Source organism: Lethenteron reissneri, chromosome 9, assembly GCF_015708825.2.
Source record: "Lethenteron reissneri isolate LAM-NWPU_2019-01 chromosome 9, ASM1570882v1, whole genome shotgun sequence".
Lineage (NCBI taxonomy): Eukaryota > Metazoa > Chordata > Hyperoartia > Petromyzontiformes > Petromyzontidae > Lethenteron > Lethenteron reissneri.
The window spans coordinates 12909761-13051680 of NC_083787.1; the positions used below are offsets into that span (position 1 = coordinate 12909761).

A 141920-nucleotide genomic window follows, 5' to 3' on the forward strand; every position below is an offset into this window, starting at 1 on the left:
TGTGCGTACGTGTGTGCGTGTGTGCGTGTGTGCGTGTGCGTGTGTGCGTGTGTGCGTGTGCGTGTGTGCGTGTGTGCGTGTGCGTGTGTGCGTGTGTATGCGTGCGCTACGGGAGCGTTTGGCGCAGTGCCGAGCGCCGAGACTGCGGCGCCGAGAGGTGCGGTTTGCGCAGAGGCAGGAGCAGGTGTGGATGTAGCTGGTGCGTGGGGTGGAGGTGGTTCGTGGAGGTGGTGCGTGGGGTGGGGGTGGTGCGGGGGGTTGAGGTGGTGCGTGGGGTGGGGGTGGTGCGGGGGGTGGAGGTGGTGCGGGGGGTGGGGGTGGTGCAGGAGGTGGAGGTGGTGCGTGGGGTGGAGGTGGTGCGTGGGGGTGGAGGTGGTGCGTGGGGGTGGAGGTGGAGGTGGTGCGTGGGGGTGGAGGTGGAGGTGGTGCGGGGGTGGAAGTGGTGCGTGGGGTGGAGGTGGTGCGTGGGGGTGGAGGTGGAGGTGGTGCGTGGGGGTGGAGGTGGTGCGTGGGGTGGAGGTGGTGCGGGGGTGGAAGTGGTGCGTGGGGTGGAGGTGGTGCGTGGGGGTGGAGGTGGAGGTGGTGCGTGGGGGTGGAGGTGGTGCGTGGGGTGGAGGTGGTGCGTGGGGGTGGAGGTGGTGCGTGGGGGTGGAGGTGGAGGTGGTGCATGGGGGTGGAGGTGGAGGTGGTGCGGGGGTGGAGGTGGTGCGTGGGGTGGAGGTGGTGCGTGGGGGTGGAGGTGGAGGTGGTGCGTGGGGGTGGAGGTGGTGCGTGGGGGTGGAGGTGGTGCGTGGGGGTGGAGGTGGAGGTGGTGCGGGGGTGGAGGTGGTGCGTGGGGTGGAGGTGGTGCGTGGGGGTGGAGGTGGAGGTGGTGCGTAGGGGTGGAGGTGGTGCGTGGGGGTGGAGGTGGTGCGTGGGGGTGGAGGTGGTGCGTGGGGGTGGAGGTGGAGGTGGTGCGGGGGTGGAGGTGGTGCGTGGGGTGGAGGTGGTGCGTGGGGGTGGAGGTGGAGGTGGTGCGTGGGGGTGGAGGTGGTGCGTGGGGTGGAGGTGGTGCGTGGGGGTGGAGGTGGAGGTGGTGCGTAGGGGTGGAGGTGGTGCGTGGGGGTGGAGGTGGTGCGTGGGGGTGGAGGTGGAGGTGGTGCGGGGGTGGAGGTGGTGCGTGGGGTGGAGGTGGTGCGTGGGGGTGGAGGTGGAGGTGGTGCGTGGGGTGGAGGTGGTGCGTGGGGGTGGAGGTGGTGCGTGGGGGTGGAGGTGGTGCGTGGGGGTGGAGGTGGAGGTGGTGCGGGGGTGGAGGTGGTGCGTGGGGTGGAGGTGGTGCGTGGGGGTGGAGGTGGTGCGTGGGGGTGGAGGTGGTGCGTGGGGGTGGAGGTGGTGCGTGGGGGTGGAGGTGGGGGTGGTGCGGGGGTGGAGGTGGTGCGTGGGGTGGAGGTGGTGCGTGGGGGTGGAGGTGGAGGTGGTGCGTGGGGGTGGAGGTGGAGGTGGTGCGGGGGTGGAGGTGGTGCGTGGGGGTGGAGGTGGAGGTGGTGCGTGGGGGTGGAGGTGGAGGTGGTGCGGGGGTGGAGGTGGTGCGTGGGGTGGAGGTGGTGCGTGGGGGTGGAGGTGGAGGTGGTGCGGGGGTGGAGGTGGTGCGTGGGGTGGAGGTGGTGCGTGGAGGTGGAGGTGGTGCGTGGGGGTGGAGGTGGGGGTGGTGCGGGGGTGGAGGTGGTGCGTGGGGGTGGAGGTGGAGGTGGTGCGTGGGGGTGGAGGTGGTGCGTGGGGGTGGAGGTGGTGCGTGGGGTGGGGGTGGTGCGGGAGGTGGGGTGGTGCGGGGGGTGGAGGTGGTGCGTAGGGGTGGAGGTAGAGGTGGTGCGTGGGGGTGGAGGTGGTGCGTGGGGGTGGAGGTGGAGGTGGTGCATGGGGGTGGAGGTGGAGGTGGTGCGGGGGTGGAGGTGGTGCGTGGGGTGGAGGTGGTGCGTGGGGGTGGAGGTGGAGGTGGTGCGTGGGGGTGGAGGTGGTGCGTGGGGGTGGAGGTGGTGCGTGGGGGTGGAGGTGGAGGTGGTGCGGGGGTGGAGGTGGTGCGTGGGGTGGAGGTGGTGCGTGGGGGTGGAGGTGGAGGTGGTGCGTAGGGGTGGAGGTGGTGCGTGGGGGTGGAGGTGGTGCGTGGGGGTGGAGGTGGTGCGTGGGGGTGGAGGTGGAGGTGGTGCGGGGGTGGAGGTGGTGCGTGGGGTGGAGGTGGTGCGTGGGGGTGGAGGTGGAGGTGGTGCGTGGGGGTGGAGGTGGTGCGTGGGGTGGAGGTGGTGCGTGGGGGTGGAGGTGGAGGTGGTGCGTAGGGGTGGAGGTGGTGCGTGGGGGTGGAGGTGGTGCGTGGGGGTGGAGGTGGAGGTGGTGCGGGGGTGGAGGTGGTGCGTGGGGTGGAGGTGGTGCGTGGGGGTGGAGGTGGAGGTGGTGCGTGGGGTGGAGGTGGTGCGTGGGGGTGGAGGTGGTGCGTGGGGGTGGAGGTGGTGCGTGGGGGTGGAGGTGGAGGTGGTGCGGGGGTGGAGGTGGTGCGTGGGGTGGAGGTGGTGCGTGGGGGTGGAGGTGGTGCGTGGGGGTGGAGGTGGTGCGTGGGGGTGGAGGTGGTGCGTGGGGGTGGAGGTGGGGGTGGTGCGGGGGTGGAGGTGGTGCGTGGGGTGGAGGTGGTGCGTGGGGGTGGAGGTGGAGGTGGTGCGTGGGGGTGGAGGTGGAGGTGGTGCGGGGGTGGAGGTGGTGCGTGGGGGTGGAGGTGGAGGTGGTGCGTGGGGGTGGAGGTGGAGGTGGTGCGGGGGTGGAGGTGGTGCGTGGGGTGGAGGTGGTGCGTGGGGGTGGAGGTGGAGGTGGTGCGGGGGTGGAGGTGGTGCGTGGGGTGGAGGTGGTGCGTGGAGGTGGAGGTGGTGCGTGGGGTGGAGGTGGGGGTGGTGCGGGGGTGGAGGTGGTGCGTGGGGGTGGAGGTGGAGGTGGTGCGTGGGGGTGGAGGTGGTGCGTGGGGGTGGAGGTGGTGCGTGGGGTGGGGATGGTGCGGGAGGTGGGGGTGGTGCGGGGGGTGGAGGTGGTGCGTAGGGGTGGAGGTAGAGGTGGTGCGTGGGGGTGGAGGTGGAGGTGGTGCGTGGGGGTGGAGGTGGTGCGTGGGGTGGAGGTGGTGCGTGGGGGTGGAGGTGGAGGTGGTGCGTGGGGTGGAGGTGGTGCGTGGGGTGGAGGTGGTGCGTGGGGGTGGAGGTGGAGGTGGTGCGTGGGGTGGAGGTGGTGCGTGGGGGTGGAGGTGGTGCGTGGGGGTGGAGGTGGTGCGTGGGGTGGGGGTGGTGCGGGAGGTGGGGGTGGTGCGGGGGGTGGAGGTGGTGCGTAGGGGTGGAGGTAGAGGTGGTGCGTGGGGGTGGAGGTGGAGGTGGTGCGTGGGGGTGGAGGTGGTGCGTGGGGTGGAGGTGGTGCGTGGGGTGGAGGTGGTGCGTGGGGGTGGAGGTGGAGGTGGTGCGTGGGGTGGAGGTGGTGCGTGGGGGTAGTAAAGGTCGCTGTTTACTGGCCCCGTCCAACACCTCACCGCGCGCTAACCGCGCCACGCGCAATCACGGGCGATGTACAGCCCCCGTGCTTGCAGTTCATCAGCCGCGCGCTCTCTCTCCTCTCTCTCTCTCCTTTCTTCTCTCTCCCCGCCTCTCCCTCTCCCCCCGCCTCTCTTTCTCTCTCTCCCCCCACCTCTCTCTCTCCTCCTCTCTCCAGGCACTTCTCTTCAGAAGCGCATCTGAAAGCGCGATGATGGCTCACGGCAATCACATACAGTACACCCCCTAACCACCCACACCCCACATTCCCATCACTTCAACTTCCACCAACCCCTGAGAAGGGACCACCGCTCAGACGGCGCCGCTCCACACACCCCTGACGTCGCAGTCCGAGCCCTGGTTCGGGGTTCCTGGCAGAGAATCGCTCGGATCGACGTCCGTGCGAGGGAACGCGCAGAGCGCAGAGCGGCGCTGCCACCTCCCGGCCAGCGGCCCCACAGTGGCCGTAGAGCGAACGCTCGTCGACTGCTGCTGCTGCATGTACACGTATGTACACGTATGTACACGTGTGTTGAACATCGTTCGCACCGTACGGAGCCAACGGGTCTAATCGGAGGTGCTGGGGAAGGACAACAAACTAAACGCAAAAAAGCAGTTCTAAAGAAATGAGTTTGTCAATTTAGATGACTTGAAAGTGCATGGCTCCCAGTGGCCGCCTAATATAGGAAGGAAGAGCGTTCCAGACGGCCGCAGAAGCGCGTCTGAACGCGCCGCCTTTGTTCAATGGCTGAGCCAGAAGCCGCTGCTGTTGCTGTCGCTGCTGCTGCTGCTGCGAGGATGACGCGGAGTCCGCGTGCATCTGGGCGGAGAGCAGGCGTCAGCGCCGGGGAGACAAAGGCAGTCGGGGTGGGGTGTTGTCCACTCGCACCCCCTTCGTGCGCCGCGCCTGCCTGCATAGGTGTTCGCTAACACCACGGAACACGGAGCCGGGAATACAAAGTCTGGCGTGGGGGGGAGGATCTTTGCCTTTTGGTACGAGTGAAGGTGTGTGCGGGTGGATGGGCGAGCGAGTGCGTGTGGAGGTGGGTGCATGCTGCGAGACTTGGTGGCTGTGAGTAAGCACAGGGTCAATGTGTCCACGTGCACGTACGCCTGATCGAGAGTGAGTGTGCGCGGACGCGTGGGCGAGTGTGTGTGTGTTGCGTGTTGCGTCAGCGTGGTGGGTGTGTACGTGACCGGCTCCGGTTTTACAGAAGAGGTCTCTCTCCGAATCAGTCGAGCAGCATTACATTTTAATCGGCTGCGCTCCGTTGTGTGGAAGCTACCTGGTCTGTCGCTCCGCACGAAGCTTCATGTCTTCTCGGCCACGGTCACGCCCTCCCTTCTCGATGCTTGCGAAACGGGGACCCCCCTAATGGAACATCTGCGCCGGTTAGAAACATTTAGGCTGGCCTGCCTATGATCCATCCTGGATTAAACCAGACTGGATTGTGTGAGGAGCCCACAAATCCTTGAAATATCTCGACAAAGTCCCATCGGTGAGCTCCTCCGGCAGGCAAGGCTGCGTTGGCTGGGTCATGTAGCCCACATGCCCAGCCACCGCATGCCTAAACCGCTTTTGTTCGGCCCGACAGAAGGGGTTAAACGGGCGCGGCACGGGCTGGAGAAGAGATGGAGTGATGTGGTACAGGAGGACGTGGAGCTGAGTGGACTTGCCGATGACTGGTACCAGCGGTGTCAAGATCGGCCTCTGTGGAGGAGGCTCGTGAAGGACGCTACTGGGCAGTTGGAGGCAGTCGCCCTTCAGCAGAGGAGCGACGCTCACAACAACGAGCGGAACGTCGGGTGGCTAAAGCACAGCAAGTTGGCACAGTAGGGGGCACAGATGGCGCATCGGCCACTCATTTCAGTCAGTCGACCCGTGGCACCTGGGTCCCGTGACCTCCTACCAGCGGGCATCCGACACTTCACGTGACCTTAACGTGCACCTAGCCTGGCACAAGCGTCGTGGTGACGTCCCCGCCACTTAGTGTCGAATGGCGGTTGTTGTTGTTGTTGTGGGGAGCGGAGTGGTTAGCGCACTACGTTACAAACCCGGCGACCCGAGTTCGATTCCCGCTTACGGCCACCATCAATGACGATTTTCTGAACCGGTCCTGGGCCTCCCCTCGGTCGACTCAGCCTCAAACAATTGCCTAGTGCGATATGTAGACATCGCCACTGGGGAGACAAAGGCGGCCGGGCGTGGCGCTGGCCACCCACCGCCTCGTGTGCCGTTGCCGGCCTTCACAGGTGCTACTCGCTAGCAGCAGCGCTTGCCCCTGGCAGCCCGTCGAGGCTTTTGTCTCCGTGCGGACACGAGTGGGAGTGTTGCCGCGAGAGGCGACATCTCTTCCCGGCCACCAGTCCGCATCAGTCACTCCGGTCAATACAAGGACACCCCCCAACCCAACCCCCCCCCTCGCCTACCCAGCCAGGGGGCCTGACTCGGTAATGCGTCACGGGAATCAAACTCAATGAGAAACATCGACTGCCGGGGTGGGGGTCAGGGCGGTGGGGGGGGGGCTCCCTCGTGGACGGGGTTTCTTTCAAACCCCCGACACTCAGTCAATTAGCGAGAAGCCATAGCCGGGAGCGAACCGGGACCCCTTAGGTCGGGGGTTCCATACAGGGGGGGGGGGGGGGGGGGGCTTGGGTCACCCGTAACAAGGAGCGCGAATCGGTAATGTGCCAGAATAAATGAGACACTTCGGTCAATACAAAGACATTGGGGAGACAAAGGCGGCCGAGCGTGTTGCTGGCGACCCAGCCCGTCGCGTTCCGTGACGGCCTAAACAGGTGCTCGCTAACAACACTTGCCCCAACAGTCAGATAAGGCTAAACGGGTGCTCCCCGTCTTAGTATGTAGGGTCCAAGTAGGACCCCCACAGAATATCGGCGGTGCACCGGCATCGATTCAAGCAAAACTTGCGCACTGCTGATGAGACACCGCGTGCCGAAGCCGGCCCAGAGTTTGCGTGTCTTGAAACGATGCAGCTGAAAGTAATGCGTGGAGGAGACATCGTCCGCTTATTTATTGAGAGATGACATTGAGTTCGGTACTGAGTTGGATTGATTGACCCCACGGCGCTCGTTGCAGATACAGATCCTCCGTTTCGCCTTCACAGATCGTTGGGGCAAGTGTTGTGAGCGAGCACCAATGAAGGCCGGCACGGCACACAGAGAGGCTGGGTGGCCAGCACCACGCCTGGCCGCCTTTGTCTCCCCAGTGGCGATGTCTACACCACCCCACCAGGTTACTCAACCTGGTTGGAGGTCGTGGACCGGTTTAAATATTCGTCATCGACGTTCGCGATATGAGCGGGAAGCGAACTCGGGTCGCCGAGTTCGCTGCGCAGTGCGCTGACCACTGCGCCACCGCTCCCCCACACGAGGGTGTCACTCACACGTAACCGTCACGTGACGTGTCCCACGTGCTGCCTTTGTTCGCCGGCTCGCGTCGTTGTTGACGCGGGCTCGGTCCGCGTGCCGCGTTGGGCGCTGGTGGACGGGGTGCGGAGATGGAGGCGGCGCGCGGCATCGCCGCACCCGGCCGCCTTTGTATCCCGGCTCTGTGTTGAGCTGAAGCCCTCACGTGAGCGGTTCAATGCCAAGGCGACCTACTCCTCTTCATCCCCTGACGGGAGGCACGACTGCAATGACCCCTCTCCATCTCTTCCTGTCCTCGGCTGCACGCTGGGCCTCCTCTGCCCAATCTGCGACGGTTCTCTTCGCCACGTGGGTTTTTTGGCCTCCCCGCTTTGCGTTTAGCCCGGAGGCGTCCATCTCAGGGCGACTTCATGCGGCCGCGGGCGGGTTCTGTGTTCCATTCTTGGGACACGGCCAAGGCGACGCGAACGCTCGACACTCGAACAAAACGCACCCCTCGGTGTGCACGCGGATACAAAGACGAAAGATGCCCCGTAAGGCCTTAACAGACTGTAAGGAGCAAGTGCTGTTGCCAAAAGACACCTATAAAGGCCGACACGGCACACGAAGGGGGGGGGGGGGGGAGTGGCCAACACCACGCCCAGCAGCCTTTGTCTTCCCAGTGCGGAGGCCCAGGACCGACTCAGACATTCGTCAGCGATGTTGGCCGTGCGCGGGAATCGAACTCGGGTCACCCTGTTCGTAGCGCAGCGCGCTAACCGCTGCACCACCGCTCCCCATACGCACGCAGACTCTCACGCACACATATGCTAAGATACAAATACAAAACCCTACCGTATAGGTTCAACAGACTGTTGGGGCAATTGCTGTTAGCCAGCACCTACCTATGTGCAGGCCGGGACGGCACGCGAAGGGGTGGGTGTGGCCGGATCCTCGCCCGCCCGTCAATCATTGAAGGCTGAGTCAACCTAGGGGAGAGTCCAGCACTGGTACAATTATTCTCAACTGTTGATTCTCGTGAAAGGGAATCAAACTCGAGTTTGCCGGGTCCGTAGCGCCGTGCACTACGTTACCGCTACGAACACTCACACAAACACAGACACACACACAAAGACACAGACACACAAAGACACAGACACGCACACAAAGACACACACATAAAGACACAGACACACAAAGACAGACACGCACATAAAGACACACACACCCAAAGACACACACACACACAAAGACACAGACACGCACACAAAGACACACACACAAAGACACAGACACACAAAGACACAGACACGCACAGAAAGACACACACACAAAGACACAGACACACAAAGACACAGACACACACACAAAGACACAGACACGCACACAAAGACACAGACACGCATACAAAGACACAGACACACACACAAAGATACAGACACACACACAAAGACACAGATACGCACACACACACACACAAAGACACACACACACACAAATACACAGACACGCACACAAAGACACAGACACACACATAAAGACACAGACACACACACAAAGACACAGACACGCACACAAATACACAGACACGCACACAAATACACAGACACGCACACAAAGACACAGACACACACAAAAAGACACAGACACACACACTCAAAGACAAAGACACACACACACACAAAGACGCAGACACGCACACAAATACACACAAAGACACAGACACCCACACAAAGACACAGACACACACACAAAGACACAAACAAAGATAAACAAAGATCCCCCATATAGCCTTAACAGACTGTAGGGGCAAGTGCTGTTAGCGAGCACCTATGAAGGCCGGAACGGTACACGAGGGGGTGGGTGGCCAGCACCACGCCCGACCGCCTTTGTCTCCCTAGTGGCAATGTTTACACACTGCACCAGGTACTCATTGGAGGCTGAGTCGACCTAGGGGAGGCCCGGGACCGGTTCAGATAATCGTTACTGGTGTTTGCCGTGAGCGGGAATCGAACTCGTATCACTGGGTTCATAGCGCAGCGCGCTAACCACTACACTATCGCTCCCCACTACACAAAAACACACAAAGACACACAAAGACACAGACACACAAACAAAGACACAGACACACAAAGACACAGACACACACACAACGACACACACACACAACGACACAGACACACACACAAATACACAGACACACACAAAGACACAGATACACACACAAAGACACAGACACACACACAAAGACACACACACAAAGACACAGACACACACACACAAAGACACACACACAAAGACACAGACACACACACACATTTTACGCATACCAGTCGCGTACATACACCTAGACTCACAAAGACAGCATACGACACTAAGTGACTTTGACGTCACCGCGGCGCGTGTGCCAGGCTAGGTGCACAGCGACACACGGACACACGCGCACACTTGCAATCCGAAATGTTTCGTCAGTTTCATTGCAAATTAATACGAGAGAGAGCGAGAGACAGAGACAGAGAGACAGAGAGAGAGAGACAGAGTAATAAAATCAAGTGCCCCCCCCACCCTCCTCCCCCTCCCTGGGCCCCCCCCCAAGAGCCCTCTGGGCTCGAGGGCCTCCTGCGGGGCCACGGCCTGGCGTGGCCCCGCCACAGATCGGGGTCGCCAATCGACGGCTGCAGGGGGGTTGGGGGGGTGGAGGGGTGGGGGGTTTGGGGGATGGGGGGATGGTGGGGGGGTCGGGGGGGGCGAGGTTGGGGGGGGTGGAGGGGTGGGGGGGTTGGGGGGATGGGGGGGTTGGGGGTGGTGGGGGGGATGGTGGAGGGGTTGGGGGGGTGGGGGATTGGGGGTGGTGGGGGTGGTGTATCAGCGATGTCCGTCTCGCCGGTTGCCAGCGACGGCCTCTGGCCTGGGCTTGCGCCTGCCTCGTCCCTCCGCAGCCCTTTCGCCTCATTGCACCATCAACATCTTCGTCGTCGTTGGACCTCTTTGTCAAGTATATCAAAGTCTAAAAAAAGAATGGGTTTTTACCCTTTCTGTCATCATACGTGACATCATACATGACACGGCTGCTCGCCCCGATCTGTAAGTGCTCTGACACGTGCATGGAATTTGTGCTGTTCGCCTTTTGGCGTTCTCCGCTCTAACACTGGTACAGAAACAAGGCCATATAGAAAGAAGGCTTTCTCTGGTGTAAGCAAATCAGTTTCAAAACCAATGCATACATTATAATGTAGAGTTATCAGAGCGTGTGTGTTAGTACGTTCACCGCAGGTACGTGCGGTTAATGCAGTTCTTGATTCCTTGCAAGAAAAAGTATTATCGGTGTTAGAACATCTGAACACCTCCTGGTTAATTGCCACAAAAGGCACAAACATTCTTGTTTGCGTCCACGGCGGAGAATGAGTTCGCACGCAACAGCACGAGTCGATGCGCGGAACGCGAGATATTTGTACCCACGGGGTCCTCTCTGCCCGTGCGGTGCTGCATCAAGATGCCATGACTCCTGTGAGGAGCCAAGAATACCTGTCTGTGTGTAACGCGCGTCACGTCACTTCACATGCCGCACCCCCCCCCCCTCATTAATATTCATGAGCCGGTGGATTTTTACACTCACGCAGAAGAATGTCAAGCGGAAATAAAAAAAATTCGCAAATTCGCTTTAAGTTTGACGTTTCTTTATTGAAAGTGAATCTAATAAATAATTCTACGCGGCAACAAAGTGGATTTGTTGTCTTTATTTATTTCCTCGGCACGTATGTATGCTTCTACATTATGGTCAAATAAAACAGACATCGGTGATTTTCCAGATATTGTATCGAATTGAAATTTTATTTCAACCCCCGACCAAAAGCAGAAGAGAATAAAGTATCAGAGCAGTGAATTTGAACAAATTGAAGGTCAGTTATATACAGTGCTACAGTGACATGAAGTGAGGTGTTTTATGACTTCATTTAGCGCAATAATCACTGCCATTAATACAGTGCTACAGCGAAATGTAGTGAAGTGTTTGACATACTTTCGTGCAAGATCAGTGTCATTAAATTGACACAAGATACAATTATACTCTGCTCATTATTTTCATTAATATCACAGCTTCCGTCCTAGGACGGGCAAAGAAGCGAGTACAATAATAGTAGGACGGATCTACCCTCTCGAGCAATAGCACAGGAGGCGTGGAGACTCAATGCCTGGTAATAATCGGTGTCTATTTGGTGTTTGGACATCTTTACACCTCCCGCATTATTGCCTTTCCCTTCACTTTTTTCTGTTATCAGCGAGATTGTTAATCGATGCCCGTTGATTGATTCCTCAACGCGTGGTCGCACGCAGAGACTGGCGCCGCGTCGCGAACGGAGAGCGAGCGAGCGAAGTCGCGCCGCGTTCGCGACATCACCCCCCCCTCCCCTGGGAATCTGCCCCCCCCCCTCCACAATCACCCCCAGGGCGTCCCGCCTACGCGTGCGCTCCCTTTGAAGTGTCAACGTTCATTGGAAGTCGATGGGAACGTGACGAGGTGAGGACCTCCTCTTAACGGCAGGAATAAAAAAACTCAGAACCTCATCGACCCCCCAGCATCTCATTAAATAGCGGGGGGGGGGGGGGCTCGCAATCTCGCCGGGAGATGGGAGCCTTGCGCGAGAGAGGTGGGGGTCGTGGTGAGGGTGAGAGATGGGGGTCGTGGTGAGTGTGAGAGATGGGGGGCTGTAGTGAGGGTGAGAGGTGGGGGTCGTGGTGAGGATGAGGGATGGGGGTCGTGGTGAGGGTGAGAGATGGGGGGCTGTAGTGAGGGTGAGAGGTGGGGGTCGTGGTGAGGATGAGGGATGGGGGTCGTGGTGAGGGTGAGAGATGGGGGGCTGTAGTGAGGGTGAGAGGTGGGGGTCGTGGTGAGGGTGAGGGATGGGGGTCGTGGTGAGGGTGAGGGATAGGGGTCGTGGTGAGTGTGAGAGATGGGGGGCTGTAGTGAGGGTGAGAGGTGGGGGTCGTGGTGAGGATGAGAGATGGGGGTCGTGGTGAGGGTGAGAGATGGGGGGCTGTAGTGAGGGTGAGAGGTGGGGGTCGTGGTGAGGGTGAGGGATGGGGGTCGTGGTGAGGGTGAGGGATAGGGGTCGTGGTGAGGGTGAGAGGTGGGGGTCGTGGTGAGGGTGAGAGGTGGGGGTCGTGGTGAGGATGAGAGATGGGGGTCGTGGTGAGGGTGAGGGATAGGGGTCGTGGTGAGGGTGAGAGGTGGGGGTCGTGGTGAGGGTTAGAGGTGGGGGTCATGGTGAGAGGGAGAGGTGAGGGTTGTGGTGAGGGTGAGAGGTGGGGGTCGTGGTGAGGGTGAGAGATGGGGGTCGTGGTTAGGGTGAGGGATAGGGGTCGTGGTGAGGGTGAGAGGTGGGGGTCGTGGTGAGGGTGAGAGATGGGGGTCGTGGTGAGGGTGAGAGGTGGGGGTTGTGGTGAGAGTGAGAGGTGGGGGTCGTGGTGAGGGTGAGGGATGGGGGTCGTGGTGAGGATGAGAGGTGGGGGTTGTGGTGAGAGTGTTGAGGGTGAGAGGTGGGGGTCGTGGTGAGGGTGAGAGGTGGGGGTCGTGGTGAGGGTGAGAGGTGGGGGTCGTGGTGAGGGTGAGAGGTGGGGGTCGTGGTGAGGGTGAGAGGTGGGGGTCGTGGTGAGGGTGAGAGGTGGGGGTCGTGGTGAGGGATGGGGGTGGGGAGTGATTCCCCCCCCCCACCCATCTTTGTCCCCACCGCCGCACTGACGGGCAATGCCGTCGAGCCAGCCAGCACCACCCCGCGCCACGTTGGTCGTGAACGAGTGACATCACCACCACCACCATCACCACCACGATCACTGTCGTCAACGTGACGCAACCACGTGGTCGCCGCTTCCTGCTGTCAACAGCCGCTCTGCCACCACGAGATGTGGCCCCCCACCCCCCACCCGCCCTCGTGAGCCCCCCTCCACCTATCCCATGGGTCCACCAGGCGCTCATCAAGTCAGATTGTGGCCGGGGACCCTCCCCCCCCCCCTACTCCCCACCACCACCCTCGACCATTCCTCGCTCGGGCCGCATAGACTGGGGCCCAGCGCCCCCTGGCGGTCACGGTGGAGGGCGGGAGGGGAGTGAGGGGAGCGAGTGGAGGTGAGGTGAGAGAGGGAGGCAGGGAGGGGAGGGAGGGGAGGGAGTGAGGGGAGGGAGTGAGGGGAGGGAGTGAGGGGAGGGAGTGAGGGGAGGGAGGGGAGAGGTGGGAGTGAGGGGAGGGAGGGAGTGGAGGTGAGGTGAGAGAGGGAGGCAGGGAGGGGAGGGAGGGGAGGGAGTGAGGGGTGGGAGTGAGGGGAGGGGAGAGGGGAGGAGAGAGGGGAGAGAGAGAGGCGCGCTTCGTTTTGAGCTCCTGACTTTCTTATAATTTTTCTTTAAAAACCCGCTTCTAACTGCTTCTTTTCTTTACAGATTTTACTCAGTAAGAGTAAGTATTCTGCCTCTTGCACACACAGGTAGTCATATTTGTGTGGTTTTCTATTTTTCTTTACTTTCTGAAGCTTAACAGCTAGGGGGAGGCACAGCCTTCTGAAACACGCTGTGGTTTCTAAAGTGCGGTGGTCGAACCCATAGTTTATTCAAGCATCGTTTTCATACTTTAACTGGCTTTTTATACTTTGCTTATAGTTCCGGTATTCTTCTGCTTATGTTGTTAATCTCAGTTTGCGATTCTCAAACTATTTAAGATTTGTTATAACTTGTTTCTAGTGTGAGCATTTGCCGTTAAAGCACAGAGTTTAAGCCACACGATAATTTGAACGCTACTGTTGACTTTGCGGATTAGGAAGCCTAATGGTTAATGATTAACTATTGGGCTCCTTTCGCGCAGGTACAGTTTATTTATTTATTTATGACGTAAATTTATAATTCGATCTCCATTTATTATTTATTTGTACATTCTATTTTTTCTCAATAGGTTAATTTATTCAATAAATAATAAATACATCTAATTTATTCAATAAATTAATTTATTCCTTTTCCTAACTTTCTTTATTTTCTTCAACGAGGATTACTTCTTGATCCTCAGTTTACACTCTCGAGGGGAGCTCTATATAGAAGCGCTACACCACAGTCAGGCAGCGTTTGAGGGTAGGAGGAATTAAATGGCCACCTACGCACAGGCCGCAGCTGCCAATCTGCCCGGAGCCACGAGGCCCCCCACTCGGGCCTCTGCTCCAAGGCCAACCCCCCCAAGCGCGCAGCGAACATTTCCGCCGCGCGAGAACGGCATCCGCTGCTACGCCTCGAGCTCCGTCATGATCGAGGAGTACGTCATGGCCCTGGCCGCCATCGTCCCGCCAGACACCATCGCCCACGCCGCGAAGCTCAGCGGGAAAGCCGTCTTCTTCCTGACGACGAAGAAGGTGGCCGATGCGGCCGTCGAGAAGGGGATAACCGTGCGGGGAGTGTACGTCCAACTGGAACCCATCGTTTCGGTGGCGGCGCGAATCGTCGTTTCCAACGTGCCGCCCTACATCCCCGACAAGGACATGCTGGAGCACGTGTCCAAGCTGGGCACGGTCGTGTCGCCAGTACGTGGCGTGTCGCTGGGGTGCAGACACCCCACCCTGAAACACGTCTTTTGTTTCAGGAGGCAGGTGCAAGTCCTACTGACTCCCGGACAACAGGGGGAGGGATCGTTTGTGATTGTCTATGCAGGCGTTGCCCATAGACTGTACTATGCCAAGGATTGCATCAAATGCAATCTTTGCAAAGAAGAGGGCCACTTCCGAAGGGATTGCCCTAAACCGACGACGCCAAGGGTCGGAGAAAAGAGTGGGGAGGAGGGAGGCACAGCAGAGGGGGGAAAGCAGCAAGAGCCCCCACTGCAACAAGGCCCCCAACAGCCCACACCGGACCCGCCAGCCACGCAGCCTCCTACACCTGAGGTAGTGGCCCCAACATCGCCACCTCAAGCGACTAATCGCAAGAGGAAAAATACTGAAGAAACCGGATCGCAAGGGTCTAATTCAGAGGAGGAACCCCTCCCAGACCTCGAACCGGAAGAAGCGGTGAAACCTCCCACACCGGGGGAGGAACCAGAACAGCTGCCGGACGCCGACGACATGGTTTTCGCCATCCCGGACGCCACGCCGAGTGACGCGCGGGCGGCGAGGAAGAAACTCGTCATAAGGAAGAAGCAGCGTGTGTCTGGGGACGGGTTTCCACAGCAGGAGAGCGCGGACGATGAAGGCGACATCGCCACGGAAATCGACCCGTCTACTGCGGTGATAGAGACTCACTCCCCACCAGCTATGCATGAAACGATGACAGATCCTATTGGCTCAGCCCTCGACCAAGATGAGGAAGTCGGTGGAGAGTCATCAAGCACACTCACCGAGGATGAAATGGATGGGAATGACGAGGAAGGTCCCCGTCCCACTGCTGACCCAAAACCAGTGGAAGAAACACCCCGGGGCCATCCACCCGAAGAGCCTGAGCAGGAGACATCCCAAATCGTCCACGACACTGGGGGAGAGGATGCCGCTGGGCCATGCGCCAGCCCAGCCGCTGCAGCTCTTCCAGCAGAGACGGACGCCGGGGTAATCGACTCTGATCGGGACGACTGCCTCAGTGTGGGGAGCGACAGCAGCCAGGAGTCTACAGTCCTTGACTCTCAGACTTGCCTGGTCTCCTCGGAAGATCTCTGGAAATTCCTTGATGACACCAACCTGAGGAAGGACAGAGCGGACATGGCCATGGTTCGATGGAAGGACAGCAAGGCAATAAAGGCCTCTGTGACTCAAGCCGACAGAGTCCTCGCCAATCAGGGACTCAAGTCCCGGGGCAAGGAGAGGGCAAAGCTGAGATATTTCCGCAGACAAATTAGGAAGTGGGAGGACATGGAGGCAAGCAAAAACCAATGCCTATGTACATCGCCTCCCTAAATGTGAACGGCTGCAGGGAGGCAGTGCGGAGGTTTTCCGCGATGTCTCTTGCGAGGAAACACGCTGCCTCTGTCTTCTTCATTCAGGAGACGCATCTCACGGTCGAGGACGAGGATGACTGGAGAAAGGAGTGGGGAGGGGACTCCTTCTACAGCCACCTTGACAACACCTCCTGTGGAGTCGCGACCCTGTTCGCTAAAGGGTTTCATCCCGAGCTCATCACCCAGACCGAAGTGGTGAAGGGAAGGCTGCTCGCGGTAACGGTCAGGGTGGGCGATGTCACCACCCACCTACTGAACGTGTACGCGCCGGTCAACAACAAGGAGAAGATCCCGTTCCTGCACCTCCTGAGGAGGCACCTGGCTGGGATCCCGGACGACGAGTGCGTGATTGTGGGTGGCGACCACAACTGCACAATCGGCGCCCTGGATCGTTCGGGAAGGCAGCAGGGGGGAGTTGGGCCGAAGAGGGAGATGCAGGGACTACTGGAGGACGCCGCCTTGGTGGACGTGTGGCGCATACATCACCCTGGCCAACGCCAGTTCACGTACACGAGGACGAGGCGCGATGGCTCGGTGACACAGTCCAGGCTCGACAGATTTTACATCTCTAAGAACTTTGTGACGTGCGCCATAACGTCTGGCATCAGGGCGGCACCCTTCACGGATCACAACCTCATCGTGCTCCGTGTCAGGCTGGAGAGAGCCCGCGAGGGCGCGTCCCACTGGCATTTTAACAACTCGCTGCTGGGGGATGGCACCTTCATAGAGATGTTCGAGGACTTCTGGGAAGAGTGGAAAAAAACCAAAACGCAGTTCGACTCTCTGGCCCAATGGTGGGACATGGGCAAAGTGCACACCAGGCTGTTGTGCCAACAATACACCTGGGGGAGCACCAGACTGAAGAACGCGGACATCACCGACATGGAAGCCCGGGTCCTCGATTTGGAGAGTCGCCTCGCCGAGGACAATGACCCTGCTCTTCTCCGAGAATACGAGGAGATTAGGGAGCGTCTCAAAGGCCTACAGGAGGAGCAGACGAGGGGAGCGTTTGTGCGATCCCGGGTGAAGCTCATCACAGACCTCGACACGGGATCCCCGTTTTTCTACTCCCTCGGGAGGCAGAACGGGAGACGCAAATACATGGAGTGCCTTTTTGATGGTGACAGTGTCCTGGCGCACGAACTCCAGCAGAAGTCGACCATCATCAGAGACTTCTACGGCAGCCTGTTCTCCCCTGAAGAAACATCGGGAGCGGCCCAGGCGGAGGCATGGAGCGGTCTACCCACCCTGGAGGAAGACGGGAAGGAGCTGCTGGAGCTAAAGCTCACCAGGAATGACCTTGACGCAGCTGTAGGAGGACTGGCCCCAAATAAATCTCCAGGGTTAGACGGGCTAACAGGGGAGTTTTACGCCGCTTTTTGGCCATCCCTACGGGAGGACTACAGAGAGGTGCTGGAGGAAGCCTCTGTCACCGGGGTGATGCCTCAGTCTTGGAGGAGAGCGGTGCTCACTCTGCTTCCCAAGAACGGAGACCTGAGGCACCTACAAAACTGGCGTCCGGTGTCCCTCCTGAACACCGACTACAAAATATTGACGAAGGCTCTCTCCCTGCGACTGAAAGGGGTGATTGCACAAGTCGTAAACAGGGACCAGTCCTACACCATCCCCGGACGATCCATCCACGACGGCATCTTCCTGGTCAGAGACCTCATCGCGATGTCCCAGAGGTTGGGCATCCCAATCGCGTTTCTGGCCCTTGACCAGGAAAAGGCTTTTGACAGAGTGGACCACAAATACCTCCTGGGAACCCTCAAGGCCTTTGGTTTTGGAGATGGGTTTGTCCGAACGATCCGCCTACTCTACACCAAGGCGGAGTGCATGATCAAGATCAACGGCACCCTCACTGCCCCTGTCAAATTCGACCGAGGAGTGAGGCAGGGATGCCCATTGTCGGGCCAACTTTATGCACTGGCATTAGAGCCTTTCCTGAATCTCATAAGGCGGAGACTCAGCGGCCTGGTGCTCAGGGAACCAAATGTCAGTTTGGTCCTGACGGCATACGCCGATGACATCCTCCTCATCCTTCGTTCCCTGGATGATGTCGCCCTGCTGCACGAGTGTCAGGAGGTCTTTTCGAAGGCCTCCTCATCCAAAATGAACTGGCAAAAGTGCAGCGGCCTGCTGGTTGGAGCGTGGGACATGACCGAGTGTCCGGAGAAGGCAAAAACCATCAATTGGAGCACGACATCCCTGCACCACCTGGGGGTCTTCCTGGGACCAGAGGAGGAACCACCGCAAAGGAACTGGGTCGAGCTGGAGGGGAAGGTGAAGGAGCGGCTGGGCACCTGGAGTCGCCTGTGCAAGTTCCTCACCTTCAGGACAAAGACGTTGGTGGTGAACCAGCTGGTGACGTCCATGCTGTGGCACCGACTCTTCTCCCTGCACCCCCCCATGAGCCTCGTCAACGCGCTTCAGAAGCGAGTCCTCGACTTCTTCTGGTCGGGCAGAGGACACCGGGTCGCGGCTGGGGTCCTGGCCCTGCCACTGGACGAGGGCGGTCACGGGCTGGTGTGCGTGCGGAGTCAGCTGGCCACCTTCCGACTGCAGGCCGCACAAAAGTTCCTGCACGCCACCACCCCTGCACCAGCCTGGAGCGTCACGGCCTCCTTCCTACTCAAACAGCTGGGGGGTCTGCAGTGCTCCAAACAACTATTCTACATGGACCTGCAGGGCCTCCCACTGGGACAGCTGCCACCTTTCTACAGGAGCGTCCTGCAGACGTGGAGCTCCCTCGCCGTCAGGAGGCTGAACCAGCCGCAATCGGCCGAGGATCTGGTCTTCGAACCGATCTTCAGGAACCCGCAGACAAAGCTGCCGTCCACCACCGCCACCCCCGGCATGGAGAGGCGCCTCACCAACGCGCGGCTCACCAGGATGGGAGATCTGGTGGAGCCTGGAACACGGGGCCGGTGGCTCGGACCAGCAGACATGGCCGCAAAGACAGGGCTGCAATCGCTCCGGGTGGCTGCCCGGATCCTGGCCGAAGCCAAGGTGGCCTTCTCAGCGGCAGCGGGGAGAACGCCCCCCATCGGCGTTGGGGATGACGAGGCCCCTCTCGGTCCCCCTCCACCGGAGCTCTCCGTCGTGCCACTGCGTCGCCAATGCCGACAAGCGAAGGCGGATCACAACCTGTGCCGGCTGGAGGACCTACCAGAGGTGGCCTTCGCAAATGTCAAGAGGAAGGTGCTCTACTCCTACATGGTCCGGTTTCACCAACAGGACACCCTGAGGAGCCATAAGGACCATGCCTGGAGGAAAGCCCTGCCCTGCATCTCTCCGGAGAGGCCTCGCTGGAGGCAACTCTACTCCAGCCCGACGTACAACCGCATCGGCGACCTCAGCTGGAGCATCGCCCACGGCACCGTCACCACCAACGCCTCCCTGGCGCGCTTCACTGACACGCCCCCGGAGTGCCGGTTCTGCGGAAAAGTGGAGACGGTGGCGCACCAATACGTGGAGTGCAAGAGCCTGGACTCGCTGTTCAAGGTCCTGAGAAACATCCTCCTAAAGTTCAGCCTCCACTTCTCCCCGACGGTCCTCATCTTTGGATACCGAAAGGGCGACGGATCCCAACATCTTCAGGGGCTGGTCAACGTGCTTGTCGGCTACGCCAAGCTCGCCATTTACAGGGCGAGGAAGGTGGCCCTGGAGGGGAAACGTCCGGCCAGCAGCCTGGGCATCTTCCGCGCTCTGGTCGGAGCCAGGGTGTGGCTGGAGTTCCGCCATGCGCGGCTGACCCACGCCGTGCCGGCCTTCAAGGAGCAGTGGGCGATGGAGGAGGCCGTGTGCTCCGTGGCAGATGACGGGGAGCTCTGCATGCTGTTATGAGCTACCCGTCGGAGGCCATAGGACTGCGAGGGGGGCGGCGTAAATAACGAGAGAGTGAGCGAGAGAATGAGCGAGAGAGAGAGCGAGTGAGAGAGAGCGAGAGAGCGAGCAAGCGAAAGAGTGAGCGAGAGAGCGAGCGAGAGAGCGAGCGAGAGAGCGAGTGAGCGAGAGAGCGAGCGAGCGAGGGCAACATAAAGCCCCGTTTAAAAAAAAAAAAAAAAAAAAAAAATACGAAATGATGACCGAAACAAAGTGCCGAATACACCGAGCATCTTCTTGTTTCCACTGATCGTAAAAAAACAAAAAAAAACAAAAAAAAAAGAGGGAGGCAGGGAGGGGAGGGAGGGGAGGGGTGGGAGGGATATTTTTTGGGTGTTTCATGACGCGCCTGGTTGTTGTTTTAAGAGCGCCACAACGTCAAGCGGCCAGCAACAAACAGCGGTCACGAGTCGTGTAAATCGATACGAATCGTGTAAATCGATATGAGTTCAGTAAGTCCGACGTAAGAGTCCGCTTTTTGTTGAGCGCCATTCACGCACGGCCTCACAGCGCTTCACAACAGAATCCCAGAGGAGCACAGCCCCCTTGCAACAGGCGGACACGCCAGAGGAAGTACACGCAGCTTACAGACGAGCCCTAAAACAGTCGCATGCCGGAGCGCCTCCAACGGTCTGGGGCAAGGCGTTCTACTGACCGCTCTGTCTACTACTGAACGCCCCCCTTCCAGGGATTACGAAGACCACGACGGGAACTTCACCAGTGGAGGCTTCTGTGTGTTTGTGTTTACGGGAAGCCAATGCAGGGTCAGGAGGAATGGGCGCGGCGCGCTCGCGTTTCCTCGCTCCGCTCAATACCCCGCGGCAGCAGCATGTCGGCCAAGCTACAAACGATTTGAAAAAAACATTCTGCGTCGCACGACTAAACAGGGGCATTGGAATAAAGACGGGCGGACGCCTTGAGCGAGGTTACCATGATGGGGGGTCGTGGTGAGGGTCAGAGATGGGGGATCGGGAGAAGGGCAGGGAATCCCCGGGTCGAGCAGAACACGAGGAGATGCCGCCGCAGACCAAATAGGAACATTATTGAAACACATAAGAGCAGGTGTGACCCTTTCTGGCAATAGAACCGGTGTCTTTTCATACTTTGCCACTGCCAAAAGAATGTCCCGTGTTAGGAGCATCATTTGCCTCTGGCGAGTAGACCGAGATGTCTGCATCTGACAAGATCGCTGCCCCGGACTGCCATCCCAACACCAATTTAGGAATGGATTAATAAAAGAAAAAGAAAGAGAGAGAATAGAGGATTCTGAAATCACATTAAGATTCTCGCACGGCTGATAATATTCGCTCACAATTGTTCGACCCTCCCCGGGGCCATATATCAATGACCGCGAGTCGTTCATCATCCACAACCACAGCTCACGCGAGCCCCCTTCTTGCGGTCGGAATGAGAAGCCGCCTGACTTCCCCCGATCAAATTACTCGAATGAGTCAGTGACCCCCCCCCCCCCCTGCGCCAGCGACTCGTGGCCCAAATTGTGCATTTGGGCCGCGTGTTTACGGCGAGCAGGACGAGCCGGGCAGGTAGCGTGGCCCCCGGACGCTTCGCGTGAGACCACGCGCGGGGGGTGCGACGTCCTGGTGATATGACTCTGTGTGTGTGCTATTGCTGCATCGCAGCACGTGAGAGATTGCGACGGGTTTGAAGGAGCGGTTCGATCGTGGATGATGGTGACTGTGACGATGACTCACGCTTCACGCAGCTCCATCCCTGCGTCCTCCGTGGCGGTGAACCTCACGCCGAGTCTATCTACCACTGGCTGTGTCTGTACGGCGAGAGTCGCTTTCGTAGGCAAGTAGCGATGCACAGGCGCGTCGTTCGGAATCGATACTTGCGGCTCATCCATAAATGATTATCCGATTTTAAAAAGAGAGTGGTCATCACGAAAACATTCTTTTTAATTCTCATCCGGCTCCAAGTGGCAGTCTCCAACTCGTGTTATCCACTATTTATCTCAACTGACCGAGCTGTGTATGGTGCTATGAAGAAGGGTAATTGCCCGAAACGTCGCTTCTTATTTATTCTATTTAAGGCCACACACACAATGCTATTGCAGAGGAATGCGTCATTTTTTTGCGTAAATTTGTACAGAAATAAGTTGCGCAACGCAGTCTCTGAGTGAGCAGGTGGCTTCAATACGAGTCAGTGCCGACTGGAGGCGCAACTGCTGGCAACCGGTTGCACGGATGCCGTCGGTTGCACAGACGCCGTCGACACGCAACCGATTCCGTTGCATGCGACCAACTGGATGCTTCGTGTGTGGGATCCGGCTGGAGAATCACCGGCGGTCTGTGCTTGACATCGATGTAACTCATTAACGACTGATATGCTGATTGATGACGATATTTTTATTATCGAGTGCGGCTATAAAGGCGACGATAAACATGAGGCAAACTAGCGAATCGATTCTTCAATCAATTCGCGGTCCTCAATCCCGATAATTATCGATTTTCCGCGATGGTTGAATTTTTCACGGCACGAGGGCATTTGCATTTTCAGTTTCAGTTCATTTTAAATTACCCCGTGAGCCAGTGAGCTCTCAAATCGGGTTTCAACAAAAAACCGACACCGCCGCTTCCCCGACATACGCACAAGCCACAGTAACATTAATTAAAACAAACAATAACAGATAAGCAAAATAAAGAAATTGATCATAATTGCAACAACAAAATTCCTGATTTAAAAAAAGAAAAAAATAAGTTACAGACCCCACGCCTCGTGCTCTCTGCGTTCGGTCGCGACGAAACAACAACGACGACGATTACTCGACTGATGGCCTTCATCTCATTGTCTAGACCGGGGGGCGGGGTGGTGGTCGGCATCCAAAATACCAAGAAGAGGCATTTTTTTCTAATCCGGTCACAAAAATCCCACTATTTTAAGAGCCGCAATGCACTGCGGTGACCCCAAGACGGTGGTGGTTCCTTCGTGAATAGCGGCCACGAGCCGCATGTTGCTGACCCCTGATCTCGAACGGCTTCACTGAGGCTCAAGGCGTCGTGCCAGGAGGGTGCCGACTGCGCCGCTGGGATGTTTTGGCGGCCACGAATTCCGCGCTACAAGAGTTTCGCCTCGCGCGCGAGGTGGCCGAAGGACGCGGACAAAGCACCACCGCTCGTACGAGGGGACAACGCTTCAGAGCTCGGGGGTGCGCAATTATGATCTTTACGTGATCCATCAACTCCGCTTCCACTGAATGACCTCGGAGCCTCCTCGCGCTGAGGTCACGGCGGGGTCACGGCCGATGAGGGCAGGCGGAGTCGCCTCTCGCGCGTGTTGGGTTCACGCGGGGGCAGGCGGGGGCAGGCGCTTCCGCAAAAGTCGCCCGGAGGCTGGCGGCGATGTCGCCACAGCACCCGTCTCGGGTGTTGTGGAATGCAGGAAACCACGCGCCTCGTCTGTCTGACTCATCTTCACCCAGAGCCACCTCTCTGAGCCCTCTCACCTGGAGCCACCTCCTCTCTGAGCCCTCACTTCGAGTCACCTCCCCTCTGAGCCACGAGGCCAGCGCCAGAGGTCGCAACCGGGTACCCGATACCCGTACCCTACCCGATACCCGGCTACCCGTACCCGGCCGGGTACGGGTACCCGTTTGCGACCCTGGCGCGGCCGGGTACGGGTAGGCCGTGAATCACTGGTGAGTCACCGTTTGTCACTCATGTCCCAACGTCGTCTCTTCTCACAATTCAAGTTCCTAGAATCAAACCACCCGCGCCTGCAACGTGGCTTCATCCCAGAGGTCGCAATCAGGTACCCGATACCAGTACCTTACCCGTACCCGGCCGGGTACGGGTAGGGTACGGGTACGGCCGGGTACGGGTAACCGTTTGCGACCCTGGTGCGGCCGGGTACCCGTTTGCGACCTCTGGCCAGCGCCAGATTGTGAACGCGATAATGGGCGACCCGAGACGACCATAGACCAGGCACGAGACCGTGGAGCCGGCGACTTCGGTAGTAAACCAGCGAGGCCATACATGTCGACAGCGTGTGTCTGTCGAGACCTGTGTTTGCCATGACTTGTGCGTCTTATCGCGGTGTGTGTCTGCGTCTGTGTTTGTTGTCGTGTTTATGTATTGGTTGCTCGCTAACAGCACTTGCCTGAATAGTCGGTTAAGGCTATGCGGGCGATATTTGTCTTTCTATGTTTTGGGGTGTGTATGCGCTCCGAACCCGGCGACCAGAGTTTAATTTCAGCTCGCGGCAAACACCAGTGAAGATTACCTGAACCGGTCCTGGGCCTCCGCTAGGTCGACTCAGCCTTAAATGAGTACCTGGTGCGGTGCGTAAACATCACCACTGGGGAGACAAAGGCGGCCGGGCGTGGTGCTGGCCTCCCACCCCCTCGTGTGCGGTGCTCGCTGACAGCATTTGCCGCAGGCTATGCGGGGGATCTTGTCGATGTAGTGACGAACTCGGAGACAGGAAGACTTGCAGGCACTTCATTATTTGACGAGCACCATCGGGACAACACACACAACGTGTGTGCACACTCTACAGTCGCCGGCCTACACACAACTCTAGCCGTCTAACGCCGACGGCGCTGACGGAGACGGCCAACAACTTTCTAACTTCGCAATGTCGAGCGAAGACGGCGGCGACGAAGGCGACGAGACGACAGCGACGATCTTGAGCAGCGACAGCCCCGAGGTCCCCCCAGGGGGCGTGGCCTCGCTCCGCCCCGGCCACGCCCCCGAGGCGTCCCGATGGGCCCGTCTCTGTGACCCTTCCCCCCGAGATGTCGCCCTCTCGTGTCTCTCGTGGCCTGCCGACGTCAGCACTGCCGCGCACCGCAGATCCCGTTTCGCCAGCAGCCGCACCAGCGACGTGAGGTTCCCTCGGTGGCTAGGAGATGTTAACTACCTCGCCTGGTCTACAGGAGGTCGTGGGTTCGATCCCGACCCTGACTGACGCCTGCTGTATATTTGGAGTTTGCCTATCCCTCTCTATCATCATCATCACGGTGGCTAGATGTTAACTCCCTCGCCTGGTCTACAGGAGGTCGTGGGTTTGATCCCGACCCTGACGCCTGCTGTGTATTTAGAATTTGCGTGTCTCTATCATCATCATCACGGTGGCTAGGAGATGTTAACTCCCTCGTCTGGTCTACAGGAGGTCGTGGGTTCGATCCCGACCCTGACGCCTGCTGTGTATTTAGAATTTGCGTGTCTCTATCATCATCATCACGGTAGCTCGGAGATGTTAACTACCTCGCCTGGTCTACAGGAGGTCGTGGGTTCGATCCCGACCCTGACTGACGCCTGCTGTATATTTGGAGTTTGCGTATCCCTCTCTATCATCATCATCACGGTGGCTATGAGATGTTAACTCCCTCGCCTGGTATACAGGAGGTCGTGGGTTCGATCCCGACCCTGACGCCTGCTGTATATTTAGAATGTGCGTGTCTCTATCATCATCACGGTGGCTATGAGATATTAACTCCCTCGCCTGGTCTACAGGAGGTGGTGGGTTCGATCCCGACCCTGACGACTGCTGTATGTTTGGAATATGCGTGTACCTCTCTTCCCGTGGTCACGTACGATTTTTCTCCGGGTTCCTCCGTTTTTGTCCCTCCAACATTCAGAATTACCATCACCACTCGTTCAGGGTATATTTGGCTGCTGAGGCCACTTCGTTGAGCTCTAATTTGTGATAGTCAAGTCGCTTCTGAAAAAGAGCTAGTGGGCCTTACTTGGTAAAATAAACAAAATAGTTTAAATTACGCGCTGGGGACGGACTGTGATGTCCTTAGCATTGACATCAACACCACTCCCCAAGCTCCCCTGCTCCCTCCAAAATACCAACACTGGAACCTTCTCCACTGTCCTTGCCTCTGCCTGTGAATGAATACCGTCCGTGTGACAGTGTGTCGATGTTTCTCAAGGTTTGGTGGCTCACTTCGACATGTATGAGAGTCACACAACCCGCTGGGCAGCGTGTGGAGGAGGCTTGTGCACGAGGTGGTGGTAACTGCACTGCATACCAAGTGGGCTCGTGAACCCGTCTGTGCGTCAACCCCCTGGGGTTCTTCTCCGAGTTCTCCGGTGCTCCTCTCACAGGGAGTCAATCACTCGTGATGGAGGAATTGGTCAAACATCCCAATGCAGGAACCCTCCTTAGAAGAGTCTTGAGACTGAGTGAGGCTTTCCATGCCAGCGGTGCAGTACGGGTCTCACGGCTGGCCCGTATCGGCCCAGATCGGGGTTCTCAATGCCAGCAGTAGCTGTCGAGAAGCGCAAATGAAACGAAACTATAAACTAAACTATTTGTTTTATTTCACCAGGTATTGCCCCACTGAGCTATTTTCCAGAAGCCACCTGACCACAAATGAAAGTGGCATATCGTGCAGAAATGTATAGCAGCCAAATACTCTAAAAGCACGTTGATTCTAAATCTGGAGAGAAAACCTCGAGAAAAAACAATGCGATCACAGGGAGAACACGCACGCTTCAAATATACAGCAGGCGTCAGGTTTGGATGGAACCCACGACCTCCTGCGTACCAGGTGAGGGAGTTAATATTTGTCCACTGGGGCGCCCGAGTAATGAGTGTTTGCTGGTCAGTGCGGAGTGCGCCGAGGTGGCGGGTGGCCCAGGGGCCCGAGATGAATAATAATAACTCACTTCATATTCCAGAAACACACACCGAGTCGTAACATTCTTCTTCAGGAGGCTCCTGCTGCTACATTGGATTCATATTTGAAGATGTCTTCAACCAATTAATGATGAGTTGTGTTTATTATACACGTGAGAGAAACCCCACGCCGGCGAGGGGGCAATACTCGATCCCCGCACAAATGGAAACCGATGGTGATGAGTCGATTTGCTGTACCGCCTTCTCCTGGCCAGCCAGGGTACGGTGCCTCATCGACGCCCACGAGAAGGGAGTTTAACAACATCTCTGCGCTGATCCACCAACCCTCCTCTGCTGCCTCCACAGCGCTGGATTACCACAGGCAGCCACGTGCAGCAGCGTAGCCACCACCGCAGAGACCTGGGTTCGTGTCCGGGATGCAGTCGCCCGTGACAGTCAACCAGGACTGCACACAAAGTCCAATCACCTCGCATCTCATTCACCGTGGTATCAAGTCCAGCGGTCAGCATTTAAAACATCGGGCTGGCCGTCATTTCGGACCAGGTGAGGTGGTACCGTACCCTAATGTTCGTGGATAAGAAGTCACTTTGGAGTTCGGAAGACGCTCTGTGACAACCTCTTCCGGGACGCCGCGTGGTGGAGAGGTTAACTACCTCGCCTGGTATGCAGGATGTCGTAGGTTCGATCCCGACCCTGACTCCTGCTGTAAATTAGTAATTTGCGTGTCTCTCTCCCCGTGGTCGCGTGGATTTTTATCCGGGTCCTCTCGTTTTTCCCCTCCACATTTAGTATCAACATCACGCGTTTACAGCATCTGGCTGCTATACATTTCCACATGCGCTATCATTTGTGGGCATTCATTTGTGGCCAGGTGGCTATGAAAAAGAGCTATATGGCTCGGTGGGTCCTAACCTGGTAAGATAACAAAACATTCAAAATAGTTCTCTAACAAGAGCGGGTGCACGGCTCTGTGAAAGTTCCCGATGGACTTGTCGTCGTTCCACGACACGATGCCGATAGCGCCAAGTGCACGAAACCTCGTCAAGAGACCGAGACTATAACGTCTGTCGCCGCCAGCAACCGTCATCGTCAGCAGCACCACCACGAGCGCCACCAGTAGCATCGACTCTCCATCACCCAGTGGTGAAAATATGAGCTCATCCATCCAACGGTCTTGGCGCACGCGTCCGTAGCGCCATGCAAATTGTGTAAAACCCAGAAGCACGGGGCGGCGGCCACACGGCGTTCATGGTTTAGGGATCATCAGCGTTTAATGCACAAACCCCGTCCGTGTTGGACAACGCACACTCGCACACGGCGACTCGACTCCAAACACGATCCCAAGTGGCGACGGCGCCGCGGCATCTCAGCTCAAACCTCTCACCTGGGAGCATCCCCCGAGAAGGGGCCCATGGTGTCGAGTGACACAGACAACAACAACAACCGCCATTCGCCACTAAGTGGCGGTGACGTCACCACTACTACTACTCAAGGTGCACATGGCCTGACACACACAGACACACATAGACAGACACACACAGACAGACACACAGACAGCGACCCCCGTATAGCCTTCCACAGGCTGTTAGCGAGAACCTATTAAATCATCCACGGCGCACGAGACAGGGGCGGTGGCCAGCAAAGTGCCCGGCCGCCTTTGTCTCCCCAGTGCCAATGTTTACACACTTCACCGGACACTCATAGAAGGCTGAGCGAACCTAGAGGAGGCCCAGGACTGATTCAGAAAATCGTCACTGCTATTGGTGGCCGTGAGCGGGAATCAAGAACCGGTCGCTGGATTCGTAGCGCAGTGCGCTAACCGCTGCACTACCGCTCCTCGTATACACACAGATACAAAGACCCCCGTATAGCCTTAACTAACTTTTGGGGCAAGTGCCCTTCGTGAACACCTATGAAGGCCGGCACAGGGTGGGTGGCCAGCACCACGCCCGAACGCCTTTGTGTCCCCAGTGGTGATGTTTACACATCGCACCAGGTACTCATTTGAGGCTGAGTCGACCTACGGGAGGCTCAGGGCCGGTTAAGATAATCGTCACGGGTGTTGGCCGTGAATACACTCAGATACACACACGCATAGCAAATACGTCACCGCAATATGCAAGCAATTAAAATCTATAACTTACACAGCACAGTATGCGTGTGTATGCAGTCAACGTCTCTCTCAATGTCCTGTATCTACACGAGCCGAACAGAAAGCCGGACGCCCCCTCGGAGGAGCGAGAGGGCCCCCCCCCCCAGACCCCTGGATTCGCACCCCAGTGACCCCGCCCCCCTCCTCGACCCTCGCTGGTGTTCACAAGCGCGACATTTCGTGACAGTTCGCGACATCGCCCCCCCCACCCCCCAGGCAGCAACGTGACCGCGGTGGCTTTGTGCGTGACTCCACGTGACTGGCTTCGACGTTCGCAAAAACTCATCAGCAGCTCCGTTGATGGCGGCCCATTGCGATCGATACCGCCACCGACAACCACCACCACCAAAACCACCACCACCACAACCACCACCACCACAACCACCACCACACCTCGCAAATCGCTTCCTTCCTTCTGCCAGATCCCGCAGCAGTTGCACGGCCGACGTCTATTGACCTTCACGGTCCGTCGCGTGGCATGCAGACAAAGTCTGTTGGGCGTGTCAGGTTCAAAGGTGTGCCAGGCAGATGAGTCAGTAGGTAGGTTGTGCCAGGCAGATGAGTCAGTAGGTAGATTGTGCCAAGCAGGTTTGTCAAGTATAAGGATGTGTCCTGCAGGTGTGTCAAGATGAACAGGTGTATTTGTTCGACAGATGTGTCATTAGACACGCGTGCATCAGGTAGGCAAGGTCGACACGTGTCTGAGGCGGGTGTATCACTGTACACAGGTAAGGCATTAGGCTATACAGGTGTGTACAGCAGGCAGGTGCATGCGGCTGTTGTGTTTGGTGAAGCACGGGGCGGGGGGGGGGGGGGGGGTTTCACAGGAATATTTTCCACGTCGCTGGTGGACCGGAGTAGGCAGCACGTGCCGCAGCTATCCAGAGCGGCATACTGGATGTGGTGAGCCGGGTGCCGGACACGACAAACTGAACCTCTTGACGAGGGCAGAGGCCGGCTGACGTGAATGTCGGCAAGGCACTTGGGGGTGGAGGAGAGCTTCACGGCGCGACGGGACGAGCTCGCCACCCCCATGGGTCTCACGGGACAACGCGGGGTGGGGGGGGGGGTGAAAAGACCCCCCCCTCCCCCACCCCCCAACCCACCGCGTCACACGAAGTGGATCCAGCTGCGGTCGAGCTCCCGCGGTGGCGGCCCCAGGAGCTCGCTGCGCACCTCCAGGCGGTAGTTGCGGCCCCCGTTGTTGTCCCAGTGGTCGCGCCCCGCCACGCGGTACCGCACCGCGAACTCGAGCGCGCCGCCCGGCCGCAGGAAGGGCGGCGTGGGCAGCGCGAACGCGAAGCGGTCCGTGCCCGGCGCGGGACTCGGCTCGGCGAGCCCGGGGGGGGCGTAGCGGGCGCGCGCCTCCGCGTGCGTGCTCCACGCGTCGTAGGAGAAGCGCACGGACACCTCCTTCTCGAAGGCCACGTCGAGGACGCGCACGTGGCCCGTCACGCTCAGCTCGCCGGGCGTCACCGACTCGAGGAGCACCAGCTGAGCGCGCAGCCGAGACGCGAACTCGGGGTCGCCCAGCGGCCGCGCGAACGCGGCCTCGAGGCGCGTGCGGCGCAAGGGTTCGGCCGCCGACAGCCCCCCCCCTCCTCCCTCTCCCCCCGGGCCGCAGCGGCCGCAGCAGCCGCCGGCGCCGTCCCAGGCGTCGAGGCGAGCGAAGCGCGAGAGCGCCCCGCGGTGCAGGGACTCGAGCACGTGCGGCGGCACGCGGGGCTCCTCGCACGAGCTGAAGTGGCGCACGACCGAGAGCTCCAGCCCCAGGGAGTCAGAGAAGCGCACCGACTTGCGGCGGCGGCACGGCGGCTCGGGGGGCGCGGGGCGGCCCGGCACGGACGGCAGCGACTTGGCGCGGCGGCGCACGATGGGCGTCGGAGCGAACGGCGGCGGCGTCGGAGCGAACGCGTCGGGGGGGTCGCGCGGCTCGCAGATGACGAGGGCGGACAGGGAGAGGTCTTCGGACCGCAGCTGCTTCCTACCCCGCGGCCTCGCGGAGTCGTGCCCCGCGGCCTCGCCCGGCCCCCCGTGCCCCCCGTCCTGGCCCTGTCCCGCCGCGGCGACGCCGAAGTCGTCGGCGAGGCGCGCGTTCTCGTACAGGCCCGAGATGTAGCTCAGGTTGCGCGGCATGAAGAGCGACACGAGGCCATCCATGTTGCCGCCCGGCCCCGCGGGACGGCGGATCTCGGGGCGCCTGTGGGGGGGGGGGGGTGCAATCGCGGTCAAGCGCACGAGGGAGAGAGACGGGAGGGGCGGGGGGAGAGGGACACTTAGCGCCAACTCCACGGTGCGGTGACAAGTTCAAGTCGGACCAGCAGCTGCGGCTGCTGCTGCCGCTGCTCACTGGTCAGCGCCGCGCGCTGCCGAGTTTTAAAGCCGCCCCCCCTCGCTCGCCCAGCGTCAACATCAACACCGGCCCCATTTCATCATCACCACCACCACCACCCATCAACAGCATCCCCCCATCACCATCACCTGTGTGACGAGTTGCGCAAAACAAAATAAAGAACCGCGCGGAAATGACCGCGCCCACTAAAATGGGGGCGGGGGGCGGGGTGCTGATGGCTCCCTCTTGCGCCCTTCCTGAGCCGAGTTCCGCGCGACGACTTTGGCCAACTTCGCCCTCGGGGCCTCTGCCGCGCACCAACCCCCGCGGGGGTCCCGGCGCGGGAGGAGGAGGAGGAGGAGGAAAATTCGTCGCGACGTCGCGGGGTGGGGGCGGGGTGGGTCGCCGAGGTGCGAGGCGAAGAGAAGGCGCCGGGCCAGGAGAGCGGCCCCAGTAGAAGTGCCACACCGACCGGGGCGGTCGCATTCCTGCGCGCCGCGAGCCCGCGACGGGTGAAATTTGTCCTTGTAAGGAGGGGCGGGGTGAGACCCCCCCCCACCCCCCGAGGTCCCCCCGCCCCCACCCCGGCGGCTTCCCACGCCGTCCGCTAGCGGCCACGGCGAGTGCGCAACAAATAAACAACAAATACAACAACAAATACACACACACACCACACTGTACATGACGCACACACCACACTGTACATGACACACACCACACTGTACATGACACACACCACACTGTACATGACACACACAAAAGGCTGTGTATGAGTGACACACACACCACACTGTGAGAGACACACACCGTAGACTCTACATGAGTGACACACACACCACACTGTGTATGAGTGACACACACACCACACTGTGTATGAGTGACACACACACCACACTGTGAGAGACACACACCGTAGACTCTACATGAGTGACACACACACCACACTGTGTATGAGTGACACACACACCACACTGTGAGAGACACACACCGTAGACTCTACATGAGTGACACACACACCACACTGTGTATGAGTGACACACACACCACACTGTCAGTCCCTCCAGAAAAACGCGATTATGCGATCGCAAGATTCCACGCAAAATCAGCCAAAGTCCGCATATTTATGCGGGGGGCGCGTTTTTTCAAATACGCCGCATTTTCGCCGCATAAATTGCAGATTTCCGCGCGCAAAATATGCGGGCTTGCATGATTTCATAATCCCCGCATTTTCGTTGCAAAAAGTCACATATATCTTAGCAGAAAGTTGAAAAATGTTGCGTTTACTTCACACAAGCGCAGCCATTTCCCCTGTTGCCATGGGAACGTTATGAAGTGTTAGAGGCTACGTAGTTAGTTTTATTCAGGAGTTTATGCAACTTTACAGTTGTAAGATTGCACTTTTTTGTTAGTAGTATGTAAATTTACATTACTGTAAGACTGTACTGTTACTGTATTGCTTACGTTACTGTGCACTGAAAACACTTATTTTAACAGAAGATGTCTGTTTTGTATAGCTACCTCTGTAAAACAGGAAGCACACATTTTATTTTTTAATATTTTATTTATTCATTTTTACAGAAGTTGTAGCATATTCATTTAGTAAAGCTACAGAACTTGTTCGACTCAATGTTTTGTAAGTTTGAGCCATCTGTTTGTTAAGGTCTGAAATAAAACAAGATGAGAACTTAAATATTCCCAGCACTTTCTGTGATGTAGTATGCTTGCTTATCATAGGAAGTAATAAGAAATGACTCTTTACATTAAAGTAGTAGCCTAGTGAATAGGGTGTTGGGGGAATCACTTTTTTTTCTCTTTTTCATCAAACCGCAGTTTTTGCAAGTTCCCGCAATTTTATCGCATAAAATTGCATAAATATCCCGCATATTCCATCGCATTTTTTAAGAAAACGTGCCGCATAATCAACGATTTTTGCCCGCAACAATCACCAAAAAACTCCGCGTTTTTCTGGAGGGACTGCACTGTGTATGAGTGACACACACACCACACTGTGAGAAACACACACCGTAGACTCTACATGAGTGACACACACACACCACACTGTGTATGAGTGACACACACACCACACTGTGAGAGACACACACCGTAGACTCTACATGAGTGACACACACACCACACTGTGTATGAGTGACACACACACCACACTGTGAGAGACACACACCGTAGACTCTACATGAGTGACACACACACCACACTGTGTATGAGTGACACACACACCACACTGTGAGAGACACACACACCGTAGACTCTACATGAGTGACACACACACACACCACACTGTGTATGAGTGACACACACACACCACACTGTGTATGAGTGACACACACACCACACTGTGAGAGACACACACCACACTATGTATGAGTGACACACACACACCACACTGTGTATGAGTGACACACACACCACACTGTGAGAGACACACACCACACTATGTATGAGTGACACACACACCACACTGTGTATGAGTGACACACACACACCACACTGTGAGAGACACACACCACACTATGTATGAGTGACACACACACCACACTGTGTATGAGTGACACACACACCACACTGTGTATGAGTGACACACACACCACACTGTGAGAGACACACACCACACTGTGCATGAGTGACACACACACCACACTGTGTATGAGTGACACACACACACCACACTGTGAGAGACACACACCGTAGACTCTACATGAGTGACACACACACACCGTAGACTCTATATGAGTGACACACACACCACACTGTGAGAGACACACACCACACTGTGTATGAGTGACACACACACCACACTGTGTATGAGTGACACACACCACACTGTGAGAGACACACACCGTAGACTCTACATGAGTGACACACACACACACACCGTAGACTCTACATGAGTGACACACACACACCACACTGTGTATGAGTGACACACACACCACACTGTGTATGAGTGACACACACCACACTGTGAGAGACACAAACCGTAGACTCTACATGAGTGACACACACACACACCGTAGACTTTACATGAGTGACACACACCACACTGTGTATGAGTGACACACACACCACACTGTGAGAGACACACACCGTAGACTCTACATGAGTGACACACACACACCACACTGTGTATGAGTGACACACACACACCACACTGTATATGAGTGACACACACACACACCACACTGTGTACGAGTGACACACACACACACCACACTGTGTATGAGTGACACACACACCACACTGTCTATGAGTGACACACACACCACACTGTGTATGAGTGACACACACACCACACTGTACATGACACACACACCACACGGTGTATGAGTGACACACACACGCCACACTGTGTATGAGTGACACACACACCACACTGTACATGACACACACACCACACTGTGTATGAGTGACACACACACCACACTGTACATGACACACACACCACACGGTGTATGAGTGACACACACACCACACTGTACATGACACACACACCACACTGTGTATGAGTGACACACACACCACACTGTACATGACACACACACCACACTGTGCATGAGTGACACACACACACCACACTGTACATGACACACACACCACACTGTGTATGAGTGACACACACACCACACTGTACATGACACACACCCCACACTGTGTATGAGTGACACACACCACACTGTGTATGAGTGACACACACACCACACTGTACATGACACACACACCACACTGTGTATGAGTGACACACACACCACACTGTACATGACACACACACCACACTGTGTATGAGTGACACACACCACCTGTACAGACACACAACCACACTGTGTATGAGTGACACACACACCACACTGTACATGACACACACACCACACTGTGTATGAGTGACACACACACCACACTGTACATGACACACACACCACACTGTGTATGAGTGACACACACACCACACTGTACATGACACACACACCACACTGTGTATGAGTGACACACACACCACACTGTATGATGACACACACACCACACTGTGTACTGAGTGACACACACACCACACTGTGTATGAGTGACACACACACCACACTGTACATGACACACACCCACACCTGTGTATGAGTGACACACACACCACACTGTACATGACACACACACCACACTGTGTATGAGTGACACACACACCACACTGTACATGACACACACACACCACACTGTGTATGAGTGACACACACACCACACTGTACATGACACACACACCACACTGTGTATGAGTGACACACACACCACACTGTACATGACACACACACCACACTGTGTATGAGTGACACACACACCACACTGTGTATGAGTGACACACACACCACACTGTACATGACACACACGCCACACTGTGTATGAGTGACACACACACCACACTGTACATGACACACACACCACACTGTACATGACACACACACCACACTGTGTATGAGTGACACACACACCACACTGTGTATGAGTGACACACACACCACACTGTACATGACACACACACCACACTGTGTATGAGTGACACACACACCACACTGTACATGACACACACACCACACTGTGTATGAGTGACACACACACCACACTGTACATGACACACACACCACACTGTGTATGAGTGACACACACACCACACTGTACATGACACACACACCACACTGTGTATGAGTGACATACACACACCACACTGTGTATGAGTGACACACACACCACACTGTGTATGAGTGACACACACACCACACTGTACATGACACACACACCACACTGTGTATGAGTGACACACACACCACACTGTACATGACACACACACCACACTGTGTATGAGTGACACACACCACACTGTACATGACACACACACCACACTGTACATGACACACACGCCACACTGTGTATGAGTGACACACACACCACACTGTACATGACACACACACCACACTGTGTATGAGTGACACACACACCACACTGTACATGACACACACACCGCACTGTGTATGAGTGACACACACACACCACACTGTGTATGAGTGACACACACACCACACTGTAAATGACACACACACCACACTGTGTATGAGTGACACACACACCATAGACCCAGGCCCCACTGAGGCACGAGTCTCCCTTGCCGCCTCCTGTCCCCGCGGGAGATCTTCTCCCCGCTCCCCTCCCCGGCTCCCGGCGCCCCCCTGGTCCCGACGCTCATCGCTCCGCGGCCCCCCACGACTCCAGCCCCCCACGACTCCAGCCCCCCACGACTCCCGCGACGAGCGCTGCGCGACTGCTCTGTGCGCGGTGACGGCGGAAGGACGTGACGCGCCGGAGACACGCCCCCTACTCCTCATCACACCCCCCACTCTCACCTCATCACACCCCCCACTCTCACCTCATCACACCCCCCACTCTCACCTCATCACACCCCCCACTCTCACCTCATCACATCCCCCACTCTCACCTCATCACACCCCCCACTCTCACCTCATCACATCCCCCACTCTCACCTCATCACATCCCCCACTCTCACCTCATCACACCCCCCACTCTCACCTCATCACACCCCCCACTCTCACCTCATCACACCCCCCACTCTCACCTCATCACACCCCCCACTCTCACCTCATCACACCCCCCACTCTCACCTCATCACACCCCCCACTCTCACCTCATCACACCCCCCACTCTCACCTCATCACATCCCCCACTCTCACCTCATCACACCCCCACTCTCACCTCATCACACCCCCCACTCTCACCTCATCACATCCCCCACTCTCACCTCATCACACCCCCCACTCTCACCTCATCACATCCCCCACTCTCACCTCATCACACCCCTCACCTCATCACACCCCCCACTCTCATCAACAATCCCCCACTCCTCACCTCATCACATCATCCCACTCTCATCACATCCCCCACTCTCACCTCATCACATCATCCCCTCTCATCACACCCCCCCCACTCTCATCACATCCCCCACTCTCACCTCATCACATCCCCACTCTCAACCTCATCACATCCCCCACTCTCATCACATCCCCCCTCATCATATCACATCCTCCCACTCTCATCACATCCCCACTCACCTCATCACATCCTCCCACTCTCATCACATCCTCCCACTCTCACCTCATCACATCATCCCCTCTCATCACACCCCCCACTCTCATCACTCCCCCACTCTCACCTCATCACAATCCCCACTCCACTACTCATTACACATCCCCCACTCTCATCATATCACATCCTCCACTCTCATCACATCCCCCACTCTCACCTCATCACATACCCCCCACTCTCATCACTCCCCCCACTCTCATCACATCCCCCACTTCATCACATCCCCCACTCTCATCGCATCCTCCCCTCTCACCTCATCACATCATCCCACTCTCATCACACCCCCCACTCTCATCACATCCCCCACTCTCATCACATCCCCCACTCTCATCACATCCCCCACTCTCACCTCATCACATCCTCCCACTCTCATCACATCCTCCCACTCTCACCTCATCACATCATCCCCTCTCATCACACCCCCCACTCTCATCACATCCCCCACTCTCACCTCATCACATCCCCCACTCTCATCACATCCCCCACTCTCATCATATCACATCCTCCCACTCTCATCACATCCCCCACTCTCACCTCATCACACCCCCCACTCTCATCACACCCCCCACTCTCATCACATCCCCCACTCTCATCACATCCCCCACTCTCATCGCATCCTCCCCTCTCACCTCATCACATCATCCCACTCTCATCACACCCCCCACTCTCATCACATCCCCCACTCTCATCACATCCCCCACTCTCATCGCATCCTCCCCTCTCACCTCATCACATCATCCCACTCTCATCACACCCCCCACTCTCATCACACCCCCCACTCTCATCGCATCCTCCCCTCTCACCTCATCACATCCACTCGCATCGCCTCTTCCAAGCTCATCGTATTGCCACCGCTCTACTCTACTGCACTCCCGACTCACCACCCTCACCCGCCGTGACCTCACCACCCTCACCTGCCGTGACCTCACCACCTTCACCTGCCGTGACCTCACCACCCTCAGCCGCCGTGACCTCACCACCCTCACCTGCCGTGACCTCACCACCCTCACCTGCCGTGACCTCACCACCCTCACCTGCCGTGACACCCTCAGCTCCCTCACCTGCCGTGACCTCACCACCCTCACCTGCCGTGACACCCTCAGCTCCCTCACCTGCCGTGACCTCAGCACCCTCACCCACTCACCACCCTCACCTGCCGTGACCTCACCACCCTCACCTGCCGTGACAGACACACCACCCTCACCTGTCGTGACACCCTCACCACCCTCACCCACCGTGACACACTCACCACCCTCACCTGCCGTGACACCCTCACCACCCTCACCCACCGTGACACACTCACCACCCTCACCTGCCGTGACCTCACCACCCTCACCTGCCGTGACCTCACCACCCTCACCTGCCGTGACCTCACCACCCTCACCCGCCGTGCCAGCCTCACCACCCTCACCTGCCGTGCTGTTGCTGCTCTGGGCGAGGGGGGTTTCAGGTGAAGCGACGTGATAATTATCGCCGCCGCCGCCGCCGCCGCTGCTGCTGTGAATCGGGTCGCGATAGTTCCGTGCAGAACACTCGGCGACGTGTTCCGGGCTCGGACGGCTGCGATGCCAAGCCGTGCCCGTAGGGGGCGCGACCCTCCCGGGCGCGTGGAAGCACAACAAGACGACACTCCTGGAACCAAAATACTGGGTGCTTCAAAAACAAATGTTTTAACACTTCTGAGAATTTACAACAATAGCACAAGAAGATTCCAGACACGTGTTGACTATGATGGCGAACAAGCGGAGACTCTGACTTTTAGACACTATTAACATCCATCATGGGACCTCCTTTGCCACGAACAAAATATGAGAGTAGGTTTTCCCATTTTTTCTGGCAACAAAACAGGTGTTAAGATGTTAAAACACCAAACTGAAACCTTTTACAAGGAATCATGTCTGCATTAACCACAATACTTGTGGTCAGAATGCAAACAAAAAAAACATGTTACAGTATATTATCCGTTCTTTTCCCATTAAAAACGATAGTCCCATATAAGCGTTATCATGTTTTTACGCACCCCGTAAATACAGATGCAGTAATATATTTAGACATCGCATCAGCCTCACGGCCATCTCGGAGTGCTCGTGTTATTTATTTTGTTGCGTAGAGAGTTGGGTCCAACTATGACCCAGCAAGCCTGGACTCTGCTGCTGCTGCTGCTGCTGATGATGAGTCACTGAATCTCGATACCGGTGCTGTTGAATCAATGCTGTTTCATAAAAAAATGCACTCGTAGGAAGGAAGGCCCGTGCGGCTGATGGGATGTGTAAGAACATACTTTTTATTTTTTTTAAGTGGAGGGGACAATATCTTGGGATATTTTTTGCCAGTATGAAAAGTAAGAATAGGGTGTATCCTTACTGGCAATACAATAGGACGCGCTAAGATGTTCAAACGCCAACTAGAAACCTTTTGCAATGAATCAAGAATGCATGAATGCAAGAACTTGATTCCTTGCAAAAGGTTTCTATTTGGTGTTTGGACATCTGAACACAACTGACGTTTTATTGCCAAAAAGGTTCAACCCTATTGTGGAGGGGGCAAGAACGGGGAGGAGATGAGCCGTCCGCTTAACAACAGGGGGCAGACCGGGGCCTCGCCGCAGTCATCCGGCGCACAAACTCATGGGGGAGATGAACGATGGAAAATCGACGATTATCTTTGCTGCTGCTGCTGCAAGATGGATTTATGGATTCAGGGCGTGAGGCCGCCCAACCCCTACTGACCCCGCCCACCCCCACTGACCCCGCCCACCCCTGCCTCCTGAATCAGAATATGTATTTGTACTGGAGGAATCCGATGAGCTATAAAGCTCTTTTTCACAGATGTCCAGTAGTTTCATAGATGATCAAAAACATGCCTACCCCTACCTACGGACACCATGCACCACAACCTACTGACTCCGCCCACCACTACTAAAATATAACGAGGCGACGTTCCGGGCACTGACCATTCAGATATTGTAACAGCCGCATCCTCCGAACTTGCGATGCCAAAGTTAATGGAAACGCGATACAGCCACAAAACAACCAACTCCCTTACCCTTAAATAATTTGAGACCGAAATGAAAACTCCCAACTTTGTGAATAAGGTCCATGGGCTCTAAACATTTGCTTGCAATACACAGTTCCTCTCGTTAGGAATTGTTTACGATGACTGTGTGAATTAGTTTAATCGTGCCCGTGCACTAACGATCAAACGCGGTCCCGCGATGCTCTGATGTCGAGGGGCTGAGAGGGTTGTTTCGTGTTGTTTGTGGGTCATGGGTTGGTCAATGTCGTGGAGGAATTTGGAACTGGCATGAGGCCAGCACTGGATGCGGTGGAACGAGCAACGGGAGGTGGCTTGAGAAGAGGCCCAGACTGGAATTCATGGCCAAATCGCCCGGGATGTGCCCCAACTCGTCGAAGAGCTCGCAAGCCAAGCCGAGCTGAGCCTGGGAAGTACTTCGATTGTGCGTTCGCCGATTCGTCAAAGCGGCCGTTGTAGTTATCTTGATTTGAAGCGTTCGTGACTGCAGGAATCCATGCTCTTTCGTTCTTTCGGTAACGTCACGTAGGTATAAAATAAAATAAATCACGTTGTGTTGCGCCCGAAACGTCGTGATTTATTTTATTTTAAGCCTACGTGACTTTTCCGAAAGAACCAGAGTAGGGCCGTTGTCGGTCACAGACTGCGCTACGGCGATGTGAACAGCAGAGGGCGGCAGTGCAGCAACAGCCACTGCCCTCTGCTGAACCGCCATCTGTTTGCTCCCCTCTTTCACCAACCCGCAATGACCAACGCTGGCCAAATAAGGTCAAACGACCCGCACAGCGTGGGAGGCCCTTGTCCAGCAGTGGATTGATGAAGGGCGGTGCGTGTGCGTGTTCAATTCAGTCAAGAGTCGATCTTGACTAAAACTGAGCCATTGGGCCCGGTTCACACAGTGACTGCCCCAACCAATGACGGGCCAATTCTGCAGGGTGAACTGGTAAGCAATGGGCACGTTTTGTGTACGTGACAAACTTTACTAATTGGCTGTGTCTGGCGGTGGCGGGTTTAACGACACATTTGTATTTACGCGATCTAACCCCGCCCCTAAAAAAAACTCTTTCTATGTGTGATTCCATTTTACAGACGTAAATATCTGCTCGATTGTTGCATTTCCCTCCCATCGTCTCTCCTTCCCCAAGCTCCCACGATAATAACCCGGCGCAGTTCAGGAAACCGCGTTCAGCAGCACTCGTGTCTGGCACCGCCAGCAGCACGCAGCCCACAGCTCGCCCGCGTGTTGCAGCACTGGGACCTGCGTGCCCAGCGACTTGTTTAGGTTCAAGACACGCAGCACCAGCCGGTGTCGCGAGATGCCACACACAGAGACGTCTCTACTCCACCGCCCCCTGGTGACAGCCACCATCACCACCACCAACAACAACAACCACCACCGCCAGCAGCATCAGCATCGTTCCTTGACACCTCGTCCAGCCACGCAGCCCCCCCCCCCCCCCCATGGCAGGCAGGCCACGACGACACGCAGCCCCCCCCCCCCCCATGGCAGGCAGGCCACGGCGACACGCAGCCCCCCCCCCCCCCCCCCATGGCAGGCAGGCCATGGCGACACGCGCTTTGCAGGCTGCCCAACGGGGCGCTCCGTGGACGTTTTATTCAACAGAAATGCCACGCGCATTGCACATTCCAGCGGTGCGAGCGAACGAGCCGGCCGGAGTTCCGCTGTGGGGTGGGGACAAGACGGGGGGGGGGCGGGGGATGACAGCGATGGCCCCCCACAATTCCCTTGACCACCCCCTCCCCCCAGTATAGTGTTCATATCGCGATCAACCCCATCCTATAGACCTCGCTGGATGATGCGCGTGACACAGCAACCCATGTCTGTTTGTGAATGACGTCGGGGTGTGATTGGTGTGTCACAGACCATGTGGCAGAGCCACATCATATTCAGGGCTTCATTCCTTACGAATTTTTTTCCCCCGGATCGTATCTCTGCAGTACGGTTCCACGTGACGAGTAGCGAACGGCCATAGCGCGAGGTATTCTGGATACGGTGTGCCGGGTGGCCGACCCAGCTGAATCTAAATCCCGGGGTTTGCGTCCGCTGCGATGATGCAATACGCACGAGCCGGTTCGCGTGCCGTAACCGATCTCATGATTCGCGGTCACGGCTGGGAGGATGTTTAGTTTTGCCCTCGCGATGATCGTGGACTCTTTCCGCAGTCTGCAGGTACTCGGGCGGCGGACTGACGGCGTGAGCGCGCGAGGTAGAGGCGCCAATGTCCGCCAGGCGATCTCGCTCATCACCGCATCGCGAATTGCCGAATTGACGTCCTTCACGGGGAGACCAACGCTTCCTCAAACTTCACAACTCATGTCCCGGTGCCGCAGAGGCTATGTCCCAGTGGTTACTTACTGGTGTAGCACTGCCGTGTTACCGGTGTGTAACTGGTGTACTGGTGCGGTACTAGTGCGGTACTGGGGTGGGACCAACCTGGGACCTTGCCACCCATTGGGACTATCCCCACGGCTGAATGCAGGCGCACACCCAGCAGCCCAGCCAGGAGTGCGAGTGGCTGTGAATTAGGAGGTGCAAAGGTCACATAGATAACTACACTCATTAATTACGATACTATAAATATACATACACAGTGCATTGTAAACGCTGCCAAGCTCACCCCTCCCCCCGCCCCAGCCCCACTCCACACTCGCCGCCGTCACCGAGGTGGGGAGACGAGCTTCATGGACGCGCGCGCACGGGTACAAGAGACGGCCTCGCACAACTTGAGCTCTCACGGTCCCTGATTTTGCAGCGATCCACCCCCTCCACACAAAAAGAGTGTAACACTTCCCTGGGTTTCTTACTTGCCGTGCTGCCGCTGCCGTCGTGCGGTATTGCTGGGGTCGTGGAATCGAGCGCCAGGGCCCCCGTGCGCCCTGCACGTTCATTCCCTTGTCACAAAACGCATCGGCCCTGCGACGTTCGTCCGCCCTGCCCTGCCGCCTCGGTGAGCCAGACGGCGTTATTCACCCGGCTCCTACCGCTGCCGTTACGTTCACATGTGAACAGGGGGCGAAGTGTGAAAGCGGCAGTGCCGGGATGAGACGCTCTTCGTCCCAGAGGCCACGTCAACGGACTCGGTGCATGCCGCACACAAAGATCCCCCGTGCAGTCTTGACAGACTGTCGGGACAAGTGCTGTTAGCAAGCGCCTATGAAGGTCGGCACAGCACACGAGGGGGTAGGTCGCCCGCATCGCGCCCGGCCGCCTTTGTCTCCCTAGTGGCGATGTTACTCATTTGAGGCTGAGTCTACCTCGGGGAGGCCCAGGACCAGTTCAGATAATCGTCACCGTTGTTGGCCATGAACGAGAATCCAAGTCGGGTCGTCGGGTTTAAAGTGCAGCACGCTAATTCCTACACGAACACTCCCCATACACACACATATACACACAAACCAATAACAATAGTACTACCCACCAATCGTCACGAAGTGACGTTGCCATCACCATGGCGCCTATGCCAGGCCAGGTGCACTTTGAGGCCACGTGAAGTGTCGAAGGCTCGCTGACAGGTCATGTGACAGACCCAGGTGCCATGGGTTAACTGAAATCACTGGCAGATGCACCAGCTGTACCCCCTACTAGGGCTGAACGATTTGGGGGAAATATCTAATTGCGATTTTTCTGACAGATATTGCGATTGCGACTTGATTTGCGATAACCAAAAAATTAAGTCAAGCTTCAGCTCAATATTCATTGAGTAATAGATTTAAAACATGTGATGGAGCAATACCACATGGTACCATAAAAATATGAACTGCTCTTTATATTCTAATGCAAGGATGATAATTTAAAATATATTAATTGCTTCCAACATGTATTTATTAAAATGTTTAATTGAAATAGAACCAAATAGAACAATTGTTAAGTTACATAAATAAGGTTATAATAAATAAAAACAATTCCAATAATAAGACTTTTCAAATCGCAAAAAATCGCAGCCTTTGCGATTTGCTAATCGCAACGTTTCAAATTTCGATTTGAAATCGATTATTCGTTCAGCCCTACCCCCTACTGTGCCAACTTGCTGCATGTTAGCTGCCCGGGCTTCACTCATTGTTTTGAGCGTCACTCCTCTGCCCTCAGATGTTGTTGGAAGGCGACTGCGTTCAACGGCCCAGGAACATCCTTTACGAGCCTCTTTTATAGAGGCCAACCTTGACACCGTTGGTACCAGTCTTTGGCAAGTCCACTCAGCTCCACATCCTCTCGTACTGCATCAGTCCATCTCTTCTGCAGCCCATGTCATGCCATGTTTTACCCTATCTGGCCAAATGTAAGCTGCTTGGGCATGCGATGACTGGGCATGCAGGCTACATGACCCAGCCAACGCAGCATTGCCTGCCAGAGGAGCTGACTGATGGGAACATTTCCAGATCTTTCAAGGCTATGTGAGTTCCTCACACAATCCAGCCTGGTTAAACCCAGGATGGATTATAGGTAGGCCAGCCTGTTTCTAACCAGCACAGATTAGAGGGGTCCACGTTTCACAAGCATAGAGAAGGGATGGCATGACTGTGGCCGAGAAGACCCGAAGCTTCCTGTGGAGCGACGGACCAGGTAGCTTCCACACAGCATTACGCAACCGATGAAAATATAATGGCGCCCGATTCGGAGTGAGACCTCTGCTGTCACACCGGAGCTGGTCATAAGCACACTGCCCAGGTATGGAAAACGTTCCACTCCCTCCACAACTGTTCTATCACCAATGGGGAGCTGAGGGGGTGGAGCGTTTGGTGGCACAAAATACCCAGGCAAGTGCTTAGTTTTGGTGGGGCTGATGGTAAGACCTCACCTCTTCGTGGCACACTCCAGGTTCAGCAGCAGCGCCTCCAACTCCTCCTGTGAGTGAGCAGCAATCACCAAATAATCAGCATACATAACATGGTTGACCAATAGGGAGCCATCCCTCGACCGCACCTGGGCATCGATCAGCTTCTGACTGTATCTGTGCAAGATGGAAATTCCTCCGATACAGCCATGAAAACATTAAATAAAGTAGGAGCCAGAGGATATCCCTGTCACACCCCAAGGTGAACAGGAAATGGCTCTGACTCCTGGCCAAGTAGCTTTACCCAGGGCTGTCCACCATCATGAAGGCCCTTAATGATTGTGAGCAGAGAGTCAGGGACTCCAAAAGCACGAAGAACAGCTCAAACCCGTGGCCTGTTGATGGTATCATAGGCCTTGACCAGGTCAATAAAGCAGAGATGTTTGTTTTGCTAGAATTTCCTACACCTCTGCTGTAGCAAACAAACAGATAATATGGCATCTGTGCAAAACCGCCCTGGTCTGAAATCACATTGGGGCTCCAGATGCCTGTCCTCAGCGTGCCTGGTAAGGCAATGTTGAATAAATAATCCTTCCCAGGACCTTACCCAGCACACTCAGAAGAGAGATGCCCCTGTAGTTTGTACAATCTGTGCGGTCCCCCCTCTAAAAGAGGGGAGACCACCAGAGCATCCTTCCAATCCTGTAGAACCCATCCTGTGGTCCAGACAGTTGTGATGATGTCATGTAGGGCAGTCTGCACACAGATGCCACCCTCCCGTAGCATTTCGCTTGGGATAGTGTCTCTGCACGGTGCTTTTCCTGGTCTCAGACTCCGGATCGCCCCCCGTCTTTCATCCACAGATGGCACCTCAGCCAGCTACTCGGAAGGGGGGTGGCTACTTCTGCCAATATTTGAGACACGGCAGTCCTAGCAGGGTAGTCACCACCTTGCCCCACGACATGTTCTGGGCTGAGGGAATTCTCCTCCCCCAAGTCCTCACAGAAATGCTCTGCAAACCTGCATACCTGTTTCTGGGTGTCAGAAATCAGATCACTGTGCATTCCCTCAAGGATGGTGATAGGTGAGGCACTGCAAGTAACAGTTTTTATATAAATAGCGATTTGTGATTGCGGGCTACTGAGGCAAATTCCATCTCCTCAGCAACGTGCCCACCACTCATCCTTGCAGTGCCGCAAGGCTCTCCTAATCTCCATGTGAAGGCTGCGGCAAGCCTCCTCATCCTCCAATGTTGGATGTTGTAGACGATGGGAGTGGGCCTGTCACTTTCCACTCAACCAGCCGGAACACCTCCTCCTTCAGCCAGGGTCTCTGGGGAGGTCTGGACTGCATACCCAATGCAGCCATTGTAGCTGCATGAACCACAGTCCTGAACGTCACCCATTTCCCCTCAGCATCAGAAGGAGAGGGGGGGGGGCGATTACAACCTCAGCTGCAAGTGATGTTGAAATTCTTGCGTGCAACTATCCTCAGCTAGCTGAGACCAGACCAGTGTGGGTTTTAATGGGGTCCTAGATAGACACACACCGCCGGAGTGGACAAATGGCAGGCGCATCTTGCAGATAACAAGGCGATGGTGAGTGGGCAGATCAGCTCCACGGTAGGTCCTGGTGTCAAGGACTTGGGCCCGCATCCGCTGGTACCTAATTATATAGTCCAGCAGATGTTTTTGCTTAGACCAGGCATGCATCCATGATGTTGTGTGGATATGCCAATTCCGGAACAGTATTTTGTTAATTACAAGCCCATTGGCTGCACATAAGTCTAGCAGCCTCCTACCATTATGATTGAGCTGATCTGACCCATTCGTTCCGATCACTCCAACCCAAGTGTTTGCGTCATGACCCACTCGGGTCATGACGCAGACACCAACAGGACTCAAGGGGCCACTTGAGCTAGCACCTGGGACAGGAGGTTATAGAGGGACTCATCGGCCTTGTCTGCATCCCTCCACTGACGTTCATCTTCAGTGGGTCGAAAACAACCACCACCACCATTTCTCGCCTCTTGTTGATTGGGAAGTGAGCCCACAGTAACCTGGGACTTACAGCTTCCCACACCTCACCGCCACGCTCCCACATCCTCTTCATTATTTTGTTTAAAAGAAGTACCGCTCCCTGTTGTTTGGCAGTTTCCTGCCCCGAGTGGAGAACTGTCCACCCCTCATGATGACTGGAGTCAGAACCGGTCCACCGGGCCGCCTGTATTCCAGAGGTCCAGGCAGTACCAAGCCATCTTCCGACAGATAAGTGGCAGCCTCTCCTCCGCAACGAGAGTCCGAACATTCCAAGTGGCCAATCGCAGTGTTCTCCTGTTCCTGGAGAAACCCTGAGAGAGGGGGTTCAGTCTGGCTCTGCCAGATGGAGTTTGGCCAGAAGGCGTCATGAACGCCTTTTCCATACCCACACACACAGATGTGCTCGGACACTCACTGCCGTATCCCCTCTGCTGAAACATCGTATTATTGGAGCAGGAACATTCTGAAAGTGCTGGTATGGCGTGCCGTCGTACACTGGCACATTTACACCTCTGCTCGTGACATTTAATGGCTCGGGGCTCGTTCCGGCGAGAAGCACGGATTAAGGGGGGTGAGGGGGGGGGCACGCAGGAGGCCTACTCTATCTCCTCATCGCACACCCCCCCCCCCACTCCAGGCCTCCAGCTCTTCCCCTCGCCTGTTCGCGCGCACCCCTCTCCTCCTCCGCCCTCTGCCCATCATGCCGTCGCTGTCCTGAGCTCCTCAAGCATGGCCTCGAAGGCGGTGGCAGAGGGTGCCTGCGCGTTCATCAGCCGCTCGTGCACACGGCTGTACAGGCTGAACGAGTTGAGCTCCACCCACAGGAACCCGAAGGTGTCGTCGTCGAATGCCACGAAGATCCCGGGCGTGCGCTGCGGGCTCGTGAAGCCGTGCCCCGCGATCAGCCCCGTCCCGTAGAACCTGCGGGAGAATGGCGTGGGCGTCACAGTCGGCGGCGGCGATGGCGGTCGTCCGTTTCTCGACGCGCGGACGAGGCGCGCAGACGAAGCACGCGTGCTTGCGCAAATCGATCGCGAAGGCCGATGTCGCAGAGCGAAACGCGAGCGGCAAACTGCGTGGCCGGGCGCGGCGGCGTGCAGTGTACGCGGCGGCACGGCGGCACGGCGGCAAGCTCACCTGGCCCGGCAGGTGCGTGGGTAGTCGGTTTGCCGTGGAATGATCCCCATTGGCAGGTGGAACTCCTCCAGGTGAGCCTCTCCCTCCTCCTGCTCCTCTACCCCCCCAACCACCCCCTCGGCCTCCCACTGTGCCCTCCCCGCTGCTACCCTCTCGGCCCCCTCCTCCTCCACCACAGGCGCCATATCCGGCTGCCCACTCCGATCCTCGTCCAATCGCAGGTTCCTGCCACGTGCCCAGTCCTGCCGATCCCCAGAGTCGATTCCACGGGGGGGCTCCGCCTCCCAACGGGCGGTTCCAACGCCGACCCCGCCCACCGCGCCCGCCTCGTCGTCGTCGTCGTCGTCGAGCTGGTCCTCGACCCCTGCAGGCAGCGCCGGTGAGCCGTCTCGCCGAGGGGGGGGGGCGTCTGGAGCGACCCCCTCACGTCTCCCCTCCTCCGAGGGTCCTGCTGCTCCGGAGAAGACACGCACAGAGAAAGGGAGACGGTCAGTGCGCAGCCGTTTGCCGCTTCCATGCGCGAGTGAACTTTTATTTTCAAACCAGATTAAATCACCCCCGGCGCTGTGAGTTACATCATATTTTTTAAACAAATAGTACAACGAATCGGGTTATGAACAACGAGTCTAAAATACGATAGCAGAGGTATAGCATTTAGAATCTGGTGATTATTTTACGGTTCGCGTCGAAAATGCAGAATTTGAAGTGATTCTTGTCTCCGTGGGGAATGGCTGCAAGGTGCGGTGTGGCTGCGGTGCTACTTCAAGAGAGGCCCAACAGGAGGAGGGCGATTCACCCAAACCTGGAGTCACCTGCTAAGCCACTTCGTTGAGCCATCGTTTGTGGCCAGGTCGTTTTTGAGAACGTAATATTCTGATTCTGACTCTTGGAAAAGGGCGGTGCCGCCCTGTCAGTGCTATGCGGTGTAATCGCTTGAACGCGGCGCAGCTGAACACGGGAAACGTGGCCTGGCGCTCTACGTGATCGGGCGGGGTCGCTCCCATGCGCGGCGTGTCTCGGCACCTCGCCGCGACGGCCCACTCTGCGCCACGGGGTCCTGCGGCCGCTCCTCCTCCTGCCGCCGCTGCTGCTGCCGCGGAGACGCTGGGCACGGTCGTGGCCGGGAACCCCGGCCGGCGTGGACGCTCCCATCGCCACTAGGCCGAGCATCTCCACCGCCCTCCGCAACCTCCGCCGCATCACCACCACCCTCCTCCTCTTCAGGCAAGTCTCCTTCTCCTCGTCCTGCTCCCTCGGGCTCTGCCTCCCCTCTGCCCGCCGCCGGTCTGCGCTCACCGGCCGCTGCCTCCCTCTCGCGCTCCCTCTCCCAGATGGAGTTGACGATGCGAGACAGCTCCTCCATGTTGGACTGCTGCTCGAGGCTGCTCAGCGCCAGCGGGAGGGACAGGTCGACATCAAGCGTGAGCTGGCCGGCCGGCACGTTGGGGTCGCCCTGGGGGGGACAGAGGTGAGGGGGGGGGGGGGCACACACGCGGGTTCCGTGCCGATTTGGACAAAGGCGGAGGAGAGGCGTGGACTACGCAGGCACGGCCGTCCGATCCCCGGTCAATTACAAGATTGCACTCGGTGGCTTCGAGATCCTCCACGGACTCGCCCACACCAACCGCTCCATTTCCTCCCCTCTACGCCTCCTCCTCCTCCTTCTAAGGAGGAGGAGACCTCTTGTCGCGTCTGGAGGCCCGGGCGCTCCGCCACGCCGCCGCTCACCGTGATCTTGGTAACGCGCGCACGCCGCCCGCACACGCTCAGCATGACGATCTCCAGGCCGTGGCTCCCGTAGGCGCCCTTGAAGAGGCCGGGCGGCAGCGGCGAGTCGGGTCGCTCCGGAGGCAGGAAGATTCGCTTGTACGTGAGACAGTTGCTGCGGGGAAAACCAACAAACACATTTATAATTGCTCTGCCGGCTCATCTCTGGCAGCAACCTCCTTCTCAACGTGCAGCATAGCCCGTGGGCCCCAGGTTTGTGACCGATCTAACTGCATGAGTGGCAACAATCGGATAGTTTAGTCGGCATCTGGCTTCATGCGTCGTGTGGGAGTGTTCATCGCGTGCGTGGTCATTGTGCGAGAGCACTCATCTCGCGTGCGATCAGCGAGCGCAGTGCCGCCGTGCGTTGCGTCGCGATCGTATGTGCGCGCTCGTTGTGCGTGTTGTCGTGCGTGGATGGTCCTGGTGCGCGCGTGGCCGCGGTGCGTGCGCGGCCACGAGAGCATCGTGTTTGAGCAGTAACCGTGCCAGCGTGGTCACTGTGTGATAGGTCGTCCAGCGATCACGCGTGCGCGACCTCCTCGTGCCAGCTGTAGTCAGGCGCGCTTGTGTGCACGCATATGCACCCTCCGTCCCCTCACTCGTACCGGCTGTGTGCACCCTCCATGCCCTCACTCACTCGTACTGGCTGGTGTAGATGAACTTCATGAGGATGAGCTCCTGCGTGTGCTCGATGAAGATCTCCTCTAGCGTCTTCCCCCACTCGTCCTGCAGCCACGTGCGGAACTCCTGTGGTGGGGGGGGGGGGCAAACCAACATCGCGCGGTGGCGGGGGGGGGAAGAGTTAATTGTGGTCTTGTGGGGGGGTGGCGGCAGTGGTGGTGGTCAGTAGTTAGTGTTGGCAAGTGCGCAGGACTGCAAGATCCCCACCTCTTGCCGGCCGCCTGACATTCGGTGGAAGTCGGTCTGGATGCACTTGGTGGAAAATTCATCCTTTTTGTGAACCTGTGGTCATCGCACACACACGGCAGCGTTCATTAGGCAAGCGCCGCTTGGTCCACGGACGATTCGACGAACTGTCCATCAGTGGTGGAAATGCGAATGTGGAAGTGCCAGCATGAAACCTTTTCGTTCGGCAGCCCATGTTCACTGCCGTTTCCTTTCTGCGGAAACATCGTGGTATAGGATTGGGAACCGTTGCACGCATCCCGTGTGCATGTCTGGGTGTTCTGAGAACTGCCGGTTTGGCACATCTTCGTACAACGGCCCATTGCGACCACTAGTCACTATAGACTCCAAAGAATATATTTCTTTGTTTCTACACGCACAGTGGTAGACAGAGCACCTCTAGTGGCCACGGGGATCATGCGATCCCATCGTATACAATGTCCTCGCTATTCGAGGTGCACATCGTGACCTCACGAATCTTAATGTAACCGAATGGATGCACCCGCACGTGCCCTGTCCAGTTTGCCCGCTGGGACGGCTAACCCTGACCCCGCTGAAAATCCGTGGTCTCCATCGCGCCGTACAGGGATAACGTTTTTCATTATTGCTCACACAACCTCGTGGTTACTATGCACAGGGTAATGCACTTGTAGAGACGGAGCCATCGCATTCGCACCATTCAATCACCTGTCGATAGGAACTCAAGAGGGCCTTCAGAAATCGGCGCAGTATCTATACGCGCATGGATACTAACCCACGGGCCGTTGCCAATCCACTGCTGGATGAAGGCCTCCTTATGCTGCGTCCATCACGGGGGCGCTTAGCCATACTTCACCGTGCTCGACGAGTGCTGATCAGTGAAGGGAGAGTCCCAGGGCACCGTTTCGGCATCGCTCGCCACTTACGGTAGCTGCGGTTAGGGATCGAGCCCGTGTCGTCGGATTCATGGCCCAGCGTGTGTCGTGCATCCGACAACCCGGGAGCCGGTGTCGGCGTCGCGCGGTAGCCCCGGCGGTGCGACGCGGCGACGTACCCGGATGTGCCCGCGGTGGGGGCCGCTGTGGCCGTACATGCACTCCACCTCCGTGCGGTGGCGCTCCCAGAGGTGCACGCGAAACAAGGGCTTGCGCCGCATGGGGTCGCGCACGCACGGGTCGTGCGGCGGCAGGTACATCCAGCCAAAGATGAACAGCCCATCCACCTGGCGCCAGTAGCGGCGGGGGCGGCAGAGTGGGGGGGGGGGGGGGGGGGCTGTGAGCGTGCGGGAAGCCGGCAGGGATGTGTGCCTGTTACACTTCGGACGTGCCGCCCGCCCACCGTTGCGATTCGGTGAATTGCCGAAATTCTCAATATAATTTTTATAACTACGCTTGTTGACCCGGGAGAGCCTCGCTCGTGACTTGTGAAAAATAGCTTCATAGCCCATTGGATCCCTCCAGTCGGAATAAAGATTCTGATTCTGAGTCTCTAGACCCTGGGTTCACCATGCTAAGTCTTCACAGTAGCGGCTGGTGATTGCTACACGTTATCTTCCATTATGAAATGTTTCAAATTTGACAAATGTGGACCGCGGCGCCGCGACACAATGCCCTACCTCTTCTTCTAATGACGTCACGGGATATCCACTGTGAAACACACCGCGGCGTTAACCAGGACGGCCTGCCAGATGTGAACCTCGAACCTCCGTCACATGCGGCGAGTGCGCTACCGCTGAGCCCCGTCAACGCCTCGGGTCACGGTTTGATTTTTGTCTTTAATCATCGTGGTTAACGTAGTGCCTCTAGTGGCTGCAGTGAACCAATGACACGTACAGCGAAACCCTGTCAATCGCCACTGCTGGATGAAGGCCCCCCCCATACTGGTTAGCACGGGCTGATGGGTGGGGTGGGGGTTGGGGTGGTGTCACGATGGTTCTAAACTCACTGGGAAGCGACGTTCGCCGTGGCCGGAAACTAAACTCGGGTCGCTCGGTTCAGCGTGCAGCTCGCCAACCACTGCGCCACCGTTCAACGAGTAGGACATAAAGGTATTGACAGGAACAGATTCTCACACGCGTGAACTTTAATCGAAGGATCAATGATGCATCATTAGGCTCCTGCTGGTCAGCGCCCGCAAGCAACAGCCCCACCACCTCAACGGAGGCTGAATCGCGGTCACTGGATTATTAACTGAGTGTGTACGTGCACTGTGTGCGTGCGTGTGTGTGGGGAGCTTAGAGCCTGTGGGGAGCGGTGGGGCAGCGGTTAGTGCGCTACGAACCCGGTAACCCGAGTTCGATCCCCGCTCACGGCCTGGGCCTCCCCTAGGGCGACTCATTCTAAAATGAGTACTTGGTGCGGTGTATAAACATCGTCGGTGGGGAGATAAAGGCGGTCGGGCGTGGTGCTGGCCACCCACCACCTCATGTACCATGCCGGCATTTTTAGGTGCTCGCGAACAACGCTTGCCCCAAAAGTCTGTTAAGGTTAGAGGGTGGGATCTTTGTGGTGAGCACTAGTGTAGTGTTTATCGCACTGCACTATGAGCCCGGTGAGTTCGATTCCCGCTCTTGACCAACAACAGTGGCGAATATTTGAACTGATCCTGGGCCTCCCCTAGGTCGAATACCTGTAACAGTATTTATAATAAATATTGGGGAGACAAAGGTGACTGAGCGTGGCTACATGGGGAGTCTTTGTGTCTGTCTGCCCTCGCCCGCCTGGCCGCCCGCCTGCTCCCTTACCACCACGTTGAGGAGGCCACCGTAGGGGCCGATCAGCGGCTGCCAGAGCCCCAGGATGTGTCGGTAGGGGTGCAGCACTGCACACGTGCACCACACACAGCGCCCACAAATTACTCGCAAAGTACCTTGACTAGCAAAACACACAGCAATGGGGCCGCCTGCCCCCCCCCACTGCCAAAAAGCTGAGCAGGACCCTCCTGAAAACGTCTTGAGACTCGGGTTGCCACCTGTCTGGATTCCACCTGGACAGGCCGGGAATTGCTGAATGTGTTTGGGTGTCAGGAGTTGACTAGTGCAGAGATCTAGTGCCATTGCAGAGACCTCGTGGCATTGTAGAGATGTAGTGGCATTGTAGAGATGTACTGGCATTGTAGATATGTGGTGGCATTGTAGAGATGTAGTGGCATTGTAGAGATGTAGGGTGGGGCAGAGAGCTTGGGCATTGCAGATATACAGTGGCATTTCATTGACGTGGTGCTAACTGAGCAATGCTTCCAGGTATGGTCAACAGTGGATGAGGTGACAATCCTGGTCTTGAGACTCGGCGACACCTCGCCGATTGAACAAGCACAATGTAAAACTAAACTATTAACTTTTATTATTTTACCAGGTAAGGCCCACTGAGCTATATGGGTCTTTCATAAGCGACCTGCCCGCAAATGATATCTGAACGAAGTGACTTATCGCGTGGTAATTTCTGGCAACCAAATACTCTAAACGCGTGTGGAGGGAAAAACCGGAGGACCCGGAGAAAAATAACGCGACCACAGGGAGAGAGAGAGACACACGCAAACTCCAAATATACAGGGGTCAGGATCGGGATCGAACCCACGACCTCCTGTATACCAGGTGAGGTAGTTAACATTTTGAATTTAAAAAGAGTAACGAACGGCGTGTGAGCGACACCGCAGACACCGCCGAGTGGCGAAGCGAAGCCACGTCCGGTGAGCTCGGCACGGGGGGAAGAGAAGGGTTCGATCCCCACAGCAAGTGCGGCGTGAGTAGACGGATGGGGCCCTGCTAAACGCACGAATGTGACGTGAGGAATGCTGCTTAGCTGCTGCTGGCCGACTTTCCAGGGGCCGTGGGGACGTCGGCGCATCGGGCCGCACACTTTACTTTATACTGCGGCGCTGCAACCTGTAGCGCCTAAAAGTTACGAACTTTATGCCGCCTTAAACAGGGTTAGCCACCTGTTCCGGACAGTCCGGGTTTGACCCAGACGGTTAAGGATTTGGTGCCTGTAGTTTGTGTTTGGCAGCAGGAATTGACCTGTACTGAAACCTGGTAGTGGTATTTTGCTGTGTTGAACTTTATTGCAGTAAACTGCGCAGTTTTGATAACAGACCTCGGCTGACTGAGAAAGGACGGACTGGGTTCGTTGGGTCTGCGATGGGGAAGGTGGCGAAGCTAGTTCTAGACGACGGCTCACAATGTAGTCACCCAAGGCCACGTTAGGCTTCCGCAGTGTCTGCCAGGGCTACAGTCTCCAGCCTGGCTTTCAGATTCCCTTGCTTTTTGTTCTCTTCAGTCCTTCTAAATTAGCACTAATCCCACCCACCGTCTTGCTCATGTGTGTGCAACGGTAGGAGAGGGTGGGGGCGGATGACGCCGTTTGCCAAGGGTCACTGAGCTCCTGTGAGCTGACGTACAGGTCCCCCAACCCACAACAATGGGCAGCACTGCAGGCCACCTGCTGGGGCGCCACGTCCTGTGGACGAGCAGAGGCCTTTCTGCAGTCACAAAAGAAAAACATGCATCCCCTTTATATTCTAACAATAACACGCCTCGTTTGATTGAGGTGTGAAGGCCGGGGCTGTGGTGGTTAACAGGGTGGCTACAAACAGCTGGGCACCGGTGCTCGGAGGCTTCTCGAGACGAGGTGGCCCTGGCCGAGGGAATTTGGTGTGGGTGGGGTGGGTAGGGGTGGGGTGGGTAGGGGTGGGTAGGGGTGGGGTGGGTAGGGGTGGGATGGGGGGGTGGGTTGGGGGGGTGGTAGGGGACAGATGGGGGCTGCTTCCGGGTCCCCTGCAGACTCCAGAGGCAAACTAATGGGAAACAGCAGGGAGCCGGCAGGGTGACTCACCCGGCCACGACTCAGCACCACTCCACAACAAAAGCGTCTGCGCAAGAGACCACAGTGGCGGCTGGGACGTGGGGGGGGATAATTTTTTTTGAGGCGTCCCCTAATGGGAGGGACACTGTCGCGCCACGGGCCGCTCTTTGCACGGGGGGGGGGGAGGGGGGGACATGCGGGGAGAGATGAATGCAGACGCGGGGCGGGGAGCGAGCTCGTGTTTGTGTACGAGCGCCTAACGAGGAGCCGCTGCTGCGGCTGTGCGCGCGCAAACAAAGCAGCAGCAGCAGCGGCGGCGGCGGCGATGGAGGTGGTGGTGGTGGCAGCGTGCGCCTGTGAGGTGCGGCCGCGGAGAGGAATGCATTAATTGGACGCGGCTCCTGCAACCGTCAACACATTTTTCGAACGGCAAGTATCAGCCACGTGTGCCCATGCCAACGTTGAAGCCATTTCCTACCGACATGAGAATACATCCTTAACATGTATTGCACTTATAATTTACTCATTTATCCAGGAGAGCCGCACTGAGTCGCAGGACACTGTTTCAGGAGGGTCCTGGCACATATTCAGTTTGTTTAAAAATAAAGTACACATATGCACCGCAGTTAATATTATTTCTGGCCAAAAGTCAGAACGATTTCCTGCTCAAATTAGCACTGGTGCTCATCTCCCATTCACAGCCCCGAGCCAGTGGTGGAAGTTCCACGTTCCTATGACAACCATTGTTAACGTTTCCACAAAGCGGTGCTCACTTTATCGACTGGATGATTTCTCGCGTGTGATGGTAAATCTAAAGACAATGCAGGCATCTCTAACACGCGTGCTGCACGACCGCTCCTGACTCATTCCCAACCCACCAGTGGCTGGAATGGCCGAGCAGGGAAGCAGCAAGGGAAGCAGCAAGGGAAATGCTTTGGCAGGGAGTGTTAGGCGGCGGCCAAAGGGTCCATCATGCATGGGGCGAGCGGAGCTGTGTCGGTGGAAAACAAAGCATACGGCACTGCACACAAAGCAAAAGATCCCCAAATATAGCCTACAACGCACCGTTGGAGCAAGTGCTATTAGTGAGCACCTATTAAGACCAGTGGGTGGCCAGCACCACGCCTGGCCACCTTGGTATCCGCAGTGCTGATGTTTACACACCGCACCGCGTACTCACTTAATGCGACCTAGGGGAGAGCCCAAGACCAGGCCACATTTTCATCAATGATGATGGCCGTGAGCGAGAATCGAACTCGGGTTCGTAGCACAGCGCGCTAACCACTGCGCCACCGCCCCCTCCGCACAGGCAGACACACGCGCGCACGCAAGGAGGTGGGGGCATGCGTGGGGAGTAGAAAGCACACGGATACCTACAATGCACATAGACATCCCTGTAGGCCATGTTTTCGTACTCTGGGAGCAGTTTCATGTACTTCCCTGACTTGACTCTGGGGTTTACACCTACGTGGTGGGCAAAAACAGCAAGACGGCAGCAATCCATGTGCGACCCGAGCGACGCGTGGAGGCGAACAGCCGTCTCGGTGTCTCTGCTGTGGAGGAGGCTCGGCGACTCGGCGTGGCAGACGGGAGCCCTTTCAGAGCGGAGCGGCAGGCGTCTCGAGTTCCAGGTTCGCCCTGCAATCTGCTTGCGATGTAATTACGCGTTGCGTTGTGTTTACGCCCTGCCCGAGTGTCTTCCCGCGTTAGCCCCCAAACGCTCGTCCACCAAACTCTGGAACGGTCGCAAGTGCCGTGAACGCAGCGGCATGGCGTGGTTGGCACGGGCGGTGGTAATCGGAATTAAATTCTCCCCACTTCCCCTCCACCCTGTACAATCCCCCCTCCTTTTTAGCTCGGCGTCTTGGCCCTCCTGGGGCATAGAATCCTGAATAGTTGCACGGCCTGCACACGTGCTGTATGCACTGCACACGTGCTGTATGCACTGCACACGTGCTGTATGCACTGCACACGTGCTGTATGCACTGCACGCGGATGCTGTGACACGAATGACAATCGGTCTCCGTCTCCACGGCGAATCGCAGCAGGATGGTTTTGGAATGGTCACGATGAGAAAACAACTTATTTGCTCGGAATACTTTGTGATGGGCCGAAATATTCGGGAGCGTTGATTTAGTCGGGATTTAGTCTGGCTGCGAGCGTTGGGAAAATAACCAAGGACACAATGGGGGCATCGTGCATTTGCGACACGCACACAGAGATGCACGCACTCCGCTCCAGCAACGTCCATGTTTGCACAGGGCAACCCTCCCCTATTCACGCTCACACAAGGGGTCACCTTTGTGGAGAGTAACGATCTCTATTGTGAATAGCTAAGTGCTTCAGATTGTGTAACCGTAGAAGCATCCACCCAAAACTATTTATATTTTTATACCAGGTAAGGCCCACAGAGCTGTATAGCTCTTTTTCAGAAGTGACCTGGCCACAAAGATAGCTCAACGAAGTGGCTTATTATGTGAAAAATGATAGCAGCCAATTACTCTAAACGTGTGATGTTGATTCTAAATGTGCAGGGAAAAACCGGAGGACCCGGAGAAAAATTCACACGACCACGGGGAGAACATACAAACTCCAAATATACAGGCACGAGGGTCGGGATCGAACCCACAATCTCTTGTATACCAAGCAAGGTAGTTCACATCTCTCCACCATGGCACCAGATATGTGAATCAGGTGAAATGCCTGCTTATTTATTTCGTATTTTTGGTAGTTTTCTATTTTCATATTTCTACAATAACAGAGGAGACTGCAGTGTCAAAGCGAATGCTCGGATTTGCGGTTCCGGCACTGGAGGTGCGAACAGACGACTGCTGTCCATGCCGCCGTGCGGGAGCCAGGCGGTCACCGCGACCCACGCCATCAACCACGCCGCCGCTCTGCGACCATGTGGGCAGCAGATGTGTGTTCATGTGTGCAGCAGATGTGTGTTCATGTGGACAGCAGATGTGTGTTCATGTGGGCAGGGCGTGGGCGTGAGGTGCAGCGGGCAAGAGTGAACGCGGCGGCGTGTGGGCATGAGTAAAGGATGGTCTGGGAGTGAGTGAGGAGGGGGACAGCGAGCGACAGCGAGTGAGGAGGGCTGAGTGAGAGCGCTTGCAGCGGGCACCGTATGTCCGTGAACGGAGTGAGGAGCAGAGTGTACGGGTCAGTGAGGGAGCAGGAAGCGGTCCGGGAGTGAGTGACGAGGGGCTCGGTGTGGGAGTGAGCGAGGCGCAGCGTGTGAGTGCGTGAGATCACCCACGTTTGATGTAGAGGTCGCGGAACGCCATCCCCGTCGCCTCCATGGCGTGCAGGTCCTCTTGCACACCGTACTCTGTCACAGGCGGCACAACGTGCCGGTGGGACGGCGGCTGGCGCTACAGCCGGCGGCACAGTCGGTGACCTCACTACAACTGGATTGTCTACCGCTGGCTCTTCTTTCGTGGCTAGTGCAGCTCATGATGCAGATAGTTCGACAGCTTGTGCTACAGCGGTTCAGCTGCTCCACTGCACTCCACCCAGGTTTTGTGGTTCAAGCGTGTAGTGATCCGTTGGCTAACATCCAATTGTAATTTTTTTTCCGAAATTGGCATAGATTTGGACGCGTAAACGTCAATGTTTTTCGTTGCGTATGTTGTAATGGTTTTACATGAACCGTCCCCCGCCACTAGAGGCCGCTATATTCAAAATGTAACATTAAACAAATCTTTAAATCGTGACAACTCACTGATTCGCACCATAGGCGGAGTGTGACAATTCTTGTGCGATCCATCGTTTCACAACAGACCGTGTCACTTGACAGTGCAAACTGAGCAGAGCGGAACTTTGTTTATTTGGAAACAATAAGAATAAGAACCTACGCCATTGACAGCATTATCACGAAAGATAATACCCCTTTAGTGTATTTACTTTAAAACAAGAGTCGCTCAGCACGGCCCCAGAGGCCCAAAGCGTCAAGTGGCCAAAATGTTGTAGATTAAATTGAAAATAACAACACAGGGTTTTCAGCGCCACCGAGAGAGAACACAGATTGACGCATTTCGATCGACCGGGCTACCTTGGGAAAGGAACCCACTCAATGGAAAATGTTGTCCGACGGCTGAAGGCCGGTCTTCCAAAACATCAGCTTTTCCATTCGTTAGTGGCAGTAAAAGCGCGACTATTTGTATGTATGTTGAAATTCTTTCGCACGATATGGTGTGGACCGCGCTAATTGGTTGCATATGTACGGTGCGAAAGACGTTCAACATACATACAAGGATTACAAACAAAACACAAAAATCAGTTCTAAAGAAATGTTTTATATCAAGATTTAGAAGTGCATAGCGCCAGTGGCTTCCGAATATCGGGAGAGCGTTCCAGACGGCCGAAGAAGCGCACCTGAAAGCACGCGATGCGGTGACCGTCTTTGTTCGACGTTTAGCCAAAAGCCGCCGTGAGGATAACCGGAGTTTGCGTGGCGGTTTATGCTCCCTGACGAGATGAGCAAGCTATTGTGGTTTATTTGTGGCTTATTTGTGGCAAGCACTTTGTGTGTGAGGAGTGCGGCCTTTAGACATCGTGTTAACTCCTTGCATGAGTGTTGCTAGGTGCAGGGAACTAAATCTGACGAGTTGCACCGCCCACAGGCCACGCACAGCTACATTCACAGTGAACCCAACGACACACGCACGCAACTACAGGGGACTCCTCTGCCTACAGACATTCTACTTACGAACTTTCAGAGATACGAACAAACCTGTCCAAATGTCCAGTTGCCTGTTCGGACTGAGAGTCGTAAGTTTAACCACCGCGCAATATGTGGCGGCGTCTACATCTGCAGAACGTGAAGAACCAGTGGCATCTACGTCTACAGGAGATTATACAACCTTTAACGCCATTCCCCGTGTTCAGTGTACATGCCGTACAACGTGTTTGGAATCGACAGGAGTAAAGTTGGACTTAGGGGCCGTCCATAAATGACATCACGCACCTGGGGGGAGGGGGGTCAGACATTTGTGACGATGTGTGACGAGGGGGGGGGGTGATAAATGTGACGTCACATCAAAATGCGCAACTTAAAATAAATATAGACAACACGTTCTACTTAATTAAAAATAGACTTTTTAATACATGTTTTCTCCTACGACATCAGAGTGCAGCGCCACATTAAATACGCACTACAATGACAATAGTTTAAAGCGATTTTAAGCATGTTATATTTTCTTAAATGGAAATATGGTTTTGAGATGGGGGGGGGGGTGGCAGAGCTTTGTGACGTCATATTTGAGGGGGGGGGGGTCTGACTCTTTGTGACGCCATGTGAAGAGGGGGGGGGGGGGTCAAAAATCGTCCAAAATTGCATGAAGTCATTTATAGACGGCCCCTTACGAAGAAATCGACTTACGAACAGACCTCTGGAACCTAACTCGTTCGTAAGTAGAGGACTCCCTGCACCGAAACACACTCTCTGCCCAAGTCAGCCTCGAGACTTCCCTTGTACCCCTGCGACCGGCTGCCCCCTGGCTGCAAAAAAAACGTGCCCTCTTTCTTGTGCAACGTCTTGAGATGCAGTTACATGTCGGCGTTAGGAGACTCCAACGTGTTGTCAATCTCTGGTGCATCTTTCTTCATACCGATGTTGTGTGTTTAGTCTGTTGTCCCCCCCCCGCACCTCCCATTAGCACGCTTGGCTACGTACGGAGCGAAGAAGTTCAACATACACACATATCCAGCTCTTACGGGTCTCTGTCATTGTCTCGCTATATCTCGGTGGCTTTGTATATTATGCTTTATGAGGGCAATCTAATTATCATGCGTCTCAGAAATAGCTCGCTTCATACGCTACAGTGATTTTGATGGAGCAGCCACCTGATGACGGAGGCTTGTGTTGCCTTCGAAACGTCGTGATTTGTTCTAATTTAGTTGTTTTAATTTTAATTTATTTTATTCTGTTTTTTACCTACGTGACTTTACCGAAAAAACCAAAGAGGATGGATCCTTGCAGTCACGAAAACTTCAAATCTAGAAGAGTCGAATTATCATTTAAATGTTAATTCCACCACTTGTGACTCAATACAGTAATTTCATCTGGTAAGGCCCATTGAGCTTAACAAACAGCGTCGCAAGAACGACCAGAGTTAACTCAAGTAGCAGCTTAATCTCACACAACGGCATTACTCTACATCGATCTTTCCATGACATACAAATTGTTCGATTTGCATCTTTGCCTGCCACAATCCAACTTCATTTGATTGGCCGTGTCGGGTGGCGGAGGGTAACACTTGAAAATCGCAAAACCCACACGATCTAAAGGGCCGTCCATAAATGACGTCACGCACCTTGGGGGGGGGGGGGGTTAGACATTTGTGACGATGTGTGACGAGGGGAGGGGGTGAGAAATGTGACGTCACATCAAAATGCGCAACTTTAAATAAATATAGACAACACGTTCTACTTCATTAAATAGACTTTTTAATGTTTTCTCCTACAACATCAGAGTGCAGCGCCACATTAAATGCGCACTACAATGACAATAGTTTAAAGCAATTTGAAGCATGTTTTATTTGGGGGGGGGGGCAGAGCTTTGTGACGTCATGTTTGAGGGGGTCTGACTTTTTATTGACGCCGTGTGACGAGGGGGGGTGGGGTCAAATCGCGTGACGTCATTTATGGACGGCCCCTAACCCAGAATAAACATTATGAATCATCACGGTATGATGTTTTATGAACTTTATTCCTGAAATCTCAGTGACGCTGTTCCAACCCAAGGGTTTGGATCCATTCCTGTACTGTACACAATGACGACGGTCTCGCCCACTTGTCACCTCCAGTCAACACCCCCCCCCCCCTCCAGAGGGAATGGTCTCACCCACTTGTCACCTCCAGTCAACACCCCCCCCCCCTCCAGAGGGAATGGTCTCACCCACTTGTCACCTCCAGTCAACACGAACACCCCCCCCCCTCCAGAGGGAATGGTCTCACCCACTTGTCACCTCCAGTCAACACCCCCCCCCCCCCCTCCAGAGGGAATGGTCTCACCCACTTGTCATCTCCAGTCAACACCCCCCCCCCCTCCAGAGGGAATGGTCTCACCCACTTGTCACCTCCAGTCAATACGAACACCCCCCTCCCTCCAGAGGGAATGGTCTCACCCACTTGTCATCTCAAGTCACACGAACACCCCCCCCCCTCCAGAGGGAATGGTCTCACCCACTTGTCATCTCAAGTCAACACGAACACCCCCTCCAGAAGGAATGGTCTCACCCACTTGTCACTGAAGTCAACACGAACACCCCCCCCCCCCTCCAGAGGGAATGGTCTCACCCACTTGTCATCTCAAGTCAACACGAACACCCCCCCCCCTCCAGAGGGAATGGTCTCACCCACTTGTCATCTCAAGTCAACACGAACACCCCCCCCCCCCTCCAGAGGGAATGGTCTCACCCACTTGTCATCTCAAGTCAACACGAACACCCCCCCCCCCTCCAGAGGGAATGGTCTCACCCACTTGTCATCTCAAGTCAACACGAACACCCCCCCCCCTCCAGAGGGAATGGTCTCACCCACTTGTCATCTCCAGTCAACACGAACACCCCCCCCCCCCTCCAGAGGGAATGGTCTCACCCACTTGTCATCTCAAGTCAACACGAACACCCCCTCCAGAGGGAATGGTCTCACCCACTTGTCATCTCAAGTCAACACGAACACCCCCCCCCCTCCAGAGGGAATGGTCTCACCCACTTGTCATCTCAAGTTAACACGAACACCCCCCCCCCTCCAGAGGGAATGGTCTCACCCACTTGTCATCTCAAGTCAACACGAACACCCCCTCCAGAGGGAATGGTCTCACCCACTTGTCATCTGAAGTCAACACGAACACCCCCCCCCCTCCAGAGGGAATTGTCTCACCCACTTGTCATCTCCAGTCAACACGAACACCCCCCCCCCCCCCCAGAGGGAATGGTCTCACCCACTTGCATCTCAAGTCAACACGACACCCCCTCCAGAGGTGGTCTCACCCACTTGTCATCTCAAGTCAACACGAACACCCCCCCCCCCTCCAGAGGAATGTCTCACCCACGTCATCTCAAGTTAACACGAACACCCCCCCCCCTCCAGAGGGAATGGTCTCACCCACTTGTCATCTCAATCACACAACACCCCCTCCAGAGGGAATGGTCTCACCCACTTGTCATCTCAAGTCAACACGAACCCCCCCCCCCTCCAGAGGGAATTGTCTCACCCACTTGTCATCTCCAGTCAACACGAACACCCCCCCCCCCCCCCCAGAGGGAATGGTCTCACCCACTTGTCATCTCAATCAACACGAACACCCCCTCCGAGGGAATGGTCTCACCCACTTGTCATCTCAAGTCAACACGAACACCCCCCCCCCCCAGAGGGAATGTCTCACCCCTTGTCATCTCCAGTCAACACGAACACCCCCCCCCCCCTCCAGAGGGAATGGTCTCACCCACTTGTCATCTCAAGTCAACACGAACACCCCCTCCAGAGGGAATGGTCTCACCCACTTGTCATCTCAAGTCAACACGAACACCCCCCCCCCTCCAGAGGGAATTGTCTCACCCACTTGTCATCTCCAGTCAACACGAACACCCCCCCCCCCCCTCCAGAGGGAATGGTCTCACCCACTTGTCATCTCAAGTCAACACGAACACCCCCCCCCCTCCAGAGGGAATGCTCTCGCCCCTCACCCACTTCCTGCGTCAATGAACTCGCGGCAACATCTCCCGCAGACTCTGGAAGGGAAGCAGGCGAGACCATTCACAAGCAGGGGGGGCGTAGAATGACATTTACTTTTAGAGTCGAGTGCGAATGGTCTCACTAACATCCCTCGAGATTTAATGGTCTCGTCCGATTCGTGCTGAGCGGGGCTGAGGGGCGGGGCTAATGGAGATGAGAGCGAGTGGGGGGGGGGGGAATGGGGTGTGAGGGGCGGGGTTGTCTCCGCTACCTTCCTCGCAGCGGCGGCGCCACACGGAGTCGGTTAAGGCAACGCGGCGCAGCGCGCGGCACGAAGCCGCCACGGCGGGGAGGCAGCGGCCGGGCAGCAGCGCCACGACGTGAACCAGCAGCTCCGGGGGAAGCCTCAGCAAGGGAGCGTCACTTCCCGCCATCTTCACGCGAGCCCCGCCCCTCACCCCTCTCCCCCATTCCTGCGCCCCGCGAGCCCCGCCCCCTGACCGGAGCTCCGCCTTCCACGGACTCGCCCGCGTTCGGCTCCGCCCCTGGCGCGCGCTACTCGGCCATTAGGAGCGCGCGATACTGGGCGAGATGGCGCGCGCGCCAACATCGACGCATGCCATTGGGCGGCCGTGGTGTGACGTCAAACACGGGCACTGGTGAAAGGGGGCGGGTCTGGAAGAGACTATGTTTTTTGGGTGGGGGTGGTCGGAATATTTCGTTTTCTGTTTCCGCCCGCCTAATGGACGCGGTGTTTATCAAGGGAGGTAGATCTCAGAAAAAAATGTGGGAGGAGGTCTTTTAGAAAAGGTTGATGTTTAAAATGTGGAGGGCGTTACAAAGTTGATTGCACCGCCTTCCCCCCCCCCCGTGGGCGCGATTCTTGGTACGTTCCGTGCGGGGGAATCCCCCCGGCGCTGTGGTCACGTGGGGCACCCGGGTGAAGGGGCGGGGCCCTTCACATGGCCCCACGTGCTTCGAGATGATCCTCCGATCACCGTCACGAGCCGTGGTCAAGCCACTGCTGGATGAGTTTTATCAACAATATAGTCTACGCACGAGCTCACTTCATCGCTCCATCTCCGAGGTGGACGTACTTCGGGGACGTGTTGAATCCCTTGGCTGCCCCTCCTGTTATAAATCTTGACCATCGTCCCTGTTAGGTATGACGCGTGCTGCTGGCCCTACGGTGCCAGTGACGCGCTCCTGTCTGCGTGTTGCGGTGCACGGTCATTTCAGTCGCGTATCTCTTGCGTATTTGCGCACGTTTCCTTTTTTTTCCATTTTACTTGCCTCGTTCGTGGAAAATTAAAGACGCAAGCCACTGCGGTGCGATTGTGGCCACGCAAGACAAACTATGGGCGGTACAGTAAACATACGTAGATACATCGAGATTGTCATGAAATCCGAACTGCGCCATTCCTTACACCACTGTAATCTGCGCGCCTTCAACTGAGGAGGAACAGCAGAACGACGCGAACTCCTGAAGCCCTCCCGTCGTAACGAGCGGCAGGCCTCGACATTGGCGTCCTCCAGTCCATCTTGCTGCTGCCGCCACCAACGCGATGGCCACGTGTCTGAGCCAGAAGAATCGGCAGCCTCCTCCCCCGTTAATTGGCGCCCAATTTCTTAGATTTTCAGCAGCAACGCGAACTCCGCTTGGAAGCGCAGACGTAGTGAGAATAATCCAACAACACTGCTCTAAAATTAATATTTATTTACTGTACTGAGCGAAGGCCCAAACACGTCAAGCGGCCAACAAACCAAACATGAGCGCGTTTAACACGTGTCTTGCATTGAACGATGCTTGAGAAAACTCGGGAGATATTTCCATATACTGCAAATGATAGTCGACGTTTCGGACAATGGCTCTTCCTTGCCCGAAGCGTCCTGCACGCTTTGTAAACCAGGTAGCACATCTCAGGCTCGGCAACTGGTGCATTCTTCATCATCAACATCATCCACACTCGGGAGCGCACGCGTGCGCTTTTCTACCCGTGCGTGCCGCGTCACAGCAGCCCGCCCCCCGCACCGTCCGTGTTCGCTGTGAACCCCAGCGCGAGCAAGCGGGCTGGCACAAGCCACAGCTTGCCGCGGGGGTGGGCGAGGGGCCGCACAGCCCAGACGTGAGCCCTACCCATCGTCCTCACGGCGAGCAAACTGGGGGGTGGGGGGACCAAGAGGGTGCGAGCCCTCCCCAGCCCCAACTCGATTTGACTCTCCCTGCTGCTTTGCGCACTTTTCAGCCTCGTGTTTGTTCCCATGACGTGCGTGTCCTCGTCTCCGAACCCATCTCTCCCGCTATAGTACCCCCCCCCTCCTCCTCGGGCTCCCCCCCCCCCGGACCCCCCCCCACCCAGACTCGTCCCCCCCCCCTGACTCCTCCCCCCCGGACTCCTACCCCCCCCCCGGACTCCTCCCCCCCCCGGGGACTCCCCCCCCCCCCCCCGGACTCCTCCCCCCCCCCCCCGGACTCCTCCCCCCCCCCCCCGGACTCCTCTCCCCCCCCCCCCGGACTCCTCTCCCCCGGACTCCTCCCCCCCCCCCCCGGACTCCTCCCCCCCCCCGGGGACTCCTCCCCCCCCCCGGACTCCTCCCCCCCGGACTCCTCCCCCCCCCCCCCCGGACTCCTCCCCCCCCCCCCCCCCCCGGACTCCTCCCCCCCCAGACTCGTCCCCCCCCCGGACTCCTCCCTCCTCCCCCCCCAGACTCGTCCCCCCCACCCGGACTCCCCCCCCCCCCCGGACTCGTCCCCCCCCCCCCCCCCTGTGGACTCCTCCCTCCTCCCCCCCAGACTCGTCCTCCCCCCCCCCGGACTCGTCCCCCCCCGGACTTTTCCCCCCCCGGACTCGTCCTCCCCCCCCCCCGGACTCGTCCCCCCCCCGGACTTTTCCCCCCCGGACTCGTCCCCCCCCCCCCCCGGACTCCTCCCTCCTCCCCTTCCAGACTCGTCCTCCCCCCCCCCCCCGGACTCCTCCCCCCCGGACTCCTCCCCCCCCCCCCCCCGGACTCCTCCCCCCCGGACTCGTCCCCCCCCCCCGGACTCCCCCCCCCCCCGGACTCCTCCCCCCCGGACTCCTCCCTCCTCCCCCCCCAGACTCGTCCTCCCCCCCCGACTCCCCCCCGGACTCCCCCCGGACTCCTCCCCCCCCCCCCCGGACTCCTCCCCCCCCGGACTCGTCCCCCCCCCCCGGACTCCTCCCCCCCCGGACTCCTCCCCCCCCAGACTCGTCCTCCCCCCCCCCGGACTCCTCCCCCCCGGACTCCTCCCCCCCCCCCCCCGGACTCCTCCCCCCCCCCGACTCCTCCCCCCCCGGACTTGTCCCCCCCCGGACTCCCCCCCCCCCCAGACTCCTCCCCCCCCCCCCCGGACTCGTCCCCCCCCCCCACCGGACTCCCCCCCCCCGACTCCTCCCCCCCCCGGACTCGTCCCCCCCCCCCCCCGGAACTCCTCCCCCCCCGACTCGTCCCCCCCCCCCCCCCGGACTTCCTCCCTCCCCCCCCGCAGACTCGTCCTCCCCCCCCCCGGACTGCCCCCCCGGACTCCTCCCCCCCCCCCCGGACTCACTCCCCCCCGACTCGTCCCCCCCCCCCGGACTCCTCCCCCCCGGACTCCTCCCCCCCAGACTCGTCCCCCCCCCCCCCCCGGACTCCCCCCCCCCCCCGGACTCCTCCCTCCTCCCTCCCTCCTCCGCCCCCCCCCGGACTCCTCCCCCCCCAGACTCGTCCCCCCCCCCCCCCCCCGACTCCCCCCCCCTCCCCCGACTCCTCCTCCCTCCCCCCCGGACTCCTCCTCCCCCGGACTCCTCCCTCCTCCTCCTCCCTCCTCCCCCCCGACTCCTCCCCCCCCAACTCGTCCCCCCCCCCCCCGGACTCCTCCCTCCCCCCCCCGACTCCTCCTCCTCCCCCCCGACTCCTCCCCCCCCGGACTCCTCCCTCCTCCCTCCTCCCCCCCGACTCCTCCCCCCCCCGTCCCCCCCCCCCCCCCCCCGACTCCTCCCTCCCCCCCCCGGACTCCTCCCCCCCCCGACTCCTCCCCCCCCCCCCCCGACTCTCCCTCCTCCCCCCCGACTCCTCCCTCCCCCCCCCGGACTCCTCCCTCCCCCGGACCCTCCCTCCTCCCTCCTCCCCCCCGGACTCCTCCCCCCCAGACTCGTCCCCCCCCCCCCCCCCCCGACTCCTCCCTCCCCCCCCCGACTCCTCCCCCCCCCGACCGTCCCCCCCCCCCCCCCGACTCCTCCCTCCTCCCCCCCGACTCCTCCCTCCTCCCCCCCGGACTCCTCCCCCCCCCCTCCTCCCTCCTCCTCCTCCCCCCCGGACTCCTCCCCCCCAGACTCGTCCCCCCCCCCCCCCCCCCCCGGACTCCTCCCTCCTCCCCCCCGGACTCCTCCCCCCCCAGACTCGTCCCCCCCCCCCCCCCGGACTCCTCCCTCCTCCCCCCCGGACTTCCTCCCTCCTCCCCCCCGGACTCCTCCCTGAACCTCCCCACCTCTCTCCGTCTCCTTCGAGCTCTAACCCCCCCCACATCCCTCCTCTCCATCCGCCCCGTGCCCCGCCCCCTCCCCCGCCCCCTCCCCCGCCCCGCCTCCTCCCCCGCCCCCCCCCCTCCCCCGCCCCGCCCCGCGTCAGCCCGCCCCGCCCCGCGTCAGCCCGCCCCGCCCCGCCCCGCCCCGCGTCAGCCCGCCCCAGCCCGCCCCGCCCCGCCGCCCGCAGATCGGGGGCTGACGCCGCGACTGCGGCGCTCGCTCCTCCCCACGGCTGCCGCCGCCGCTGCCGCTGCGTCGATCCGCGTCGTGTTATTGTGGCGCTGCGGGGGGGCAGGGAGAGAGGTGGGGGGGAGAAGCAGGAGGAGGAGCCGCGCAGCCACGCGTGGACGCGGGAGAGCGAGCGAGCGAGGGAGCGAGCGCGGAGAAAAGAGGAGCGGAGAGCGCGACTCGCGAGCGGACCGACGAGGTGAGGACGGTCGACGCCGCTAACCCCACCAGTAACCCCACCAGTAACCCCACCGGCCCGCGGTTGTGTCTCCCCACCGCTACTTCCACACCGCCCCCCTCCTCCTCCTCCCCTCTGCGCTGTGGCTCTGTGAGCCCCCATCCCCCCGGGTTCTCTCCACAACTGTGGCTTTGAGTGCGAATAGCGACTCGTCTCGCCGAGGAAATGGCGAACGGGATCATGGAGAGAGAGGGAAGAGGAGTGGAGGTGCAGGGCCGACGACGAGGAGGGATGAGCGAGGAAGGGTGAGCGGAGGGGGATGAGAGGGGGGGTGAGCGGGGGGGGGGTGAGCGGGGGGGGGGTGAGCGGGGGGGGGTGAGCGGGGGGGGTGAGCGGGGGGGGGTGAGCGGGGGGGCGGGTGAGCGGGGGGGCGGGTGAGCGGGGGGGGGGTGAGCGAGGGGGGGGTTAAGCGGGGGGGGTGAGCGGGGGGGGGGGCGAGCGGGGAGGGGCGAGCGGGGAAGGGCGAGCGGGGAGAGGCGAGCGGGGAGAGGCGAGCGGGGGAGGGTGAGCGGGGAAGGGTGAGCGGGGAAGGGTGAGCGGTGGGGGGCTGAGGGGGGAGGGGTGAGCGGGGAGGGTGAGCGGGGAGGGTGAGCGGGGAGGGGTGAGCGGGGAAGGGAGAGCGGTGGGGGGCTGAGGGGGGAGGGTGAGCGGGGAGGGTGATCGGGGAAGGGTGAACGGGGAGGGTGAGCGGGGAGGGTGATCGGGGAAGGGTGAGCGGGGAGGGTGAGCGGGGGAGGGTGAGCGGGGAGGGGTGAGCGGGGAGGGGTGAGCGGGGGGGGGGTGAGCGGGGGAGGGTGAGCGGGGAGGGGTGAGCGGGGAGGGGTGAGCGGGGAGGGGTGAGCGGGGAGGGGTGAGCGGGGAGGGGTGAGCGGGGAGGGGTGAGCGGGGAGGGGTGAGCGGGGAGGGGTGAGCGGGGAGGGGTGAGCGGGGAGTCAGGAGGGATGGGTAGGAGGAGGAAATAATGATGAAGGCGGATGACGGACGAGGATGTACAGATGAGGGATGAGGTTTGACCAAGGGATGAGGAGGAGCAAAGAGGATGGAGGGATGAGAAGAAGCGAGGGGAAGTGACGAGGAGAGTGCGTCAGTGAGTAGGTCTGTGTGAGTGAGTAGGTCTGCGTGAGTTAGTAGGTTTGTGTGAGTGAGTAGGTCTGCGTGAGTGAGTAGGTCTGTGTGAGTGAGTAGGTCTGCGTGAGTGAGTAGGTCTGCGTGAGTGAGTGGGTAGGTCTGAGTGAGTGAGTAGGTCTGCGTGAGTGAGTAGGTCTGCGTGAGTGAGTAGGTCTGCGTGAGTGAGTAGGTCTGAGTGAGTGAGTAGGTCTGCGTGAGTGAATCGGTCTGCGTGAGTGAGTAGGTCTGTGTGAGTGAGTAGCTCTGTGTGAGTGAGTAGGTCTGCGTGAGTGAGTAGGTCTGCGTGAGTGAGTAGGTCTGCGTGAGTGAGTAGGTCTGCGTGAGCGAGTAGGTCTGCGTGAGCGAGTAGGTCTGCGTGAGTTAGTAGGTCTGAGTGAGTGAGTAGGTCTGAGTGAGTGAGTAGGTCTGAGTGAGTGAGTAGGTCCTGGTGAGTGAGTAGGTCTGAGTGAGTGAGTAGGTCTGCGTGAGTGAGTAGGTCTGAGTGAGTTAGTAGGTCTGCGTGAGTGAGTAGGTCTGCGTGAGTTAGTAGGTCTGCGTGAGCGAGTAGGTCTGCGTGAGCGAGTAGGTCTGTGTGAGCGAGTAGGTCTGCGTGAGTGAGTAGGTCTGCGTGAGTGAGTAGGTCTGCGTGAGTGAGTAGGTCTGCGTGAGTTAGTAGGTCTGCGTGAGTGAGTAGGTCTGAGTGAGTGAGTAGGTCTGCGTGAGTGAGTAGGTCTGCGTGAGTGAGTAGGTCTGTGTGAGTGAGTAGGTCTGCGTGAGTGAGTAGGTCTGTGAGTGAGTAGGTCTGTGTGAGTGAGTAGGTCTGCGTGAGTGAGTAGGTCTGCGTGAGTGAGTAGGTCTGCGTGAGTGAGTAGGTCTGCGTGAGTGAGTAGGTCTGCGTGAGTGAGTAGGTCCTGGTGAGTGAGTAGGTCTGTGTGAGTGAGTAGGTCTGCGTGAGTGAGTAGGTCTGCGTGAGTGAGTAGGTCTGCGTGAGTGAGTAGGTCTGAGTGAGTGAGTAGGTCTGCGTGAGTAAGTAGGTCTGAGTGAGTGAGTAGGTTTGTGTGAGTGAGTAGGTCTGCGTGAGTGAGTAGGTCTGTGTGAGTGAGTATGTCCTGGTGAGTGAGTAGGTCTGCGTGAGTGAGAAGGTCTGCGTGAGTGAGAAGGTCTGCGTGAGTGAGTAGGTCTGAGTGAGTGAGTAGGTCTGCGTGAGTGAGTCGGTCTGCGTGAGTGAGTAGGTCTGCGTGAGTGAGTCGGTCTGCGTGAGTGAGTCGGTCTGCGTGATTGAGTAGGTCTGCGTGAGTGAGTCGGTCTGCGTGAGTGAGTCGGTTTGTGTGAGTGAGTCCGTCTGCGTGAGTGAGTAGGTCTGCGTGAGTGAGTAGGTCTGCGTGAGTGAGTAGGTCTGAGTGAGTGAGTAGGTCTGCGTGAGTGAGTAGATCTGCGTGAGTGAGTAGGTCTGCGTGAGTGAGTAGGTCTGAGTGAGTGAGTAGGTCTGTGTGAGTGAGTCGGTCTGCGTGAGTGAGTAGGTCTGCGTGAGTGAGTCGGTCTGCGTGAGTGAGTCGGTCTGCGTGATTGAGTAGGTCTGCGTGAGTGAGTCGGTCTGCGTGAGTGAGTCGGTTTGCGTGAGTGAGTCCGTCTGCGTGAGTGAGTAGGTCTGCGTGAGTGAGTAGGTCTGCGTGAGTGAGTAGGTCTGCTGTGAGCTGAGTAGGTCTGCGTGAGTGAGTAGGTCTGAGTGAGTGAGTAGGTCTGTAGTGAGTGAGTAAGGTCTGAGTGAGTGAGTAGGTCTGAGTGAGTGAGTAGGTCTGCGTGAGTGAGTAGGTCTGTGTGAGTGAGTAGGTCTGTGTGAGTGAGTAGGTCTGCGTGAGTGAGTAGGTCTGTGTGAGTGAGTAAGTCTGTGTGAGTGAGTAGGTCTGTGTGAGTGAGTAGGTCCTGGTGAGTGAGTAGGTCTGTGTGAGTGAGTAGGTCTGTGTGAGTGAGTAGGTCCTGGTGAGTGAGTAGGTCTGTGTGAGTGAGTAGGTCTGCGTGAGTGAGTTGGTCTGCGTGAGTGAGTAGGTCTGCGTGAGTGAGTAGGTCTGCGTGAGTGAGTAGGTCTGCGTGAGTGAGTAGGTCTGCGTGAGTGAGTCGGTCTGCGTGAGTGAGTAGGTCTGCGTGAGTGAGTCGGTCTGCGGGAGTGAGTAGGTCTGCGGGAGTGAGTAGGTCTGCGTGAGTGAGTAGGTCTGCGTGAGTGAGTAGGTCTGCGTGAGTGAGTAGGTCTGCGTGAGTGAGTCGGTCTGCGTGAGTGAGTAGGTCTGAGTGAGTGAGTAGGTCTGCGTGAGTGAGTAGATCTGCGTGAGTGAGTAGGTCTGCGTGAGTGAGTAGGTCTGAGTGAGTGAGTCGGTCTGCGTGAGTGAGTGAGTCGGTCTGCGTGAGTGAGTAGGTCTGCGTGAGTGAGTCGGTCTGCGTGAGTGAGTCGGTCTGCGTGAGTGAGTAGGTCTGCGTGAGTGAGTCGGTCTGCGTGAGTGAGTCGGTTTGCGTGAGTGAGTAGGTCTGCGTGAGTGAGTCGGTCTGCGTGAGTGAGTAGGTCTGCGTGAGTGAGTAGGTCTGAGTGATTGAGTAGGTCTGCGTGAGTGAGTAGGTCTGAGTGAGTGAGTAGGTCTGCGTGAGTGAGTAGGTCTGCCTGAGTGAGTCGGTCTGCGTGAGTGAGTCGGTCTGCGTGAGTGAGTCGGTCTGCGTGAGTGAGTCGGTTTGCGTGAGTGAGTCGGTCTGCGTTAGTGAGTAGGTCCAGGTGAGTGAGTAGGTCTGCGTGAGTGAGTAAGTCTGCGTGAGTGAGAAGGTCTGCGTGAGTGAGTAGGTCTGCGTGAGTGAGTAGGTCTGCGTGAGTGAGTAAGTCTGCGTGAGTGAGTAGGTCTGCGTGAGTGAGTAGGTCTGCGTGAGTGAGTAGGTCTGCGTGAGTGAGTAGGTCTGCGTGAGTGAGTAGGTCTGCGTGAGTGAGTAGGTCTGCGTGAGTGAGTAGGTCTGCGTGAGTGAGTAGGTCTGCGTGAGTGAGTAGGTCTGCGTGAGTGAGTAAGGTCTGCGTGAGTGAGTAGGTCTGCGTGAGTGAGTAGGTCTGCGTGAGTGAGTAGGTCTGCGTGAGTGAGTAGGTCTGCGTGAGTGAGTAGGTCTGCGTGAGTGAGTAGGTCTGCGTTAGTATGTACGTCTGCGTGAGTATGCGGGGATGAGTATGGATGGCGAGGGGTGCGAGAGAAGAAGTTTGATTAGTCGGAGGAGAGACGAGGAGGGAGGTCATGACGACTTCAAACCCAAACAACAACAAGCCGCGCCATGCGTGGCGGGAGGGATGGGGGGAGGGCACGGGGAAGGAGGGGGGAGGGAGGGAGAGTTCCCCAACAATAGGGGGATGCGAGGGGAGCCGTGCGTAACGAACCACGACCTCTTTTACTAACCCCTGACCGCGACCTTTGGAGCGTGTGACCTATTGACCCCCCCGAGACCCTGATGATCTCGACCCGCTGGGGTAAGTTGCGTTAAGAACTAATTTTGCGTAACTTTGTCGCTGACGAGTTTGCTGTTTAAATCTGAGCCGTTTAAAACGGTCAGTGATATACTAAGACGGTCACGATTGACCATTGCTGCTGCTTGATGACACCCTTTGCGGAGGAAATCGGGTTGAGAGGGGGTGAACAATCAGATGGGTGGACAATCAGATGGGTGGACAATCAGTGAGTGGTGCACATTGAGTGTTTGAGAGGAGTGGACAGTCATTAGTGAGGGGTGAACAATCGTGGTTATAGTAGTGAAAGGGTTGGGCAATCGGAGTGAGCCATGGACATGGGGTAAAATTGGTGGACGATCGTGGAAGCAAGTTTGGTGAACAATGAGATCGAGCGTGGTGGAGCAGTAGCAGCTGCTGTGGCTGCCACCACCCCACAGTTCCCCAAGCACCAACTGTTGAATGCGTAAACACCAGCAGCAATAACATCCACCATGGCTCGCATTCCTGCACAACAACGGCCACCACTGCCGCCAAAGCCGCCACCACCCTCATCATCACCGCCACCACCGCACTCGTCATCACCGCCATCATCAACATCACCACCACCCTCATCATCACCGCAATCACCGCCCTCATCATCACCACCACCACCACCGCCATCATCAACACCACCACCACCCTCATCGCCACCGCCACAACCACCCTCATCATCACCGCCACCACCACCCTCATCATCACCGCCATCACCGCCCTCATCATCACCGCCACCACCACCGCCATCATCACCGCCATCATCAACACCACCACCACCCTCAACACCACCATCACCCTCATCATCACCGCCACCACCGCCATCATCATCACCGCCATCACCACCGCCATCATCACCGCCATCATCAACACCACCACCACCCTCAACACCACCACCCTCATCATCACCGCCACCACCGCCATCATCAACACCGCCACCACCGCCCTCGTCATCACCGCCATCATCAACACCACCACCCTCATCATCACTGACATCACCACCACCACTGCCATCACCACCACCACTGCCATCACCACCACCCTCATCATCACTGCCACCACCGTCCTCATCATCACCGCCTCCATCGCCCTCGTCATCTCCGCCATCATCAACACGACCACCCTCACCACCACTGCCATCACCACCACCACTGCCATCACAACCACCACTGCCATCACCACCACCACTGCCATCACCACCACCACTGCCATCACCACCACCACTGCCATCACCACCACCGTCATCATCACTGCCACCACCGCCATCATCAACACCGCCATCACCACCCTCATCATCACCACCATCTTCAACACCATCACTGCCATCACCACCACCACTGCCATCACCACTACCATCATCACCACCGATGCCACCGTCGAGGGCGGCAGTGCAACTGCCGCTCGGCGTCCAGCAAGAGGGGCAGGATGTGAATTGGTGACCGGTGACAGGAACATCATTAGCGCCGGGTGTGGTGCCCACAAGACACGGACTCCCAGTATGGAGTCATAAATATGCAGTACGCAAAGTGCATTTTTGCTCCGGTTTCCTCCCGCATACTAAACACACAAACGCACGTGCAAAGCGCGATTTTGGCTTTTAAAAGTAGTCAACTTCCAATTGGCAGGTGCCCTGCTAAAAATGTCGGGAAACATCGCGAGGTCCTCCTGGATTAGGCGCGATTTTGTTGTCATCATCATCAGCATTTTGTTGTCGTCATCATCAGCATCATCATCTTTGTCGTCGTACTCATTCAAAGCCGCCACCGAGCTATTGAAAAGGAATTGGACCAAACATCGCAATGTGGAACGAGCCTGGAAACGAGTCGAAGGTTGGATCTGATGGCGCCCGTGCAGGCAGGCCGCGTGCACCCGTCGCGGACCCAGCAGAGTTCCGTGTGTGCGTTGGGTTTTTATTTTTTATTTTCACGGTCGCTGAGCGCGGGCTGCCCAAAGGACCGAACCATCAAAGCTGCGATGATGGCACAGCCACCCACGCTGTGGAATGTCGCCGTAACCGATCTCGATGTTGCACAGGTCCCCTCCTCGAGGCGGGTGTGGGTGAAGGCTACCGTGCAGGGGCTGCGTCTGCCGCGGTCCCCACGCACGCTGTAGCGCATCTCCGTTATGCCCGAGGTTGTGCACGCACTTTGTTTACTCGCGTCTGAAACGCGATATCTTCTTTTACGCCGTCGTTGATTTGTGCGTAAGCACCGTTTATCGTTTATCCTGTTTGTAGTAAGTTCTGGCGTGGGTTCCCCGGTGTAAATAATTTGTTGTTCTTGTTGTTGTTGCTCCTCGTCAGTTTGCACATTCCCTCCACCCTGCAGTGCCCTGTAGTGGCTGCCTGCCAATGCCGACGGCCTTGGGCTGTGCTCTCCGAGTCTCTGTGTAACTCTCTCGAGCTCGATGCAACTCTGCGAGTCTCTGTGCAACTCCGTGGGCCTCTGTGTAACTGCAAAGTGCTGCAACTGCCGCTACGGCCGACCATCTTGGGCCGTGGTCGTCCCGGTAACGGAGCTGCCTAGCTCAACGGGGCCTTGCCGGCTAAAATCAATCCCAGTCCGAGGAGTGAACACGTTGCCGGAATTGACGAAGGTTGTTGTGAGAGCTTGGGGATGAGAGGCGACGGGAGAATTCCAAAGCGGATCGTTGGTGCGAGGGAAGAAGCGGAGAGAGAAACGTTGTGACAGGCAGTGTGGCGAGTGAGCGGTGCAGTGAGCAGGTGGGTAGGTGAGTTGGTGGGTGAGCGAGTCTGTTGTTGTGACACAAAAGCAAGCGGAGCGTCGGCTGGCTCTAACGCAAAGAGTTGGCACAGAGGGGAGCACAGCTGGTGCATCTGCCAGTCACCTTATTCAGTCAACCCGTGGCACCTGGGTTTGTTCCGTGACCGGCCAACGGCCCTTCGACACTTAACGTGGCCTGAAAGTGCACCCATCATGGCACAAGCGCCGTGGTGACATAACCGCTACCTGGTGGTGGTTGTTGTTGTTGTGACCTGCAGTGTGGTGGCGGTTAAACACGGTGCGGTGGATGAAACGAAACACTCCAATGGTCTGGTCCAGACCGAGTCGCCAGCACGGGTGGTGGACTCAACGCATTAAGTCACCACGGGAGGTGGTCATCACGGCAGTCGCGATAGAGGAGGTTTTTTGCCGCTCGACTTCTATTTAATTAAAAAGCCGCTGATTTAGTCAACTTTCTTCGAAGCCTTTCAGCTACGCGCGGGGAGTGAAGTGCGACCGATTTCGTGTCGGATAACGACGTCGGCCTTCCTGCCACGGCTGTCCGCTCACGAGTTGGGCTCGCAGCCCGAAACTTTACGCGCTTGCTCGCCATGTTTCCCGTGTCAGTCGGCGGTACATTTTGGCGCCACAGTGGCGAGATGTTAACTACCTCGCCTGGTATACAGGAGGTCGTGGGTTCGATCCCGACCCTGATGCCTCCTGTATATCTGGAGTTTAAATGTCTCTCTCCCTGTGCTCGCGTAGTTTTTTCTCCGGGTCCTCTGGTTTTTTCCCTCCACCTTTAGTTGAGAGTATTTGGCCGCGATAAATGTCCAAGTGATAAGCCACTTTGTTGAGCTCTCATTTGCGGCCAGGTCGCTTATGAAAAAGAGCTACATAGTTCAGTGGGCCTTACCTGGTAAAATAAAGAATAGTTTGTAGAGTTTAGTTTAGGCGGGCTTCCCGTGTCGAGCAGCGGTAAACTGTGACCAGGGGGAGGGAGGGAGGGGCAGGCAGAGTTGTTTTTACACAGAGTGCTCGTGGAGTCGCTTGGTTACATCTCGGTTTTATTTGGCAAAATAATTTGGCGACGTTGCTGCTGCTGTTGCTGTTGCGTCGGCAGCGGTGCACAGGCACAAACAGCAAACGCCACGTTCGTTAACAACGCCGCGTGGAAAGGCCGCCGCCGCTGCCGCCGCCGCCGCCGGAGAGACGGAGCGAACAATAGCTGGAGCCCGCACCACACACCCCCGTGGTGCCCTGACAAGAATTGCATTCTCGCAATGTTTCCCAATGACCAGTCTCACTTTTTTCGGTAGGTAATGAGTAAGGGACACGTTCTGCTTTTTTTAATTAATGAGTTTATGCATAATTCAGTGCAGAACTTTTGAAGGGGTTGTCTGCTGGAGTTTTTGGCTGCTTGTAAATGTCCACGTGATGATGATGATGGTAAGCCACTTTTGTTGAGCCGTCGTTTGTGGCCACATCGCTTCCGAAAAAGAGCTACATAGCTCAGTGGGCCCCACCTGGTAAAATAAAATTTGCGCTTTATAATTTGTTTATAGTTACCTAATGTCTGCCAGTGGGTGGTCGGTCATCATGTCAACATAAGGACCGTTCAACAAAAATCGGTTTCACCCTTTGTAAGGAATCAAGTCTGTATTAACCACACGTACTTGTGGTGAACATGCAAACACACATGCTCTGAAAATATATACATTGCCTTTGAAACTGATTGACCTACAACATCTTAACACCTCCTGTTTTTTTGCCGGAGAGAGTAAAACCTATTCTTAATTTTATATTGATACTGGCAAAAAAGGCCCCGTGATATACGACCGTTTATCTGGAGATGGTGTCGACGTTTCATTCCTCGCAGCCCCCTCCCCTCGTGGCCTGTACAGTGCAGGCTCCTGATCGTATCTGGATTCGCGTTGGCGACGTCCGTTTTTGCCGAGTCGACGGTGTCGGTTGCGTTCAAGGTGACGTGAAAACGTGCAACAGGTGGAGGTGCCGCGTCCAGAACGAGCCCCTCGTTCGAGACCCAAACGCCGCGCCTTCTCCTGGCTTTGACTTTCCTGCTGCGACCACCAACCGCGTCGGAACGTTACCAGGCCAATGCGCACATCTCCTACGCGGCGAGTACACTCACGGCGATTGTGGCCAATCCGACCCAAACTATGGACCGGACAGTAAATACAGTGGTCTGTGCTCTTCCAACAGAGGAGGAGGAACAGCAAAACGACACTCTCTCTCTCGCTCTGATGAAGCCCTCTCTATATGGGCAGCAACAGACCTCGACATTGGCACCTGGCTTCCCGAAGCTATTGATGCCAGTATCAACGTGCCCCTTGAGACCATTTCATTGATATTTAGCAGAGAAAGGACGTGGAATTTATTATTATGAACTTCGGGTCCAATTCTCAAAGCTTGAAATTTCAGGATTGCCGCCACCACCGCCATCTCCCCACCCCCGCCCTCCCTGGGAGGTTGCTATGGCTCTGTGTATTTATTTTATGTGGGGGTAGCGGTCTGTGAAGAGGGAGCCGCCCGCTCTCCTCCTCGTGCAGGACCGGCCGACTTGAGCTCAAGTGGTTTTCTTTTAACGGAGCGGACTCCACGTCGGGTTTCAAATGAGTGCGCCCGGGGGGAGCGGCTCGGCCTCGCGGGGGCCGCAGGACGAGCGCGGGAAAACAACGACGACCACGAGCCCGGCAAGCGCTGCGTCCGCATGCCGAGGGCGACATGCGCGGTGTTGAGAGGTCGCTGCCGCTTCGATTCCATCGCCCAGCACCGCGGTTGAAACAATGGGGGCGAGTTTCTCGATGCCTTAGCCGCCTCTGCCCACCCAGCAGGGTATACGGGGTCAACCGCAGTTGGTCTGTGATCATCCATAATACAGGTTTTTTTTGGGTTAGATCGCGTAAATATACACGTGTAAATATAAGTGTCGTCATTAAACCCGTCTGTGATCAACAGGTCGTGTGCGACTCTTGTCCACCTCTTCCCAGACGTCTGGTCAGCGTGGAAGAGTAGACCAAATACTGCTCTCTGGCGTGAGCAAGCCAACAATAACAGGGTCATCAGCTGAGAAAAAGAAGGCACGTCTAATCACGCGGTGACTTTTACCGCTGTGCTGTTTGTAGATTGGCGCGTGCTAATCAGTGCGTTCCTGACATGCGGAGCCGGTAGTGGTGAATGTGGTTGTCATTGAACAGCCCTCCTTGGCGGTTCCTCGGCAGAGCGTTGGTCGAGGACAGAGACCCCCCCCCCCTCTCTCTCCGGCGTCGTTTGGCTGAGCGAGCCAAGGAAAACTAAGGTCCCGCACTCCCGGCCCGCGTGCGTGGGTGAGCGGCCGACTCGGTGTTTTGCTGCGGAACGTTCTGTCCTTTGGAGGGACGCTGTCTCCCGCACACGCATGCGCACGCGCGCGCGTGCATGCACCCGTGTGCTTGCGTGCACGGAGATGGAAGTCTCCGTTGCCAAGGGAGACCTGGGGTGGAAACGGAGCGACAAAAATAGTGATTTTCTTGCTCAACCGAGCGTCGAGGCGGTGTTCATCTGTTTATAGCCCGGCGCCAGTGATGGAAATTGCACATTCCACATTACTATGGTGGGAGCAAGTCTATCCACTCTTGACCTCCCCACAAAGTGGTATATCATCAACCTCGAAGTGATGTGGGTCAACCCCCCCAGTCTGTAAGCTAAGATACAAATTGCAGCTCTGAGCAATTGTTATTCATCGCAATGCCGCCATCTCTACCCTCTTCCTCCTCTTGTCTCCTCCACTTCTACTCTCCTCGTTCTGTCTGCCCTCCTCATCCTCTTCATCCTCTTCATCCTGTCTCCTCCCCGCCTTGCTCACCCTGTCTCCTTCTCCTCAGATCTTCTCCCCGGGTTCCCCTAATTCCGACTCTTGCCCCCCGCTCGCCGTCCCTCCCTCTCCCTCCTCGTGTCCCGGCTCATCAGCCCGGGCCGTGCACAGCTTCTGACAGAGTCCTTGAGATGCGGCCTTGGCACGGGCGTGGAGAGAGAGGGAGAGAGAGCGCGGGAGAACGAACGACCTCTGTTTGTCGGGACGCCGTGTGGTTTGAGATCTCACGCGTGCTTGCGTGCGTGCGTGTCCCCTCCCAGGTTCGTGCGGCTCGGCTTGAGAGAAAGAGGGAGCGGCCATCACGGCGCCGCCGTGCGGTGGCTTTTTCTGGCAAGGGCGCGCGCCTGGCAGGCCCCGTGGGTTCGCGCCGGGCAGGGGACGCACGGCCGTTGGAGGTATTTGCGAGAAAAAAAAAGAAAGCGGAAAAAAAACCCCCCGTCTTATAAAAACACGAGGCCCGGAGCGCCGCGATTTTAACGGCCGCCATTTACGGTTACGCTCCGCGGAGCCGGGACCCCCGCGGACCGCGGCGCGGCCCTCGGTGGCCGCGGTGGCGGCTCGCCCGGCGGGGGGAGGGAGGGGGGGGCAAGATGGGGGGCAGGACGACGACGTGGAGGGGGTGCTCGCCCCGCTGCGTTGCAGGCGGGTGCGGGGCAAGAGCGGTTCTGGACGTAGGCTCGGGACGTGGGGGCTGGGAGGTGAACATTTTTTTGGGAGCTCTGCTCAAGAATGCAGACGGCCGTTGCCGGGTTTCCTACTTGCGCTGTTTTGACCAAACGCGTGGCCGTTTCGTTCCGTCGAAAAATCGTTGGAGGCATGGGCTGGGATGGTTACAAAATTCATACTCGCTGTCGTCCAAATACATAATGATTTTCGTAACTATTCTTGCAACTGGAATATAAAAAAATAGAATTGCGTCATTTCAGTTGCAGTGTTGTGTTTTAATCCGAAATAATCAGTACGTTGATGTATTCTATCCGGTCGCGGTTATAATCGTGGACGCCACTTCAATGACGGCGCGCGGTCGGCACGGTGCGCGGCTGTCGAAACGTAAACAGCCCCCGCTTCGAGAACTGGGAAGTTGCTCAACTCGCACAAATAAAAATGTTCTCGCTCGCGTGCCGCCGCGGTTATCCAGCCGCCTACTCGACGGAAGCCCGGTGCGAGACGGCGATCGCTGTCCCAAAATCGGGGTCTCTTTGTCCGCACGCGATCGGCGGCAGCCAAACGAGCGTGTTTACCGTGACGGCAGCTTGGCGCGCGCGTGGGCTCGTTAACCGCCGGCACCGCCGTTAGATCGCCCTGCCGCTGGCGGCCGTGGCCAGGGGGCTGGGTGTGCTCACGGTCGAGCCTGTAGCCTGGGGGCAGCGTGCGGTGGACGCTGTAGCCCAGGGGCTGGGTGTGCTCACGGTCGAGCCTGTAGCCCGGGGGCAGCGTGCGGTGGACGCTGTGGCCCAGGGGCTGGGTGTGCTCACGGTCGAGCCTGTAGCCCGGGGGCAGCGTGCGGTGGACGCTGTAGCCCAGGGGCTGGGTGTGCTCACGGTCGAGCCTGTAGCCCGAGGGCAGCGTGCGGTGGACGCTGTGGCCCAGGGGCTGGGTGTGCTCACGTTGGAAGCTGTGCCCAGAGGGCTGTACGTGCTCACGGTTGAGGCCGTAGGGGATGGGCGGCCGTGTTCGGGGATGGCATCGGCTGCCGTTGCATCGTTAGCCACCACGGCTTCCACGCTGTCCCTTTAAAACCCCGTCTGGCCACCCAGTGCCGGGCCCAGTTTCTACGGTGCTGTGCGCGCGCAGCGAAGTGCATACCCGCGGGAGACACGTGGACCGAGTGAACGCGCAGTTTGCGCACGGTGGCGCGGGGCGTACGCGCCGAACCGGTACGCGGCGAATACACGCACAGCGAGCGCGTAGGATGGAAGCGCGTGTACCCTGCACGCGCGTACACGCTGCACGCGCGTACACGCTGCACGCGCGTACACCCTCCACGCGCGTACACCCTCCACGCGCGTACACCCTGCACGCGCGTACACCCTGCACGCGCGTACACCCTGCACGCGCGTACACCCTGCACGCGCGTACACCCTGCACGCGCGTACACCCTGCACGCGCGTACACCCTGCCACGCGCGTACACGCTCCACGCGCGTACACGCTCCACGCGCGTACACCCTGCACGCGCGTACACGCTCCACGCGCGTACACGCTCCACGCGCGTACACGCTCCACGCGCGTACACCCTGCACGCGCGTACACGCTCCACGCGCGTACACGCTCCACGCGCGTACACGCTCCACGCGCGTACACCCTCCACGCGCGTACACGCTCCACGCGCGTACACCCTCCACGCGCGTACACCCTCCACGCGCGTACACGCTCCACGCGCGTACACCCTCCACGCGCGTACACCCTCCACGCGCGTACACCCTGCACGCGCGTACACCCTCTACGCGGGTACACCCTGCACGCGGGTACACCCTGCACGCGGGTACACCCTGCACGCGGGTACACCCTGCACGCGCGTACACGCTCACGCGCGTACACGCTCCACGCGCGTACACCCTCTACGCGGGTACACCCTGCACGCGGGTACACCCTGCACGCGGGTACACCCTGCACGCGGGTACACCCTGCACGCGGGTACACCCTGCACGCGCGTACACCCTGCACGCGCGTACACGCTCCACGCGCGTACACCCTGCACGCGCGTACACCCTGCACGCGCGTACACCCTGCACGCGCGTACACCTGCACGCGCGTACACCCTGCACGCGCGTACACCTGCACGCGCGTACACCCTGCACGCGCGTACACCTGCACGCGCGTACACCCTGCACGCGCGTACACCCTGCACGCGCGTACACCCTGCACGCGCGTACACCCTGCACGCGCGTACACCCTGCACGCGCGTACACCCTGCACGCGCGTACACCCTGCACGCGCGTACACCCTGCACGCGCGTACACCCTGCACGCGCGTACACGCTCCGCATTCCTGCTGCTCAGTGCCAGCGCCGCTCGGCTCGGGCACCACTCTGTAATTTCACACCACAATGAGCTCAGCAGCCGCACCGCGTCCACCACGCGGGGTGGGGCAGGGTGGGGGGGGGTTGGGCACTTTGGGGGGGGGGGCGGGGTTTACCAGATTCACACGACGCTCGCACTGCTCGCGTCGCTCGCGCACACGTGTTATTCGCACGCGTGTTTACACGTGTGCTAGCACGCGTGTCGCTGGCTCGCACGCACATCCTCCACAATGGCAAATTTTCTGCTTCGGCCTACGTTACCTTGGGGTCGAGCAGCGTTCCGTTGGGGGCTTGTTGCGGACTTTCACGGTTCAAACCCGACGGCAGCCCCGGTTAATGCTGCGTCAAACGTGCGCCGTCTGCTCCGCAGCGGACGCCAAACTTCCCGTAATGTTATTCAGACGGCCGTGTTTACCGTCGTCACGGTGTTAAGTTGCCAAATTCTTGTAAATGACCATCAAATTATTTAATTGGGTAAAAATCATTTGGCCACATCTGCTCGCGCCCCCCTTTTCGCTCCCCGCCCCCTCCACCCCCCCCACGGCCTCGCCGCCACAGGAGCGATGCGAGCGCCAAACGTCCCGGCGGTTTGATTTCGCGATCCGTCGTCGCGGAGTCCGCCTCGGCCACAATGGGCCCAGTGTTCAGGCGTGGCCGCGGGCGCCGAACGCTTCGCTCGGGAAATAACGCGTCGCCCCGTGCAGCCTGACACGCCGTCACGTGCTTTACCAAAAACGATGGAGACCCCCCCCCCCCCCTCCACTGCCGCCCCCGCCCCCCCCGAAGCAATCGTTAACCTCCCCGATGCCCGGCTCTGCCCGCACGCCGGGTGGCGCGGGGAACAATGGGCGCTCTCACGGGAAGCGTTTCCGCTTCGCGGCGTTCTCGAAGCGTCGACGTTGCTCGGAGCTCCCCGTGCCGCGGGTGTGCGTGCGCCAGGACGCGGACGCGGGGGTGTCAGGATGCAGGTTGCCGTGGGTGTTGGTGTGCGTTACAACACGGGCGCGTGGGTGTTTGAGCACACTGCAACGCGGGAGTGTGGGTGTTTGAACGCGGGCGTGGGGGTGTTCGGGGGCGTTAGAACGCGCACACGTGGGTGTGGTGGTTCGTTATCGCGTGGGTGTTGGATCAGGTTAGAATGCGGACACGTGGGTGTTAACGTGCGTTAGAATGCCGGCATGTGGGTGTTGAAGCACGTTAAAACGCGGGCGCCGTGGATGTCGGGGTGCGTTATGTACGTTGAACTTCTTTCGCACCGTACGTAGCCAACCGCGCTCATTGGAGGTGCGGGAACAAGTGCACGGGGGTGTTGGAGCACGTTCAAACGCGGGTGCATGGGTGTTAGTGTGCGTTAGAACGCGGGCACGTGGATGCAATGAAACTGCTCTGGGCTGAAGGTGGGTTGTGGCGATGCAGGTGTGTGACGCAGGTGTGTGAGGCAGGTGTGTGACGCAGGTGTGTGAGGCAGGTGTGTGACGCAGGTGTGTGACGCAGGTGTGTGAGGCAGGTGTGTGAGGCAGGTGTGTGAGGCAGGTGTGTGAGGCAGGTGCGTGAGGCAGGTGTGTGACGCAGGTGTGTGAGGCAGGTGTGTGAGGCAGGTGTGTGACGCAGGTGTGTGACGCAGGTGTGTGAGGCAGGTGTGTGACGCAGGTGTGTGAGGCAGGTGTGTGACGCAGGTGTGTGAGGCAGGTGTGTGACGCAGGTGTGTGAGGCAGGTGTGTGACGCAGGTGTGTGACGCAGGTGTGTGACGCAGGTGTGTGAGGCAGGTGTGTGACGCAGGTGTGTGACGCAGGTGTGTGATGCAGGTGTGTGAGGCAGGTGTGTGACGCAGGTGTGTGAGGCAGGTGTGTGACGCAGGTGTGTGAGGCAGGTGTGTGACGCAGGTGTGTGAGGCAGGTGTGTGACGCAGGTGTGTGAGGCAGGTGTGTGACGCAGGTGTGTGACGCAGGTGTGTGACGCAGGTGTGTGAGGCAGGTGTGTGACGCAGGTGTGTGAGGTAGGTGTGTGACGCAGGTGTGTGAGGCAGGTGTGTGACGCAGGTGTGTGACGCAGGTGTGTGACGCAGGTGTGTGACGCTTGTATGCCACGTCGAGCAGCGTGCACCACTTGCATTGGCCCAAGCGGCTGCGCGTTCGCCACTCGTCGCGGACGTTCGTGGTCCGACTCGGCCAGGCCGCCCTGGTTAACAACGCGGGCGTATTGGTCCTCTCGGACGTTCAGCGGGTTTGACGACAACGACCCGCGGGGCCAGGAAGGGGTTGTAACCGCTGCTGTCAGGGGTGCCGAGACCCACTTCCACGTACCCTAGACTTAAACTATAAACTAAACTCTAAACTAAACAATTTTTATCTCACCAGGTGAGGCCCATTGAGCTGTACAGCTCTTTTTCAAAGGCGGCCTGGCAATGATAGCTCAACGAAGAGGCGGCTTTTTGCATGGAAATTTATAGCAGCAGCCAAATACTGTAAAATGCGTGACGTTGATTCTGAATGTGGTGGGAAAAATCAGAGGACCCGGAGGAAAATCCACGCGATCACGGGGGGCGAGAGAGAGAGACAGACACAAACTCCAAATATACAGCAGCAGGCGTCGGGGTTGGGATCGAACCCACGACCTCCTGTAGACTAGGCGAGGGAGTTAACATCCTGCCTCCGCGGCACCCCTCCCCCACTCAGGAAGCCAGTTTGCGAGAGTGAAGTTTGTGAAACCCGTCTAGGGAGCTCGTAGCTGTGGACGTTCCAAACGCGCTCCGATCGGTATCTTGTCGGATGCTCACCGAGGTGTTTCCGCTATTTGTCATCGTGATAGCTGAGCACAGGCCTGAAGCCCCCCCCCCCCCCCCAAAAAAACCCCAAGCGATCGGCAACAAGCGGCGCTAATTGGCACCGGCGCGAGTTTGCGAGCTAAAACGCTCGCAAAGGACGTAGAGGCCACATCGCAGAGTGGGTCCAGGCCGGGTCTGTTGATGGCACCACCCCTCGCTGCCGCCCCCATCCCCCTGCCAGACCCCCCCCCCCCCCCCCCCCACGTTCTGCCCCTCGACTCGTCCCGCTCGTTGAGTTTCGCGCCGTGGATTTTCTTAACCTTGCCCCCCCACCCCCGCCCCCCCAATATTACGCAGCTCCCCCTTCCCGAAGGCCTCCCCACCATTTCCCGTGTCCGAGAAGCAGCGCTCATTACGCGACACGGCCACGGTGACCCCCTGTCGGTGACTCCACGCCCCCAGAGACCCCCTCGGTGCCATACTTCCCACCGCCCCCCCACCCCCTCCCGAGCCCCCACCGCTGCCCACGTCCTCAATGTCAGCCCAAGGTGAATAGCGGCGCCGGCGCCGCGGCGATCGCGCTTGCCAGCTCGCACGCTGACGCCGCCGCCGTTACCGCCGCCCTCCTCGCCCTGCCTCCTCCATAATTTATACGCGGCACGGCGCGCCGGACCGCTGCGGCAGTGCGGGGAGGAGAGAGAGACGCCGCACATTTTAAAGAGAGACCCGGCGGCCGTGACAGTCGCGCCGTGCTGCTCGCTTCAGATTTTCCACTCCCGGCGTCGTCTAATTTTAATTCCCGCTCGCCCGCCCGCTCGTTCGCACCGCGTGCCCACAGTTTGCACGCACCCGGGCGGTGTTTTAGCCACGTGCGAACGGCGGAGGAAGAGTGGGTTGATGTTCCCGGCTCCGGGACTTGCCCCTGCGGCGGCGGTGGTGATGGTGGCAGAGCAACCCCCAGAACAAACATTGCCTTAGCCGCTCGCCGTGACTCCGTGTTTGTCTTGGCTGCAGGTGATAAGGCGCGGGGGTGCGGGGGTGCGGTGGGGGGGAGGCGGGCGCGGTGTTGGTTTCGGGGCGAGCCGTGGGACGCACTGAGCTGCGTGGAGACGTTTTGGCTGTGTGAGTTGCCCCCCTGGCAGCCCGTGCCGACGGGCGGAGTGCGATAATGGTTGCCGAACTCCGGGGCAGGATCCGCCTTTTTTCTTGCTGCGGTTCTGTCCCTGTGTGTGCGTGCGCGTGCGTGCGCGTGCGTGCGCGTGCGTGTGCATGCGTGTGTGTGTGTGTGCGTGTTGGGTAGCGGCAGTGTAATGGTTCGCGCGTTTCGCTGCGAACCCGGTGACTCGGGTCCAATTTCTGCTCACGGCCAATATCAGTGACGAATATCGACATCGGTCTTGGGCCCTCCACTGGGTCGGCTCGGCCTAATAAGAGTAGCTGGTGTGGTGTGTAAACATCAACACTTGTGAGACAAAGGCGGCCGCACGTGGCGCTGGCCGCACCATCGCCCCTCGTGCGCCGCGGCCGCCTTCGTAGGTGCTCTCTAACGGCACTTGCCCCAACAGTCCATGGAACGCTACACGGGTTGGATCTTTGTCTCCGAGTGCTTTGTGCGTCTTGTCACTCCGTTTGGCCGGCAGCTCTCGCCCCGAGGAGCGCGACCTGGGCGTGCGCCGCGGCGGTGGCGGCGGCCCGCGGGCACGCGCGTCGTCTGGGTCGGTCGAGAGGGCCGTCGGCTCTCAGGCCCACGAAACGCCAGCAGAGCTACGGGGAGGAGAAATGTATATTTTGGGAGCTGAGGGTTGAAGGGGAGAGGGTGCGGGCAGGGGCTGGGCCCCGGTTGCCCTGGACTCCCGCTGCTCACGTTGCTGCTTTTGTTGGTTTTGCCAGTGCCCCCCACTCCCTCCCTCCCTCCACTCCGCCCTCTTCCGCGCCACACCCTGCCCAGTGCCATGCCGCCCACGGGCGATGGGCCGAACTCCGCGTTCCGTGTCGTGCGTAGCGCGCTCTGCGCCCCCCCTCCCCTGCCCCGCGTGGCACGGTCCCCGCTCACCGCGCCGTGCGCTGTGTATGCTTGCCGTGTCCTGTACGGGCGTGCGCAATATCCTGCGTGGCACCGTCCGTTTCGCGTATACCGCTTGCCCTGTCCTGTTAGCCGAAAGCCGTGCTCTTGTTTGCCACGTTCCCTGTGCCACGCGCCACGTCCCGCGTGCCGTACCCCGTTGTGCCACCCTGCGTGCGCGCCGTCGCCGTGTGCCGCGCGGGGCTTGCGTCCCCTCGCCGTCCCAAATTGCGTCACGTGCGGCGGTGGCGCCAATTTCGGCGTGACATCACCGGGCTGTGGGTGCGACGAGCGGTTGCCCGCGGGTGCGCCAACTCGACGGGATGTTGGCTGGCCCGGTGGAGACTCCCGCCGTCGCTGGGGGGCAGCAGGAATCGGAGGGGTGGGGGTCCCTTGGGAGCTCCGTGTGAGTGCGCGCGGCAGGGCGGGACTTCCTTCTGTTCCGTGTTCAAATGGAAATCTCCTCTCGCTTGCCTGCGATGGGGTTCGGGGGGAGTGGGGGGGGGGGGCGCAGGGCAGTTAGCGGGGGACGTTGGGAGGCTGCGAGTGCCCAAAACCGCACCCAAAAATCCCCCGCCGAGCCTTCGTCCAGTGCATTAATCGCGTCGTTATCCATTTACATTCACTTGCGTGTGAGCGGCACCGTCACGCACATCGCAAGCTTGGAACACGGCGGGACGTGGGTAGCCGATGCGGTGGCCGGAGCCGCGATCGACGCGGATGGGGGGCGAAGAGGCGAGGGGGAACAGCTTGCGGAGCGCTTTGGCGTAGCCAACGGTGACGGTGGCGGCGACGCTCCGATGCGTCGGACGCGGGGGCACAGCGCGAGCGGGCGAGTGTCCGCGCCGCACGTCGCTAACGTAGCTGCTGACCGCGGGGACGGAACGTGAGGGATGGACCTGTGCTTGGAGTCACAACTGAGAGCGGGAGAGGGGGGGGAGCGAGCATGTGGATTAGAGATCGCACGCGAATGACGTCAACACGACGGTTCGTAAAAGTGAGCGGGGGCTTTTGGGGCAGGGCGCGTCGCGGGCCAGACGGTGGAGCGAGGATCACTACGGAGTTGCAGACAAAGGGGGGAAAAGAGCCTCGGGGTACGTCCACCGCGGAGGTGGAGCATTGGGATTGGTTCGTGTGCTCGTGCTAAGTGGGTCCACTGCATTGCGATACCAAGTTCGCAGTTGGAACTGGTAGGGGGGGGGCCCGCTAGTGTTTTGAGTAGGAGCTATGGTTAGAACCATGATCAAGATGAGGGATAGAGTTCGGACTACGGAGACGGTGCGTAGCTTGGGACGGTGAGGGGTAGGGTTAAGATTAGGGGTTGAGATACGGTAAGAAGTCGAGTCAGCGGGTAGCTTTAGGGGTAGGGTTAGCAGTATTGTTCGGGTTGGGAGTTAGTTTGTGGGTATAGTTCTGGATAGATTTAGGTGATGGATTAGGGGTATGCTTACTGTTAGGGGGGTGACGTTAGAAGTTGGGGTTGGGGGCATAGTGGCACGGCTAGTGGTGGGGTCACAGAGTGGTGGGGTCACAGTGGGAGGGGGGGTGGGGGTTAGCACGAGCGATGCCGTGAGGACTGCATGTTCCCAGAGAGCCGCCGTCTCCTTGAGCTCCGACGGCCACCGCTAAGTGAGGACGGGCGGCACTGCTGGACGTGCGTGGAGTGTGATAAACGCGCAGCCGCAGCAACATAAATACACGGGGCTGGTGGGAATGTTTTCCTTTCCGTACGGCAGCCCCTGGCTGTGGGAGGCAGATTGGGGCAGCAGCATCACTCAAACCCCCCCGGCACCCCTCCCCCCCTCGCCCTGTGCATCGCTTTCTCCTGGTCCAGCGATCACCGTTGTCCACCCCATCCCCCTGTCCCTGCCCCCTCGGTGTCTGTGGGATCAACTCTGCTGCAGCTCAGGGTGCCACCTGTTGGGGTTTCACTGAGACGGTCCCGCCAGGAATCGGCATCACTTGTACCGAAATCTCGTCCCGGTCTCGTGTTAAACTTTGTTGCAGTCGTGGACGGCACTGTTTTGGGTTCTACACCTCGGCCGAGCGGGAAACCTACGCGCTTTTTTTTTTTTGTCCGCGGTGGGAATGGTGGCGATGCCGGTCAGAGCGACCCTCCGGGGCATGCGGAGCGGTTAGTTCCAGACGTCGGCTGTGCCCCGCCACGAGCCCGGCCGTCAGCCTTTCCTTCCTGCGCTGCGCGAAGCCGCCACGGTAGCAGCAGCAGCAGCAGCAGCAGCGGTGGCGGCCCCGCCGCTCGTCCGGTTTATTATTTTTTTTGGTTCCGGTGGTTTTTTTGGCACCGACTCGGCGATTTCCAACTCGGCGCCGCGGCCGTTGCCGCGCCGCTCGCTCGGCGTGTTTGCGACTCGTGGCTCCCCCCACCCCTTCCTCTCTCTCCTCCCCTCGAGCTGCCGCCCTCTCCACCGTGACCCCCTCCTCCCCTCCCCCACGGGCCCCGCTGCCCCCACACCCATCCTCCCCGGGCCCTCCCCTCTCCTCGTTTCGGCACCGTTGCGCCGCTTGGCACGGAGTAAAAGCGGTTTTGCTCGGTTGCCGCCGCCACCGCCGCCGCTAGAAATGTTATTGATGTTTTTCTTTCCACCGCCCCCGCCGCTGCCACCACTAAGACCGTCCGCGCCGCGCGCTGCAAAGCATGTTGGGAAACAGATTTGCTGGCGGAAAACCAATTATCCCTGGCGCGTGTGAGAGCGTGCGTGCGTGCGTGCCAGCGAGGCGGGGAGAGCGCGAGCTAGCGAGGGAGAGAGAGTCGGAGAGAGCGAGAGAGCGCGAGAGGGAGGGCGAGCGAGCGCGCGCATGATCCCGCCGCACTGTACGGCGCACGGAGAGGCGCGCGGCGCCGCATTAGTTTTGTTGTTTTTGTTTTGAATTTGAGCGCGCTGCCCACGCGACGCCACGCCGATGACTTCTCCTGCCGAGGCGGCGGTGGCGGCGGTGGCGGCGCCAGCGTCGTCGGCTCGTCCTCGCTGCAGGTGACGGCGGCGGCGACGGCGGTGGCGACGGTTACGGCGCGCATACTGCGTTTTTCCTGCGCATTCGCTCGACCCGCTGGTGCAAGTGGCTCCCGCCATTCCGTGCTGCGGTGGGGTTTTTTCAAAGCGCAATTCTCAATTCTGAGACAACCGCACGCAGCATGAAATGAGCGCAGCAGAGCCCCTGGGCTCGGCACCAGGAAGAAAAACGTCTCTCGTGCTCTCCCTCCCTCTCTTTCTTCCCAACGTCTCTCCGCATCTCTCCCAAGCTGCCGCCGCTGCTGCCGCTGCGACTGCTGTACGTGCCCTTATAACCAGGCCGCCGCCGCCTTCGGCTGTCGGGCGGTTATCGTAATTTTTTTTTTCGGCGCGGAGTGCACCGCTCGCTCGCTCCTCGTGTATCTAGGTCAGAGCGATGCGGAGAGGGACCCGCAGCGCCGGAGCCAGCGGCCACGGCGAGCGCCGCCGCTGCCGCAGGGACGACTCGGCCAGCGTGGCGAGCGCTCGCCCGCGCTGCCGGTGCTGGTGCTGCGTGGCTCGCTGGGTTTCTGCGTGCGCTCCACGGCCACCCAACCTCCTAACCCCCCCCCCGTTCCCCCCCCCCCCGCCATGTGCGCACGCGTGCGGCTTGCGTCTGCGCCACGGACATCGTTTGCATTCGGAAGGCGGCGTCGGCTCGCCGGGATTCGGTGCGCGTCGCGGCGGCTCCGCCGCGGTCGGGTTCAAGCCGGGAGACCCCGAGCGCCTGGGTCCACCTCCTCCCGGGTTTAGCTCTCGCTCACGGCGGCTTCCGAGTGACGAGCCGAGCTCTGCGTGGGTCGGGGTCTAAAGGAAGGTGGGGGGGGCATCGGGGTGGAGGTTGGTGTCTATCCTCGTGTGTTGGACAGTGCGTGATGTGCGGGGCGTTCAGGCGGTGTTTGTGATGGGTGGTGTACGCGACGAGTGCAGCAGGGTGTGCTGGGGCCACCGCTTCTTGTATGAACGCGAGGTGTGTGGGTTTGCTGGGTGTGTGGGTGTGTGGGTGTGCTGGGTGTGCTGGGTGTGTGGGTGTGCTGGGTGTGCTGGGTGTGCTAGGGGTGCTGGGTGTGCTGGGTGTGCTGGGTGTGCCGAGTGTGCCGGATGTGTGGGTGTGCTGGGTGTGTGGGTGTGCTGGGTGTGCTGGGTGTGCTAGGGGTGCTGGGTATGCTGGGTGTGCCGGGTGTGGTTGGCACTGGGTGCTGCGAGCAGCTAGCGCATATTAAGCGGACCGTGGCCGTGGAGGGGCGGACGTATCGATCGGCCTGCAGGAAGGACGGGAAGTGGCGACGCGGTTCTCGCTCCGTCGCTCGCTGGCGTCCAAGCGAGAATTATTTGGGGGCCGACAGGCAAAAAATAGACAGGGTGGGGGGCTGGGGGGAGAGTTGGCGGGGGGTGGGGCTGTAATATCAGGCGGCGAGAGGAAGGTGGAGGGAACGGCGGCTCGCGGCTAAGGGCTCGTGAAAAACAGAGGGGAAAAAAATCGGCGCAGCTGTTTAATGCGGTCTCACCGGCGCCGGACGTAATTAGGGCCAGCGCTTGGCGTCGGCTTCGACCGTCGCCGGCAAACGAGGCCCCCGCGCCGCCGGCTCTGTCGGACGAATAAATAGGCGGACGCGCCACGGTGAAGCGCTCTGCCCGCCGGTGGGCACCGACACCGAGGGGGGGGTGAGGGGGCGCCGGCGGCGAGGACCCTCGCCTCGTTACTCGGAGAGCGCGACCAGCGGGCTCGGCGGAGAGAGACCGCGGCGGTAGCGGTGGCTGTGGTGGTAGTGGCGATGGCGGTTGTGGTGGCGGCGGTGGTGATTGCGACTATGGTAGTGGTTGGTGGTGATTGCGGTTATGGTAGTGGCGATGGCGGTAGCGGTGGTAACAGCGGTGGCGGTGGTGGCGGAGTTGTTAGAAAAGTCATGCTGATGGCAGGTAGTGGTGGAAAAGTGATGATATTCGTGATGATGATGACGGCAAAGGTGGTGGTGGATAAGTGGTGGCCGTTACGGCGGTTGCAGTATCGGTGATGGTGGTTGATGGTAATGGCAGTAGTAGTGGCGGTCGCGGTTAGGGTGGCGGTGGTGGCGACGCTACTTGTCTGCATGGTCGAACCCACTCGGCTACTTGAACGATCCCGCCGGGTTCGCGGTGCCCTTCCGCACCACCGCCATCGTGGGCACATCCGCTGCACATCCAGCACCGTCACCCTCCCCGGCGCGGCGAGCCGGCACCCTTGGAGCGCCAACGTGACCGGAAAGCCGCCAACGCGACCGTCGTGGGGGGCGTCCGCCGGCCCGGGGCCACTCGGGCGCTTTTCTGGATGCGAAAAACCGATCCCCCTGACGTTTCCCTTGTGCGCCATGAGGTCATGGAACAGGCCGCATCGTCGCGCGCGTGCGCCCGGAGCCGTCGGCGCTTGCTTCTGCTGCCGGCGTTTGTTTTCCTTGGCTGCGCTCGCCACATAGCGCCAGCGCTGGCGCCCGAGTCTCGTGCGCAGATTTACGTCCTCTCCCGTTACGGCGCTCGGGTCGAGCGCGCTCCGGCTCTGTTTTGAATCGCGAGTCACGGTTATTGCCTCCCTTCGCCGCGGCCACCGCAACCGCCTAACGCCGACGATCGGGCAGGAGGGCGGGCGGCCCTCCGCGCCGGCGCGTTTGTTCGCGAAGTCTGCGGGCGCGCTAATGTGGTTGCCATTACCGCCGCGTGGGCGCGGGGCAGCTCAGGACACGCTCCTCCCCATCCTCGTCGCGGTGGTGGGGGGGGGGTTTCTGAGAATTAAATCTGGAGACGCCGGTTCCAGTTCGGCGCGCGCGGCCCATCCGTGGCCTCACGGCCCCGCGGAGCAGGGGGGGGGGCTCCCCCCCTGCACGATGGCCGGGCCTCGTGCGGCTCCGGCGAAGCGGCGTCGCCGTCCGCTCCGGGTGGCATGGAGGGCCTCTCCTCGGGGCGCCGGGGAGCGAGCGGCAGCGTTCTCTTCGCCCCATGAGTTCTCCTGCAGGCCACAAAACTCGACCCCGCCACGCACCAAACCAAACGACTTGATTGCGATTCCTGAGCTGAAGGTCGATGGTGGCCGATTATTTCTCCCTCCCCTCCCTTCCCTCCCTCCCCCCTTCCTCCCGGGCCCGCGATTTATTTGCGCGAAGCACGGGGAGGGAGCGGAGGTGCGGACGTGTAATTGTGTTGACATTCCTGCCGGTGTTCCCGGGGGTGACGCGAGCTCCGCGGGGAGCCCCCTCGCCGCCCCTCCCCTCCCAGCGAACCCCAACGAACCCCGGCCCCCCTCCCGACGTCGCCCGCCCCCTCCCCCGCGGTTATATAATTGGGGTCGGCGCGGGAATGCAAGTTCTCCGCGTCGGCGCGGCTTGGACGTGGGGATTAAGCGGGGGGCTGCGCCCGTGGTTTCTCTGCCGCACGGCGGGCGCCATCCCTCACCGGGGCGGGCGGGGGGGGGGGCGGGGGCCTGTGGGGGCCAGCCTGGCGGCGCGTGCGTGCGTGTACGCGCCCGCTGCCCCGCGCGCTCCGCCCAAACCAGCGCCGCATTCCTGCTCGGAGAGAGTCGCGTTTGTGTTTGCCCGTCGCGGGCAACGCGCCGAGCGTACGCACGAGGCGCGACGCGCCCGGAGGGTACGCGCTCGCCGCTCGCTCTCCGCGACCATCGCACCCCGCCGTGTGCGTACGCGCGGGCGTGCGGACCCGGCACGCGTGCGTGCCTTGGCGCGGAGGCCGTGCATCTCAGCCGTTGCAACTAAAAAAATGGGGGCGATCGATATTCGCTGCGAAAGAACAACGGGAGGCGACGCGCGTGTGTGCGTGTGTGCGTGTGTGCGTGTGTGCTTGCGTTTGACGGCTGCCGAGGGCTGTTGGCCAGACCGACACGCGCACGCGCACACGCGCTCAGTTTACCCAACACAGAGTGCGCTTCAACACGATGATGCTCGAGAATTCATTTCTCACCAAAATATTTTCTATGTCGACGTTCGACTGGAGCATCCGGCACGTGGCTAGTGTTCGCGCCAGTCGCCACGGTCATATTGAGACATATACTGGCTGCGGTGTGCCAGGGTGCGTATACATTTTCTGGCTCGCCGCTGCCCGCCGAGCGGATCCCATGCGGCGGGGACGACGGCGACGCCGGCGTCCGCGGCCGTCGTGGTGTTTTTTGAGTCCGGCATCGAGCGCCGTGCACGGAGAGCAAATGGCGCAGGGCCCTCTCCGCCACACTCGGGAGTTCACGCTCCGCCAACGGCTCCGCGAGCGAGCGTTTTTTGAATATATTTTTTTGCTATTGGAGGAAACCGGAGAACCCGCGGGAAAAACCGTAGAGGACACGGTGGGGGGAGTACGAATCCCGCACAGTCGGATGCCCGCCCCGAGTCGGCAGTCGAACCCTGCCGCCAAAATAATTTGCCAGCGCGGCATCGGCAATGGGTGCAGCACAAGCACGCAACAAAGTGTCGGCGCCTTCGTCGATGACACCGTGGCCTTAAAAGGGATTCGCTTGGAAGTAGGGCTGTTGCCTGAAACGTTACCAGCTTACAGTGATATGCTCCACATTATTAAGCCCTTTCGCCGCATACCGATTTATTATCTCATTATATAATCGCCGTCACGTGTTTGGCGTTGAAAAATCAAGTTCACCGAAAGATGGTTCAAACGCGGCGGCCAGACGGTTCACGGGGGAAATGGCCATGGCGATGTTGATGGAGGTGCAGGGCAGTGGTGATCCAGAGCACTCGAGAGGCAAGGGTTGGTGGATCGCGCGGAGAATTTGTGCAAACCTTCCAAGCCCCGCTGGGCGGTAAGGGCAAGTGGGTTTCTGCCAGCGCGCGCGTCGATTCAATCGCTCGTTGAGTGACGCGAATCGATGCAAACGGCGTGTGACGACGCGAGTGCGGGGGGGGGCGCACGTCACGCGCAACACACCTGCTGCGGCAGCAGCAGCATGGGCGGTTCTACCTCGGTGCCTTAATGAGGGTGCCGGCATGCGCCGAGTGGGTATCGCACGTTGACGATGGACAGGAGGAGGGGCACGTGGACTGGAGGACACGCGCTCGTTATTGGTAACATTTCCCGCTCCGCGAATGCCAGACGTGGCATGACGGCCAGAAGAGCGGGATGACGGTCGACGAGGACGGGGACTGGGAGCAACGCGTTTGGGACCCGCGTCCACCACGGAGATGGAGCGACGATGAAATCGGTTCGCGTGCGGGTGCTGGGCGGGCGTCACTATCGTAACATCTCCGCTGACTGATTGATCGCGATGGATTATTGATTTTGATAATAATGCATCTTGATAATAATCACGGGGATCGGAGGGAAGTGCCGCCCTCGGTGGGGCCAAGAGTCGACGCCACTACCATCGGTCCCTGGTGCGCCACGCCGGCCTTCACAGACCGCTCGCTAAGAGCACTTGCCCCAACAGTCTGTGTAGGCTACACGGGGGGAGTCGGGGGGCATCTTTGTCTTTGTGCCACATGCTTCCGGCCGGGCCGGAGAGCAGTCGACCCAGCAGGCAAACTAGGCGAGGCCCCGTGACGATGGCGCAAGTCGCCGGGCCGCCGGACGACCCTGGCCGCTGCGGGCCGCGGAGACGGAGAGAGCGGCCATGGCAGCGGCGGCGGCGGCGGCGGAGGTCGCGCGGTCAGTTTGACGTCCAGTTTGGGCGACGTGGGCGACGTCCTCCTGACGTCGCCCGGCTTCGGCGGTTGCCGTGGCTGGGGCCCGCCGCCTTCGCCGCCCGCGTGTGCACGTGGTGCGGGGAGGGGTTAATCTGGAGCTGAGCCGCGCCGCAGCCAAAGGCGTAAACACGGCGGCACGGCCAGGACCGGGGCGGGGGTGCGGGGGTGGAGGGAGAGAGGGAGAGGGGGGGGGGTGGGGGGGCAGTTGGAAGGACGCAGCCGCCAGGGTCCATTACGCAGCGCGCTGCCCAGGCATGCGCGCTCGCTGTTTCTACGCACGCTCGCTGTTTCTACGCGCGCTCGCTGTTCCTACGCGGACGATTGTGCGTGTCCGCGCGTGTACACGTGCGCGGGCCCGCGCGCCAGCGGTCGCTCGGGGTGACGGCGCCGCTCCGCCGATCGCGCTGGATTCCGGGTCGCAGGTAATTTATTAAACGCGCGTTTTAATTGCGTCGCCGCTCGCGACCGCAGCTGCCGGGCCAATTTCATCGGTGAGGGATCGTCGATGTTCGCGCCGTCGAGTGCCGGACGGCCGCGTCGGTTGCGTTCACGACGACGCGGATTTTGTGCCCACGGTAACCGACGAGGGGAGGATGTGACCGGACGACAAAACCGCGAGCGGCGCCTCTCCGGCTCAACCCGGCGACCTCGCTCGCCGTGCCCGTGCCGGGAGCTCGCCGTGCCCGTGCCGGGAGTTCGTGGTGACCGCGGCGGTGCCGGTGGCGGCCACCGGGGGGTGGGGGTACCGTTTAATTGGCCGCCCTCAGGGGGAGTCCGTTGGGGGGAAGGAGCAGCGGTGATGGTGAGGAAGGAGAAGTCCTGCTGGGCGTGCGGTGAAGTAAAGGCATTCGGTTATGTGGCTAACGGAGTGTGGTTACGTGAAGGCGTGTGGTTACCTGACTAACGGAGCGTGGTTAGGTGAATGTGTGTGGTTACGTGGCTAACGGAGTGTGGTTAGGTGAATGTGTGTGGTTAAGTGACTAACGGAGCGTGGTTAGGTGAAGGTGTGTGGTTAAGTGACTAACGGAGCATGGTTAGGTGAATGTGTGTGGTTACGTGGCTAACGGAGCGTGGTTAGGTGAATGTGTGTGGTTACGGAGTGTGGTTAGGTGAATGTGTGTGGTTACGTGGCTAACGGAGCGTGGTTAGGTGAATGTGTGTGGTTACGTGGCTAACGGAGCATGGTTAGGTGAATGTGTGTGGTTACGTGGCTAACGGAGTGTGGTTACGTGAAGGCGTGTGGTTACCTGACTAACGGAGCGTGGTTAGGTGAATGTGTGTGGTTACGTGACTAACGGAGCGTGGTTAGGTGAATGTGTGTGGTTAAGTGACTAACGGAGCGTGGTTAGGTGAAGGTGTGTGGTTAAGTGACTAACGGAGCATGGTTAGGTGAATGTCTGTGGTTAAGTGACTAACGGAGCGTGGTTAGGTGAAGGTGTGTGGTTAAGTGACTAACGGAGCGTGGTTAGGTGAATGTGTGTGGTTAAGTGACTAACGGAGCGTGGTTAGGTGAAGGTGTGTGGTTAAGTGACTAACGGAGCGTGGTTAGGTGAATGTGTGTGGTTAAGTGACTAACGGAGCGTGGTTAGGTGAAGGTGTGTGGTTAAGTGACTAACGGAGCGTGGTTAGGTGAATGTGTGTGGTTAAGTGACTAACGGAGCGTGGTTAGGTGAAGGTGTGTGGTTAAGTGACTAACGGAGCGTGGTTAGGTGAAGGTGTGTGGTTAAGTGACTAACGGAGCATGGTTAGGTGAATGTGTGTGGTTATGTGGCTAACGGAGTGTGGTTACGTGAAGGCGTGTGGTTACCTGACTAACGGAGCGTGGTTAGGTGAATGTGTGTGGTTACGTGACTAACGGAGCGTGGTTAGGTGAATGTGTGTGGTTAAGTGACTAACGGAGCGTGGTTAGGTGAAGGTGTGTGGTTAAGTGACTAACGGAGCATGGTTAGGTGAATGTGTGTGGTTACGTGGCTAACGGAGCGTGGTTAGGTGAATGTGTGTGGTTACGGAGCGTGGTTAGGTGAATGTGTGTGGTTACGGAGTGTGGTTAGGTGAATGTGTGTGGTTACGTGGCTAACGGAGCGTGGTTAGGTGAATGTGTGTGGTTACGGAGTGTGGTTAGGTGAATGTGTGTGGTTACGTGACTAATGGAGCGTGGTTAGGTGAATGTGTGTGGTTACGCGGCTAACGGAGCGTGGTTAGGTGGCTATGAGTTTGGAGGCAGGAGACGGCCGTGGAGTCGCTCGTCCTGTGCGGCGCCCGCTCCACGCCGCTTGCTCCCTCCGGCCGCTCGGCCTGCTGGGAGTGCAGAGGTCCACGCGGGGTGACAGACGCGCCTAGAGTAGGCGTGTTGTCTGATTATTTTATTTCTCGTGTGTTGCGTTCTGTAATGTTGTGTCGTGCGCCACGTCGTGTATCGTGTCGCAGGTGAGACCGGGATGCTTCTTCGTGCCGCGCACCGTGGCCTTCACCGCTAGCGTCCGGCACCGCGCCTGCATCCCACGGCCGGTCCCGCTGTGCGGCTGCACCACCCGCCCACATGGAGTACGGCATCGGCAGCATCGTCAGCAGCAGCGGTAGGACCAGCAGGAGCATTTAGGCGGCGCCCCGTGCCGTGAGCGCGCCGGCAATCGCACAGCGGCGGCGATGACGAGCGAGCAGCGGCTCACGCCGGCGCCGGCGTTCCTCAACCTCCCGTCGGGCGCGCTGCACCAGGACTCGGCGCTCAAGGCGGCCGCCGCCACGTGGATCAGCTTCTCGTCGGCCGTGGCCGCTCAGCGGGCCCAGCAGCAGCAGCAGCTCGGCCGCGCCGCCTCCTCCTCCCCGCCGCCGATGCTGGCGCCGCCCCCGTCGCGCGCCGGCGACCGCTACGGCGATGACTCCCGCCGCCGCGGGGACGGCCGCCGCGACTACGACGACGACGACGAGGAGGACGAGCTTGACGAGGATGACGAGGACCGCCCGCAGGATCTCAGCGTGCGGGGGCGGTGCCGCGCGACGTCGGCGCCGTCTCCCGCGCCACCGCCGCAGTCGCGCGGCTCGGCGGGCGGCCGCTACGAGTGCAAGCACTGCCACCTGGCGACGCAGGACTTCGGCCTGTTCACGTGCCACGTGGACACGGCGCACCCCAACGTCGTGGTGAACCCCGTGTACATCTGCCGCGCGTGCGACTTCCGCACAGCGCGCCAGGGCGCCTTCGCCGAGCACAACTCGCGGCACCACCCGTCGCTCAACAGCATGCGCCTGCGCGTCATAAAGCGACAGGACCAGACCATCCTGGAGCAGAGCCCCGCGAGGCCCGCCAAGGGCCAGCCGCTGTCCATCTGCGACGGCGACAACGGACGCTCGGACGGCCGCCGGTTCAGGTCGGCGGCGGACGAGGGCGACGCGGCGGGGGCGCAGGGTCGCGCCGGACCGCTCGAGTGCCACGCGACGGCGCAGCAGGCGAAGGCCGCGTCGGCGGCGGACTCGGACGGGTCGCAGAAGACGCTGGCCGTGCTGCCGGCCGGCGTGGGGCTGGGCCAGGCGGTGCGGCTGAGCGACCTCTACGCTCCCGACGCCGGCCTCTCCAAGGGCGCGCTGGCGCTCAACGTGACCCAGCCGGCAGCCTTCCAGATCTTCAACCCGGTGCTGCACCACATCGTGCAGGGTCCGCAGCAGAACTTGCAGCAGCAGGTGGCGCTGCACGCCGCGGCCTCGCCCTACGGCGGGCACGGGCAGCAGTCGCACGCCGTGCAGAGGCTGTCGCCGGCGGCGCTCGGCGGTGGCCTGGGCTCCGTGGTGTCCATCCTGAGCGTGGTGGACCCCGACCCGGCGATGGACGCGAACCCGCACCTGGCGACGGCGTTCGCGCGCTTCCCGTACCCCTCCCAGGGCGATGTGTCGTGGCTGGCGTCCGTGACGCCCTTCTCCGAGGAGCGCATCCGCAGCTGGTTCGCGGCGCGGCGCGTGCAGAGCGGCATCAGCTGGTCCCCAGAGGAGATCGAGGAGGCGCGGCGGCAGCTGATCGCCAACGCCATCGCGGCGCTGGGCGCGGGGCTGTTTGGCGGCGGCACCGCGGGCGCGTTCGGCCTGAGCCTGGGCCACCTGGGCGCCGGCGGCGTGCTGGGAGGGCAGCCGGGCGGCGCTTCCGCGCCCGTCATTGCGGTGCTGCCCAGCCCCATCGTCATCCCCGCGCAGGCGCAGCAGGCGCAGCAGGGCCCGCAGCTCGTGCCGCACAGCGTCACCTACCAGATCATCAATCAGATCATCAACAATAACGGCGGCGGCGGCGGCACCAGCTGCAGCACCAGCACCAGCACCATCAGCAACCACGATGTCGGCGCGGGGGGCATCGTGTTCAAGCGCGCGGCGTCGGAGCAGCACGAGGAGACCGGCGGTGACGGGGAGGAGGCAGCGGGAAAGTTCGGGGCGGGCGCTCGCGCGGCGCTCGCCCGGCCACCGAGCGCCTCCAGGGACTGCGCCCACAAGCCCCGGAGGACGCCGCCCCACAAGCGACCGTGCGACGGCTTCGACGCCGGCGCCGGGAGTCCCAGGCGCCCGAGCTGCGGCAAGGGGCCGTACGGCACCGACGAGGAGTGCCGGAGCCGCGAGGCCTCCAAGCAGTTTTCGGCGATCGCGCCCAAGTTGCTGCCCGTCGCGTCGCAGCTGTCGAACGTCCGCGCGGAGGGGACGGACGCGGCGACCCCGGCGCCGCCCGGCGCCGCCGGGGCGTGGGCGTCGCCGTCGGACGGGGGGGCCTCCCCGGCCACGGCGCCGCCGCCCGGCGCGGGCGCCGCACCGCTGGCCCCGTCCTCGACGTCGTCGTCGCGGGGGCCCGAGCCGGCACCCGGCGCGGGCTCGGCGTCGGCGCCCAACCTGAGCCCGCTGCTCATGTCGCCGCTGTGGCTGCCGGTGGCCAAGCGCAGCCGCAAGCACAAGAAGAGCAAGGAGCAGCTGGCGCAGCTGAAGGCGAGCTTCGCCCTCGAGCAGCACCCCGACGAGGCGGAGCTGCGCAGGATCATGGAGCGCACGGGCCTCACCAAGTCGGAGGTGAAGAAGTGGTTCAGCGACAGCCGCTACCACTACCGCAACCTGCGCTGCCCCGGCACGCGCTTCTTCAGCCGCAACCTGCCCACCATGTGCCCCATGGTGTACGACGGTGGCGCCGCCGGCGCCGCCGCGGCCGCGGGATTGCGCGCGTTGCGCCAGGACGACTTTGTCACGGCCCACCCGTCGCTCAGCATCGTGGACTCGCTCAACTGGGCCGCCCGGGCCCAGGAGCACCTCAAGCTCCTCCAGGAGGAGGAGGAGGATCGAGCAGCGATGGCGGCCGCGTCGGCGGCGGCGACGGCGGCGGCGACGGCGGCAGGAGCGTCGGCGTCGCGTGAGCCGTTCGTGGGAGAAGCGAATCGCGAGCCGGAGGCCGGCAGGATCGATGCCGGCGCCGAGGGTCAGCTCGCCCGTCTGGGCGGCGCCGCCGAGGCGGCGGACAACCCGGGGCCGGCCCCCGTGAGCGTCGTCGCGGGGGCCGCGGCGCACGAGGCGGCACGGCCCAACGGCTCGGACGCGGCGCCCTGCCGACACGACGTCGGGGCGGACGCCGGGGCGCACTGCGCCACCTGGCGGGGGGGCGGCGGCGCCCGGATCGACACGCGTGCGCCGCCCGACGGACCCGAGGGCCCCAGCTGCTCACGGGTCGACGCGGGGGCCGGGGCTGGAGAGGGAGACCGGGAGCGCGACCGCTGCAGGGCCTCGGAGCCCGGTGGCGGCTCGAAGCAGCACGGGGTGAAGCGCGCGGCGGGGCCGGTGGCCGAACCGGCGCCACACGGCGCCGTCCCCCGCGTCTACTTCGGCGGCTTTGAAAACGGGACCAAGAAGAAGTTTAGAATTTCCGCTACGTCCGACTACAAGGCCGGGCTCAACTCCTACTGCAACAAGGTGCGCATCCGCCTCGAGCGCAAGGAGTCTCCGGCGCCGCGCACCCCGGACGACCCAGCCGCTCCGTCGCCGCTCGATGCCAAGCCGCCGACGTTGGCAGCTACCGCCGCCGTGAGCGCGAACGCCGCGGGCCCCTCTCCCAGCAAGCGGCGGTACCAGCAGCAGAAGGTTAAGCTGCTGAAGCTGAAGAAGGGCGCCGGGCGGGGAAAGAAGCCGTACTCGCGACCCAAGAAGACCAAGGAGCAGCTGTCGGTGCTCAAGAGCTTCTTCAGGGTCACGCAGTGGCCGTCGTCCGACGAGTACCTGGAGCTGTCGCTGCGCTCGGGGCTGCCGCGCTCCGACATCGTGCGCTGGTTTGGCGACACGCGCTTCGCGTTCAAGCACGGACAGCTGCGCTGGATCCGGGACCCGATGCAGCACGCGGAAGGCGCGGGGCCCGGTGGGGACGCTCCGGCGGGGGCGCCGGGGCCTGGGGTCGGGCGGGGGGGGCGGGGGCGCCGCGGCGGAGGCCCCCGCTCCAGGGGGGGGCATGGGGGCCGCGGGGGCAGGGGCCGGGGCTGCAGGCGGCGCCGGGGGGTGCGGGGAGGGAAGGCGGCGGGAGGGAGAGGCGCGCGGGCCGAGTTCGTCGGTCGGAGGCACCTGCAAATGCAGCAGCACCAGCAGCAGCTGGAGCAGCAGCAGGAGCGGGCGTTCGCCGTCGCGCAGCAGGAAGCGGAGCCGAGGCCGGGCGTGGGACGCGAGCCCCTGCCGGATCGGCGCGAGGGCGACGCGCCGGGGCCGACCCGCGGCCGATTCCGCCGCTTCCAGAGGCGCGGGCGGCCGAGCCTGCGCCGCAGCAGAGAGCGGACGGTTCTTCGCGCGGCCATCGAGGTCCCCGAGGTCGTCCAGGTCGCCGAGGTCGCGGAGGTGGCGGAGGTCGCCTGTGCCCCGCGACCCCGGCAGGGTCGACGTCTCCGGCGTCGTCGCGGACGGACACCGCGCGCCGTTCTGCGTGGGACGCGTCGCCGCCGCCGCCCCCGTCGCCGTCATCGCCGCCGCCGCGGGCCGCCGCGCCCCCCCGTCGCTCGACGCCGTGGAGGACGACCCCGAGAACAAGCTGCTGGAGCTGGCCGTGGCGGCCGAGATCAGGGAGCAGATGGCGCGGGCGCAGAGCGAGGCGCTCGCGCGCGACGGCGGCGCGGTGCCGCACGACCTTGCGGGGGTCGCCGCCGTCGCCGCCGCGGCCGCCGCCGCGTTCCCCTGCCGGGCCGAACTGCGGAGCGTCCCGCACGCCTGCGACCTCTGAAGACCGGAGGAGGACCGGCCGCGGCTCCTTCGCGCGGGGGGCGCCGCGTGTACATACGCGGCTTTGCTTGTCCGTTGGAGCGCGCTCGCTCGCTCGACCTCGGGACCCTAGACCCGGAGCCCGCGACTCGGAGGCAACGGCGGGATGGGGGGCGGGGGGCGGGGCGAGGGTGGGGGGGTCGGGCAGCTTTCGGGGGAGGGGGGAGGCGGCACTTGGCAGAGGAACCGCCTCACTCATTACCAACACGCAGCGCATCTGCATGTTGTCATAGAAACGCTAGCCGGGTACAGTTTTCAAGCTAATATATATATATATGTGTGTGTGTATAATCCGCGCGATGAGATTACGAGTAGAGAATGTACTGTAGCCGCACCCCACGCGGAATACGGCAGTGGAGGTGCCCCCCCCCCCCAACCACTTCCCCCGAGCAAGGCGATGGATTCGCGCAGGACTAGTCGGCGGTGCTGGGTGCGTGGGGCTCAGGCCACGGTGGCCCCGAGTGATCCACCGTCCCCAATCCGGAGGAGGACCCCACCGAGCAGGGCCGCCAGGGACGAGAGGTCATGTTGGGGGCGACCAACTGGGGTGGTGAGGTGGGCATGGCGCCCGCATTCGCCGTGCGGGCCGACGGTTTCCGCCGCGTCGTGTCCCCGCCGTACATTTCCTCGCGCTTTCAAAACGGAGTGAACGACGCGCGGTGGCGGTTGCGCGCGACGAGGGCGCGGGCATCTGGATCAGTCGCAGCGACGGGCCGCGGAGGGCGCGAGGTCGGAGGGGGGGGGGGCCTTTCGAGCGAGGTGCGAGAGCGTTGCGCAATCGCCGAGCTTCCAATCGGACGCGGGGGAAATCGCTCCGTTGTACAGACCAAGTCGGCGTTCGCCCCCCGCTCGTTGGCCACGGCTTCCCTGACGAGCCGACCCCCGACACTGAAACGATTCGTTGGCGTCCCCCGACCCTCCCGTCCCGTCGATCGTCTCCCAACGTCCACGGCGACCCGAGCGCCGGGAAGCTTGGCGCGTGCGGCCACGGGTCGCCGCCGGTTTGAGCGGACGAGGGCGGCCCTCTCTCGGTGGCCGCGTCCGCGCCGGAGCGGCGGATTGCTTCCGCGGTTTCGACGACGGGGCTCCAGCAAAATCGTCGCGTTCGCCGCGGCTCGCGACACGGCCGACTCGGCGCTGACGCGCGAGTTCCCCGACGCTCTCCGCGAGCTGCGCCGGACGTCGTCGCGGTGCGTGACGTCACATCGCAACAATCGTCTCCCACGCTGGCGATGCAGATGGGACACCCTGCGAGGCCTTTCGCTGACCCTCGACGTGAGCGGGCGGCGATGAGCGGCGTCACAGTGGCGTGTCGCCTTCTCCTCGAGAGAGCCTCGCCCGGCTCCCAAGACTCGATCTAAGGAGGGTCCTGCATTGGGACGTTTGGCCAATCCCTGTTCTTTAAGGGAGCGTTTTGTGTTGTCCATGTTCTCAAGTTCTTTCTTTGATTAAACCGTGCTTATTACTCGAACAAATATGTGCCAATTGGGAACCCAGTGATGCCAGGCGATGAGACCCCGAGTAGTCGAGTCCCTGTGACCCGAGTCCTTGTGACCCCGAGTCCCCGGGTCCCTGTGACCCCGAGGCGCCTGGGCGGCGAAGGGGGCCGCGTCGCTTGCCACGGGGTGGGGCCCGAGCAGCATCAGAGCGTTGAGCGTGAACATTCCAGTGGGCAGGGAGGGAGGGGCGGGGGCAGTGGGCAGGGAGGGAGGGGCAGCGCCCAGGCTCGAGTTGCCTGCTGCTCCCTCCTGGCACCCTCCTCCTTGCTTCCCCCCTGCCCCCACCATGACCCCCTCCCCTCTCTCCTTCTGCCTCCTCTTGTCACCATTCTGCCACTTCCGACTGCCTCCCACCCCACCCCCCGTCTCTTCCCACAGTCCTGCTACCCTCCCCTCATCCCTCCTCCTGCTACCCTCCCCTCATCCCTCCTCCTGCTACCCTCCCCTCATCCCTCCTCCTGCTACCCTCCCCTCATCCCTCCTCCTGCTACCCTCCCCTCATCCCTCCTCCTGCTACCCTCCCCTCATCCCTCCTCCTGCTACCCTCCCCTCATCCCTCCTCCTGCTACCCTCCCCTCATCCCTCCTCCTGCACCCTCCCCTCATCCCTCCTCCTGCTACCCTCCCCTCATCCCTCCTCCTGCTACCCTCCCCTCATCCCTCCTCCTGCTACCCTCCCCTCATCCCTCCTCCTGCTACCCTCCCCTCATCCCTCCTCCTGCACCCTCCTCTGATCACCTCCTGCTCCCTTCTCCGTTCCCCCAATCTTCCCACTCGCTTGCTCCCGTCATCGCTCCTCCCTCCTCCCCCCGCCCTTGCTCCGTCCTTCCCTTGCCTCTCCCCCCACCCCCGGCCCCCTCCCTCCCTCCCTCCCTCCCCACCCGAGCGTAGCTCCGCGTGGGCCCCGCGCATTCCGCGCGGATTTCAACCAAAGTCGCGCTATTGTTAGCGGCACCCTCCGTGGGGGGCAGTGGCGGGGGGGGGGGTTAGGGGGTGGGGGTTAGGGGGTGGGGGGTTAACGGCGCCGTCTCTCAAGGGGGGGGGCGGGGGGATTAGAGATCGTCCCCATTCATAAAACTCGCAGGTGACGTCACTCGGGTAGCGACAGGCTGCAGGGGGAGATGGGTGCGGGGTGGGGGCTGTGGGTATGGGATGAGAAGGGGCGGGGGAGGCCGGGCAGGGTGCAGAAGCCGCGATGCAAACTCCCTCCGCTGCCCCCTCCGCGCTGCCCCCTCCACGCTGCCCCCTCCACGCTGCGCCCCCTCCACGCTGCGCCCTCCACGCTGTCGCCGCGTAGCGAAGTCATCGACATTGGACTCCCAGACGGCGGCGACTCGCGCACCTGCGGTGCTTCACTGGTGCGGGCGAGCGCGGACCCCCCCCCCCCCCAGAGAGACGCAGCGAGAGCCACCGGGGGGCTCCCCACGCGCGGGGAGCCGAGCGGCGTGGGTGGTAGTGGCGGGGGGGGGGGGCTCCCGTACGAGACGAAAGGGAACGCGATTGTATCGTCGCCTCGTCACTCGGAATTCGTGACAGTGGCATCCCCGGGGTCGGGGCTCGGTGGGGACGTGTGCTCAGCGCCGCCCGTTGCCGATGCGTGACCCCCTCTCACTGGGGGCTTTTAAGGGAGGCGGCGGGGGGTGGGTGTAGGGAGGAAGGAAGGCTCTGTGAGCTGCCAGGAGCTGTTTATGGGAGGAGGGAGAGCCAGAGGGAGGAGGAGGAGGATGGAGAGAGCGAGAGGGAGGAGGATGGAGGGCTGGCCGCCGCCGAGGCTGCAGAGGGAGCCGAGATCACGTCTTTGTTTAGACGCGAACATTCGTCTCCTTGCGCCCTCCGCCTTCCCTCCCTGCACGAGGAGGAGGCGGCGGCGGGAGGAAAATCCCCGCTGTAGAAATCTTTGTAAGTTCCCCGGACCTCGCCTTTCGTGCGGTCTCAGCGACGCCGCCCGCCTTGCACTCGAACGCACCGCGAACTCGAGAGAGAGACGAGAAGCCACCGCCGCGATTCGTCGTCTGCTTCTGTCTCATCCATCACGAAGCTCCGCGCTGCTCAGTGTTTATATCAGACATCCACGCACGCTCGACTGTTAGAGAGCTAGAGCTTCCGCGGAGTTCCCGGAGGGGAGGGGCGGGGGGCAGGGGAGGAGGGGTATGGAGGGGGGGGGGGCACCAGCAGGGTACCCCCCTCCCCCGTATCCCCCACACTCCTCCCCCTCCGGACCCCGTGATTCTGTCAGCAACAATAAACGGTGATTAACCCGAGCGGTCGCGCCCTGCCTCCCATACTCTGTGTGTGTGTGTTGACCACTGGGGAGCGGTGGCGCAGTGGTTGGCGCACTGCACTACGACCCCGTGCCGGTACCCAGAGGTTCTCGCGAACAGGATCTTGCCCCCGGCAGCTTGTGTCGTCTGTATAGGGGATCTTTGTATTTGTTTAACACTTGGAAGACAAAGGCGGCCGGGCGTGACGCTTAGCCACACTACCTTGCTCGCTAGCAGCACTTACCCCAACTTTCTGTTAAGGCCGTGGGGGGAATTTGTGTATGGGGAGTGATGGCACAATGGTTAGGTCTACGAACCGAGTTCGATTCTTGTTCACGGCCAACATCATTGATGGATGTCTGAACATCTGAACCGGTCCTGTGCCTCCTCTAGGTCGACTCAACCTTTTGACTGATCCGGTAGGTTCATGCTACCAGCGGGAAGACAAAGGTAGCCGGGCGTGGTGCTGGCCACACCGCTCCCTCGTGCGCTGTTCCTTCCTTCATAGGTGCTCGCTAACAGCACTTGCCCGATCCGCCTGTGGAGGCTACACGGGGGAGCTGTGCCTGTGTGCGGGTGCACCTCGCCGATCAACCCATGGCACCTGGGTCATCACGTGACCTGCCCGCGAGCCGTCCACACTCCACCCGACAAGCCTCAAGGTGCACGTAGCCTGGCACAAGCACGGTGGTGACGTCACCGCCACTCGGTTGAGAATGGCGGCTGTTAACTGATATACAGGGATACCTCTGGGTCTACTCAGCTTTAAATTGCAGGTAGGAACTGTGTGAAGCGGTGATGCTGTGAGCTATGCAACCAATTATCTAGATTTGGAGTTTTCGTGACTGCAAGGATCCATACTCTGGTTCTTTCGGTAAAGTCCCTCATCTATATAACCCCCTGTTACTAGCAGCTCTTTTGCCCACTTCAGCAACTGTTTTTGCTGTGGTTGTCCCACCTGATGACGGACGCTTGTGTTGCGTCCGAAACGTCGTGATTTAATAATAAAAATACCTACGTGACTTTACCGAAAGAACCAAAGAGTATAGCTATGCAACCAGCCATCTAAGGGGCATAACATGTCTTCAGACGGGAGGAATCCGATGAGCTATAAAGCTCTTTTTCACATGTCCGGTAGACATCGGAGTTCGAATCCCCGCTCGGTCCGAGACTATCCCCCAACCCTCGGCTGACTCAGTCTAAAAGTAGTACCTGGGTGCAGTGTGTTAACATCAGTCTAAAAGTAGTACCTGGGTGCAGGGTATTAACATCAGTCTAAAAGTAGTACCTGGGTGCAGCGTGTTAACATCAGTCTAAAAGTAGTACCTGGGTGCAGGGTATTAACATCAGTCTAAAGTAGTACCTGGGTGCAGCGTGTTAACATCAGTCTAAAAGTAGTACCTGGGTGCAGGGTATTAACATCAGTCTAAAAGTAGTACCTGGGTGCAGTGTGTTAACATCAGTCTAAAAGTAGTACCTGGGTGCAGCGTGTTAACATCAGTCTAAAAGTAGTACCTGGGTGCAGCGTGTTAACATCAGTCTAAAAGTAGTACCTGGATGCAGTATGTTAACATCAGTCTAAAAGTAGTACCTGGGTGCAGCGTGTTAACATCAGTCTAAAAGTAGTACCTGGGTGCAGCGTGTTAACATCAGTCTAAAAGTAGTACCTGGGTGCAGTGTGTTAACATCAGTCTAAAAGTAGTACCTGGGTGCAGTGTGATAACATCAGTCTAAAAGTAGTACCTGGGTGCAGTGTGTTAACATCAGTCTAAAAGTAGTACCTGGGTGCAGCGTGTTAACATCAGTCTAAAAGTAGTACCTGGGTGCAGTGTGTTAACATCAGTCTAAAAGTAGTACCTGGGTGCAGCGTGTTAACATCAGTCTAAAAGTAGTACCTGGGTGCAGTGTGTTAACATCAGTCTAAAAGTAGTACATGGGTGCAGCGTGTTAACATCAGTCTAAAAGTAGTACATGGGTGCAGTGTGTTAACATCAGTCTAAAAGTAGTACCTGGGTGCAGTGTGTTAACATTAGTCTACAAGTAGTACCTGGGTGCAGCGTGTTAACATCAGTCTAAAAGTAGTACCTGGGTGCAGCGTGTTAACATCAGTCTAAAAGTAGTACCTGGGTGCAGTGTGTTAACATCAGTCTAAAAGTAGTACCTGGGTGCAGCGTGTTAACATCAGTCTAAAAGTAGTACATGGGTGCAGTGTGTTAACATCAGTCTAAAAGTAGTACATGGGTGCAGTGTGTTAACATCAGTCTAAAAGTAGTACCTGGGTGCAGTGTGTTAACATCAGTCTAAAAGTAGTACCTGGGTGCAGCGTGTTAACATCAGTCTAAAAGTAGTACATGGGTGCAGTGTGTTAACATCAGTCTAAAAGTAGTACCTGGGTGCAGTGTGTTAACATCAGTCTAAAAGTAGTACATGGGTGCAGTGTGTTAACATCAGTCTAAAAGTAGTACCTGGGTGCAGCGTGTTAACATCAGTCTAAAAGTAGTACCTGGGTGCAGTGTGTTAACATCAGTCTAAAAGTAGTACCTGGGTGCAGTGTGTTAACATCAGTCTAAAAGTAGTACCTGGGTGCAGCGTGTTAAAATCAGTCTAAAAGTAGTACCTGGGTGCAGTGTGTTAACATCAGTCTAAAAGTAGTACCTGGGTGCAGTGTGTTAACAGCAGTCTAAAAGTAGTACCTGGGTGCAGTGTGTTAACATCAGTCTAAAAGTAGTACCTGGGTGCAGTGTGTTAACATTAGTCTAAAAGTAGTACATGGGTGCAGCGTGTTAACATCAGTCTAAAAGTAGTACATGGGTGCAGTGTGTTAACATCAGCCTAAAAGTAGTACCTGGGTGCAGCGTGTTAACATCAGTCTAAAAGTAGTACCTGGGTGCAGTGTGTTAACATCAGTCTAAAAGTAGTACCTGGGTGCAGTGTGTTAACATCAGTCTAAAAGTAGTACCTGGGTGCAGTATGTTAACATCAGTCTAAAAGTAGTACCTGGGTGCAGTGTGTTAACATCAGTCTAAAAGTAGTACATGGGTGCAGTGTGTTAACATCAGTCTAAAAGTAGTACCTGGGTGCAGTGTGTTAACATCAGTCTAAAAGTAGTACCTGGGTGCAGTGTGTTAACATCAGTCTAAAAGTAGTACCTGGGTGCAGTGTGTTAACATCAGTCTAAAGTAGTACCTGGGTGCAGCGTGTTAACATCAGTCTAAAAGTAGTACCTGGGTGCAGTGTGTTAACATCAGTCTAAAAGTAGTACCTGGGTGCAGTGTGTTAACATCAGTCTAAAAGTAGTACCTGGGTGCAGTGTGTTAACATCAGTCTAAAAGTAGTACATGGGTGCAGTGTGTTAACATCAGTCTAAAAGTAGTACCTGGATGCAGTGTGTTAACATCAGTCTAAAAGTAGTACCTGGGTGCAGTGTGTTAACATCAGTCTAAAAGTAGTACCTGGGTGCAGTGTGTTAACATCAGTCTAAAAGTAGTACCTGGGTGCAGTGTGTTAACATCAGTCTAAAAGTAGTACCTGGGTGCAGTGTGTTAACATCAGTCTAAAAGTAGTACCTGGGTGCAGTGTGTTAACATCAGTCTAAAAGTAGTACCTGGGTGCAGCGTGTTAATATCAGTCTAAAAGTAGTACCTGGGTGCAGTGTGTTAACATCAGTCTAAAAGTAGTACCTGGGTGCAGTGTGTTAACATCAGTCTAAAAGTAGTACCTGGGTGCAGTGTGTTAACATCAGTCTAAAAGTAGTACCTGGGTGCAGTGTGTTAACATCAGTCTAAAAGTAGTACCTGGGTGCAGTGTGTTAACATCAGTCTAAAAGTAGTACCTGGGTGCAGTGTGTTAACATCAGTCTAAAAGTAGTACCTGGGTGCAGTGTGTTAACATCAGTCTAAAAGTAGTACCTGGGTGCAGTGTGTTAACATCAGTCTAAAAGTAGTACCTGGGTGCAGTGTGTTAACATCAGTCTAAAAGTAGTACCTGGGTGCAGTGTGTTAACATCAGCACTGGGAAGACAAAGGCGGCCGGTGGTGATACTGGCAACACCAGTGCGAGTATGTGGGGAGGTGATAGCAACGCTTTCCCCCACAGTCCGTTCCTTTGCAGTTGGCTGCCTGTGTGCCCTCGGCAGACATCGATGTATTTTCTCCATTCGACTCGGTGGCATTAGTTGGTTCATGCGATCCGCCCTGGCAGGCGCGAGCCGCCGCTCTAGCCAACGAGAGTCACAATCTGCGCTTATCCTGGAGGAATCCGATGAGCTGTAAAGCTCTTTTTCACAGATGTCCGGTCGGGGCACGGGGTAAGAGCGTCACAACAACAAACAGTACACAAACACGAGAGTAGTGCAAAGGTCAAGACTAAACCAACCCACCACGCAAAGCCGACTTGAGGTATCAACTTAGTTTTCCAAAGCTTCATGGGAGGCCGGACCCCATTCATTCAATCCGTGGACGCGACCCGGTAAATGTTTCCGCGCCCGGCACACCACGCCCAGTATCCGTCTCGCCGTGGCCGTGGCTACCGTGAAGTGGTCACCTCCTCCTGTTGCTGCTGTCTTGGCAGCCACTCGGCAAAAACAAAATCCCATTGGGAACGACTCCGCGGTGACGTCACATGCACAGGTGAGGGGCTGGGCCAGGTTTGTGTGGGGGGCGGGGCCTTGTGCGAGGGGCGGGGCCTTGTGCGAGGGGCGGGGCGGGCTCTCTCGAGACGTGCCCCTATTGGGTTCGACTCTGGGACTGGGCGTCATTCGTGTGAGCAATGGGGAAACCACCTCCAGCTGCCTTACGGTTGAAGATCGTTTCAAGCAGGGGCGGTTTCTTCATTAGGGCGATTGGGCGACGCACCACCAATGTCATTGAACCACAGAGTCACGCTAGCCGTCACTGCAGCCTCTGGATATAGTCCAATCAGCGTCATGTCACGTTCTGTGGAGTACCGCCTCTTTTTGGGCGATTTCACTCCGGCTGAGAATCGCCCCGAGTGGCCCCATAGACTTACATTGAAAGATGTTTTTTTTCGACCGGGGGGCGCTCCAATGCATTCTCTATGGCTTCCGGGAGGGCAAGCCCTAACGTGCTTACGTCATCATACGTAAGCACGTTTCATCCAAAAATATAATTTATGGCCACCGAGTGGAATCTTTAATAAAATAAACTTGAGTGGTTTGTTTTAATAGTGAGTATAGAAACAAACAAGATGTATTGTAAGAGTCACTTTATTTTTCATTAATATTAAAGAAGTGAAGTTGCCTTTACATGCTTAAGCTGTTAATTTATCCATTGCATGGGTGGACCTTATCCTTATCAATCATCCAGACATTTGCCCCCCCTGAGAGATTTTGCAGGAGCCGCCACTGGTTTCAAGAAACGTCGACGAGCAAAACATTCTGCGCGCGGAGACGAAGCGTCGTCGCTTTAGCGGCAGGCGCAGCGACGACTGTGGACGCGCGCCCTTGACGTGATCACGGGGGGGGGGGGGGTCGTGGCGCCGTGCTGACAGACGGGCACCAGGCAGGCGTCGGAAACGTACCGAGCGCGTCCATCAACCCCAAACGTCGACTTCAAGAACCCCTCCACCAAGATGCCCGAGCGCGACAAAGAGGTCACGGCATGCGCTGCTGCTGCTGGTACCGCCCGTATGAGCTGTGGGCTCTATCTGCCGCCTCCTTGGGTGATTGGGCGGCGTGGGGGGGGTCACACTGGGTTCGATGTAGTGAGTTCCAGGGAGACTGACGACGGAGTTGAGGCACACTCTTTTATTAAACTCAAGGACAGTACAATACTTGAAGTGGTAACGGCCCCTTCACCCGTACTAGATGGGAAAACACCCCTAGCACTAATTCCCCTGTCCTGTTCCCAGTCCTCCTCTAATAGTGCTACGGGAAGCTGTCTGATCCGGCCCTGGTCAGCACGGATCCCGGCACCCAGCTAAGCCGGCCTTGCTCTTACAAGAGCAGAGGTCCGGAAGCTCTTGGGGCCGCGCCGCTGGCTTGCCCAGCTCGGCCCTGACAAGGGCAGCGAGACAGGGGAGTCCCAGGGCCTATTCTGCCGGTCTTCAGACTTCACTGGTAAGCTTCTTCCACACTGGCCCCGAGCTCTCTGGCTCCCCGCCTTTTATAGGAATCCCCTCCGAAGGGCGGGGTACACCTCAAGGTACAACAACTACTACTACACCTCAAGGTACAACAACTACTACTACACCTCAAGGTACAACAACTACTACTACACCTCAAGGTACAACAACTACTACTACACCTCAAGGTATAACAACTACTACCTCAAGGTATAACAACTACTACACCTCAAGGTACACAACTACTACTACACCTCAAGGTATAACAACTACTACACCTCAAGGTATAACAACTACTACTACACCTCAAGGTATAACAACTACTACTACACCTCGAGGTACAACAACTACTACTACAACCTCAAGGTATAACAACTACTACTACACCTCAAGGTACAAACAACTACTACTACACCTCAAGGTATAACAACTACTACTACACCTCAAGGTATAACAACTACTACTACACCTCAAGGTACAACAACTACTACTACACCTCAAGGTATAACAACTACTACTACACCTCAAGGTACAACAACTACTACTACACCTCAAGGTATAACACTACTACTACACCTCAAGGTATAACCAACTACTACTACACCCTCAAGGTATAACAACTACTACTACACCTCAAGGTATAACACTACTACTACACCTCAAGGTATAACAACTACTACTACACCTCAAGGTATAACACCTACAAGTACACTCAAGGTATAACAACTACTACTACACCTCAAGGTATAACAACTACTACTACACCTCAAGGTATAACAACTACTACTACACCTCAAGGTATAACAACTACTACTACACCTCAAGGTATAACAACTACAAGTAAACCTCAAGGTATAACAACTACTACTACACCTCAAGGTACAACAACTACTACTACACCTCAAGGTACAACAACTACTACTACACCTCAAGGTATAACAACTACTACACCTCAAGGTATAACAACTACTACTACACCTCAAGGTATAACAACTACTACTACACCTCAAGGTATACCAACTACAAGTACACCTCAAGGTATAACAACTACTACTACACCTCAAGGTATAACAACTACTACTACACCTCAAGGTATAACAACTACTACACCTCAAGGTATAACAACTACTACTACACCTCAAGGTATAACAACTACTACTACACCTCAAGGTATACCAACTACAAGTACACCTCAAGGTATAACAACTACTACTACACCTCAAGGTATAACAACTACTACTACACCTCAAGGTATAACAACTACTACTACACTAACCTCAAGGTATAACAACTACTACTACACCTCAAGGTATAACAACTACTACTACACCTCAAGGTATAACAACTACTACTACACCTCAAGGTATACCAACTACAAGTACACCTCAAGGTATAACATCTACTACTACACCTCAAGGTATAACAACCTACTACTACACCTCAAGGTATAACAACTACTACTACCCTCAAGGTACAACAACTACTACTACACCTCAAGGTATAACAACTACTACTACACCTCAAGGTACAACAACTACTACTACACCTCAAGGTATAACAACTACTACTACACCTCAAGGTATAACAACTACTACTACACCTCAAGGTACAACACTACTACTACACCGCAAGGTATAACAACTACTACTACACCTCAAGGTACAACAACTACTACTACACACTCAAGGGTATAACAACTACTACACCTCAAGGTATAACAACTACTACTACACCTCAAGGTTAACAACTACTACTACACCTCAAGTCAACAAGGTACAACAACTACTACTACACCTCAAGGTATAACAACTACTACTACACCTCAAGGTATAACAACTACTACTACACCTCAAGGTATAACAACTACTACTACACCTCAAGGTATAACAACTACTACTACACCTCAAGGTATAACAACTACTACTACACCTCAAGGTAAACAACTACAAGTACACTTCAAGGTATAACAACTACTACTACACCTCAAGGTATAACAACTACTACTACACCTCAAGGTATAACAACTACTACTACACCTCAAGGTATAACAACTACTACTACACCTCAAGGTATAACAACTACAAGTACACCTCAAGGTATAACAACTACTACTACACCTCAAGGTACAACAACTACTACTACACCTCAAGGTACAACAACTACTACTACACCTCAAGGTATAACAACTACTACACCTCAAGGTATAACAACTACTACTACACCTCAAGGTATAACAACTACTACTACACCTCAAGGTATACCAACTACAAGTACACCTCAAGGTTAAACAACTACTACTACACCTCAAGGTATAACAACTACTACTACACCTCAAGGTATAACAACTACTACACCTCAAGGTATAACAACTACTACTACACCTCAAGGTATAACAACTACTACTACACCTCAAGGTATACCAACTACAAGTACACCTCAAGGTATAACAACTACTACTACACCTCAAGGTATAACAACTACTACTACACCTCAAGGTATAACAACTACTACTACACCTCAAGGTATAACAACTACTACTACACCTCAAGGTATAACAACTACTACACCTCAAGGTATAACAACTACTACTACACCTCAAGGTATACCAACTACAAGTACACCTCAAGGTATAACATCTACTACTACACCTCAAGGTATAACAACTACTACTACACCTCAAGGTATACCAACCACAAGTACACCTCAGCAGCGTCAGGTTTGTAACGCAGTCAAACGATGGACCGGTTTCGACATTGAGTGTCTCGTCAGCAGAGTGGGGCTGCTTGCATACACCGATGTTGGTGAACTCCCAGATGTTCCGGTTTCATTGGCAAGGGGCCCTCCCCGTGAGCTGTGGAGCCACGGGCCCCGCGCGCAGTCCGCCTCCCCGAGCGCCTCCTCGTCTGGCGCTGACGAGGTGACCTCGGCGCAAAGTTGCGGCTGGGCGCGAGCGAATGGCCACACAACACCACCTGGCAGCGTCAACGGTGGCGCGAGAGGCGCCCTCGTCCTGCGCGAACACCTCTCCGTCCACCGGAGGGCGACACTGCACCCACACTTACTCAGACCCACACTTACTCAGATCCACACTTACTCAGACCCACACTTACTCAGACCCACACTTACTCAGATCCACACTTACTCAGATCCACACTTACTCAGATCCACACTTACTCAGACCCACACTTACTCAGATCCACATTCACTGATCCACATTCACTCAGATCCACACTTACTCAGATCCACACTTACTCAGATCCACACTTACTCAGACCCACACTTACTCAGATCCACACTTACTCAGACCCACACTTACTCAGACCCACACTTACTCAGATCCACACTTACTCAGATCCACACTTACTCAGATCTACACTTACTCAGACCCACACTTACTCAGATCCACATTCACTGATCCACATTCACTCAGATCCACACTTACTCAGATCCACACTTACTCAGATCCACACTTACTCAGACCCACACTTACTCAGATCCACACTTACTCAGACCCACACTTACTCAGACCCACACTTACTCAGATCCACACTTACTCAGATCCACACTTACTCAGATCCACACTTACTCAGACCCACACTTACTCAGATCCACATTCACTGATCCACATTCACTCAGATCCACACTTACTCAGATCCACACTTACTCAGATCCACACTTACTCAGACCCACACTTACTCAGATCCACACTTACTCAGACCCACACTTACTCAGACCCACACTTACTCAGATCCACACTTACTCAGATCCACACTTACTCAGATCCACACTTACTCAGACCCACACTTACTCAGATCCACATTCACTGATCCACATTCACTCAGATCCACACTTACTCAGATCCACACTTACTCAGATCCACACTTACTCAGACCCACACTTACTCAGATCCACACTTACTCAGATCCACACTTACTCAGACCCACACTTACTCAGATCCACACTTACTCAGATCCACATTCACTGATCCACATTCACTCAGATCCACACTTACTCAGATCCACACTTACTCAGATCCACACTTACTCAGATCCACACTTACTCAGATCCACACTTACTCAGATCCACATTCACTGATCCACATTCACTCAGATCCACACTTACTCAGATCCACACTTACTCAGACCCACACTTACTCAGATCCACACTTACTCAGACCCACACTTACTCAGATCCACATTCACTGATCCACATTCACTCAGACCCACACTTACTCAGACCCACACTTACTCAGATCCACACTTACTCAGATCCACATTCACTGATCCACATTCACTCAGATCCACACTTACTCAGATCCACACTTACTCAGACCCACACTTACTCAGATCCACACTTACTCAGACCCACACTTACTCAGATCCACATTCACTGATCCACATTCACTCAGACCCACACTTACTCAGACCCACACTTACTCAGATCCACATTCACTGATCCACATTCACTCAGATCCACACTTACTCAGATCCACACTTACTCAGATCCACATTCACTGATCCACATTCACTGATCCACACTTACTCAGATCCACATTCACTGATCCACATTCACTCAGCTCCACATTCACTCAGCTCCACATTCACTCAGATCCACATGCACTCACTGTCGTCTCTATCGTGTGCGTATGGCCGACTGGCTGAGTCTGTCCAGACGAGGAGAGCCAGTGGCTTGAGTTGGTGCGCGATGGGGTCGCTTCAGTGCCTCCGTTGAGTGTTCTGGATTCAGAATTTGAATCTTTATTTCTGTATCCTGGAGGAGGAATCCGATGAGCTATGAAGCAATTTTTTCACAAATGTCGAGTAGGGGTGGGTGAGCGAGTTACAACAGCAAACAGTATAACATACTAAAGGAGTGCAAGTGACTAAAATAAATTAATATTCATGAAGTGCTAGATATGAGTACACATTGCAGACGTTCAACAATAAACGCAAGCTTTGGGCACGGCGGGCGGACGGATGATACGAAACGAGGCGCGGTAAGAACGGGACGGAGCCAGCCACCCCCACCGCTTACCCCCCACCCCACCCCCTCCACCCCCACCGCTTACCCCCCACCCCACCCCCTCCACCCCCACCGCTTACCCCCCACCCCACCCCCTCCACCCCCACCGCTTACCCCCCACCCCACCCCCTCCACTCCCACCGCTTACCCCCCACCCACCACCTCCACCCCCACCGCTTACCCCCCACCCACCCCCTCCACCCCCACCGCTTACCCCCCCCCACCCCACCCCCTCCACCCCCACCGCTTACCCCCCCACCCCCACCCCCCTCCACCCCCACCGCTTACCCCCCCACCCCCTCCACCCCACCGCTTACCCCCACCCCACCCCCTCCACCCCCCACCGCTTACCCCCCACCCCACCCCCTCCACCCCCACCCGCTTTACCCCCCACCCCACCCCCTCCACCCCCACCGCTTACCCCCCACCCCACCCCCTCCACCCCCACCGCTTACCCCCCACCCCACCCCCTCCACCCCACCGCTTACCCCCCCACCCCACCCCCTCCACCCCCCACCGCTTACCCCCCACCCCACCCCTCCACCCCCACCGCTTACCCCCCACCCCCACCCCCCTCCACCCCCACCGCTTACCCCCCACCCCACCACCTCCACCCCCACCGCTTACCCCCACCCCACCCCCTCCACCCCACCCCACCCCCTCCACCCCACCCCACCCCCTCCAACCCCACCGCTTACCCCCCACCCCACCCCCTCCACTCCCACCGCTTACCCCCCACCCCACCCCTCCACCCCACCGCTTACCCCCACCCCTCCACCCCACCCCACCCCCTCCACCCCCACCGCTTACCCCCCACCCCACCCCCTCCACCCCCACCGCTTACCCCCACCCCCTCCACCCCACCCCACCCCCTCCACCCCCACCGCTTACCCCCCACCCCACCACCTCCACCCCCACCGCTTACCCCCAACCCCACCCCCTCCACCCCACCCCACCCCCCCCCACCACCTCCACCCCCACCGCTTACCCCCCACCCCTCCACCCCTCCACCCTCCCGGCACCCGCGGATTTATTTTTCGATTCCGCCCGAGACGACGCCAGAGGGCGCTCACGAACCGCCGGCGGTGACGCCGTCCGCGGTGCACGCTGGCGGCTGTGCCTGATCGGTGCGGTGGTGGTGGATGGTGGTTGGTGATGGTGGTGGTGGTGGTTGGTGATGGTGGTGGTTGGTGATGGTGGTGGTGGTTGATGATGGTGGTGGTGGTGGTTGGTGATGGTGGTGGTTGGTGATGGTGGTGGTGATGGTGGTGGTTGGTGATGGTGGTGGTGGTGGTTGGTGATGGTGGTGGTTGGTGATGGTGGTGGTGGTTGGTGATGGTGGTGGTGGTGGTTGGTGATGGTGGTTGGTGGTTGTTGTTGTCATGGGAAGCGGTAGTGTAGAGGTTAGCGCGCTGCGCTACGATTCCGCCGACGCGAGTTCGATTCCCGCTCACGGCCAACACCAGTAACCATATTCTGAGCCGGTCCTGGGCCTCCCCTAGGTCGACTCAGCCTCAAATGAGTACCGGATGTGGTGTATAAACATTACCACTGGGAGACAAAGGTGCCCAGGGGTGGTGCTGGCCACCCACCCCCTCGTGTACCGTGCCGGCCTTCATAGGTGCTCGCTAACAGCACTTGCCCCAACGGTCGGTCAAAGCTACACGGGGGACAGGGATCTTTGTTTTTGGTGGCTGTTATGGAGCTGGTGTAGGGGACACGGTGGTGTAGGGGACACGCTGGTGTAGGGGACACGCTGGTGTAGGGGACACGCTGGTGTAGGGGACACGGTGGTGTAGGGGACACGGTGGTGTAGGGGACACGCTGGTGTAGGGGACACGCTGGTGTAGGGGACACGCTGGTGTAGGAGACACGCTGGTGTAGGGGACACGCTGGTGTAGGGGACACGCTGGTGTAGGGGACACGCTGGTGTAGGGGACACGGTGGTGTAGGGGACACGCTGGTGTAGGGGACACGCTGGTGTAGGGGACACGCTGGTGTAGGGGACACGCTGGTGTAGGAGACACGGTGGTGTAGGGGACACGCTGGTGTAGGGGACACGCTGGTGTAGGGGACACGCTGGTGTAGGGGACACGCTGGTGTAGGGGACACGCTGGTGTAGGGGACACGCTGGTGTAGGAGACACGCTGGTGTAGGGGACACGCTGGTGTAGGGGACACGCTGGTGTAGGGGACACGCTGGTGTAGGGGACACGCTGGTGTAGGAGACACGCTGGTGTAGGAGACACGGTGCTGTAGGAGACACGCTGGTGTAGGAGACACGCTGGTGTAGGAGACACGCTGGTGTAGGGGACACGCTGGTGTAGGGGACACGCTGGTGTAGGAGACACGCTGGTGTAGGGGACACGCTGGTGTAGAAGACACGCTGGTGTAGGGGACACGCTGGTGTAGGAGACACGCTGGTGTAGGGGACACGCTGGTGTAGGGGACACGCTGGTGTAGGAGACACGCTGGTGTAGGGGACACGCTGGTGTAGGGGACACGCTGGTGTAGGGGACACGCTGGTGTAGGGGACACGCTGGTGTAGGAGACACGCTGGTGTAGGGGACACGCTGGTGTAGGAGACACGCTGGTGTAGGAGACACGCTGGTGTAGGGGACACGCTGGTGTAGAAGACACGCTGGTGTAGGGGACACGCTGGTGTAGGGGACACGCTGGTGTAGGGGACACGCTGGTGTAGAAGACACGCTGGTGTAGCGGCTAGCGCGCTGCACTACCAACCTGGTCACCCTGGGGTCGATTCCCGCTCACGGCCAACACCGGTGACGATTATCTGAACCGGTCCTGGGTCTCCCATAGGCCGAATCAGCCTCAAATGAGTACCTGGTGCGATGCGTAAACATCGCCACTGGGGATACAAAGGCAGCCCGCCGTGGTGCTGGCCATCCACCCACTCGTGTGCCGTGCCGGCCTTCATAGGTGCTGCTGCTCAATGACAGCGATGCGAGACCGCGATGCGAACTGTCGCTGCTTTTAGATTCATCGGATGGCAATGGCAAGGTGTGGTGTAGACCCTTTGGTGGCTGGTGATGGTGGTACGGTGATGGAATGGCGCGCAAATGGGACGAGGGGCCCATCGAGACCTGTGTTGGGAATCGCGCGAGAGAGATCAAAGTGGTGGCGATGTTGGGAGTGATCGGTGGAGGCGGTGGTTGGGTGGTGCGTGTTGGTGTGATGGTTCACGTTCGCCAGGCGAGGACCCCGCTCACACACACCGACCGCTGTGGCCGGGAGCACGCGAGTCTCGCCACGATGACCATTGTCTTGTCGTGACGCCGAGCGCTGTGACGCTGCCTCTGGGCGCTACTGCCAGGGTCTGTCTGCGTGGTCTCGCGTCTCCGTGTTCGAGCAGGGGCCTCGTCTCCTCGTGACGGCGTTCGCGTATTTATACCCCCCGCCCTCCCCGGACCCCGCCCCTTACCCCCCCCCCCCCCACGCGAGGTGCTTGAGGAGGTGACGGAGCGTCGACTGCTTCCGACTTACACGGCACGAGGTTAGGGTCGGGGTCAGATTTCGGAGATGTGCGTTAGCGTCGGGGTCAGTGTCAGGGTCATGGTCGGATTAGGGCTCAGATCCAGGGTCAGCTGTGAAGTCGCCTCGAGGTTGGCGTTCGGGTCAGGTTCGGCGGTTGGATTTAGGCACCGCAGAGTGATAGGATTAGGGTCAGACTCGGGGTCAGGGTTAGGGTGAAGAGCGGGGAGAGTGGGGAAGGGGAGTGGGGAGGAAGGGCGGGGGAATGCGGGGGGGAGGGGTAGTGGGGGAGGGGCGGGGAGGAGAGGTGGGTAGTGGGGGGAGGAGAGGGGGGTAATGAGGGGAGGGGCGGGGAGGAGAGGGGGTAGCTTGCATTGGCCGCATGCCGCTATGCGCGTTGCGTGCCTTATGTCGGGACTTGTCCCGTTCCGCGTCTGTATCTCTCCGGGGTGGGGGTCTGGGACAGCCTTGCGGGGGGGGGGGGGGGTTGAGGGGTGTGTGAGGATGCCTGGGGAAGTGGGGGCCCGGGTGAAGGGGAGCGCAGGGCCCCTGCAGGGCCCCCTCCCAATGGGTGGGTCCCGCTCGGCCCCTGCCACTGACTCCGGCTCCCGCATCCGCTCGGGTGCAGGGGAGGAGATCGGTCCCGACGGCGACCCGAGTTCGATTCCCGCTCGCGACCAATACCAGTGGCGAACATTTGAAGCGGGCCTGCGCCTCCTCCTGTGTCGACTCAGCCTTAAATGAGTAAAACATCAGCACGACGGCGAGCGAACGTGGTGCTGGCCATTGATAGCACTTGTCCCAAGTGTCTGTTAAAGGCTACGCGGGGGATCTTTGTCTTTGTCTGGTCTAGCGACATATCGGGTGAGACGTGGGCTGCTGTTGAAGGCAGTGCTTGGTTGGTTGACGTTGATTGACTCGTTGGTTTGATTGGTTGACTTTGATTGAATGGTTGACTGATTGCCTCGGTGATTGGTTGATTGATTGACCGAATGAGTGATAGATTAATACATTAATTGGTTCATATCCCAGTTGCTGCCCAACTCACCCCGAGCTGTAAGGGGGAGTGGACGTCTTCAGTGGAACGTAGCGATGGTGCGAAGGAGCACACGGAAACGCGTGTTCACATGTTCCACATGTTCGCACACACGTGTGTGTGTGCGAACATGTTCACAGGCACATTCAAGCTACCACACACACACGTGTTCACATCTTCCACATGGATCCACGTTCGCGTGCACGTGGTTAACACGCGCACACGTGTGTTCGCACGCACGCGCACATACACACACGTGTGTGCGTGTGGACACACACACACGTGTGTGCGTGTGGACACATTGTACACGCGTGCCGCCAGGCTCCGCCAGGGCGAGTAATGGCCACTCAGCGTGAATAATGCATCGGGGTTTGAGCGGCCGGGTCCGTCCCGACTCCCCCGTCTCATTCGCTATTGATCGGCAGTGGCCATCGCCTCGAGTGCTTCCTTCATCCTCCTCCTCTTCCTCCATCCAGGAGGGGAGGATCTGGACTCGCGACGAGTCACGGGCACTCGAGACTCCATAACGCTGCCGACTCACCGATAATTCCCACACCCACTCAAAGTGCTACTAGAGTCGTGTAGACCTTAATAGGTGCTCGCTAACAACGCCCAAAGAACACGTATGGCGTATGCGTGGCAACGTAAAGTGTGTGTGAGTCTGGACGCATATGCGCGCGTGTGAGTGAACGATTGTATGCGTGCGCGCATTAACACGTGGGTTGTCTAACGCGTGAATACTGTTCACACACACGCGCGCGCACGCGGGGGCACGCTATGCCCGTGCGCGCATGTGTGCATGTGTGCGCGTGCGTGTGCGCGTGTGTGCGCGTGTGTGTGTGCGCGCGTGTGTGCGCGTGTGTGTGTGCGCGCGTTTGTGCGTGTGCGCGCGTGTGCGTGTGCGCGCGTGCGCGCGTGTGCCCGTGTGTGCGCGTGTGTGTGTGCGCGTGTGTGTGCGTGTTACTAGGCCACAGTGACAGAGAGAGAGAGATCACGCGTGTCCACCACGCCTTCGGTGAACGCGAGTCGGTACAACGGTGGGTGTGGGTTCCGCGTGCGTCGTCTGGGTGTAAAAACTCCGCGAGCGAGGAGACGAGGGAAGAGTGGCGGGCGTCGCCTGCGCGGGCCCTGGCAGAAGAGGATGGACTTGATTCGTGGTGGTGACGAGGAGGCACGAGGGGACCAAGTGATCCTCGTATCTCGCGCTCTCTTCACCCCCCCCCCACTACCCACCTCCTCCCTGGGCGCCTCTGATCGAGTCTCACCCTCGCGGAACTCGCTGGGCTCTGCTCGACGTCACCGCTGTGATTGGAGGAATGGAAGCGTGGGGTCGCCGGAATTGAGACGGAGAGCTCGCTGGAAATGCCACGAATGTGTTGTGGCTCAGCCACCTGGGCGCGTGCGTGAGCCCAGGTGTGTGGGTGATGTAACGTCTCCCCCACCCCGCCGCCTCGGGGGATTGCCTGGGGGGTGGGGAGGGGGGGTTAAAGACACGTCTAGTCTTGTGTCCGCGCGCATCTCACGCAGGCCACCGCGGGTGATGTGAAAGTCTCACGAAGTTCCGGGAGTGTTAGAAAGCTGGAAGTTGGCTGATACGCGAGTTAGATTGCTTGGCCACGGCTGACATCGGTTTGCGGTTGTCAGAACAGGTCCCGGACTTTCCCTAGGTCGACTGAGTGGTAAATTCGTGCTTGGCGCGACGTGTCATTTATCTCCAGCTCTTCAGAGACACGGGTGGCGGGTTGTTCGCTTGGCTACGGACGGAGTGGTGGAGGTGCCGCGTTCTGGGCACGCAGGGGACGTGGAGGTGGGCGGGGGGTGATGTTACACGGGACCCAAGAGGCATTCAGGACTTCGGCCACATTTGAAATCAGAGTAGAGGTCAGATTGGCCCTCGCCAGATCTGACCTCCTCTTACGCATCGCATGGAGTTGATCGGCCACGTGTCAATGCTCGTGTGAAGCTCGGCGAGTGGGCCAGAGGTCGGCTTCGGGAATAGCCTCGCGACGGGGGTGTCTGCAACGGTGTTTACTGTGTGGTACACGGTGTGAGATATCGCCTCGCGCAGACACTCGTAGGCGAACAAAGACACCCACCCGCGTGGAGATTCAAGCATCGTGGTGACGTCACCGCCACTTACGAGCAAACGGCGGTTGTTGTTGTACGCGTGGGGAGCGCAATGTACAACGAACCCGGCGACCCCAGTTCCATTGCCGCTCACGATTCTCAATAAGAGTGGCGAATACTTGGACCCGTTCTGAGCAATCACCAATGTCAATTCAGTCCTGAATGAGTACCTGGTGCGGTGGGTGTAAACATCAATAATGGGGAGACAAAGGCGGCCGGGCGTGGTGTTGACCACTCCCCATCGTGTGCCGTGCCGGCCTTAGTAGGTGCTCGCTAACAGCACTTGCCCCAACAGCCTGTTGACGCTATGTGGCGGTGGGAAGCTTTGGCTCTATATGTACACGCGGGGAGGGTGTGGAGGGGGGAGAGAGCCCCCCCCCCCTGTTCCCCCGCCCCTTCCCCCCTCATCCCATCCGTCTCCCTGGCGCCTGACGCCTGCAAGCACAAAGAGGTCCCATTTACACGGCCATCGAGAGCGCCGCGCTGTGTCCGTCTCTGGCTGATAGAAGCCGGCGCGGGGAGAATGGATGGGAGACGGGAGGGGGGAGGCTGGGGGCGGGGGATCGCGGTGGGGGCTACCGCGCGTGTTCCTCCGCGATAGGGGACGGCGTCTCCCGGCTGGCAATTGCGAACGGCTGCCGTCGAGGACACGCGTCCTGGGTCTCCCCTTAGGTCGACTCAGCCTCAAAGGAGAACCTGGCGCGGTTTGTAAGCATCGGCACAAAGACGGCCGGCCGGTCGGTCTTGGGCATTCCCACGGCTTCACCAGCCCGTACTGACCAGCGTGGGTGAAGTATGGTCAAACAGGTGCCCGTGACCGATACGGGCTGTGGAGGCCTGTCGTAAAGGGGCGCGTTGGCACGGGGCCGTACACGCCAAGTCGTGCGTGCAGGGGAGATTCGCCGAGTCTAAATGTGGAGGCGAAAGCCAGAGGACCCGGAGAAAAGTCCACTCGACCGCGGGAAGAGAGAGAGAGAGACGCAGGGTCGGGGTCGAACCCACGACCTCCTGCGTACCAGGCGAGGGAGTTAACATCTCCTAGCCACCGCGGTGACCCAACTTACAGGAGTGGAGGTGGGGGCGGGGGGCTCTGGGAGGGGGCTATCCCCCGGTGGGCTGTGAGCCCCCCTCCCCCTGTCCCGGTGGCCCCGGTCATCAGCGGCACGTGTCGGGAGGTCGCACAGGTGACGCTGCCAGTCCCAGACGACCCCCGTCCTCCCCTCCCCCATCGCGGCTTCCCCGTAACACGACACGCCGGGGTGGGCACGGGTGCGGGGGGGGCACGAGGTGGGGGGGGGGGAATCTTTCAGCAAAACGTTTCAGAAGATCTTGGTTTCAATTTACATTTTTAAAAAACCACAGCGTCAAAGACAAAGATCCCCCGTGTAGCCTTAAGAGACTGTTGGGGCAAGTGCTGTCAGCGAGCACCTATGAAGGTCGGCACGGCTTACGAGGGGATGGGTGGGTGGCCAGCACCACGCCCGGCCGCCTTTGTCTCCCGAGTGGCGATGTTTTCGCACTACACCGGGTACTCATTTGAGGCTGAGTCGACCGAGGGGAGGCCCGGGACCGGTTTAGATAATCGTGACTGGTGTCAGTGGCCGTTCGCCTGCAATCGAACTCGGGTGGCCGGGTTCGTAGCGCAGCGCGCTAACCACTACACTCGCGCACCCCAACTGTGTACACGCACACGCACCAAAGATCCCCGTGTAGCCTCCGGGGCAAGTGCTGTTAGCGAGCAACTGTGGTGTTCTAAGGAGCTGCCGTAGCTGTCACAAAACGCTCGGCCGTCTTTGTCTTCCCCCGACGCACCGGGGTTCTCGGTTAAAGTTGAGTCAATCTCGCCGGGACAAACGCGGTCGGTACCTGTTCAGATTTAAATCGCCACTCATGTCCTCCGTCACCGGTAATCGAACTCGGCTCGCATGTACACACACATGGGTACGTCTCGATCACGGGCATTGTAACGTTATTGGTAAAGGTGGGGGGGGGGGGTTCAACGAATCTATTGTTATACTGCACTATGTGTAAACTTCTATGCCCGCGGCTTCATCAGCCCGCAATGACCAGCGTGGTGAGGTCTGGTCAAATGACTCGCGGGGAGCGGCACGCCGTGGGGAGGCCCTCATCCAGCAGTAGAGTGGCGGCGGCTGCGCTGTTCCTGTGCTGGTCGGCGCTGGATGGGTGCCGGCTCGATGGCCGCTGAGTGTGCGTGGGGAGAGCGGTGGCGCAGTGGTTAGGGAGCTGCGCTACCAACCCGGCGACACGAGTTCGATTCCCGCTCACGGCTAACACCAGTGACGAATATCTGAACGGGTTCTGGGCCTCCCCTAGGTCAACACAGCCTCAAATTAGTACCTGATACGGTGAGAAAACATCGCCACTGCGGAGACAAAAGTGGCCGGATGTGGTGCTGATCACTACCCCCACCCCCTCGCGTGCCGTGCCTGCACCTTCAGAGGTGCCCGCTCACTTGGCCCAAAGGTCTGTGGAAGCTGCACGGGGAGTCTTTGTGCGTTCATCCCTTCTGCGCACTCCGCTCGTTGCATGTCCCTTGTTTTTCCTCCAGCTCCCCCCCCCCCCCACTGCCCCCCCCCACTAGCCCCCCCCCGCCTCCCCCCATAGTCGTCACTCAGGACTGTAACGCGACTCTGTCGAGCTTTAGCCTCGTGTCCTCGCGATTTAAATAGACGCAGGGATTAGCGCTTTGAAACGTGGGAGTGGGGGTCGCTGTTGGGTGGTGGTGGTGGTGGAAGGGGATGAGGAGGGGGTGATTGAGTCTATCTCTGGAGCGCGATCTGCCGGGAGCCTCCGCTTACGCGTGCCACGGCGCTCGGAATCCCTCTTTGAACGATGGGAGAAGAGTGGGGGGGGGGGGCATTCTCACGCCTCCACAAGGGCGCGGAGAGGGGAGGGGGTGCAGGGGCCGCCATGCGTCATCTGCTCTTGACAGCGCTCGTCACGGAATCTTCCTCCTCGTCATTGGACGCGAAGTCCTCTCCGTTTTCCGTGGCTAATGATGGTGTCATGATGGACCCTTACCTCTGGCGACTGGTGGGTTCTCTGGCTGGTGATTGGCTCTTACCTCTGGCGACTGATGGGTTCTCTGGCTGGTGATTGGCTCTTACCTCTGGCGACTGGTGGGTTCTCTGGCTGGTGATTGGCTCTTACCTCTGGCGACTGGTGGGTTCTCTGGCTGGTGATTGGCTCTTACCTCTGGCGACTGGTGGGTTCTCTGGCTGGTGATTGGCTCTTACCTCTGGCGACTGGTGGGTTCTCTGGCTGGTGATTGGCTCTTACCTCTGGCGACTGGTGGGTTCTCTGGCTGGTGATTGGCTCTTACCTCTGGCGACTGGTGGGTTCTCTGGCTGGTGATTGGCTCTTACCTCTGGCGACTGGTGGGTTCTCTGGCTGGTGATTGGCTCTTACCTCTGGCGACTGGTGGGTTCTCTGGCTGGTGATTGGCTCTTACCTCTGGCGACTGGTGGGTTCTCTGGCTGGTGATTGGCTCTTACCTCTGGCGACTGGTGGGTTCTCTGGCTGTGATTGGCTCTTACCTCTGGCGACTGGTGGGTTCTCTGGCTGGTGATTGGCTCTTACCTCTGGCGACTGGTGGGTTCTCTGGCTGGTGATTGGCTCTTACCTCTGGCGACTGGTTGGTTCTCTGGCTGGTGATTGGCTCTTACCTCTGGCGACTGGTGGGTTCTCTGGCTGGTGATTGGCTCTTACCTCTGGCGACTGGTGGGTTCTCTGGCTGGTGATTGGCTCTTACCTCTGGCGACTGGTTGGTTCTCTGGCTGGTGATTGGCTCTTACCTCTGGCGACTGGTGGGTTCTCTGGCTGGTGATTGGCTCTTACCTCTGGCGACTGATGGGTTCTCTGGCTGGTGATTGGCTATTACCTCTGGCGACTGATGGGTTCTCTGGCTGGTGATTGGCTCTTACCTCTGGCGACTGATGGGTTCTCTGGCTGGTGATTGGCTCTTACCTCTGGCGACTGATGGGTTCTCTGGCTGGTGATTGGCTATTACCTCTGGCGACTGATGGGTTCTCTGGCTAATAACTAACTAAAAACTAGTTTTATTTGACCAGGTACGGCCCACTGAGCTATATCGCTCTTTTTCATAAGCGACCTGGCCACAAATGATCGCTAAATGACGCGGCATATCGTGTGGACAATTATATCAACCAAATATACTAAACGCTTGTTTGCAAATGTTTAGGGAAAACCCGGAACAGCCGGAAAAAAAGTCCACCCCACCACGGTAAGAGTGACAAACTCCAAATACATCCAGGTGTCAGGGTCGGGATTGAGACCCACGACCTCCTGCATAGCGGGCGGGGTAGTTAACACCTCGACATTGTGGCGTCCGGTTGGAGTTGAAGTGGAATTGCAATCATCAATGTGACCTGCACGTGAGAGGCGACGGGAGCCGACGAGCAAAGACACCGTCTCGTGCCCGTGGGCCTCGGCCTGTCGAGGGGGGAGGCCTGCCCCCGCCTGGCCCCCCTTTCAGAGGCAGCTCGTCGGCATTGTTCGGGGAGCCGTTCACCACGCCACGTGCCTTCTACCCCCCCCCCCCCTCCTCTCCGCACACACACCAAGCCATCGCTTCCTTCCTTATGCCAGATCTCGCATTAGTTGCGCAGTCGACGCCTCATGTGTGGATAGCCCCCCCCCCAAGTCCCCCCCCTCCACGCCCCCCCCCCCATATTAGGTGGTGTCCCCCTTTGTTTACTGTGCGCAGGATCCCAACGGGCCTGAGGCCCTCAATCCGGACCACACCTCCCCTGCCAAGGCCCTCTCCATCAACCCTCCTCGCCACCCCCTTGCCCCCCCCCCCACTCGTCTGTAATTTGGGACCCTCAATCCTCAACTGCGTGTTCATTACCGCCTCCACATCGAGCCCAATGACGGGGGCGGGGCGCGTGCGGGCTTGAGCGGGGAGGGGGCATTGGGGAAGACGCGGGAGATGAAGAGATTCCTCCACTCGTGGCACTCTTTGCGGCTTACCCTGGCCCAGCCACGTGAGTGTGCGTACGTGTCTGTCTGTGTGTCTGTGTGTGTGTCTGTGTGTGTCTGTGTGTGTGTCTGTGTGTGTGTGTCTGCGTGTGTTTGTGTGTCTGTCTGTGTGTCTGTGTGTGTGTCTGTGTGTGTGTGTGTCTGTGTGTGTGTCTGCGTGTGTGTGTCTGCGTGTGTGTGTCTGCGTGTGTTTGTGGAGCGGCAGTGGAGCGGTTAGCGCGCTGCGCTGCGAACCTGGCGTAACGAGTTCGATTTACGCTCACGGCCAAAACCAGTGACGATTATCTGGACCTCTTCTAGGTCGACTCAGCCTCCAATGTGTACCTGGTGTGGTGTGAGACGAAGGCGACCGGGCGTGGTGTTGGCCACCCACCCCCTCGTGTGCCGTGCCGGCCTTCATAGGAGGTGCTCGCTGACATCACCTGGCCCAACAATCTGACACGCGCATGCGCGAGTGTCAGTGTGTACCTGTGGATTGGTGTGTGTGATGTGTGGCCTTAACAGACTGTAGGGGCAAGTGCTGTTAGCGATCACCTATGAATGCCGGAACGGCACAAGACGGGGTCGGTGACCAGCCCCACGCCCGGCCGCCTTTGTCTCCCTATTGGCGATGCGGACTAATTTTGAGGCTGAGTCGACCTAGTGGACGCCCCCGACCGGTTCAGACAATCGAATTCGGGTCGCCGGGTTCGTAGCGCAGTGCGCTGGCCACGACGCTGCCGCTGCACGTGGCGTGTGGCACCGCGGGGAGCACCGCTGGTAGCCGTGCCAGTCATCTCCGTCAATCAGCCCACGGCACCTGGGTCGGTCACGTGACCCGCCAGCAGCGAGAGCCTTCCACACTTCGCGTGCCCTCGAAGTGCACCTAGCCTGGCACAAGTGCTGTGGTGACGTCACCGCCAACATCTGGGCGAATGACGCGTGTTGTTTTTGTGACCGTGTGTGGGGGGGGGGGTTGCGTAGCGGTTAGCGCGCTGCTTTATGAACCCGGCGACCTGGGTTCGATTCCAGCTCATGGCCAACACCAGTGACGATTTTCTGAACCGGTCCTAGGCTGCTTCAGATGAGTACCTGGTGAGGTGTGTAAACATCGCCACTGGGGAGACAAAGGCGGTCGGGCGTGGTGTTGGCCACCCACCCTCTCGTGTACCGTTCCAGCCTTCATAAGTACTCGCTAACAGCACTTGCCCTAACAGTCTGCACAGGCTATACGGGAGATCTTTGTCTTTGTGTGTGTTCGAAGGTGCTTATCGCTAATACCACTTGCCCCAACAGTCTGTTAGGGCTATACGGGAGATGTTTGTCTTTTTGTGCGAGTTTGTAGCTGTGGGTGTGTATCTGTGAACGCGTGCGTGTTTACGTGTGCGCGCGTTTATATAATTGCGTGAACATGTGTGTGCGTGAACATGTGTGTGCGTGAACATGCGTGTGGATACGTGCGTCTATGTGCCTCATCGCTTGGTAAGTTGAGACGAGGGATCTTTATTTTTTTGGGCTCGTATGTGGAATATGATTTGTGCCTCGGCGTGGCTGTGCGTATGCCCACAGCGTGTATGTGTCGGTGCGTCTGTGTGCACACGTGGTGTTGGCCACCCACCCCCTCGTGTGCAACAGTGCCGGCCTTCATAGGTGCTGCTCGCTGACAGCACTTGCCCCGACAGTCTGTTACAGGCTACACGGGGGATCTTTGTGTGCATACGTGGGGAGCGGTAGCGTTGAGTGGTTAGCGCACGGCGCTACAAACCCGACGACCCGAGTTCGATTGCCGCTCGCGACCAAGTAACAGCGCTGAATATCTGAACGTGCTCCGGCTCTCTCCTACGTCGGATTTCAGCCTTCAGGGAGTACCCGGTCGGTGACCATCAGCACTGGGGAGAGAAAGGTCGACCGAGCATGTTGTGGCACAACCCACCCCTTCGTATGACGTGCCGGCCATGATGGGTGCTACTCGCTAACAGCACTTGCCCCAACGGTCTGTTGAAGGCTACACGGGGGATCTTTGTCTTTGTGAGTACGGGATGGCCGCGTGAGCGCGCACGCGCGCGCACAGCCACATCCGGGCCGCAGTAAATAACGCGCCCCTCCCCCCTCCCGCGGGACCCGCATCCGCGTAATTGATAGGGAGTCGGGAGTATGTAAATTGTGGATTGTAAATACCACTCGGTCTGCTCGCCGGAACACGCGCTTTCATCCCGAGCTTTGCACGGAACGAGGAGAGTTTCCCTTCTCCTCAATCCTTCCTCCATCCTCTCGTCCTCCATCCTCCTCCTCTTCTTCTTTCCCCTCCTCCTCCTCCATCCTCTTCCCTCCTCCATCCTTCCTCCCTCCTCCTCCATCCTCCTCCCTCCTCACTCCTCCTGCTTGTCAAATAGACAGCATCACTTCTGACGCCCCCTTCCTCTACTTGCCGTGTTAAACCAAACAAATAATGGAGCTGCGTGGTGTTGGACAAACATCCCTCCTGCTGACAATTGTAAAATATGTGAAAATTACTCGTTTGGGATTGCATTATTAGACTAACTATTTAACCAGGTTAGAGACCCACCCAGCTCTATATCTATTTTCTGAAGCGACCTGCCCACAAATGACAGCTCAATTTGAGTGGCGTACCACGTGTACATTCATGGAAGGCGTCGGGGTCAGGATCGAACCGACGACCTGCATACCAGGCGAGGGAGTTAACATCTCCTAGCCAACGTGATGATGAGAGAGACACGCAAACTCCAAATATACAGCAGGCGTCGGGGTCAGGATCGAACCGACGACCTCCGGCATACCAGGCGAGGGAGTTAACATCTCCTAGCCACCGTGGCGCCCCACAGAGAGCAGCAGCATCGCCTCGTATTACAAATTTTGGCAACACCCTCCTAGATCTTCTTGGTTCTTTCGGTAAAGTCACGTAGAATTGAAATAATAAAATAATAAAAATAAAACATAATAAATAATTCTCACGACGTCCTCAGGTGGAGAACAGGTCTGTCGAGGAGACTTCAGACTCTGTCTCCTCGACAGACCTGTTCTCCACCTGAGGACGGCTACTTGCGTTGTGGCCGAAACGTCGTGAGAATTATTTTATTATGTTTTATTTTTATTATTTTATTATTTCAATTCTACGTGACTTTACCGAAAGAACCAAAAAGATTAATCCCTGCAGTCACGAAAGCTTCAAATCGAAATTTAACCCTCCTAGAATTAAGGAAGTCTTGAGACTAGAAAAAGAGACTTGCGACTCGAGATTTTTTGGGGTGAGCAGGCAGTCTTCACGAATCGTTTTATTTACGTCTTGGTGGGACACGTCTTGGTGGGACACGTCTTGGTGGGACACGTCTTGGTGGGACTCGTCTTGGTGGGACACGTCTTGGTGGGACTCGTCTTGGTGTGACTCGTCTTGGTGTGACTCGTCTTGGTGGGACACGTCTTGGTGGGACACGTCTTGGTGGGACTCGTCTTGGAGGGACACGTCTTGGTGGGAATCGTCTTGGTGGGACTCGTCTTGGTGGGACTCGTCTTGGAGGGACACGTCTTGGTGGGACACGTCTTGGTGGGACTCGTCTTGGAGGGGCACGTCTTGGTGGGACACGTCTTGGAGGGACACGTCTTGGTGGGACACGTCTTGGTGGGACACGTCTTGGAGGGACACGTCTTGGTGGGACACGTCTTGGTGGGACACGTCTTGGGGGGACACGTCTTGGTGGGACACGTCTTGGAGGGACTCGTCTTGGTGGGACTCGTCTTGGTGGGACACGTCTTGGTGGGACACGTCTTGGGGGGACACGTCTTGGTGGGACTCGTCTTGGTGGGACACGTCTTGGAGGGACACGTCTTGGTGGGACGCGTCTTGGTGGGACTCGTCTTGGTGGGACTCGTCTTGGTGGGACACGTCTTGGTGGGACTCGTCTTGGTGCGGCTCGTCTTGGTGGGACACGTCTTGGTGCGGCTCGCCTTGGTGCGGCTCGTCTTGGTGCGGCTCGTCTTGGTGCGGCTCACGTTGATGTCGAACAGCAGCTGTAATTCTACACGCGCCCCGAGGAGCGGAGTGGCGAATCGTCGCCGTGATGATGATGATGATGCCTCTAACCGAGTTGTGAATGGGGCATTGAGTGATCATCATCGGCTCCCTATGGTTCTGTTCTGGGTGGTGACCACAGTCTCTGCACACTGACCGCAGAGTTTTTTTAATATATATTTGTCATTTTTGTTCGTCAGCGGCGCTGGGGAGACAAAGACGGCCGGGCGTGGCGTTGGCCACCCACCCCCTCGTATTATCGCTCAAGAGCAATGGCAGTGACGATTATCTGAACCGGTACAGGGCCTCTCCTAGGTCGACTTGGCCTGAAATTATGACCTGGTGTAAACATGTGCATTGGAGAGAAAAAAGGGGGCGTGGTGTTGGGCAGCACTTGCCCCAGCGATCTGTCGAGGGCTACACGGTGACTCTTTGTCTTTGTGTGTGCATGCGACGGAGATTGCTGCTCTCTCACCTGTCCGCTTCTCCCCCTCATCGCCACGCCCACTTCCTGCCCCGCCTCGCGCGCTCTCCACCTGCCGCCAAATTCCTCCCGATAATTCGCCGTTTCCTCCCTCCCATGGGTCACCTCCACCCCCTCATCATCCCCTCTCCTCATCACCCCCTCCCCTCTCCTCATCACCCCCTCCCCTCTCCTCATCACCCCACTCCTCATCACCACCTCCCCTCTCCTCATCACCCCCTCCCCTCTCCTCATCACCCCACTCCTCATCACCACCTCCCCTCCCCTCTTCACCCCCCTCCCCTCGTCCACCCCCTCCCCTCCTACACCCCCTCTCCTCATCACCCCCCTCCCCTCCTACACCCACTCCCCTCTCCTCATCACCCCCTCCCCTCCTACACCCACTCCCCTCCCCTCATCACCCCCCTCCCCTCCTACACCCACTCCCCTCTCCTCATCACCCCCTCCCCTCCTACACCCACTCCCCTCCCCTCATCACCCCCCTCCCCTCCTACACCCACTCCCCTCCCCTCATCACCCCCCTCCCCTCGTCCACCCCCTCCCCTCCTACACCCACTCCCCTCCCCTCATCACCCCCCTCCCCTCCTACACCTCCTCCCCTCTCCTCATCACCCCACTCCTCATCACCCCCCTCCTCCTACACCCCCTCCCCTCATCACCCCACTCCTCATCACCCCCTCCTCTCCTACAACCCCTCCCCTCTCCTCATCACCCCACTCCCCTCCACCCCCTCCCCTCTCATCACCCCCCTCCCCTCATCACCCCCCTCCCCTCCTACACCCACTCCCCTCCCCTCATCACCCCCCTCCCCTCCTACACCCACTCCCCTCCCCTCATCACCCCCCTCCCCTCCTACACCCACTCCCCTCTCCTCATCACCCCACTCCCCTCCTACACCCACTCCCCTCCCCTCATCACCCCCCTCCCCTCCTACACCCACTCCCCTCCCCTCATCACCCCCCTCCCCTCCTACACCCACTCCCCTCTCCTCATCACCCCACTCCCCTCCTACACCCACTCCCCTCCCCTCATCACCCCCCTCCCCTCCTACACCCACTCCCCTCCCCTCATCACCCCCCTCCCCTCCTACACCTCCTCCCCTCTCCTCATCACCCCACTCCTCATCACCCCCCTCCTCCTACACCCCCTCCCCTCATCACCCCACTCCTCATCACCCCCTCCTCTCCTACAACCCCTCCCCTCTCCTCATCACCCCACTCCCCTCCACCCCCTCCCCTCTCATCACCCCCCTCCCCTCCTACACCCCCTCCCCTCCCCTCTCCTCATCACCCCACTCCTCCTATCCCCCCCCATTCTTTCCCCCAAACTCGCCGAGAGCCGCGGCCCCCTCTCGCCTTCTCTCATCGCGGAGTAAATTTAGCGGCGATAACTGCTCTCAGTCAGAGCTTCGTGTTTACTGCGGGGGGGGGGGTGCGAGTCTGGGAGGGGGGGTGCGGTGGGGGGGTTGGGGGGTGGGGTTGGGGGGTGGGGGGGGTTGGGGGGTGGGGTGGGGGGGTTTGGGGGGTGTGCTGTCTTGTGTTGGTGGCTGTGTAATGTGAGGATATATCCGGGTTGCTGATGGGATCACACCTCGTTACAATGATTGGCTCTGCCGGTCTGTCAGCAGCGTGAAGGAGTAATGTAATGCGAGCAAGGATTGAGGGGGAGCGGAGTGTGGGTCACGTAGGGAGTGGGTGGAGTTAGGGTCACGTGGGGGAGAGGATTTAGGGAGAGAACCGGAAGGCGAAGGGGGAGTTGAGACGGAGTCAAACACGAGGAGGCCACGCTGGGCAAGACGGAAAGAGTGGCGCGGTCGCCACGCGGTGGGAGACGTCGACACCGACAGCCATCGGTGTCAGACGAAGAGCGCTAACGGGGCAGTGAGAGGCTAGCTGTGGCAGTGACGCTAGACAGCAGGGCAGCGTGTGGCTGCAAGGATTGCCTGAAGGAGCAGCAGGGAGACTGCATATAGGAGCAGCAGGGAGACTGCATAACGGAGCAGCCGAGGGCTGTGGAGAGGTCGTCGAGTGGGACGCGGGCCTGAGCGAGACGCCGTGGTATCGAGATTCTATGAACCCAATAAAGGACAATGGAGATTGACATCTGAGAGAGAGTCCTTTATTACATTGGTGTCAGAAGTGAAACGGCATGTCAAAACAGCTCAGGTAGAAGACCGTCCCTGCACCATCTTCAGCAACATCTTCCGACGACGACCTCCCTCCAGCGGTGGCGCTACCCACGATGGAGGAGGAAAGCGGAGCGGGGATGAGCGGAGTTCCAGCCGTGCAGGACGTGACCGCCTCGGTGGGCCCATCCGTACGACTGGACGCTGACGACGGATGGTGACAGGTGGCGGCGCAACTGGAAGCGCTGAAGACGGTGTTGGCGCAATTGTGCATCCTCGTGACGCCGGCGACGACTTCGGGGAGGCCCGGCGAGGAACAACGGGCCGGGGCCTTGCCATCGCCATCAGCCCTCTCGACCACGCCGCACGAAGACGCCATCTTGGGCATGGCCGAGGAAGAACGGCGGGAAGCCGCCATCTTGCGCCCTCCGCCGCGGGAAGCCGCCATCTTGCACACGTTGCGGAGCGACGCCATCTTGTCGCTGCCGCGCGTGTCCATCGGAGGAGGACGGAGGAGCAAGAACCTGCAGCCGTCATTTAACAACGGTCAAAGAATTCTCAATCGGCGGCGATTGGAGCGCATTCGCCTGCTGTTTTCAAGCGGCCGTACGCTCCGCCAAATGGACGGACGCGGAGGCCCTGGAAGTCTTACCCACACTTCTCGACGACGAGCCCGTCCGGTTCTTTCACTCCATCAAGACCAACAAGAAGAAGACGCTGCAGGGTGTCTTCGAGGAGTTGGCGGATGCGTACGAGCCTCCGGACAACGCCCATCGGAGATTTGTTCAGCGCCAACGGACGCCTGATGAATCGCCGGTGGCCTTCAGAGGTGCAGTTCTGGAACTGGCGATGGCGGCATACCCCGAGACGGAGCCCGATTTGTTGGTGCCCCTCGTGTTGGGCAAAATGCTCGAATTATCTGGAGACCTGGGGATCCCCATGCCGGTGTGCAGCCATGATAAATTGATGTCCCGTGCTGTGGCTAAGTGCTTGGACGCTCAATTTAATCTCCGACGCTGGAAGCAGGTGTCAGCTTGGACGGGGGGGCCCGTTGTTGAAGGCGGTGCTACGGGGTGGGATCCTACGAAGGCGATCTACGTTCCTGACGACAAGGGTCCGCAGGAGTTGACAGCCGCCTCCACCCAGTGGCCTGCTCGGGGGGGGACGGGGCCGAGGTCTGGGCCGCCGGCGCGGGAGTGTCGGGACAGGGGGGGTGCCGTGCGTCGGAACGACGTGGAGTGTTTCCGCTGCGGCTGTAAGGGCCACTTCGCCAGGGACTGTTGGGCTCACATCCCGGGGCCACCCCAGCAGGAGGCCTCGACCACGGACGTCGCGCGAAAAGACCCACCAGGACAGGCAAGTTGGTGCGCACCAGACACCCGGCAAGGCCTGTCACCTCATGCATCACCATCGCCGCGCAGTCCATGTGTCATTAACAGCAAGGTGCCTCCGGTTGACCCGTGTCACTCGCTGACGCAATGGCGCCGATTGGCACGGAGGGTAGTTGCGGCCGCTACGCGGTCGTCCATGGTACCGGGTTCCATTCAGGGGGTCGCGGTGCGTATTTTGGCGGACTCTGGTGCGTCCGCGACCATTATTTCGGATGTCATTTTCCATCTTTTGGGCATTCCGCCAGGGATAGTGCGAGCGGTTTATGATTCATGCATAGCGGCGAACGGGGGAAGTATGGGCATTGTGGGCCAGGTGGACGCCAACATATCCATTGGGGGGGTGTCGGCTTCAGGGACCGTGTTGATCTCTAGGTCCCTCGCGGTACCCTGTTTGTTGGGGACTGATTTCCTGGCAAAAATGCCCATTCAAATAAGGATTGATCAAAACTGCATTGAATTACCAGGGGGGCGCAAAATTTGTTCCTACCATCGCCATGGGGCCGGCCTGCCCCTGTTTGCCGGGTGTAGGCGCGGTCCGAGGTATCTGTTGACATTCCACCTGGTTCGCAGATGCTTATCCCATTGATATATCGGAAGCCAGTACCTGGCGTTGAGGGAGCGGCGGGGGTTTTGTTATCGCCGTCCATGGCTATAACGAGCGGCTCGGCGCTGGTTGGGGCACAAACAATTGTCCGGCTGGGCCAGCCCCCGTTCTTACAGGTGCTAAATGGGAGTGCAGAGAATGTCAGTGTCCCGGCCGGAACGGTTGTGGCTCACGCCACGACCGCGTTCACGACCCATGACAACCGGGTCCGCCGGGACATGGTAGGGGGGGTTTCGGGGCCAACGGGGCAGGATGACCGTTGGGTTGCCGAGTTATGCGGGGAGAATTCATCCCTGACCAGAGAGCAACAGTCCGCCCTTCACGCGCTGTTGCTAAGTTATTCCGACGTGTTCAGCTCGGATGATTTTGACTTGGGACGCACCTCCCTGCTTTCCCACCACATTGATACGGGGGATGCCGCTCCAATTCGGTTGAACTCGCATCGGTTGAGCCCGACGGAGCGGGATCAGGTTCGCGGAGCAGTGGAGGATATGCTGGCCGCTGACATTATATCCCCGTCTAACAGTCCATGGGGCGCGCCGGTAGTCCTTGTGAAGAAGAAGGATGGGAAACTGCGATTTTGCATCGATTTTCGGAAATTGAATAAGGTGTCCGTCGCAGACGCGTACCCACTTCCGCGTATGGATGATTCCCTCGATGCCTTGTCTGGGGCGAAGTTTTTTTCAACATTGGATCTCTCTTCGGGATTCTGGCAGCTTCCCCTTGACGAGTCCTCAAGGGAAAAGACGGCTTTTCGCACGCCGCAGGGACTGTTTCAGTTTAATTGCCTTCCGATGGGCTTGAATGCGGCTCCCGCCACTTTTCAGCGGTTGATGGAGCTGGTGTTAACGGGTCTGCAGTGGGAGACATGTTTGATTTATTTAGACGATGTCATCGTCTTTAGCCGCACATTTGACGAACATTTGCAGAGATTGGAGACGGTTTTTGCTAGGATGCGCTCCGCAAATTTAAAATTCAAACCGAAAAAGTGTCACCTACTGCAACGGTCCGCGCGTTATTTGGGACACATAGTCAGTGCGGACGGGGTGGCCACGGACCCGGAGAAGACGGCGTGCGTCCGCAACTGGCCAACCCCGGCCTCGGTTGGGGACGTACGTCGCTTCTTGGGGTTCGCCTCATACTATCGCAGGTTCATCCCGAACTTTGCTATGATCGCTAGGCCCTTGCACCTCCTTACGGGTAAGGGTCGGAGGTTCAGTTGGGGTCCGCCGGAGGAAGCGGCGTTTCAGGGCCTACGCGATCGGTTGGCGACGGCGCCGACATTGGACTATCCGGATTTTGATCGACCTTTTATTCTGGATACGGACGCTAGTGACACTGGGATTGGGGCCGTTCTGTCACAGTCCAAGGGCAGCGTGGAGCACGTGGTAGCCTACGGTAGCCGTGTACTGTCCCCGGCAGAAACCCGCTACTGCGTCACTCGCCGCGAATTATTGGCTATTGTCTATTTCCTCCGCCAATATCGGCCGTATCTTTACGGCTGGTCATTTATTGTGCGCACGGACCATGCGGCTCTGCAATATGCCCTGAGGGTTGACCAACCATCTGGCCAACTGGCACGATGGTTGGAGACCCTGCAGGAATTTTCCTTCGACATACAATATCGGAAGGGGTCGCGTCACGCAAATGCGGACGCACTCTCCAGATTACCGCAGGGGTCCCCTTGTGCTTGCGCGTTGGGTACGAATAGGTGTACGCCGGTTCAGCTACCCCCTCGGCCTGTTGTATCAGCTGTCAAGGTGCCTGGGGCTCCGGTGTGCCCAGGACCAGCCGATGGGGTTCTGAACCTGCCGCTCTCGGTATGGATTCGCGAAGGGAGCGAAGGGAGCGGGGAGATTGCTGTCTGGTGGGATACCGGGGGCCGCTCTCCGGGATGGGTTGCTCATGTGGAGAGAGGGATTGCATGACCGCTGGCATCTGGTAGTACCGTCGTCGCTACGGTACGAATTGATTCGGACTCTGCACGGCGACACTTTATTATATCTCGGGGTGCAGAAGACTTTGTTAACATTACAGCGAGACTGCTTCTGGCACGGCATGACGACGGATGTCGTCAGACACATTTGGGCGTGTCCCGAATGTGCCCAGCGGAAGCCGCCTAAAAACCCTTACGTGCCGCCGGTGCAGTCTATACAGGTGTCTCGAATCAACGAGTTGGTGGCGCTGGATATTTTGGGACCTTTCCCGCCATCCGCTAGGGGTAATAAATATTTGCTGGTCGGAGTGGAATATCTTTTCCGCTGGCCGAAGGCTTGGCCCTTACCCGACCAGTCGGTGGCGTCTATCACGGACGCCTTCCTATTTGGATATGTGATGGACAAAGGGGCACCGGAGAGGCTACTCACGGATCAGGGGCGAAATTTTTCTTCCAAATTGTTGGCGGAAGTGTGCGCTGCTCTGGGAACCAAGAAGGTTCGTACGTCTCCTTACCACCCGCAGACGGATGGCATGGTGGAACGCCTTAATCGGACGCTGTCGGCCATGCTATGTCACACGGTTGAGGAGAAACAAGCTGATTAGGACTTGCATATACCTGGGGTACTCTCCGCGTATCGGATGACGCCTCATGCGTCCACTGGTTATTCTCCATTTTTTCTCATGTACGGCCGCGAGAATGTGCCGCCGGTGGAAGTACAGCTGGGTACGGGGGCAAAGGGTCCTGTTAAAC

At 58.6% G+C, this 141920-nt stretch overlaps 4 protein-coding genes across 14 annotated transcripts; 1 reads left to right on the plus strand and 3 right to left on the minus strand.

Moving 5' to 3' along the window:
- Positions 1-28215: 28215 nt before the first annotated feature.
- On the minus strand, positions 28216-38559 carry LOC133340274 (protein phosphatase 1 regulatory subunit 3E-like). Of its 3 annotated transcripts, none has more exons than XM_061548369.1 (2): positions 38393-38559; positions 28216-30699 (listed from the first exon to the last, which is right to left on the minus strand). In XM_061548369.1, exon 2 carries the CDS (start codon positions 30657-30659, stop codon positions 29610-29612), a length of 1050 nt encoding a protein of 349 aa, XP_061404353.1. In that variant the 5' UTR covers positions 30660-30699; positions 38393-38559; the 3' UTR covers positions 28216-29609. The 3 variants fall into 3 exon arrangements, with proteins under 3 accessions (XP_061404353.1, XP_061404352.1, XP_061404355.1); XM_061548368.1 differs by lacking the exon at positions 38393-38559 and adding an exon at positions 35952-36079; XM_061548371.1 differs by lacking the exon at positions 38393-38559 and adding an exon at positions 30981-31155.
- A 3040-nt stretch (positions 38560-41599) lies between these two features.
- On the minus strand, positions 41600-64591 carry FBXO31 (F-box protein 31). Of its 4 annotated transcripts, XM_061548301.1 has the most exons (12): positions 64393-64591; positions 58699-58770; positions 56814-56900; positions 53381-53457; positions 51692-51859; positions 50835-50873; positions 50641-50715; positions 50390-50499; positions 49711-49864; positions 49006-49435; positions 47983-48433; positions 41600-47766 (listed from the first exon to the last, which is right to left on the minus strand). In XM_061548301.1, exons 1-12 carry the CDS (start codon positions 64553-64555, stop codon positions 47544-47546), a joined length of 2049 nt encoding a protein of 682 aa, XP_061404285.1. In that variant the 5' UTR covers positions 64556-64591; the 3' UTR covers positions 41600-47543. The 4 variants fall into 4 exon arrangements, with proteins under 4 accessions (XP_061404285.1, XP_061404287.1, XP_061404286.1 ...); XM_061548303.1 differs by lacking the exon at positions 56814-56900; XM_061548302.1 differs by lacking the exon at positions 50835-50873.
- Positions 64592-68857: 4266 nt separating this feature from the next.
- Positions 68858-104349, plus strand: LOC133340243 (uncharacterized). 6 transcript variants are annotated; one of them, XM_061548278.1, is made up of 3 exons: positions 68858-69074; positions 80574-80708; positions 99269-104349. In XM_061548278.1, exon 3 carries the CDS (start codon positions 99488-99490, stop codon positions 104345-104347), a length of 4860 nt encoding a protein of 1619 aa, XP_061404262.1. In that variant the 5' UTR covers positions 68858-69074; positions 80574-80708; positions 99269-99487; the 3' UTR covers positions 104348-104349. The 6 variants fall into 6 exon arrangements, with proteins under 6 accessions (XP_061404262.1, XP_061404264.1, XP_061404263.1 ...); XM_061548279.1 differs by lacking the exon at positions 68858-69074 and adding an exon at positions 70092-70200; XM_061548280.1 differs by lacking the exon at positions 80574-80708.
- A 29548-nt stretch (positions 104350-133897) lies between these two features.
- LOC133340375 (salivary glue protein Sgs-3-like) lies at positions 133898-136961 on the minus strand. Its single transcript, XM_061548515.1, has 2 exons — positions 136952-136961; positions 133898-134634 (listed from the first exon to the last, which is right to left on the minus strand). Exons 1-2 carry the CDS (start codon positions 136959-136961, stop codon positions 133898-133900), a joined length of 747 nt encoding a protein of 248 aa, XP_061404499.1.
- Positions 136962-141920: the final 4959 nt, after the last annotated feature.

Coding starts and splice junctions, on each gene's coding strand:
- LOC133340274 (XM_061548368.1), bottom strand. CDS start 36,067: ATGAGCGTCGGGACCAGGGGGGCGCCGGGAGCCGGGGAGGGGAGCGGG. Junction 30,700..35,951: donor CAGTGGGGCCTGGGTCTATG/GTGTGTGTGTCA, acceptor CCCCCCCCACAG/GCGCCCCGAGATCCGCCGTC.
- FBXO31 (XM_061548301.1), bottom strand. CDS start 64,555: ATGGCGGGAAGTGACGCTCCCTTGCTGAGGCTTCCCCCGGAGCTGCTG. Junction 58,771..64,392: donor GCGCCGCCGCTGCGAGGAAG/GTAGCGGAGACA, acceptor CGCCTGTGACAG/AGTACGGTGTGCAAGAGGAC. Junction 50,874..51,691: donor CCCACCGCGGGCACATCCGG/GTACGTCGCCGC, acceptor ATGTTTCCGCAG/AAAGGAAACGGCAGTGAACA.
- LOC133340243 (XM_061548278.1), top strand. CDS start 99,488: ATGACGAGCGAGCAGCGGCTCACGCCGGCGCCGGCGTTCCTCAACCTC.